This window comes from Micromys minutus, assembly GCF_963924665.1.
Source record: "Micromys minutus genome assembly, chromosome: 4".
Classification (NCBI taxonomy): domain Eukaryota; kingdom Metazoa; phylum Chordata; class Mammalia; order Rodentia; family Muridae; genus Micromys; species Micromys minutus.
The window spans coordinates 1,953,422-2,097,600 of NC_137973.1; the positions used below are offsets into that span (position 1 = coordinate 1,953,422).

Sequence of the window (144,179 nt, forward strand, 5' to 3'; positions counted from 1 at the left end):
AGCATGTACAGTTATGATTGCTCTACTCACCAGAGTTAATCATTCGATTCTGCTATGTAACAAATATCTAGATGGTTTGTAAGATTATCAAAACAAACCTTCCATCATTGTTAGAAACACAATGTCTTTCCCTGTATGTCTGTTATCTTAGTCACACGTCACTGCCACCACCCAATGTCCTTTTCTGAGAACTGGCAGAACTAACCAGACATTCACAATATCAAGACGTAAGCTAGAGTCTTCTTTCATTTTTACCTTCCAAATACATACATAAATCAATAAACAAATTAATAAATATCACTAAGTCTGTCCTTAAAACTATTTTCACTACTTGCCTTATTTGTTTATGTTTATTTTTGAGGAAGAGTCTCCTGTACTCCAGAATGACTTCAAACACACTGTGTACCAAAGGATGACTGTGAAGATCTGACCCATCTAACTCTATCTCCAAAGTTTTGCACTTACAGGAAAATATAACCTGCCATGGTTATGTGCTGCTGAGACTGAAACACAGAGATAGGCATTCTAGGTAAGCACTATAACAACTGTGTTAGAACACATTTGATTTAATTTGATTTGATTTGATTTGACTTGATATCATATTAGTCTTTGCCAGATCTCTCCAGACAGAAACCATAGTGAACATTCTGTATTGTGAATTTTGTGTAGGACTCAGTTTTAGCGCCTTTAGGTAGACCACTCAAAGAAGGCATTACTGGAATGTGAAAGAAGTTGGACAGAAGAAGAAACATTAAAGATTTCTTGAGAGAAGGGTGCAATTCAACACCATTGAGGTGTTGAAATAAAAGTGTGTTCTAATACAGTTGGTAGAGTGATTGCCTAGTATGCCCAGCTCTGTGTTTCAAACTCAGCAGCAAGTAAACATGGTAGCTTGTGGGTGCCTGTAAGCTCAAAGCTTTGGAGGTAGAGGCAGATAGGTCAGAACTTCAGGGTCATCTATTGGCACACAGTAAGTTTGAAGCCATCCTGGGGTGCATGAGACTCCTCAAAAAGCATGCCTGTCATATGATGAAACTTCCTGATTAGATGTTACCCTAGCATATATTTTAAATGAAGTTTTCATAAAACGTAATTAGAAAGTTACTACATTCTATTATCTATGCCTGTTTGCCTGCCTATCTCCCACACAGGAAACTACGGCTTTTTCAATTGTAAATTCATTATAACTTTTGTTTCCTTTGCATTTATATTATTGCAAATAGGATTTGCTAACTTACTCACTCAACAGTATATTTTTCTTAGAATTACCCATACCGATATGTTTTGCTACTATTGGTATTTTATATTCTATGTAGTATTCTATGTTAGGTGCATATTACAATATTTTCTCATTTCTACCATAAGTGTTTGTATTCACTTGTTAACATTTTATGACACACAGTGATGCTATAAAGTCTCAAACGTTTCTCCCGTGATTTATGTGTATCTAAAGGTGAAATATTGGGCTTATCAATTACACACTCTCTAGATAATGTAAATGGTTCCCTGAAAATGACTTCCCAAAATGGTTTACTCAAGTATAACTTTGATTACTTCATCGTAGTTTTTGGTGCTGGAGATTTAACCTAGAACCTTCTCTTGCTGAGAAAGAGGCCTTCTAAGGTTTTCAGCATTTCTTTATATAAATATAAGGTTTTGGGAGCTGAAAAGATGGGTCAGATGTCAAAATCACTGGTTGCATGTCCAAAGGACTGTTTTAGATTGCTCAACATGTTTTAGATTGCTCAACATACACATGATAGCTCACAACTGTCTGTAACCTGAGTTCCCGGAGATCTAATACCTTCTTCTGGTCTCCTCAGGTATTGCATGCATGTTATGCACAGACATACATGAAGGCAAAATACACACACACACACACACACACACACACACACACACACACACACACATGCACACACATGCACACAGTTGAAAATATACTTACTACATTAAAATCAGCAATTCATATAAAACTAAATCTATTGTTCTTAATAATGTAGGAACATAATTACTTTTTCTACCTATGTGTCAGAGGCTATTTGAGGAAATTCAAATCTTGATTTCCAATAAATAACTTATTAGCCCAAAATTTTCAAATTGTCAGAAACAATAAACCTTCATCTCTCAACAACTAAAAATTGATATCTATTGCCAATTCTGCATATATGAAATATGGGAGTTCATTAAAGAAATCTTACAAGTTCTCAGAAATAGCTTCAGAAGTCAATTACTGGTGGCCCATATCTTCCTGTCACTTACCTCTCATCCTTTTTTATGGTCATCCACAGAAACCAGAAGTTTCTTTTTTCTTCCAGCTCCTTTTAGAAAGGCCTTGCCTGTCAGCAAGGAGTGTCAGGAGGAACTTGGAAACTGCCAGGCAGAAAATCTGCACAGACAGGTCTGCTAGCTTTCTCTTCTCAGTCTACTATCATTAGACAGTTCAATCAGCCTCTCCAAGACTTCCCATGAAAATGAAGCATAAAAATAAGGAAGTCATGGAAAATAAACAAGTCATGCCTGAGATGGCTCAGTCAGTGAAGGTACGTGCTGCCACTTGAGTTCAGTGCTCAGAGCCCACGTATTTGAAGCAGAGAACTGACTCCCACAAGTTGCCTACTGACAATACACTGCTTCATGTACACAAGCCCACACACCCCAAAGTATTAAAAAGGATAATGGAGTCTCGTTGAAGTCTGTGATACAGTATGCTTGACTATCTCTTTTTTTGTTGTGGGTGTCTGCTGAGGCCCACTCTAATGGGCAAAAAGGGACTATGGATTCTCATCTAGTTTTTGAATCCTTATTATGCTTTATTAACTCGTTTTTTGCGGGATCAATTAAGTATTTCTGACTAGCAAATTATGGAATTGCTACTAATAATATTACTTTACAAATTTTGCTCCCAGGTTATAGTTTTCTAATTTCTTTTCAGTATTATCCTGGCTATTATTTTTTCTCTGTTCTTCCAAACTTTTCATAAACTTTCTGTTATAAGGCAATTTTATTGAGCATGTTTTTAGATCAATTTGAGAACATTTGCATTTTATTGATTTGAAATATTTTGTATTAAATATTCAGTTTCAGCTACCTGCCTTGTCTGCCATGGTCATCAGTATCTTCCTTAGAAGACTTTCTAGTTGCCAGAAAGTATCTATATTCATCTTAATAAAACTACATTTAACGATACTTTCACTGAGGTTAGTTCTTTTTGTATAACTTATGAAACTCTTTCATTCATTAATTTATATAGAGGTTGGGTTGGTAAATGTGTGTCAGAGGACAACTTGCAGAAACTGCTTCTTTCCTTCCATCATGTGGATCCCAAAGATTGGATTCAAGTCACTAGACTTGGTGTCATGTGCCTTTATCTGCTGAGATAGCTTGCCAGCCCAAAGTATTTTAATTGCATTTTAAACTTTTTATATTATATAAAATTTCAATTAGCTTATTAATATTGGTGCAACAGTTATACTGTCTTAGAAATAGGAGTGATTTTGTCATTATTTACTTAGTTTGTTAATGCATCTTCTCTCCCTGAGGCCAGACCCAAGCAGTCCTCTGCTGTATATGTGTCAGGGACCTCATTTCAACTGCTGGATGCTGCCTGCTTGGTAACTCAGTGTCTGAGAGATCTCAGGGGTCCAGGTTAGCTGAGACTGTTGGTCTTTCTATGGGGTTGTTCCAGGTTTTCCTAACTCAACCACAGGGGTTCCCAGCTTCTGTCCATTGTCTGGGTCTAAGTATCTGCTTCTGATTTGGTTAGCTGCCTGTTGGGCCTCAAAGAGGGTGGCCATACTAGGCTCCTGTCATGCATGTCTTTTGGGTCTAAGTTTCCTCATTCGGGATATTTTCTAGTTTTACCTGCAAAACTCATGATATCCTCATTCTTAATAACCGAATAGAATTTCATTGTGGAAATGAACCCCATTTTCTGTATCCATTCTTTTGTTAGGGAACATCTAGGTGATTTCCAGCTTCTGGCTATCACAAATAAGGCTACTGTACGAACATAGTAGAACAGTGCCCCTGTGGTACGGTGGAGCATCTTTTGGGTATATGCCCAAAAGTGGTATAGTTGGATCTTCAGGTAGATCTATTTCCACTTTTCTAAGGAACGTCCAGATTGATTTCCAGACTGGTTGTACATAGACCAGTTTACAATCCCGCCAGCAATGGAGGAGTGCTCCTCTTGATCCGAATCCTCACCAACATGGGCTGTCACCTGAGTTTTTGATCTTAGTCATTATGATTGGTGTGAGGTGGAATCTTAGGGTCGTTTTGATTTGTATTTCCTGATCACTTCTTTAAGGGCTTTTTGAAGTCTTTGTACGAGTCTTTTGTTGGCAATTTTTGTGTCTTCATCTGTTTTGTTATCAAGACAATAATGGTCTGAGTGGGTGGATTTATTTATACTCTTTCTCTTTCTGTTTTGTGGAATAAAATTGATAAGTATTAGAATTTAATCCTCCTTGAGTGACTGATGAGAGCACATGGAAAAGAAGAAAGAAAAAGGTGGAGATGGTGAGGAAGGGCAGATGCATGTGAACTGTGGATGGGGATGTAAAGTTCATTTTTTCCCTAGTTTTAACTAATTTTTCCCTTTCTGTTTTCTGTGGTAAATAAGCATATAGAAATGTAATTGATAGTCAAATTTTAAAACCTTAACTGAATGTGCTTGGCTTCAGAATGCTTATGCTAACTCCATTATTGGAATTCTTTGAGATGTATGGAGTTTGGGCAGGTGCAAGTGCATGTTTGAGTGACTAGACTAATCTAGCAACATAGTGGTTTGATTTTGATGTTGTTTTGCAAGTTCATTACAGTAGCATTATTTTTATAAAAATTGTTTGATAAATTTCAGTAGTGACTCCATCTGGTCCTAGGTTTTTTCTTTGTAGGGAAACTTTTAATTACTGCTTCAATCTCTTTGCTCACTATGGCCCTATTTAATTTATTTATATCTTCTAGATTTAATTTAGGTAAGTCATATGTGTTTAGGAATTTATTCATTTGTCTAGTTTTTCTTCATACTGTTCTCTAATGACCATCTGGATTTCATTGGAATCTAACTTTACTTATATATTTGCATCTATTCTTTCCTTACATTCTTAACTTCTTTTTCTAATAACTAATTTTCTAGGATTTTTTTTTTTTACAGTGCTGAGTATTCAACACAGGGTCCTGATAAAAGTGGGCAAGAGCTCTAACACTGAGATATAGATAGCTATTCCCACTGCCTCCTCTTCCTTTCTGACTTCTTAAGATAAGGACTCATTTCAACAGGTTTCTCATTAAGGCAGAAGCATTTAAGACTTAAATACTTTTTTTAGATGCCTCAGTTGACATATACGTTGATGCACAGTTGTGCTGCCTAGTTCGTTGTCAAAATGACAGAAATAAGGGCATCTGTGAGAAGGAGCCTCAACTGAGAAAATTCCTCCATGAGGTCAGGCTGTAGGCAAGCCTGTAGAACATTGTTGGATGAATGACTGATGTAGGAGGGCCAATCTCTGTCACGCCCAACCTCAACCAGCAAGGAAGACACGACCCGGGGAAGATCTTCTTCGAGCAGTTTATTCAGGAACCTTGTACAAGCTTCTTCTTCAGCTTCTGCTTCTGTCTCTGCTCCCGGGGAGGGAAGGGAGCAAGCTAAATACTCTAGACTGGCAAACCATAAGCTGCCACGTGGGCAATGCAGATAGGGTGTAACCATGCGGAAGTTAAGGAGCCAGGCAAGTGTGACCAAATAAGGAGTTGTTTATCACCGGGAGCGCTCTCCATTGGGAAGGGGAAAGGCGGAGGTCGCCATCTTTGGGGCGTGGCGGTACAGGGCAGCTCCCTACAAATCCCATTGTGGGTGGGGCCACATATGTGCTGGTGGCTTGTATAGGAGAGTAGGCTGAAAAAGCCTTAGGAAGGGAGACAGTAAGCAGCACCCTCCATGGCCTCCGCACCAGCTCCTACTTTCAGGTTTCTGCCCTATTTGACTTTCTGCTCTGACTTCCTTCAGTGATGTAGATGTGTAAAGGTTCCTCTAGAGAACCTCTCTTGCCATTTCGAATTCTGCCCTCTCTGTGTCTCTTTCTGAAATACCGACCTAAAAAGCTAACAAACTTTAAAAAAATCTAAATCTACATGTATTTTTTTTCCTTTATCTGTTTTTGGTTGTTTAAAGTCCAATAATAAGTTTATAAAGGAAGTCTTAGAATCTCATTGAAGCATCATAGTTTAACATAAATATATAATCAATATCTATAAATATTCCATGGATACTTGAAGAACTATCCTATAGATTTCTATGGTAGAGTCTTTTAGCAGGTTTTTTTTTTTATATTCTCTTAATTATTACTGCATTGGAAAAAATCCATTACCATCATGAATTATTAATGATGTAACCTTTTTTAGTTCTTCTGTAAATTTTAAAAATACCTACTTTAAATGTATGCTAGAACTGTATAGTGCTGCTAAAATGACTACATTTCAGTAAGAGTAAATTTTAGGTTTTTCTGTTTTGTTTTGACTCATTAGGATAATTCCAAATTAACAATTCTTTAGTTATATATATCTTTGACTTAACTATTTCTACCACTTTGTGTTCACTTATACTACAGCTTTGTTTTAAATTATCTCTCTTTTTAGTTTGTTTATTATTTGTTTTTAGACAGGTTCTCACTATTAACTCTGAGTGGTCTAGACTATGCAGACCTGGGTTCAAAGAGATCAGGTTATCCCTGCCTCCAGAGTGCTGGGATCAAAGGCATGAACCATGACGCCCCATAAGATATATTTTAAAGCAAAGCCAGCTAGATTTATTTTATTCTAGTCCATGTCTTTCAACTGAACACATTGTCCAATTACAGTTACACCAATGGATCTATTTCTATTATTTTTTACCACTTTATCACTGCATTTTTGTGCATTCCTTTCTAATATTTTTTCTCTATGTTCTTTTAGATTTGCTTCTATTTAATTTTAGTTTTTCATCTCTCCAAGACTTGGACTTATACAATCTATTTTTACCCTTTTATGACTCCATTAGTAATCTACTGTATAAATAATAAAGTCTAAAATTGAGATCACTCTCTTTCATCCTAACAACAAAAGGACTTTAGAATCCTGTGGCTCACATATCACGTCCCCAGTTCTTCATTGGTCCTTTCTGACACCCATGCTTCTTACCATTAACTTCGCTCAGACGGACCTGTGCCGTCAGAATGACTTGGGTCTTTTTGCTTGGCTCAGCTTTACCATTCCTTCTCCTGTATAAAATGCTCGATCATTTTGTTTTTATCAGCTATCATTTTGTTTCAGAACAAACTCTTTCTGAACTTTTTTTATAGTAAAAGTCAAATGATGGTAATTTAGGCTTTATTTCCAACAGTCTAGCCGAGATTGCTTTATTAGAAACTTTTAACTCAGGAACTTTCAAGCTAATATTCAGATGTCTACAATTTGACCTTATCATAAATGGTTACAGAAAATTTTGTTGCAAACTATAGTGGGGGGGGGGCTGCAAGCTTTCAACAATTTGAAAAGATTTGCATTTTCTGCAAATGCTGAAGAAATAGTGACTGGCAGCTCAATTCTCTGCTCAGTGGGGATGGGGCCAGAAATGGTGGGAGAGAGGGTTTTATATGTAGCTCCCATTTTCATTAAGGATGTTTTCTCTCCTGTCCAGCTTAATACAGGAATATTTGGTTTGGCTTTTAACCTTTTTCTGGATGATGCTCTGTATGAGGTCCTCAGGTCATGCAAGTCCCAGGAAAATCTAACTCTAGGTCATTTAGGTCTGGCAAGCTTTCTGAGACAGGTAGACAGAGCAACATTTCATCATGTACACACCATTCTGGGGTTCTGGCTTCCCTGGTTCTTGTGGCTTCTGAAGTCTCCCTTTATACTCTCCTTAGTTTCTCGGTGCAATTAGCCTGTATCTTCAAACATAGTTAATGAAGTCTTTATGTTACAAACAGGGGCTATTTCTAAGGTTGTACACTGCATGTCATCAAAACAGATACACCTCACTACTGATAACTTGCAGAAGGCCATCAGGATAGGTACTTTCTTTGTTGCCCTGATAACTAAACAAGCAGGACCTTGGACACTTTCAGCAGCTTTTGGTTTGTTTACTTACTAGAAGCACCTTCGAGCTCTTTTAAGACAAATGATTTCAAACTTGCATAACCTCCTCAGAGAATAGATTTAGCATTCTTAGCAAAACCTTCATGTTTCTAATGAACTTTAGTGAGATTAAGACTTGCATTTTCCGAAACATATGCTGAAATTCAAAGTCTAATGATGACATCAGGGTTTATACTTCCTTTTGACATGCATTCTAAATTCGTCACTTTTTTAGCAAAATGTTCTTAACAATATTAAATATTTGAATTGATTCTCTATAAAATGTCTCATTCTTGCAACAAGACTGAAATAAAACTATGACATTGTTCTTAACTAGTTTGAAAAAAATTCATTAATGATTCTTTAATTATGAAACAAAATCAATTTTTAGCTCAAAGTTGATAGTTGTAATAAAAAATTGTAACCTAGTTTCTATTGTTATGGAAACCTTCTTCAGGGCTAAGGGTATTGTTCAATAGATGCTCAAATACTTATCAGTGAAAAGAGTAAAAAAAAATCTCTAACCCCGGCAGAAACAATGGCCCAGCACAGCCTACTCTGCCTTGGCCTAAGGGACTTCCTTGAGAAAACTATTCTCAGGAGAATCATAAAATGTGCTGACTGATAGCCATCTGACCCTCTTCACAGTTCCAGTTAGGGTCCTGATGCACATGCTCACTAACCAATAGGTTTAAAGGTCAGTATGCTTAGCCAGTAAATTTAAATTATAACCTTGCTGATGTAACCTGTACCCCTAAAAAGTATAAAAACTGTTTGTAACAGTCTTTCGGGGTTACCTCTCCTCTGGACGTAGGCCACCCCAGTGCAGTGGACAAATAAACCTCTTGCTTTTGCATCGATCCCTGATCTCTTGTCTCATTCATGAGAACCTCAAATAGATAAGACTCAATTTGGGTCTTACATTTGACGAGTTGGCCAGGAAGAAATGAAACTCCCCGAGAGACTGGTAAATGGAGGGCATAGGCCTCAACAGGCTTCAAGGACAGGTACCACGAAGTTATCTTGTCTTGTCTGATTGTCTGTCTTTTTCTTTTTCTTGGTTTTGGTTTGCTCTAGAGTGTCTGTACATCATGACCCTGGCCAGTGGGAGCTGGGGAGTCACCTGTTTGACTTTGGGGGAATCGGAAGGAGGCTTCAGACCCCATTTGGAGCCTGACTCTGGCCAGTGGGAGCTGGAGAGTCATCTGTTTGACTCTGTGTCAGCATTTGCTGTCAGGGTAGCTTGTTTACTTGTTTTCTGTGCCTCTGGCAGGGGCAATGTCGATATGTTTGATTGTCTTAATCTATGTTGATTGTAAGTATCGACAAGAGCCCACTGAGTCTTGTTCTGTACCCTTGGTGGGGTGAACTGTCTATGTGTTGTTTGCTTGTGTCATTCTGTTCACTATTGGCTTGTTCCTGAACATCTGTGAATCCTGTGACCAGTCAGTCTGGTGGCCAGTAAGCGGGGACAGATATACCTTACTGTTGTGGCCATGGAAAATCTGGAAGACACTTCAGATTCTCTGGGAAATCTAGTGCAACCCCACTAGTCGGTTTGGGAGGCTGTGGATTGTGGATTGTAGTTTTAACAGCTGCCTGTGGCATCCGTGGCAGGAATGCCCAGGATTGTGAGAACCACACCCATTTGCTTCAGTTTCTGTTCTGTCTATGTAGATTTAGACCGAAGTTATTTTTGTTTCTGTTTCTGTTGTGTGTGTGTACTTGGACTGACATTATTTTTAGGCATGAGACAGAGCACCTCTACCCCTTTAAGTTTAAGCTTAGATTACTGTAGTGATATTAAGAAGAGGAGCGTTTTCAGTCCAGGGCAGGAGGACATACTGATCAAATTCCTTACATCCTGGTATAGGAGAATCTGGTGTCAGACCCTCCTCCATGGGTCCAGCCCTTTTTTGACTTCCCCTTCAACCCAGATCCATGTTTATACAGTACCACATACTGCCTAAGAAAGAGATTCTACAGGACTCTTCCTCCTCTGACCTCGTTATCCTAGATACCCCTTTTTCTGATAACCTTGGGGTGCTCTTTTATATTCTATTTTGGTCACCCATAAGTCTACCTGGGAAGATTGCCAGCAGCTTTTGAGGATTCTTTTTACCAGCATATTATTCTAGAGGCCAGAAAGAATGTTCCTGGTGCAAACGGGACTCCTACTCAGAACCCTACTGACACAATTGAGAGATTCTTTGAAGACCAGACTAGACTGAAACTCTCCTTTTAGGTAGGGAGCACCCAAAGGTCTTATCATCAGGCTCTGTGGGGTTCCAGGATGACCCACCAACGTGACAAAAGTACATGAGGTTAAGCAGGGATTAGACAAATGACTATGCCTTTTATAGACCAGTAAAGATGTCAGGGAAAAAAGCTTCAGAGGCTAGAGGCACTGTGAGATAAGTTGTTGCGGGATTTAGTGCAGGTTATTGAAAAGGTTTACCATAACAGGGAGACAGAGGAGGAGAAAGAGAGAGGACAAAAGAAAGAAGATTAGAGAGAGAAAGTGAGAGAAGAGGCAAGAAAGTAATTTACACAGAATCCTGGCCACAGTGGAGAGGGACAGAGAATTAAGAAACAAGTCTGGCACTAAGAAACAGCCTCTCAACAAGGATCAATGTGTTTAATGTAAATAAAAAAGCCACTAGGCCAGAGATTATCCCAACAAGAAGAAAAGGGAACCCCAACAAGGGAATCCGCAGACCTGTGGACCCAAAGTTCTGACCATACAAAAGTTCTGACTATACAAAAAGATAGCCACTAGGAAGGATGGCGTTTGGACCCCCTCTCCAAGTCGAGGGTAACCTTGAAAGTGAAAAAGAAACCTATCCAGTTCCTTGTAGATACAGGGGCTCAGTCCTCTGTCCTGCTACAAACTGAGGGACCCATGTCAAACAAAAAGTCTTGGGTTCAAGGGACTCCCAAACAATATTCATGGACTGCCTGAAGATCTTAGAGTGGGCCGGCTATCCCACTCATTCATGGTAATGCGAGACTGACTGTCCCTGCCCCTTGCTGGGGAGAGACCTCCTAACTAAAATGGGGCACAAATTCTCTTCCACCCTGATAAACCACAAGTTAGAGGGCCAAAAGGGGAGCCCATGCAGGTTCTAACTGTCTGGTTGGAGGATGAGTATCAACTCTTTGAGTAAAAAAAGCCTGCCTCAGATAAGTCAGACTGGTGGCTGCAGGTGTATCCACAAGCCTGGGCAGAAACTTCAGGAATGGGAGAGGCTAAGAACCAACCTCCTGTCTATATAGAACTGAAAGCCCAGGCTAGCCCAATAGTGGTGCATCAGTACCCCATGTTAAAGGAGGCATGAGATGGGATCAAGCCACACATCGCCCAGCTAGCTGTTCTGCATAAGTGCGAGTCAGCCTGGAGCACACCTCTCCTACCTGTGCAGAAACCTGGAACCAATGACTACCAGTCAGGTCAAGATCTCCAAGAGAATTAAGGCTCTGCAGACAATTCAAAAAGAAGTCTGGGCCCCGTTGGCTATAGCCTGTGTTCCAGCTACCCCAGAGACTGCTCGCCCTTTTCAAATAGGAGACTTGGTCTATGTGAGACGTCATTAGACCCTGACCCTCAAACTAAGCTGGAAGGGACCATACCTGGTTTTGCTGACTACTCCAACAGCAGTCAAGGCAGATGGGATCATAGCCTGGACACACACCTCTCATGTGAAACCTGCTCTAGACCTTAGCCATTTGACATCTTCAATTAGAAATTCAAAAAGACCAACAACCCCCCTAAAACTCAAGATATCCTAAACACCATGATCTGGCTACTAGTGTGTTTGTGGCCAGCAGAGGACATCTCGAGAACTGTAAGCAACCCCCATACCCCTGCTAGACTTACATGGCAAGTCCTATCAGCTACAGGTGTGGTCCACATTTAAAGAATCACCCCCTTACACATGGTGGCCCACTTTAATTCCTGATTTGTGTAAATGGTTGGATGAGTGAGATATTACCACTCAGGGACTGGGAAAAAGACTACCAGAATGTAAGAATGAACCCACATGATCCCCAAAGCTCTGTCTCAGAGGTGATCTGAGAGAATGAGGATTAAGATGCTGACACTGTCAGCTAAAGAGTAAGCTATGCCTCGTCCTGGTCTATATGTGCCCCCGAAATGAGCGGAGTAGGGCATGGGCCCATAAGTGTGGAGAAGCTGACGGCTAGCTGCCTTAGGCCCCATAAGAAAGAACAATGCAGAAGAGGGCTGCCAATAGAGGTCCTGACAATCTCTCACCTTGCAACAAGTGTAGCGGCAAGGACTGTGCATAGGCACTGTCCTCCCAGAGAAAAAGTTTCTTTGTAACTTTATTCATGACTATGGTAGACCAGATGGATATTTGATCCCCCTGAGGATACCTGGTGGGCTTGCTCTTCAAGACTGATGGCTTGTGTACATCTACAGGTCCTGAATCAAACCAAGGGATTTTGTGTCTTAGTTCAGCTGATTCCTCAGCTCCTATATCATGAGGGCTCCAAGGTCTTTGAGATACTAAAGAAGAGACTAGGTCTAAGCCAGGAAAAGACAACAAACAAACAAAACAATTACAGCCTTAACCCTGAGTTAGCTTCTGGGAGCCAGCTTGGGAGGGTTAGGAATGAGGATTGCCTCCTTGGCAATCTCATCCAGCCACTATTCCAGTTTGCACGCAGTCATAAACCTTGATATCCATAGGATACAAGATTCTCCCACCTTTGGGAGTTGCTCACCTCCCTGGCAGAAGTAGTCCTACAGAACTGGAAAGGGCTATTGTTTTTACATCTAGGGGGCACTTTAGTTTCAACTCAGATAAGACCTTTGATCATCCTATGTTTGCTCCTAAAGTTTAGTCCTTGCACTTTGAATCGCTTAGTTGTTTTCATCAAGGAACTAGTCTTAACACCGTGCAAATAATGGTACTCCAACAACAGTATGAGGCTGTGGAGCAAGAGGACCTTTGATTTCAAGAATGAAATAGTGGCCTAGAAGGAGGAATTGGAAGAAGTGAGAAATTCTCTATCCCTAACACATGTGGAAACAATGGCCCAGCACAGCCCACCCCGCCTTGGCCTAAGGAACTTCCTTGAGAAAACAATTCTCAGGAGAATCACAAAATGTGCTGACTGATAGCCATCTGACCCTCTAGAGAGTCCCAGTTAGGGTCCTGACGCACATGCTCACTAACCAATAGGTTTAAAGGTCAATATGCTTAGCCAATAAATTTAAATTATAACCTTACTGATGTAATCTGTACCTCTAAAAGTATAAAAACTGTTTGTAGCAGTCTTTCAGGGTCACCTCTCCTCTGGACGTAGGCCACCCCAGTGCAGTGGACGAATAAACCTCTTGCTTTTGCATTGATCCCTGGTCTCTCGTCTCATTCATGAGAGCCTCAAATAGATAAGACTCAATTTGGGTCTTACAGATCCTCTGCAAAACAATCTGAGTCAAGATGACCTGGGTTCAAACTCTATTTGAGATGCTTCTCAGAGTGTTTGCCAAGCTGCCTATGCTTATCTGTGAGAAGTCATACATCTCGGTTAGCCTAGCCCTGAGGACAAAGAAGTGTTTGTAATACCCACTGAGAAAGAGAAGCAAGGGCACTTCCATTTGAAGATGGTGAATTGAAATTATGCACATCAATTGAATTACTTCTTGAAATGTCTCATTATTTCATTAATATGCATTGCTTGTTCTTGTGTTTAGTTTTTTTTTTTTTTTTTTCTTTTTTTTTTTTTCCCTAAGGGGAGAAAAAGCACAAAGTTGGTTTGGACAAAAGGAGTAAAACATTTTAACATTCAAATATCATTTCAAGTTCAACCCCTTCCTGTTTGGGTATGATCGAACCTATGGAGCATGTGTGGTATTTAAGACTCGTGGTTCCAAAGAAGAGAAGGAACAGTATTACAACTCTATATGTACTTGATATTGAATAACTACAATGAAATCCTGGGGCGGGGTGGCGGGTGGGGCAGAAAAGTTTAGCATTTCTGAGTTGGTTAAAATAGCTGCTAAAGGCAGTTTCCATAAAATATTTGCCTCTGCAGAAAGTCAGTCTTTCTTTCTTTGACAAATGCAATGCCTTAAGTTTAAGAAAAACACAGACAGACACACACACAGACACACACACACACACACACACACACACACACACACACACACATACACAGCCCTGGGGTTGGAGTGGGGGGCGGGGGAGGGGTAGGAGAGAAGAGAGGAGGAAAGGAGGAAGAGAAAAAAAGAGATTGAAAAGATAGGAAGGAGAGTGAAGGAAGAGGGAAAACAGAAAGAGCAAGAATATGTGAAAGAGAAGCATTATGGTCTGTTAAGAGAATGAGAGTCTGCAATCAGCACCACAGAATCCCAGAGAGACCACGTATTGTTGTCTTGAAAGCCGCAAAGCTATAAACAATTCCAAGAATGTCTGGCAAAGCCCTTTTGGGAAGGGCAAGGTGGGGAGGGAGCCCCCTCCGTCCCTTTACACGGTGTGACAGGATTTGGGAGACCTGGCGGAAACCTTCAGGTCACCCAGGGAACTGCTCTGGCAGCTGGTCCTGTGCGGGGAGGCGGGGGGTGAGCGCGAGGCGCGCGGGGCGCGGAGATGTGCAAGTGGCGGTGCTGGACCGAGTGCAGGCGTAAGCTGCAGAGCGGCTAAGGCGAGGGGTGAGTCTCAGGGTGAGGGTCAAAGGGATGCGGCTTCCCGGGCGCCCACCTGGCCGGAGCCCGAGTCGGGCCTGGAACCTCCCGGGACTCTGGCCTCGTCCCCCTCGGCGCGCTCGGCGCTCGGGCGCACCCAAGGGGACCGCACCGAGCGGTGGGTGCTCGCCTGGGCTGGGGGGCTACTTTGCCTACAGCCGCCCTGGTCTGTGCGCTCATTGGTCGGGATGTGTCTGCTCTGTCGCCTCCAACTTCTCCCCGGTCTCACTGGTGAGTCACCGGAGAGCGAGCGATCGGGCACGGGGAACCGGGCACCTGTGTCCCCGGGGTGCCAGCAGCGGGTGGGACTGTTCACTGGATGACGGAGCGCGTGGGGGCCGGGACGCACGGAGCCAGGGCAGAGGCCGAGGTCCCGAGCGCGGCAGGCGCTTGGTGCCTGGTCGCCGCGGGCGGAGGAGGCGTGTCCTGGGCGGGAGCGGCCGCTGGGACTTGAGGATGTGGGGAGGGGAAGGGGCCGAGAGGGCGACCTGGAGGAGGACCCTGGGAGTGATGTCAGGTCACCTCCAGGTTCATTTTCATAGCTTCCTGCAGCCTCCGCCCAGGAGTTCGATTTGGTGACCGAGAGCAGCGCTACCAAATTGCACCGGGGTTCCCTTGGGGGCTGGGAATTGGCCATTCCGCTGTGCAGACACTGTTTTTATTTTTAAAAGCAAGGTTTGTTTTCATTTTTGTTTCTATCTGAATTAACTCACTTTTCTAGTTTTTAATTTTCTTAACCTGAATGTCTTTTCCCAATCCCGCCTCTTCATCGTGCTTAGAACCTTGGCTTCCTATTATATAATTTCATGCTTAAATCTGCCAAAGGGTTGGCTGGCGCGGGGTGGGGAGGTGTTCTTATGTAGATGGAAGTTTTTAAAGACCCTTTCTCACTTAACCTACCACAATCTATTTATACTCTTTAAAAATGAGAGTAACTATAAACGGGTATTCCTCTGAGCCTCTCGGTCAAGTCTACTCCTTGCCCATGAGCGGCTCACATGGATTTTATTAAACTGAAAACTAGTAACTGACTTGCAGCGCCAGCGTTTGGAAGCTGTTATCGGCGGACTGGCCCTAGGGAGTGTAGCTGCACGCCCTTGGATTTTTTTTTTTTTTTCTTTCTTTCTTCTTTCCTTCAAGCTCTCAAAACTGTTTGTTGTGTTTTCGACTTGTTTTGAACTCGATGATGTTTGTCTTGGGTTGTATAGCTACATTGAACACGGGAGCAAAGTGGATGAGACTTTTCATGTCAGACTCACTGCAGGCCAGGGGAACCCCTACTAGTTAATGTAAGTCTGGGGGGGGGCAGTTTCTGAATACTACTTCCTTCTTCAGCTTCCACCGACACAGTCTAAATCTGAAACTGCCTTCTTCCTACTCTGCCTCAAGTTCCACTAATGCAAACTGTACCCCCAAAGCACCCCCACGGGGACTTAGAGGCGTGTATTTTAGCAGTATCCTAACATGCTCTGACTATGAAAACTGCCTTGCCCCACCTTCCTCTTTAACAGATCAGTTATCTTCCAGGTTTCAGAATTTGACCTTTGCTGATGCGGATGTTTTGAAATGCATTTTATACACCAGCAAAAATAACATTGTATTCTTTCGCTGATGTTGCCAAATTGAAGTTTGTGGAGTTTCTGTTGAGCCTGAACTTCAGATTCTCTGTTCTCTTACTGTCTGTCTGCTTTGGCATTTGCTTTTTAATTTGAGAGCTTTTTGTCCCAGTTCAGGTGAAATATTTTAAGAACTTGGGTATGTGTTTCCTTATCTTACTGCGAGCATTGACTTTGCACTGTGTTTTGTATTCTGATTAGTCCGTCTTCACACCACCAATCTTTTAAAAGCATTTGGGTGTGGTTAAATTGAATCTGTAGGTAACTGAAGATTTGTGATGTGTTCCATCTTGAAGTATTCTGGCTTAGATTTTCTTATTACAAGATAATAAATTATCTAGAATTAACTAGAAAGACAAAGTTAATACGGAAGTTAATCTCGCAGCATTTTTGCTTTTGACCGAAGTCAAAAAGTAGTACACTAAGAGGGAAAAAAAGGACTTCTGAAGAATTGCAAAAAGCTTTACAAGAAAGGTTGATGAAGAACAAAATTTTAATTCAAAGGTGATTTCCTTTGATGCAGGAAAAAAAGACTAAATAGCTTGTTTACCTTACACTATTTATTTCCGTGTAGCTACTCCTACAGCCTTGGTACCTAACTATTAGGAATCCAGTTACCTTGTCACCCTGCTCAAGGATAAGGAGGGAGTCAGGAAGCAGTAACCCAGAACTGAGAAATGCCCGCCTACTAGCTTTCCCTCACCAAGAAGCTTGGTGGCGCCAGAGAGCACTTTGACTAAAACGCACCGGCCGCCGCTGCTCCAAGCTTTACAGACTAACTAGCTGAGGCTTCTAGAAAGGACAAAACCAAAAACAAGGGACGACGACAAAAAGACAAAACAAACATAAAAAAGAAACTTTTTATTTAAACATTTTAGAGCAGTGGGGTTATCCTCAAGCAGATATGTTAATACTCAGATTCTAGGGATCCAGGGAATCTGTTCTTTGTGCTAACTACTCTGTTAAGGGAAAAAGTACTAAATTTGTCCCCGTCTTCTCTTTGCCCAGACACCACTACTATTAAAATAGCGTTACGATCCATGCAATTCTGTATCATAGCCCCGGGAGCTGCGAGGCTAAGCTAACAGGAGTTACATAACCCTTAAATAAAGCATTTCGACATTCAGGTACATTCCATTCCACTTTTATTGAACAGACACGGTTTTCATTGTCCAGTAAAATCTTTTTATTTAATAGTCCTTGCTCAAAATGTCATGTAATCAGGAGGACAAATGGCTTAAGACTCTGTATTCGTTTTTTTTAATGACTACGTGTGTTTTATTATTGAGTCACTAGAGAAAACCAAAGCTCTACCTCTCTACTGAGTCTCAACAATACTTCAAATTTAAAGTCATTTTCTACTTTCAATCGCACAATAAATACTGATGTGATTATTGACTTTCATCCTGAAATATAATCCACTCTTCGTACACTCAGTTACCATCTTCAGAGTGCTGTCTAACGCATTCAGAGATGCCCGTATCTGCAGGGCAAGTAATATTGAATTTAAAAACCACAAGTTGCTTTCAAAGTAAAATAAACTCCTTTCAAGTGTTTATTCCTTTTGGTTTTATCTGTTTTTGCATTTTATATTTCTGCTTAGTTAAAACTTTCAGGTATTATTCATTGATTTTTTTTTAATTTGTAAAAGAAACCATTGGAGCAAGATATGAAGTTAACCTTTAACAGTCTAAAGTTCACGTGAGTGACTTTACAACTTTCTTAATGATGGCTCAACATTTATTTGCTCGTGAATATCAGAAGTAATGTGAGTATTTAAACAACTCTGGGATCTTCCGTGATAGATATATATGTATATTCTTTTTTAGAAACTCACACACCTGCGTGTGTGTGTGTGTGTGTGTGTGTGTGTGTGTGTGTGTGTGTGTGTGTGTGTGTTTTCAAAAGAAAAGAATATAAGAAGTTGGTTGGCCCTGGGACCAATCAGATTCACATGTATGTATATTCTTTATATTTTTTGCTTGCAGCTTTAATATTTGGATGTTAAGCAAACGGTGTTTTCCTAATTTAAAATGAATTGACCTTTCATTTAGCCACATTGACGATATGCATAAATACAGACAGATCTGCTTTTTCTGAAATGCGTGCATATGCTTTTCATCTACTCATGATGTTTTTTATGTCTACATGTGTGTATTTTACAGATTTCGGGTGATGGGAAGATCAGAAAGTCAGATGGACATAACCGACATCAATGCCCCAAAGCCAAGGAAGAGACAGCGATGGACTCCCCTGGAGATCAGTCTCTCTGTGCTTGTCTTGCTCCTGACTGCCATAGCCGTGACGATGATCGCTCTCTATGCAACCTATGACGGTGAGTGTCTCCGAGGCCACACAGAGACCAGTGGGAGAGGGAGCCAGTCCTGTCTGGGTCCTTTCACCATTTACCTCACCTGATGCACCTGGACGGTGTACAGACTCACTCAGAAGATCAGCATCCATATGTTAAAACAATAAACTCAGAATAAAGTACGCTATCCATATGTTTGAGCTAAGTTATTAATTGCAAAGCTCATTCAGCATTTACATGTTTATGAGACACGTAATTTTGTTTGATGAAAATATACACAATTTTATGTCAAGCTTCAGTAAGAGCCATGTCAGTGAAATTTTAAAAGGTTTCCCGGGAGTCGAAGAACTCGAATTTTGAGTCTCAGGAGCTTTACACAGTAAGGATTAGTAAAGATTGGGTCTTTGTGGGAAAACATGATTGGGGAATGATGAAGGAAGCATTCAGCCGCTTTAGTATCTCCAGAGTTTAGTGGTGGATACAGTGTAACAGCATCCTTTCTTAGCAATCATCCTTAAATGTAGCATTTGCTTTTATTCTTCTCTTAGTTTTCAATTAGTAAAAATGCTACACAATGATTAGTATTACACTTATTTAATTGGCAGAATCTTTAATAACAAAGGTTAAAGTAACCTGGAAAATGTTATTATCTATTATCTATTCTTTTTTTTTTCCTAGATGGTATTTGCAAATCATCAGACTGCATAAAATCAGGTAGGAAACTGTTTTTTAATTTACTAGTTTGCTGGTCATATATAACATTTAAAATGCAAATGTTAACGGTGACATCTACTTTTGCCCTGCTCATATGCGTGCTTATGAAATTTATGTCAACAAAAAAAACCCCAAATGTATTTAGTAGTAAATTAATCACCTAAAATATTCTGAGATGTGTCACTATCATGATAATAAGTTGTATCTGGTTTCATGGAACTTGCTATGGAGTTAGAGAGAGAAAGTGAACAGTGAGCCTGTGGTTAAGTGTAAGTCTTCAGAAAGCTGTGAATTAGGACAGTGCAGTCCGTGTGTGTGTGTGTGTGTGTGTGTGTGTGTGTGTGTGAGAGAGAGAGAGAGAGAGAGAGAGAGAGAGAGAGAGAGAGAGAGAGATACCAACAAACAGAAGTAAAGATGAGAGAAGGGCCCGGGAAGTAGGATTCAACATTGGAAGAGTACAGAGGAGGAAAGTCTAGACAAGAGGAGAGAACAGACAGGAATACATCATACATCATAGAGATGGGAATGCTTCCTGTGGTCTAGTACTGCAGCATTTGACATTCATCCAGCACTTTGGATTTAATCCATAACACACACAGACACACACACATGAGTATATTCTTGTGAGGAACTTTATATAAAGCTTTAAAGACCCACAGGTAGGCTTTAGGAATGATATTTTCCTGAACGGCTTAGTGACTGAGCAATGGCTGAAGGATGATTGTGAATGGGTTGAGTGAGAAGAGATGACATGAGTGAGAGATGGGGGGTATTGTGGTCAGGCAGCCATGACCTTCAGAGTTTGGCCTGTGCTGAAACTCAGTGGTACTGAGACAGCAGTGGGGATGAGTTGGGTAATTCAAGAATGAGTTGATAAATGACATGAGGGACATGAATGAGTTGAAAAGGATGTCAGGCTGTAGAAGCCAAAGGATGGAGGAAGATGGTGTCAACTATCACATAAGAACAAAAGTCAGGAGATAAATTATGATATGTGTGTTATAACCAAGGCATAACTTCCAGGTGAAAGTGGACTGTAGGTTGCCAGAAATGGGGCCTGAGAAATGGGACTTTGGCTTTAGAATCTCTTAGCTTCTGGGTAACAGTTGAAACTTCAAGACTATTTGAGTACCCAAAAGAAAAAAGAAGAGAAACAGAGGTTGGATTTAAGACGACATTAATAATTAGAGTGGAAGAAAAATAAAAGATAAGGAACAGAAACACATACAGTTACATAAATCACAGCAATTACTGTATTTTGAGAAAACAAGAAGGGTTCTTGACCCTGCTGCAAGGAGAAGAAAGATGTATCTAGGTACCACACCCTAGGATATGCTTCTTAACCTTTGGTAGTTAGCTATGTTCCTATCTGGGTTTTTGTTATTCTTTAAACTTGGCAATATAACAATAGGAAATTACCTTGATGTTCTAGGCTGTGGTCTAATGTGCTGAGTGTGTGTGTGTGCCCTTTGGCAATCTGCATTGCTTTTGGAATAGATATTTTGCTCTGGGTCTCAATTATGATATTCCTCCATCCTTCATCATGGTGTTTGACCCAGGGAGCCTAAGAAAGACCTGGTTGTAGACTGGATTATAGCTGTTTGATGTTCAACCTAACAGCATTCACCTTTTTGTCCAGTGGTTTTAATCAGAAACAGAAACATGTCTCTATTCCCCAGGGAAATAACTGTACAGACACACTGGTTGAGAGATGCCTAGGGTCAGTGCAGAAAGGTTAATATGAGCTGAGGTTGCTGAAATTCCCATTTCCTCCTTCCCTGTTCCTCCCATTCCTCCTTCTCTCTGCCAATTGTATAGGCATATGCTCCTGTTTTGAGAAACTTATAATTACATCCTGACCCATAATAGTGAGTTCCTCTGTCCTTAGGCTACTTGACATGATTAAGCCTCTTAATCTCTAGGTTTTCTGTTCTCTTCTGTCACTCTTTCTTCTTAACTTGAAGAAGTTAAACTGTTTGGCTACATAGGCAGATGTTTATAAAACTGTCCAGGGGATGTTTCCCCAGGGATCTGGCCGAGTCCTGCAGCAGTCACCACTTCATGAAGTGACATTTGCTGTCTCAAACCTTACATGCAGCTTGATATTTAAGAATATAGATTTTAAATAATGTTTGGCAAGTATCAATTTGCCAAAATTTATTTAACCTTTATTTTTAAAAGTATAACCTGGAAATCATGGCAAGTATAAAGTGTCTGACGAACATTGTCTTGGCAGAGATGTGTGAGTTTGGTAGCCACAGCCTGTGTGGTGTGACTGGGCTTTTTATCACTCTGTGCTGTTGGGGCTACGTGCAGATAGCACACTTTCAGATTCAGAGCTACTGTTGTGTCCAGGAGACAAAGGTGAGGATCACATTCTCTTCACCTCACAGATGATCATATTTGACTCTCCTCTCTCATGCCTTTTACATGCACAGACAGACAGACAGACAGACACACACACACACACAAAGTCCATAAATCATTTCTGTCACTGAAAAGTCAAGTTCTTTTAAAAGTTGTTTCAAATAATGAAATCTCTAGAGAACATCTTAGACTGAAGAAAGGGTTATATGAGAGTGAGCTGACCAGAGTAGGTAGAGAAATTCCCAGGCGGATGGATGGAGCTGGAAGCTATCATCCTGAGTGAGGAAACCCAGTCACAAAGAAACACTAGCCCCAAAAGCACGGATACCCAAGAAACAATTCACAGAACTTATGAAGCTCAAAGAGAAGGAAAGCCAGAGAGTGGATGCCACAGTCCTTCCTTCTAAGAAGGTAGAACAAAGCACTCAAGGGAGGAAATAAATGGACAAATAGAGAAACAGGGATTGGAGAACAGATCATCTAGAGATTGTCTCACCTGGGGATACACCCCATATGCAACCACTAAACCCAAGCACTCTTGCTGATGCCAAGTAGTGCTTACTGGCAGGAATCTGATATGGATGCCTCCTCAGCGGCTCTGTCAGAGCCATACTGATACAGAGGAGGATGCTTGCAGCTAACCATTAGACTGAAACTGAGGACGCCAATGAAGAAACTAGGGAAAGAACTGAAGGAGCTGAAAGGGTCTGAAACCCCATGGCAAGAACAAAATGATCAACTGACCAAACCCACCACAGCTCCCAGGGACTAAAACACCAACAAATGAGTTCGCATTGAGAAACCCATGGCCCCAGGTACATATGCAGCAGAGGATAACATTTTCTTGCATCTTTGGGAGGAGAGGCCTTTAGTCCAGTGAAGGCTCATTTTCCCAGTGTAGGGGAGCGCCATTGTGCTGAGGTGATAGAGGGTGTTTGGGAGAGGGAGCATCTTCAAGGAGGCAATAGGAGGGGGAAGGGGGATGGGACTAGGGGAAGGGGTAACACCTGAAATGTAAATGCAGAGAATATCCAATTAAGAGAGAGAGAGAGAGAGAGAGAGAGAGAGAGAGAGAGAGAGAGAGAGAGAGAGAAAGACAGGTAGGTAGGCAGGCAGACAGACAGACAGACAGGAAGAAATGTGCTGAGAAAAGGAGAGTGTCCTATTAGCAATTCTATAGTCACTTCAAGTGACTTAGAAAGTTCAAACGTGAGCACTGAAGTTCTTGAGAATCTGAGATGTTTCCTTTCATTGAAAGGAGATTCTAATGTCTCCCAGTGTGCAGGAACTTCCTGGCAAGTGTACTTCAAGAACTAGAAGGGAAACACTGAGGGGAAAACTGTGGTTTTGTAATACATATAAAGTAATGTTTACAATGCATCCTTATATGTGAGTGCATGAGGCTGGCCAGACCTCAATACAACCAACTAAGCAACAAATAACAAGTTAAGGCAAGGCTGGACATTTTAGCATGTCACTTAACATTTATTTGACATTTCACATCGTGAAAAACTTAGAGTTTGCATGTGGTTCTATCGATTTCTGTGTGTAATTCTAAGTTCTGTAACAGACTTCTTTTACATTGTAACCTTGCTAACTAAAAAGATTTCCCCAAATCTTATGTTTTAAATCAAAGCTTCTTGATCTCGTCATTGCTGACATTCTGGGATGGGTAATTTGTCACGTTATAAAATATTCAACAGTACTCACAGCTTCTAGCTACTATATGCTCAGTAGCAGGTTCCACCATCCCATTGCAATAAACAAAAAGAGAAGGAAAAGTCTTCGGATATTATCACATGTCCTTTAAAGGCAGTTGAATAACTTTGGTAGGACAGTACTGTTTGAAATAACTTGAAGTAATCAGTCTTTTCATTCTCTGAGTAAAATAATCACCCTCCTATTTGATTTAATATATATTCCTTATACATCACTTTATAGAGTAACGGGGCCTTTTACAAAGTTGGTGGGCAAGTGTGGCTAAACTAAGGAGTTTGAGATGGAAAGATGACCCAGTGTAGTTATAAGGGTCCTTATAAGACAAAGAGAGCAGAGCATCTCTGCCACCACAGAAGCAGAGGAAGCAGACAGCTCAGTGTTACAGCCACAGTGAGTGGGTATTCCCAGAGGATGCAGAAGAAATTTAGTTCCTCCAATCCTTTGTAGAATTCTGACACCTAGAACTGTAAGTAATATGTCCGAGGCGTGTAGTGTTATATTTCCTTTTTACAGGTGAACTAACTTGGCCTAGGACTCCAACCAGGCACCGTGGCTCCAGAGCCTGTACTCATAACTACTTCTCTGTTGTTTCAAAGGAGATCAAGAGTGTTTGAAAATTTCAAAACTCTATGCTTGTGTAACAGTTTAGAGTCATAGGTGCTCTCTCTTTTGCAAGCATGTGGAGCTAAAAATGTAAGATGATGAAGTAAGACGGAATCAAGTTGGAGAAATGTTTAAATATTTTTAGACCTCATCATAATACAGCAACACCCAGACTAACACAGGTATTTGTATTAGTCTGTTTTGCATTATAGTGAAATGTCTGAATCTGGGTTACTTTATAAAGAACAGATCTTTATCTGGCAGTTCTTGTGGTTCAGTTGATGGCTTCAAGTGTGTGAAACACTAAGGTAGCTGTTAGTTAAAGGGAGCACACACAGGTGTTCTCTGGCATCATAGAGGCTTCATCCTCTTGGCCAGATCAAATCTCAATTCCCCCTCTTATAAACGTCTCATTTCTAGACACCGTAGCTCAGTTTAATGGGATTGAATTTCAGTATATGCACCTCTAGAGGATACATGCAAAAGTCATAATATACCAAACAGGTGGATCCCAAAAAGCAATTGTTGGCAGAGAAACCCTAAACCATACAGAATCTAGAGAATCCAGATTTAACCACAAGAGCCATGGAGTTCAGGAGAGAGAAGTGTTTTGTGGTATTGTTTACACAATAGCACAATACCAGGGAACCCTGAGCAAAAGGCCTGAAGGGCATAAAGACTTGGATGGATCACGAGGAAAGACAGATTATAACCTGGGACTTCTGTTACTTCTATGCTTACCAAGCAAACTTTGATGAGTATTTAATTACCAACACTAGAAAACGGGATGTTCTGTCCACTTGAAATATTTATCATGGTGAGATGATGAATTCACATCCTGATTTAATTATCATTTGTGTATGCCTTGACCTGTAACCCTGAAGCAAAATAAATATTCTAATATGTGGTCATTTTTATAAGTGCCAGATGTTAGTAATGCCCCAGATGAAGTTCCTTTGCACTAACTCACCTTCTGGCAGCAACAGGACATCTCTATTCCCCAAAGACCTTACTCTCTGTCATCTACCCATTAACACAGTGACTACTCCATGAAAAGAGATGGAGAAGTACACAAATACAGGGAGGACTCTAAGCTGACTCTTGGAGTTTGCAAACCCTGTACAAAGCTTCTAGAGTATATGAGCTTATCTTATTATTTGAGTTTCAAAATAAAATACCACAGGCAGTTAAGTGTACAGAACATGTCTTAGAGAAAAGACAACCAAAGTAGGCCTTTGTTGGTTTCAAGTGTACCATGCAAAAACTTACTTGCAGACACACACACACACACACACACACACACACACACACACACACACACACAAACACACACACGGAGGGCGAGAGTACTGAAGTAGTTATGCTTTCTTAAAATGTCTCCAGTCAAAAATAACAAATTAACATCTATTATTCAAATATTTTAAAGAGAGGGAGCCAATCCCTTCCTCCATAGCCACACATACATTTTTATCTAGTGTACCATAGCTTTTTTGGTTTGGCTGAGGATGAAAATGTAGGTAAGTTACATTAATCATTAGTATGTGAGGGATAAATGGACCTACTAGGTCACTTTAAACGTCAAATGTCTAGTTTAAAGCTGTAAAAATCATGTATTTGTAAACATGCGGAATGTGAACTGCATATTTACAAATGATTTCATGAGGGTCCTGGTTTTATAAACACTGAGGAGTGAGAGACATGGAAAGAAACGTGCGCTGTCGAAGGATGGCTCCTGCTTTGTCCTGCACAGCAAAATGGTAGCCCAGTACTTTTTAATCAGCCCTTTGTCGGATGTGCAGCTCAGGGTGACAAAATTAATGCATTATGAGAGAAGTTAAAATACACCATTAAAAGAAATCATAAGAAGAAAATGTCCCAACTTCAGTCCTGAAAATTGTCATTCTTTAAGGCCACTAAGCAAAGGAGATGGGGAAGGGGTCGCTAGTATTTTTATTCTATTCTTAGACTGACTGAAATCTGGATCCTCATATTTTCTCTCCTTTAAAACATCCTTTCATCAGACCTACTAAAGGAATTCTCTGGAAAGACAGAATTAATACCTTCTTCAAGTGTAAGAAAGAAATCCATATATAAGAAGTAATTCTCATATTATGAGAATTGACTCACAAGATTGCCCAATTTTCACTACAAAACATTAGAGAGAAAGTAATCTTTGAATGGCTCCTATTGCCTGGTCAGCCATGTGCAGAACACTGGTTATTTAATTAATGATGAGGTGTGTATACATAAACATGTGTACATCCTGCAGGACCACATTGTTCTGTAACATCACAGCCATCTTAGTTTGTGTGAACATGCTGTGCAAAGTTTTCTGAAATCACTTAAGGGTGCATATCTTTGAATGAGTCCCTTATTAACTGACTGCATTTGGATTATATTGATGAGAAGTCTCTGGAAACTCAAGTAAAGAATTCAAATTATTTGAGGATTGGGTACTGGAAGCATGGTTGCCATCTCCTGAGGTTTGACTTACAGAGATACTGACCATCTGTGCCAATGATCTGATGCACACCAGACTGGTAGGCCCACCCAGAGCAGCCACCAGGGAACAGACACCAGGGAATGTCCTCTGGAAACAGGTATGATGCAAAAGGCCTGTTTTCAGCTTAACTGGTAGAAGTCAGCCAGATTTGTTTTTAACCTGTAATTATAGGTTTCTCTGTATTAACTAGATTCTTTAGTATTTTTTTCCCTAGTCCAAACTTTTTATTTCTAATCAAACAAATAGAAATTTATTTTACACATTTCTGAAATGCTACTGTCACTATTTTAGCAAGTTTAATAGAAACCTAGTTATCTGTAAGAAATAGAAATCTTAATTGAAGAACTTTCTCCATCAGATTGCCTTGTTGACGGGTCTGTGGGTATTTTCTTGATTATTGATTACTGTGGGTAGGCAGGTGAGTCTGGGCCTTTTAAGAAACATAACTGAGCAATGGCAAGAAAGCAAGGCAGGACGAAGCATCTCCTCGGGGCATCTGCTTGCCTCTAGGTTTCAGCTTTGAGCTGCTGCCGTGGCTTCCCCTCCATAATGGATTGTAGTTTGTAAGCCAAATAAGACCTTTCCTGAGTTAATTTTAGTCCCGGTGTTTTATCAAAGCAACATAAATCAAACTAGGAGACCCACCTTGATTATTTGTTGATACATAGTTTAGTAATAATACCAATTAATAATTGGATGAAAAGAATCAATTCCAGCAAGAGAGATGGGCTGGAAAAGTTGCAAATTTCATGTTAAAAGAGATGTAGGTGTCATGAATAATTAAAGTGTAGTCATCTGAAAGCTTCCTGCCTTCCTTTTCCACTAAGAAACTTTGAGCATCAGAGAGCTGGTGTGTAAGTTCTGGCCACATCCTGTGTTATTGGTGGGTGATCTTAATTAAGTCATTTTAGGTTTGCTGCATTTCATTTTCCTTATCTGCAAAACGGGAATTAAAAAGGCCTCATTTTACAGCTAAAAAGCAAAGACAAACTATAGCTCATTTCATACTGCTCATCTGGGGAGATGCACCATGGGTATAAGCCCAGGTATATTTTATTTATCATCTTATTTCAGGAATATAACAAATGTGACATTTCAGTATTTTCACTGAAGATCAAATAAAACTATTTTTGAATAAACGTTGTGGCAGTAGAAGTGTGTGCACAGCAACAAACTTCCATAACAGTACAGAGAAAAGAGAGAGACTGATTTTGGATACTCTAATGTTAAAGATGTCTTATCCTATTTAGATATTTTCTTTGAGGGCCATAGTCTAACTTACATAGGTGAGGCCAGTGTAGGCTTTGGTCAGCTTAAAATGAGCTTAGCCAGAAGTAAGCACTTAAGTCCTCCTTTTGTTAAAGAAAAAAGAAAAAGCATTAACCCAAACAGAACCACCTGATGGATGCCCATCCTCATTAGAAAACGTAGCTAATTTGTGCTCATCCATGCTGACCCTAAGACTCAGTCTTCCTTCACCCCTGATTAAAATTTAAAAGTGACCGGGAGGGCTGAGGCAGGAGGACAATGAGTGAATCCCTTTTTCAGAGTACGGTATTTGTACAAGGTATTATCAGCCTCAGCTGAGAACTTTCAGAAATGCTCATTCCCAGGGTCTACCAAGCCTTACTGAATTTGCAGTTGTGATTTTAGCAAATTCCTAGGATGTTAGGCTGTGCCAAGACTAAAAAGCAGTAAAGCAGTCGCGATTTCTAACTACAGCTCCTTAGTAGAATAATTGGAGAAGCTTTTAAAAGATGCTCATATAGCCACATGCAACACTGTCTTTCTAGGTCAGTGTTCTTTTTGTTAAGAGGAAAAGCAACTTAAGTTAATAAATAAATATTAGTGTACATAGAAATTTCTTAGAGATTTGTATTTTCCAAAGAAGGTACATCCTATTTTCCTATTAATATGAAAGCAAATATTTACCTAGAGCAGGGAATAGTTTTTCAGTGAGGAGGAACTTGTTAAGACCAGCAAAGTCAGACGACATATGAAGGGCTAACACAGCAGAGTATCATGGGGAACATAACAAGACTGATACGAGAATGCACATAAGGCTAAGTTAAAAAAGGATGTGTATGAGGAGCTGAGATGGTGACAAATGGGGAAGTTCTGAAGCATTGTCAAGTGAGATGAGCATCAACTGTGCTGTGTAATCCATTTTAAAGTAATTAGGATTCCCTTCTACAGCAATGGGAATGGGAAATCTGAGAAAGATGAGTTTTAAATTAGACACGTGATATGATCTTGGAGGCTGAGGGATCACTGTATGTTTTATTATAACCAAAGAATGGCTAGGGACAGGAACTAAGCCTCTTATCCCAATCTTGATGAGGATTACAGTTGTCTAGATCAATATTCAAATATATTAATGCATAAAATTCGGTATTTTTGTAGGGTTTATTAGACACAGTACTGAGAGAAACAGGTGAGGTGGTAAAAAAGAAGTAAAGAGAACCTTGACTTGGAAGACTGGATGATAGGTGAAGCCACCCACCAAGCCAGCACACCCAAGGAAGAACTTGTGAATAGGTAGGGCAGACTGTAGGCAGGAATGTGCCTTGGGGCCATTTAAATCTGAGGTATTTGTAATTTGTGTAGTAGGGTTCTAGGAAGTTGGAGCTGTAGATAAAGTCATCAGCCCATGGGTAATACAGTTGAGATTCCGGGAAGGATTTAGCCAAGAATGGCATTGTATAAAGCAACACACTTAGAAATAAAGAGAAACTCTTTCAAAAGAAACTGAAAATTCAGTAATCCAGCCATCCAGGTGAGAAGTCACTCAAGCATGGAAAAAACAGATGTCAAAATGGGAGTGACTACAAAATAGGACAGAACACAGCCCAGACCCAGAGTAGGATAATACTAAAGCAGAGAGAACGACGTCAGGGATCCTGGTGGAACACGCAGAAATGGTGATCTCTATAGGAAAGCAAAAGTGATCTGGGGGGAATGTGGCCAGCAGACCTCTTAGACAGAGGAGTCTCGTCTTCCTCTGTTCTTCCAGTACTGAGTGTGGGAGTCAGTGACAGTTTGAATGAGTGCACACATGGAGCTGAAAGCATAGGAAACTGAGAAGACACTGCTTTACAGTTTTGTACATGAAGAGGACATATCTGCTCTCACAGCAGCTACAATGAGTAAGGTGAGAAAAGGCCACAACGGTCATATCAGGATGCTGAGAAAACACAATAATGTGGAGCAAAGGTGACCGTCTGGAGTGTCCAGAGATGCAAGGAATCTTTAGCTGGATCATAGCGGTTCTTCACACATCCCCAGTGCCACAGGAGACAGGTGTGGATGGGCAGATTTCAAGGGGGTGCCAAAGCCTTTAATAAGCAGAAATGAATGTCTCACGAGTCAGGAGATGACAGATAAAGCAGGTGAGGCTGGGATGAGTGAATGACAGAAACCTAAACAAACGCTGTAGAGTGCTGACTCAGACTTGGCGCAGTGATAATAGAGGGCTGGTTTTGCCTGTTGACATCGAGTACTGTTTTGAGGCTAGAGCTCAGATGAGAGAGACCTCCAAAGGAAGCCATTTTGCTTAAGCCAGGGAACGAGAAAGAGCTTTCTAGGAGCAGGCTTAGAGAGCTTCAAGATTTCATATTTTCTTGGAGAAACTGCTTCCAGAAATGCTTTTCTGATTCTCTTTTTCTCTCACAGGCCAAACCCTTCTTGCATCTATGGGTGGGTTTGAGGGTGTCACCTCTTTGAAGGGACAGAAGCATTAGCTGATTAAGAGTCACAGGACATGTCACATGATCTGTTCATACTGACTGAGGGTGTGGTTAGTGTGTTGCTGCCATGGGTGAGTGTATCTCTCAAAAACATAAACAGCTTGCCCAGGGAGAATACTGGCAGGCCTACTGTGTGGCATATTGTTATGGGACTCTTTGATAATAGAATTATTAATGATTCATTTACATTTATCTTTCTGAACCAGATAAAATTCAAAATTATTCAGAAAGTTATTAAAGAGTTTGTTTAAACATTTCTCAGAGGTGTGATTATTCTTTAGAATTAAAAAAAAAAAAAAAAAAAAAAAAACAGTTGTTGCATTTCAGAAATCAAATTGCTCCCTTCCATTCCTCACCCCAGGAGTCTGATTACAGTGTCTTAGCCATGAAGGTAATGAAGGGGTCAGAGTCACTGTGCTGGCTAGATAATCGGGAAGCCTGCTGAAATAAATTATCAGGTAACGACTAGCAAACACTATCTTTTCTTTGTTTTTTATGGCTGGATAAAACCTCATTGTATTTCTGTATCCAGTCATCTGTTGGTGGAAACCTAGGCTGATTCTGTATTGGTTATTGTAAATGGTGCTGCGCTAAATACAAATGCTCAGTTATCAATGCCAAGTGCTAATTTAGATTCATCAGGATACATTTTCAGGCCTGGCATACTTGAAATATATGATACTTGTGTATTTCAATATTGAGAAACATCTAGGATAACTGCCATTGTGTTTGTCCCCACCAGCCCTGGATATGACGCTGGGAAAGTCTCTTGTTCTTGGATCCTCACCAGTATTTTTCTTTTTTCTAAATAATGACCACCCTGATTCTTCCATGAGACTCCCTGAGCTCCATCCCCTGTTTGGCTGTGAATTTCTGCTCTGTCTCAGTCAGCTGCTGTCTCAGAGGAGAGGTATGCCAGGACCCTGCAATTATAAGGAGTATCATTAATACTGGCAGAAATTGGTGCTTGCCCATGTGATGGGTCTCAAATTGGGCCACTCATTGTTTGGACATTTCCTCCATCTTGCTCTTCCCCTGCACATCTTGTAGGCAGAAACCAGCTGAGCCAACTAACCTAGACCCTTAGGGCTCTCAGAAACTGAACCACCGACCACAGAGTGAGCATGGACTGGGTCTAGCCCTTCTCCCCAAATATAAGTAGCAGATGTGTGTGTTGGTCTTCACGCAGGTCCCCCAACAACTAGAGTGGAGCTGTTCCTGAATTTGTTGCCTGCCTGTGGATCCCCTTCCTCTAACTGGGATATCTTATCTGGCCTCAGTAAGAGAGGATGCCACTAGTCCAGCAGTGACTACTGTGCTGGAGCAGGAAGGATGACCCTCAGGAAGGGGAATAATCCTCAGGAGGGTCGCCTGAGAAGGGGAGGGAGAGGAGCTGAGCGGGGGCAGGAGAAGGGTGACTGATGAATTAATTTAAAAAATAGTAATAGCTATTCTGATGGGAAGAGACAGAATCTCAGTGTCCTTTTGAATTGGAGCTCCTTGCAGCTACAAGATAAGGGTTTTATATATATATATATATATATATATATATATATATAAAAATATATATAATATTTTTGGCCATTTATATTTTACTTTTTGGGAACTGTGTGTCTGATTCTTTCATTTGTCCATTATTTATTAGATTGTTTGACTTGCTTATCAATTCTCTGTCAGTTGTATACCTGGCAAAGATTTCCCCCATGCCTTAAGCTGTTCCTACTCTGTCATTTTTTTTCCTTCTGTTCTTCCAGAGGCTTTCCTGATTTCATATGATCCCTTTGGAAATTCTTAGCATTATTCTTTGAGCTCCTGAAGTTCTTTCTCAAAAGTCATTGCCTGTGTTTCCCTCTCTGAACATCAGACTTTAAGGCCTTATATTAAGGTCCTTGGCCTGTTAAGATACAGTCTGGCTGTTTTATTCTTCTATATGTGGAAGTCCAGTGTTCCTGAACTGTTTGTTGACTTATCTGTTTGGCATGCATATTTTGGGTACCATTGATAACAGTTGGGTGATTGCAGCTGTGTGGGTTTGTACCCAAGTTGTTTGTCCCATTCGATTAGTCTGTATGCCTGTATGTTTCTGTGCTAGTCCTATGCTGATTTTGTTACTATCACTGTGTTTTAATGTGAACTAGGGTTTGGTGACACTGTAGAATCTCTAACACTGTTCATTTTTGCTCAGGATGGCTTCAAAATTTTAGTTTTTTTCCCATTTCTGTGATCACTATCGTTAATTTTGATAGGGGTTACACTGAATCTCTAACTGTTCTGGTAATCTAGCCATCTTCACAAGCTAATTCTGTTAATTAGATCAACTCTAATTCGTGAGAATAGGCTACTGAGCACAGAAGAAACCACAGCTGATGGGTGGCCCTGTAGTAATCAACTGAAACCAATCACTTCCTGCAACCTCAAAGGTTTTGAGCAAGCAAAAGAACAGTGTTAGCATAGTACATAACAAGACACTTATTTCAAAGGGCTAGCCCTAAAATAAGCATAGTGACATTACAAATTGATTTGGTGGCAATAAAGTAACATAGAGGAGATGAAGTAAATATAGGGGAGAACTGTAAGGAGAAAAAAAAGTGGGGCCACGCCAGCCACAGACGAGGAAGAAGAGAAAGAGAGAAAATGACATCAGACAACCTGAAGCATTCCTTGCAGTAGGACACTGAGGCAGGGAGTCCACAACCCCAAGACCACCCATACCCCTGCGAGAACTTGTCTCAGGAATAGCACACAGAAGAGAACACACATAAAGTAAGAGAACTATAAAAGCCAAAGAAGGAGGGACTCAAAGTTTATATCCTACACATACACATGGGGGAAGATAAATCTAAAAACATTTAAAATGTAACTGAAAATAGCAAAAAGTGAAATGTGTAAGAAGAAGATGAAGAGGACTGATGTCCTGTCCCTCGGGATTGCCACTCACCTGGATCTGGGTGCAGAGCCTGGGCACATGCATGCTTTCCCTGGCCTGGGTGTGGATGCAAGCTCTTTGCCCCCTTCCTTTTTCTCCTCTGACTATCTAGATGTCTGTCTTCCACTGAAGGAAGAACCTGAGCAGTGCTTTTCCGCCTGTGTTAGTCTTAGTGTTGTTTGCCCTACAACCAGAGTGCCACGGGCATGTCAGAGGACGTTACGTCCCTAGGCCTTTATCCCCTAGGTTTCAAATGGATCTATCAGCAAGCTTTCCACTGGGCATCTGAGGCCTGGCTTTCATTTGTTCCTCTTCCAGCAGCCACTCTAGGGCTCAGACCAGACTCTGATTCAAAATTTTTTTCCCTTAGCTAGAATCAATGGAATTCTTACAGAACTCTCAAATTGCCAAATACTTATAATCAGAACAGTGATTAAGTCATATTTATAAAATATTCCCCCCCCCAAATGTTTTAAGTTCTTTGGCTTTATTTTCTGGTATAATGAATTTAATCAGATAAAATTTGGATGCTTTTTCTACTGTTGGTATCCGGAAGTGAAATGAGTTCGTTATTCCAAAAGCACATGTATAGAGGAATTAAAAATCATCCTAACTGAAAGCCAAGAATCAAAGTAGCAACAGCATGTGTGACTGAAAACTGTGTTTTCATCATATTTTTGACTCTAAGAATGTAATATAGAATATACACATAGTTGTAAACATTGCTGTGAATTTCTGAAAAAAGTGTACATCATATTCTGAAGCAACTCTCTGACAGTATGTTGAGAAGAAATAACATAAGCTAAACCTTAAAAAACAGAATAATAAATGTACCCATTTTAACAATAGCTGTTGTGAAACTCTACATAGCAACTAAGGTCCAAAGCAAAGTCATTGAAAACAAATGGAGACACGCAGACGGTTGACAATATGGTGATCCTTATGCTCACATGGTGCCTAAGGGTAAGCTTCAGCACTGTAGGCTGGAACTCACTGGGTCCAAGGTCAATGACTCAGTGTCTTCATGTCCAGACAGTCAGTGCTTGATCTGCCTTTTGACCCCCTTCCCGTCCTTGGGTTCCAGTCTAGTCCCTTGAGGACTTCACTCCTGGCTCATTCCCCAGTCTGGCCAGTGAGTTTCTGTCCAGAGAGACTCCTCACCTCATAACCTTTACCCAGAAGCTGAAGAGCCACAGGCTCCTTTGGGTTCCACACCTGATGCTGGCTGCCACTTCCTTCCAGCTGCCCCCGGCTCATTCCGTAATCTGCTTCTCCCTGTTACTCTTAGTAGGGATCTTCGTCCCTGCTTGATCACTTACAATCTGTCTAAACCAGTATCTTGTCTCACTGGACTGCTCTGACACAATCTCCCTGAGCTGTGTTTGTATCAATGGCAAACACTTCCAAAAAGAGAAGTGTTTCTTCATCAGAAGGAACGGTTTCTCTGCAGTCCAGCAGAGAAAGCCAAGGGTCTTGCCAGTCCATCAACCAGCTGCTCCTACATTTTTGAATTGTAAAATCTTAAAGGAAAGAGGAATCCCTTTTGCCTTATTTAATAAGCAAAAATGTAATTATTTTAAAATGTTTAAAATGATCAGACACTGCCTATTTATCTAAATGAGCAAATAAGTCATTTTCTATTTGGCATTTTTTATTTACATGTGGGTTTTAGTTTATAAACAACAGATGGAGATGAGTTAGCTGAGAACAAAGGAGTATCTATTAGAGACTAGTTTTTATTGTACCTGGTGGTGGGATTTAAATCTTTATTCTGAGTGTTCTTACAGTTATCGATGTTTTTTTATTCTTTGGCTCACCACGAGATATATTCTGAATAATTTCTCAGATATCAGGAATGCTATACCAGGAAGAGGCCTGTTTCAGTACCAAAGTCTATTACATACTCCACCCAGAACTACCAGGTGAACACTGTAATGGCACAAGGTTATTAGAACTTGGTGGAATAAATGCACATGTTCCCCAATGCCTTATCCTGAAGTCTGCACCCCTTTGCTAGGTGATTTGTCAGGGTACCTGATACACAAAGTCTGGCAGGGAAGAGGTATTTTCAGTCATGTTTGGTCCTGTCTGGAAGTCAGATGTCTTAGTTCTGCATGGACCTATAAAGGTTTCAAGTTCCTGGCCGATATCTCCTTTACTCTGCCCCGTTGTTTAATTCTCCTTGCTAACTCTTCCTCCTAAGCTAGACTTGGGTCAATTAGGAACAGTTTCAGTAGTCATGAATGTTTCTTCTGGTGTAGGAAGAGGTTTTAGCTAACCATCTACTTGGCGAAGAACTGCCAGTTTCTTGAACCAGTCTCAACCAGTCTAGGTTTCTCTCTTCAATGTCAGTTTGCTCTGCCCCCATGATTTTCAACCCCAGTGCTCTTTTATCTAAACTCCTGAGTTCTCTTTAGGGATGCCCTTATATAGCTAAACATGGCTGCTTTCAACAACCACAGTCCTCTGTCTGCCTTATTCCTAAAATGCCAACTCAAATTCATATACATAAACATTTACTCGTTTTCGGGGGACTAACCTTAGGTGACATATAAAGTAGGAGTTTTCATGTCTCTTGATCACTGGGTAAGGTAGAGAATTGAAAATGAGCCCCGAGCCATACCAAAGAACCTTGTTTGAGATAAAAGTCTGCAGTTCTCTGAGCTTTGGGATTGCATCTGTGCTCCTACAGAGGTTTACTCGATGACAAATAATATTGGGTCAATGATGGTACTCAGAAATGTTGGTGAAATTAAATAAAAAGATTCAGAGTCTGTCCACTATTCTTGAGGAGAAACCTTTCCTTTGGAGAAGGTGAATCAGTTAGCACAATCCTCTAGTCTTCTGTAATAGAAAAGGATTATTTACTTAGTAAAAGTAGGAATGTGGGGAGCTAAACGGTCTTATATCTCCTCAGTTCTTGGATTATTAATAGATACTCGGTTTAATAGCACTCACTAGGGAAGAACCATTTTACCTTTTGACAGCATTCCAGAAGCATCATGACCCGGTCTGACCTCTCTGTGTACCACTCCCTAGCAAAAACTGATGCAAGAGCAGGCTGCTTTGAGCTCCACTTGTTAATTGCCTATCACTGAAGTCTGTTGGTCATCTTGAACCAACACATGACTCAAAATAACCTGTTTAAACAGGAGGTATATGGGTGGGTCCCGGAGCTTGGGATCTACCTCAAGTGTTACCAAGGGAACAGTGAAGACTTCATGACCTTTCACAGCTTTAGTGTTTAAAAAGGAACATTGTTATTCATTATCATTATAAGCAAACTTGGTAACTTCCTTTAAGTGATATATTATTTAAATGACAGCATTATCCCTAATAGCTTTTTGCCAGCAGTCTTTTAGGATTCAAAATGCAAATTACACCTGGAAAAGCAAAACTATTTTTAGACTCATGGCACTTCAAATTAACTGTAACACAATTACACGGCTTTTCTTTATTATCAGCCTGTGTTTTGGTTGGGAATTTTGAAGAAATCCCTAGAGAAAAATTACTGTTGGCTCTCTCTTGGCTATGAGCCATTCATTGAAATGGACTATGAAACAACCCTTAGGATTTTTATTTATTTGAGGATAACCAACTACAGATTATCATTGTAGGACCATTAAAACAGAAGATGCTGAAATCCAAAGCCAAGTGACGTGAAAAGCTGCGGTTTATTAGAAGAAAATAAACTCATCTGAGTGTTTAAGAAGACAATGCCAAATTACATAGCTTGGATTTTCCTCCTCCCTCTATAACTCTCTGTAAGGCTCTTGAGAGAGAGAGAGAGAGAGAGAGAGAGAGAGAGAGAGAGAGAGAGAGAGAGAGAGAGAGAGAGAGAGAGAGAGAGATTTGGACTTATGGCAGAATATCAGCATATGCTACAACATTAAAATTGATGGTGGCTTCACAACATTAAAACATTAGCTTCAAATTAGACTGACTGTCCACCTCAGTTCTTTGTGGCATTGAACATATAACCCCTCTGTGCATAAATTTCTTTAAAATTAGAGTTATATTAGCTACTTGCATATAGATTGTGGCTCCTAAGTGGGTCTGGTCCACTTTCTCATTTATAAGTGGTGTCATCTGAAAAGGCTTATCCAGAATGTTTATGCATCAAAATAACAACAAACTATACTTACTGTAAAAAATCAAAATAAATACAAACTGCAAAGTTTTTATGAAAGTGCTTAGTGAACATCATCTTCTGTTGTTACTATTATGGTGATTTCATTTAAATGTCGGTGAAGCCCCTCTAAATTTTTTTTGTCTCTAAGTCTAATGGTGTAAGGTTTCCAGGCTAGCCGAGTATCAGCTTTATGCCTGTATGTATATATGTGCATAGGTGCATGTATAGGTGTTCATAATTGATTAATTGATATAATTAGTCTTCATTATCAATTTCACTGGATTTTAGGATGGCCTTGTTGGGCATAAATGGGAGGGACAAACCTTGCTTGGTCCTGTGAAGGCTAAAAGCCCCAGTGTAGGGAAATGCCAGGGTGGGGTGGCAGGAGGAGTGGGTAGAAGATTACCTTCATAGCATCAGGGGCGAGGATCGGGATGGGATAGGAGGTTTCCAGAGGGGAAATTCAGAAAGGGGATAACATTTGAAATGCAAATTAAAATATATCCAGTAAAAGAGAATGGAAAAAGAAAAATATATATAACTAATTGAGAAAGAATAGAATTACCAATTTAGAGGTTGAAGCAGATCTCTGGGTATATGTTGGAAGGTGTTTCCAATGAGGAGTAACACAAGGGGAAGACCTCCCTTGAATGTGGATTGCTTCGTCCTCACATGGGTTAGATTCCCACACAAAATAAAAGGTGAAAAAAGAAAGTTAGAGTGGCCATATTCTTCTCTTGGTTTCTGCTCGACCATGCTGTGAACTGAACTGCATATGCACTGGCTGTGAATTAACCAGTGTCTGAAAGGTAGTTCTAACTTATGACTTACACTTCTTTTCTCTTTCCTTTATAGTGATGTAAAACGAATAAGCCTTCTTTGAGAATTATACTTTGAATGTTGGTCTTTCTTAGGTTAGCGATGGCTCGAAAGCTGGGCAGCAACAGCAAGTTCCCAGGCAGCCATTGACCACAGCTTAAGTTTGGGTGTTACTAAGGTATGATGCTTTATAGCTTGGGTGTATTAAATGTGTTTGCCACTTAATCATATATTCCATGTCTGATGAGTTTATCAGGAACCACTTCTACTGAAGTCAGGAAGCATCTGTATATGAAGGATAGTTAAAGACTAATTACTCTTCAAGGCAGGGCACCAAAAATAGATGTTTCTTGAGAGCACAGATGTACACGGTAAGTCGGCTGTGTACAGAGGCTTTCCACGGATCTTCCTCAGAGTTTGGATAGTTGTGGCCATGCTCAGCTTTTCTTTCTCAGTGTCTTCTGCATCCCAGACTGTCCTTGAGCTTGCTGAGCAGCTCTAGGTGAACTTGACCTTCCAGTCCTCATGGTGTGACTATGTATTCTGAGATTGCAGACATGACCCACCACAACAGCTTTGAGTGGTGCTAGCAACTGCAGCAACTAAGCTGTAGCATCACAGACTCCGTGCTGACTTTTCTCTGTGCTCACCAACTAAACAATTGTAAGTCTGAGCATTAGACTGCATGGGTTGGAACATAAAGAGTGCCTCACAGAAGTATTTGAACTTAGAGATAAATCAGTGTGTAGATTAATTCAGCACCTCCACATCCCATCTTTATTCAGCCAAAGCAACAGGAAAGCAATTTGGAGGCAGGGATTTTCTTCATTACAAGTTAGAAGTGGATTGTGAAAGGATCCAGCATGTAATGAAAGCTAATTCTTATCAGCACTGAGTCCATTTTTCTTTCCAGGAATGGTCCTCTAGATTCCAGTTTGCATACTGTTACCTTCTAAATGGAGATCATTTCCCATTCCCTGTGCTCCCCATGTTTGTTCTAAATGTTACAGCTCTGTTTTCCATTGGTTGAGGGCTAAAGTGGAGGGACAGGGGAGGAATGGAGTGACCATTACCATCAGACTGTTGTCAAAGATAATGTTTGTTTTCCCTACCATATGTTACCTCATAAGAAATAGCAGGCTTATTGTCTGTTAATAAAGCCCTTATTGGTGGTAAAAATTTAAAAAAAAAAAGGTTTTGATCATAAATGAATGCCTTAAAGATTTTACAGGAAGTACCTGCTACCGGCTATCTTAACTTTTCTTTGACCTCCTTTAGAGACTTTTAAAGAATTCAATTATTTTAAGATACTAAAGTCAAAATGTTGTTTGGGACCAAGTTTCAGAAGGCTTAGAGCAATTTGAAAAGAACAGGCTGAATACATTCTTTTTTTTCTTCTGTGCAACTCCCTAAAACCCCTTTCAGGGAAGAACAAGAATAGTCAATGGAGAAAATTTGCCACAGACTAAAGAGAAATGTCTACTTGGTGTATGTGTTATAAACATATTCTTGATCTAATTCATGATGACGGGGAATTTTTTAAATGATCGCAGTTGAGAAATAAAAGTTGTGTATCCTAGGTATTATTTGTGTTGCTCATTTCCTTCATTTTTTTAAATTATAAAAATATCCAAATACCTTCACTATTTGTAAACCAATGGCTGATCATTGACCTTGTCACCTTTAACCCCCAATCAGCAGCTCAGGCTCCACTACAGATGTCCCTATGTGTGTGGAGAAGAGAAGGACATTTCCCTGTCTGTTCACCCCCATCCTCACTGAACGAAGTGAGCAGACTGTAACCCATTTCCTTTGTGCAGGATTTTAGTGTCCTGTCAGTACTGAATGGTATATACTCAGTGTGGTCCGTACATAGAAATACAGAAATCAAGCATATTTTCCACTCATCTGACTATGTTCTCTACAGTCTATGATTCGTTCTACACAAATTCAGTATTGGTTTTTAATGCATCAGAATCCCCATCAATAACAAGAATCGCCCATATTTGTGTTGCAGTAAATCTTAAAAAAATATAATAAATACTTATCTCTTTACCAGCCCTGAGGTCTCACTCCCTCAGGCCCAACCCTGGTATGGAGTCCCACACACCTCTGGAGCCCAGTCTGAGCCCCCACCATGGCCCAACTTGTCCATGAAACTCCCTTCCCTGGCGGTTTTCTAACCCCTTGTTTTCTGCCTCCATCTGGGGGTGTTTCTCTACCCCAAAATCCCACATAAATACAACTCTACAGCCCGATAGCTTTTCATACAGGTTTATATATTCAACTCTTAATCCACAAACCCTCTACACAACAAAATTACATCAAATAGACAAAGACACAAACTGCCTTTCTATATGAATGTAAGACCTATAAAATCCTTAATGTTCATAGCTGTTTAATGCCAATTAATATCACTTGGGTCTAGCTGGTTCTTGGAAAACTCCATATTACTACGACCTTCACCCTCCGTCCTCTGAGCTCCTCTGCCCTCCTCAGATGTCTCTGCCCTTCCCACCTCCCTCAACCTGCCCAGTCACTGGCTTTCTTTTATTTTACTAATTAAAATGAAAAGGCTCAGATGTAGTCACCTCTTGAGTATATGACTGGGCAGCCCTTCTTGGGAAAGTGGGATTAACATTAAAATACAACCAGCTTCAGGACAATCTACATATTTGCTTTGAAATTTCCAAGTATTTATTCTTCATTTTTTATACCCAAGACTTCTCCTATAGGTTTCATATACTTCACTGATGTAAGATTCAATTTTCTCTGGGTGTTCAGGATGTAGGAAGTGCTTTTTTTACGGTTGTCCATCATCTCTCTCGATCTATGTCTCAAGCATGGCTTCTTGTATATTCATGTCTCACGCAGCAGCCTGGTTTTGCACTTTCTGTGGCACAAATTGTGCTCTGTTGAGAATCACCTCTCTAATTATTAGCCAAGAGACACTTTTGTTGTCATCTTAGGAGGATGCTTGGCTATTCAGAAGAAAATTTTGTACAATATTCCACCAGTCTGGCTTTTCGTCAGGGTTGGTGGAAAGCTCACCCTACTTTCTGCTGAGATCTTCGGGTGTCCTTATTCTAGTGTGCTGTAAATATGGGTGGAAAGATCTTTGTTCCCGTGTGTCCCATTAACCCTCGTCCCATTCTGGCTTATTTCACGCTGCTGTTTACAGTAAATGCTTACTCCATCTGGATGCTCCAGGCCTGACACTTTGCCCTTTTTAACTCTCACAAATCTGTGACTGGAGCATGACATGGAAAAGAGGAGGAGGACAGAGCAAAGATAAAGGGAAACCATAGTAGGGATGCAGTTGAAGAGAGGGTGATGGGAGACTCTGCTAGTCACATGCCCCAACCTGGGCCATGGAAAGCCTTCATTCAATCTCTCTGACGCCCTCTTCCTCCCCATTCTCTCCCCCCCTTCCCTTCTCCTTCTCCATCTTTTCCTTTCCCCACACCTCTCTCACCTCCTCTCCTAACATCTACTAGCTTCTGGTGTTATGACAATTACTTAATCATTTACAATTAAATAGAAACAGAACTTCTGAATTCAAAGTGAGTTGGCCTGATTTAAGGACCAAAATGTTTCCCCAGCTTACATTCCATTTCCAAGCCACATAATACACTCTCGGTAATGAATACAGTAATTAATGACTTCCCAGACGTTAACTGAGCTTCTTTTTAAATTCTCTGAGTCAAATAAGTCGAGAGAATGTTTCAAAAAGATTAGTTAGGAAAAAAAAATCATTTGCCATTTATCAGCCTAGAACTTTCAGAATTGTCACTTAAAAGAAATAAGCTCATTATTAATGGAAGACTACTTTGCTTTTCTTTATGTGACTATTTTAATGTTTTTATTATTGGAAGGGTAACGAATGTATTTTCATTAACACAAATTGGTAAATAAAGATAAGCAAATAATACAAAATTAAACACATTCACACCCCCTCCTCATAGATCTTACTACAATAAGTACCATGGTATCTATCCTGCTAGACTTTCTGTGCTTTACATAGGTCTTTTTACATTGTAGCCTCCCCTCCCCTTTCCATTTGCTGAACAACATTCTATATCAATACATTTGCCCTTTTATGCTTACTTATTAAGGTAAATAATTTTGTTTGAATTGAAAACATAGTTGTTTATTCAGAAGTCAGACACTGATGCTTAATGAGGCATCTGAAAAGCATAGGTGTGGCTGTTTCTGGATGTCCAGCAACTCAAACCATGGCTCAAAACAGAAAGACACTTACACCCAGTTTAAAGGCTGTGAATCTTTCCTAGAGCCCTTCTACCCACATAGCTACTGCTGTCTTCAAAGAAAAGTCAGGACCAAGAAGGCTCAGAGGATCAGGTACAAAATGAGAACCAGCCTATGTTAAGAGATTAAAGGGAGGTTCATCAAAGACTGAGCTTAAAAGTGCTAGACTGTGACTTGCCTTGGCCTATGGCCCTTCAATATTCAACAGAACAGAACTCTCTTTGAAGTTATTGGAAGCACTGTTATTCAGAGGGATCTCTGGTCAATGGGACTCATCAAATAGCAGTAGAAGGGGTGAGCATTGTTGTCTATCCCGAGGTCTCTGCTTGTCTCTGAATGCTGTTTCTATAGGTAAGTGCAGACACTAGGATTAGAGAAAATAAACAAACAAACAAAAAAAAAAAATCCTGGCCTGATAGTGAATATTAATCAATTTCCCTTAATAAGAATGTGTGGTAAGTTCACATGCACTTGCAGACTGAGTTTTTTTTTGGTCTCATAAGAACAGAATCTCAACTAACACCATCATTTATATTCAAAGTGTGTGGTTTTCTAAATAAGCGATAAACTTTACTTATCACTCGCACTGTTCACTGTGCGAGCTCATTACTTCTTTATGACTTCTCAGTAGTCCGTATAGTCCTATGGCGTTCACCTAAGCCAGCCCCTTCCCTGGGAGAGAAGAGTGGACTCTTCACCAAATGTCAGTGCCTTTTACAACTAATTTCAATTTTAAAAGCCAAAAAGCTTCAAAAATTGTGCATAATGTGATTCTAGAAGATTTCAGTTAGCACGTTAAGAATCCACATTTCTGGGATTTTTCACCTACATGGCAATTTTCTTATTTGGGGTGTTAATTCATTTTTGCTTGCAATCATATCTTGATTTGCTTCAGAGTACAGAAAATTTTTTTTTTTTCTCTACCATTTTAAGCTTTTCTTATCTTGTCCTGTTGTGTTAGGACTAGAATTCTTCCTGGTGAGTCTTGGGAGAGCAGTGTTTTGACTCCATGAAAACACTACCTTCCTGGAAGAAATGAAATTTGTTTCCATAAAAGCTGCCCTGGGGATTGTGGGGATGTTTTTTGTCAAGGTGGAGGATTTGAACTGGGCTTTTTAAATGCCTGTAATTTCAAAGGGTGAAAAAATGTAAAAAATACAGTTGCAGTAGACAGCGAGAAAAAGCAGGTCAAAGTTCAGAGGCAGAAAACTGAGCTGCTTCACAGCAGAAACCGATTTGTTTGGGTCAGGTGACTCACATGAGCAAAAAAAAAAAAAAAAAAAAAAAAAAAATACAGAAGCTTCATTTGCTATTCCAGGTTAAAAATATACTATGTATCTTGGGGAGTTTTTGCTGTACTTGTTTTGGTTTTGGTTCTCAATGAATGTAAACCGCTACATTGAAACCTTGGCTGGAAAACACCAAACTGAAATAGTTTGAGAGCATTAATCTGTTTACAGAATGCAGGGTGGACCATGGTGAATGGGGCTGAGGCCAAGGCTTGGGGGAATGAACATGGCCTGCCATAGAGTGAAGAGTTGGATTGCAACAGATGGAATGGATACAGTGGCAGTTCTATAGGAACCCAGATGGCTTGTGGGAGAAGAAGACTCAGACCTAGGACATAGTTACGCCCCATTGAAAGGAGGCAGTTGATGGACATACAAAGAGATTAATTGCATCGGTAAAGTGGTTAGGCAGACAGATAGTGTCCACACTGAAAAACACCAAACCCTGAGTGTGAACTCAGAGGAATTTACAGAGTAGTTCTCCTTATAAATTGAAGTCACAAAACTTTAGGGAAGAAGTGTGACTGGCTCTAAACCTTGAGTCATACGCAGAACCTGAAAAGAAACAAAGAGGAATCCAAACTGTTGGATGAGCAGGTCAGAACCAAAGTCTCAGTGGTAGGAAACATGCAAGTATTCTGACTTGCCTTGGGGGAACAGGGATGAATGAAAATTTAGAGAGGATAATGGGAAGAGGATGATTTCAAGACCAAGCTAAAGAGTTTGTCTTCTAACCTGACAAATGACGAGCCACTGCCATGTGTGAGTAATGCTGTGGCTAGTGCAAAGTGGCCTGTGGGGGATGTAATCTGAGAAACGAGCCATGTATATAAGACAGCAAGTGGGATGAATGAATCAGCCGGAAAGGAAGATGGAAACTGGGAAGACACAAGCATGGAGAAGAGGTGTCAGAGAGCAGGCTAAGGAATTTTAGGTAGGAAACGGGTACAAGAAATCCAGCTTTGCCCAAGAATTCTGTGCTAATTATCATGTATATGATATACATCATGTATATCACATATCGTATATAGCATATATAACATATATAGAACATATAGCATACACAGAATCTATAGCATATATATACATACATGTGTGTGTGTATGTGTGTGTGTGTGTGTGTGTGTGTAGTAGAGCATGGAGGTGGGATAGATGACTGATTTGACATTGATTCCAAAAAGGCTTAATAATTATGTGTGAGGCATTCAGCAAGCAAATATTTAAAAGGTGGACAGAATTAGGGGATTGAATCTCCGCTGCAAAACTAATGTACCATACCAAGAGAAAAAATATCCACACAGCTCAGGGATTGTTTAAAGTTATTCACTATTATTACATGTATTATATCATATATTATTAACTAATTCATTAATGTATTGGTTCAGAAAGTGCGACTTCAAAAGCTCACTTGAGTACATATACTCTGCTGATATAGATGAATTCTCAGTTGTTCCTTTTGTTTACACCACAAAACAGTTCAATTTCCTATGAGAAAGAAAGCATGAGGGAATGTCAGGGGAGGGATCATGTGCGCTACTCCAAGCGTGGCAGACCGGAGCCTTGTGACTTACTCTAGTCTTCAGAATGTAAAAAATGCATATTTTACCAGTTATAGCATCTAAAAGTACCCGTCTCACACACTTTAAATACCCTGTGCTTTCACCACAGTGAACTTAAATTACTCTCACAAGCTCACAGCAACATTATAACAGACTCAACATATACAGATGCAAATCTGGCATGAATTTCAATTGCCAACTTTGTAAGACTCCAGAGATAGCTCAGTGGGTAACGGCTCCAGCCCACAGACAGGGGCACTTGAATTTGATCCAGACACACACTGACTACAAGGAGAGTATCAACTCCCGAGAGTCGTTCTCTGATATTTACATGCATTCTGTGACACACCTGTGTACACACACACACACACACACACACATAAATATACATACTACACATATAAAAATGTAATAAAAAATTTGGAGAACTGAAAACAAAATGCAATGACTACTAATTGGCCTTATATTTTTATTGAGCCAATAAATATCCACTAGCAGGTCAGATTTGCGTCCTTTGGTGTTTCAGAAATAGTTTGAAAGTCCCAGCACCTTGAAACAGAAACAGCAACTAAAAGTTTCCAGAGTGTAAAATGACATTATGTTAACTCTAGGTCAAGATGGCCACAACAAAGTAGGTCTACAATTCTTTTTTTCCTTGAAATAGTAAGTAACAAGAAATTTACTTATTGGGAGCCAGATGCAGAGAGACACATTAAAAAAGAACTCAGGATGGAGGACTCAAGCCACTCAGAAATAAAATAGTAAAGGGAAAAGGGACTACTGACAGATATTGTCATGATGCCATCAGAACAGACTATTATTCAAATGCAAGAATAGAGCATCTGCCCCGCTGACAGAAGGAGCATCTTTTCCCCTTTCCAGCCTACTTAAGCAATACACCTTTCACTGCATTCGGTTCTTTCTCTGGTGCTGTAGCTGCTCGACTGATCCAGAACATGGACGCCTCTGCTGAACCATGTACAGACTTCTTCAAATACGCTTGTGGAGGTTGGTTGAAACGCAACGTCATTCCGGAGACCAGTTCCCGATACAGTAATTTTGACATTTTAAGAGATGAGCTAGAAGTCATTTTAAAAGGTTGGTGTTGACTGTGTCTGTGAATTAAAATTTTTTCCTCTTCCATCCATTTTTAAAGATGTCACTGATTGCCATTATAAAAAATATTTTTTTTGTAATGGATTAGAGTTGATAACTTCCTCTAGAATTTGTGCACCTCCCCTGAGTTACTAGAAGGGCAGTAGATACCAAAATGGATGTGTTGACATATCTCAACATTCCTGTTTTAAGTTTATACACAAGACCTAAAGCGCTTCACCCCAAGTGATGGTGTGTTCATGTCATTTTATAGAAGAGCGATGTTTAATGGTTGCTACTGAGCCATTTCTCCTGACTCCCCTACTCAGTTCAGTGCTGTATTAACGCTGTTAAAAACGTCACCAAACATTGTCTTCCACAAATTGAAAAATGTTTAGACTCATCTTTATCTATCCTTAGTTCTTTTCTCTTTTAGAAGTTTCTTTGTAGGAAAAATGGGAATTTTCCATCTTTTAATGCCTTTACAGAGAGAACAATTCATTCGGATAATCCATAGCACATTAACACAAAGATAATTATTTTTTAGTCATCAAGAGGATTATCCACACTAAGTCCAAAATTCTGTTTTTTTTTTTTTTTTAATCTGAACTTCAATAAAAAGTAACTGATAACTGTGGCTTATAAAGTGAACTCGATTGGGAGCACACATTCGAGCATGCGCACGCGTGTGCGTGCACACACACACACACACACACACACACACACAATCACACCATCCAAGAAGACTTACATATAACTAGAGGAGTAGACTATTTCTGTTCTAGGAATAATGGCTGAATTTTTTTCAAGATTTTGGAGTGAAGAGAGAAAAACATTTATTTTGAATTAGACCTATGTCAAAATGTTAAATGTTAATGCTAAAAACAACCACTCTATTGATACAATTTACTGAATACTTGATTTCAGATGTCCTTCAAGAACCCAAAACTGAAGATATAGTAGCAGTACAGAAAGCAAAAACCTTGTACAGATCATGTATAAATGAATGTAAGTGTTCTGTTTGTAATATTTATATATAATGGTAACAAACTGTGAGTAGAACTTGCATCCCCTAACTTGGAATTTATTTTTATTGTTTCTAAAAGCTGCTATTGATAGCAGAGGCGGACAACCTCTGCTCAAACTGTTGCCAGATATATATGGGTGGCCAGTAGCATCAGACAACTGGGATCAGACATATGGTAAAGCAATTTCCTTCCTTTCTTAAATTAATAATTTCTGCTCTATAGTATTGCTAATAAACTGCAGCTTCAGAAAATACGGTTCACCTTCTGTTCCTTTAGGTACTTCTTGGACAGCTGAGAAATCTATTGCACAACTAAATTCTAAATATGGGAAAAAGGTCCTCATTAATTTTTTTGTTGGCACTGATGATAAGAATTCTACCCAGCATATAATTCATGTAAGTACGTGTGTGCGTTGGGCAGCCAGTGCTATCTCTAATTTGTAATGAAATTTCCATATGCATTATTTTTATTGATATTTGAGTAATGCTAATTCTCCCTTTCAGGGCAGGAACTAAGGTGCAATAAATCCCTGGCTCTCAGCCCTAAGATTCCATGTGTAAAAGATTTTCTTAGCTATATGTTTTAGACAGCCACCCCAGTCTGTTGTCTCTATTTAAGATAGCTCCAAAGGATCCTCTTATGAAAATAGACTCTGGTTTCTCTGTGTGCTTTATGCTTTGGTTTACATGAAGTAATGTATGTCTAGAAACCAAAAATCCCTCACTGGTTTAAAATAAAAGCCATAAAGGAGGTTTTGAACACAGTTTTGTTTCTCACTAAAGATTACCTGTGCTTTTTCATTTTAGTTAAGATAAATAAAATACCATACTTATAATGACCCTTCATGTGGAGATGTCCTGTAGCTCTTTCTACAGGACAGTGTGTGTGTGTGTGTGTGTGTGTGTGTGTGTGTGTGTGTGTGTGTGTGTGTATTTCTTCTGGATTGGATTAGACTGCTCAAAATTTATGGATTCCCATTTTTATCTATGAGAATCCTAGTTCATTCTTTGCATTCATTCTAATCCATACTGAAGAGGAAGCAGTCAGCATGACCATTCATATTTAACGTAAGTACTCACAGCGGAGTACATACACAGAACAGCAGAGTATTTTCTCAGATGCCCAGTTAATGTCTGCTCCTGCTATAACCCCTTCAAACACACATATCTCAGAGTATGTCTTCTCCATACATCTTTGGTAGACTCAAAATTTGCGGCAAGATTCACACTGGCAAATAGGTTGTAGAAGAACTGTAGTGGTTTTCTATGCCTCCACCTCCACAAACCCAAATAAATCTGGAAGAATACAAACCTACTTCTACCAGTAAGAATGCATCCCAGGTAAAGTTGGGGCAGTCAAACCTGACCTGAAAGGGACCATATGAGAATATTCACAAGCTGAGAATTTCTGTAAATGTGTAATTTGGTAGTTCACTGGGCCAGGTTCCTTCTTATATCTTCTCTTCTGAATTAAAAATCATTCTCAATTATTAATGCTAGTTTTCTTTGGTTTGATATCCACAGTGAAATTCCTTAGATTATTTAACAACCAATGTAGTTATCGATTACAAGTGCAGTAGAAACTGTTTTTAGTCACTTACTCCACTTTTGCCTGTTGCCCTTACACACAACACAGAGAGAGGGCCTAGTCTATTCTGTCCAAACGTTTTATACTTTCGGAGTAATTTGTTTTCCTTGATGTATATTTTTTTATAGTTTGACCAGCCTCGACTTGGCCTTCCTTCCAGAGACTACTATGAGTGTACTGGAATATATAAAGAGGTAAATCAAAGCAGGGGAAAAAGGAGTCAATCACAGCTCTGAAGTCATGTGTGCAAACCTTTAATAATGAGAAGGACAAGATCCAAATTTCAAACTCTTTTCAAACTTTGCTGGGGAAAGGCCAAAACCCAACTGCTGAAGTTACTTTGAGTGGATAAACACTGTGATTCGACTAATAGACATCAAACCAGAAAGCATGGAATTCCTCATGTGAATGCTGATTCTTAGTTTTTAAGTCATATGATTTATTTTTTTAAATTTATCTTAAAGTGTTTCCATTCACATCTAAATTGGATCATTTTAAAAACCACAAAATGTGTCTGATTATACTGTCAGTAAGAACTAGGGACGAACAGGTCCAGAGAAATGTACCCTCCCGGAATTTCCTGATTCTTTATGATAACTATGTAGACAGGAACATCTGCTTCCTTCCAAAAGCAAACAAAACATGGAATCACATCATACTAAGCTGCCGTTGACTTGGATAACATTTTACTATCTCGACCTAACTTTCTTGCTTAGGTTGATGCGACTGTGTTCTTGTTTACTGACGGAAGGAGTTCCACCAGACAGACAAAATGAACAGTTGAGTGTGATTAGATATCAGAGTGAAGGCATTTGTCCTGCATATGCTTTTTATAAATTCTTTTAAGACAGAAGAAAATTATGGATGCTTTTCATTATCCTAAAAGTAGCATTTTGATAGTATGACTGGAATAATTTCTTAGCCAAAATTATTAGCTAAAGTGGTTGTGTCTTGCATTTGTGTTATGTTCAAATAATATGACATAGCTATCTGTTGAATTAGATACACAAAACGCTAATTAAGAAAAGTACCTACATTATAATACTAAAGGCACAATTAATAATACAGACAATTAAATGGATGTAGGGCATCTGAGTGATCTAGTGGCTGTGCGGGCTGTAATTCTTGACTTTAAGAAGTGTCCAGATGCTTCCTGTTTCAGAATTAAAAGTGAGGGAGGAATGTTAAATCATATCTTCGTTTTTGGCTCAAGAGCTGTTCATATTTACAATTTTACTCTTTTAAACTATTGTTTTTCTCTCAGTCCTTAGATAGCTTAGATAGCTTTTACTGGTTTACTATTTCTGATCTCAATTTGTACCTGGTAGTCAAGGTGGTAACATTTTTTCTTATTTCTCTTTGGTAAGGTTATTTTTAAGAGGAGAGTATAGTTCATGATTTTTTTCAGTGTTAGTCACAATGTAAAACGTATGACAAACTGGCCATTTGGGGTTTGCATCTAATACAGATACATTTTTACTTAAGCTGCAAGGTGCTTTTCATTTGAAATTTCCATTAGAGAATTGGGGCCTTCTGTCACTTGGTCATACACATTTCTTACCAGGTCTGTAGTAGTAGAAATTGGAGTTTGCATTTACAGAAGTTTGTGCAGCCAGGCTGTTCTTTTAACTCTGTGGAGATAGAGCCCATTTTTCCAGGTCTCTGCAACCATCATCTAATCCCAGAGGATTCGCTGATCTGTATGGGCTTTCTTGTGTCTATAGGCATGGACGTTGGTACTGGACTGGGTTTTGTTTAAGCCACAATAACAAACACACTCAACGTTCTAGAACCCGAGGCAAGAGACCATATATCTGTCTCCCTTCACAATCTCAAATCAGGCAGTCCCAGTGAGATAGGACACTTGGGACTGACTCCCTGGGGTCTCAGCTGCCTTTAAATTTATTGTCCTAGTCTGAGCCGTTTCTGGAATTCACATTAGTCAGTTAGGTCAGCATTGGTTCGTTATGCAGTACTCACGTATAAGGTCAAAGGGAGCTAGAAAAGAAAAAGAAAAGAAGAGTGATGGACCATTTCTTATAATTTTTTAACTAATAGGTTTTAATATATTTTTAAAAAGGGTTTGCTCTATGGCCCAGGTAGTCATGTTGCTGCCACTGAAAATGAGGCAAGCTAGAGATTGTCAGCTGGACTTTCTCCTGTGTTTTATTCTACTGTGAATTGGATGGTTTTGTTCATTTCTAAGTTTGTCTAAATGCTACTGATTTTGTGTATTGCTTTCCTTTTACTCTGTTCAGTTCTAACACTATTTTTGATGACACCTTTAGTACTTCGCATGAGAACGTCCAGTTAGCAAACAGACCATAACAGTGCTCACTCCTTCCTTTATTTCCTGTACTTGCCTTAACTGTTCTAAGACTTTTAGAACTATTTCTTAAGAGATATCCATGTCTTGTTTCTGATCTCAGATGAAAAACATTCAATTTTTCATCGTGGCCTTTATTTTGCTGAAGTATGTTCCTTTTGAATTTATACTTTTGAAAAAAAGTTTTGACTATGTTGAATTTTTCTATCACAGGAAATAATCACATGGTCTTTTACTTTATTTTGTTATTATAGTATTTAACATCTATTGATCAATTATTACTGAATGGTACTTGTATACTTTTTACTGATATACACCTATCTTAATCTTAATTCTGGTCTTTTAAATGTTCTGTCAAAAACTTACCAGTATTTTGCTGAGGATTTCACTCTGGCCATCATGAAGCATATTTGCCCAGCATTTTTTTTATCTTAGTGATTTTGCCTGGCTTTAGAATCAGAGTTGGAGTCATAAAATTTGTTTGTGACTTTTCTATTCTTTTTAGTTTTATATTTCTCTTTTAAATATTTAGTAAAGCAGCAATAAAACCATAAACAGTAACTTTCTGTTATGTCAGCTTTCTTTTTTTCTTGAGCATTTCAGGTAGATCAAATAATATAGAAAGAAAAAAATTTTTTTTCAAAATATCAGAAAATTTTAGCCATTTTCTCTTTGGAACTGTGTGGCAGGGGGCAGGGGAGTTACAGACTCCAAAGGACAATGAGAAAAAGAGACTCTTGATTCAGGATCGTTTGGTCCTTTGTGAAGAGAATGTACTATGGTGGTATAGTTTGAAGTACATCCAATGTGAACAGATGTGCAAAATGAACATGCAGAACTTTTCACCAGTGCACAAACTCTCAGGAATAGTCTTCTGATGACTTATTAAATTTGAGATCCATGAATTCACTATGGCTTTGCACTCTGAAGTCTCTCACCCCCCTCCTCTCTCTCTCTCTCTCTCTCTCTCTCTCTCTCTCTCTCTCTCTCTCTCTCTCTCTAAATATATATATATTAATATATTGTATATTCTTACTATATATATCAAAAGTGTAAATGTCTATTCTGAGAAAACAGTGTGAAGGGTGACGTTGTTCATAAAAGATAATCATTTCCATTCTTGGGAATATCAACCAACCATCTCACATGCAAAAGTCCCTTTTTATAAAGAGAAATTTTTTTTTTTTTTTACTTTTTTAAAATGAATGACCCTTCTCAAAAAAGACCTCTGTGGTGTGAAGGATTCATTTCAAGGCTTTTCTTTCTCTTTTTACCTAATCAGGGCTAATTAATTACCTTGGCCTCCTCTGTTAATACATTTGTAAAATTTAGTTATAATTATAAATATGTGTGTGCTGTGTACCGTGTTTGTCTGACAAAGAGAACAGGTTAGGGCACTAGTTCCCACACCTGCTCTGTGTGCACTAATGACAGGGCTCTGATCAGGGAGTCCTCTCTTTCCACTCTTTAAGAAAAGCCATCATAAGTATCCAACTTTTTTTCTGTTTATCCATCAACAAAAGACTTGGTTGAACCAAGCATTCATTAAGTAATTAAAATAAAATGAGAAAACTCAGTGGGAAGTTGAGTCTGAGGGGGCAAAAGCTGGAGATTAGGAGCTATGGATTCACATGATGCAAGGTAAGGTTATAGAGAGGAAGGTGGAAGCTAGGCACTTATTTAGAACTCTTCTAAAACTGGTAGGCTTATGAGACATAGAAGTGTGTTAGGGATAAGGATAAAGGGCTTGAAACATGACCACAGTAGATAAAAGCCAGAAAAAGATGACCCAGGGCCTGTGTGTCTAAAGCAGTGAAAAGACAGACCTCATTATCTACTGTTATAATATGGAAATCATTGTAACCAAAGCAATAATCCATGATATTAGGATTAGTAAGTATTATTTTTGCTAATGTGTAGTTTAAGAACTGCTATATAAATTTTATGCTGACTATTAAAAGTAATTAATTATTTCTTTAAAAACACAATGGTCAGTGCTAAGTTTTATAATATGATTTCTAAAAAAGGGTTACTAGATACTTTTAGGTTCTCTTCCATTGAGAGGATCCTTGATTTACTGTCTCTTCAAAGCGCAACCACTAGACGTGAGAGCTCATTTTATCCCTGCCCTGACAACTGACTTTTTTTTAAGACACAAGAAAAGAAGCTACATTTCACTTTCAAAAATATTTCAATTTTTCCAAATGTGTATACTTGGTATCATTTGGCATTTTGTGTGTTTAAAAATAAAAAGATAAAGCTTTAGGTTAAAATCTTGCCACAGTGGATTTGAGTTTTGACAATCACTAAAGGAATTTGGAGAGAAAAGATATTGCAATGTGTGTTTTAATAAGTGGGTGCCATGCTGCAACTCATCTATCACAGTTCTGTGTTCTCTTCATGTGTCCCAGGAGCTAACAATATACGCTTTAACCAGCTTGGCAGGACCGAAGGGTTGTCCTATGATATCATCCACCAAGGTTCCACAGTGATCAGATACATCTGTAAAGAAGAAGAAATCAGATTGCAGAATCCACAAAGTACAAAGAAGGGTTCTTCCTGTTTTCTCACATCAGTAACAAAAACTTACTTAATATAGAAAAGAGAAATCTCAAAAGATTGATACTAGAAAATTCAAATTACCATCTCCTTCATAGGTTGTAGTGATTCCCTGCTAAAAGCAGATAGATTTATATGCTTTGAAATATAGTTAATTCAAAACACTACCTTCTTTTTTAAAGATTTATTTATTTATTATGTATACAATGTTCCAGCTGTATGTGTGCATGACTGTAGATCAAAAGAAGACCCCAGATCTCACTATAGGTGGTCATGAGCTATCATGTCGTTGCTGGGAATTGAACTTGGGACCCTCTGGAACAGCAGCCAGTGCTCTTATCCTCTGAGCCATGTCTCCAGCCCAACACTTCATTCTTATATTTTGGACTATGTAGTTCCATGAGGAATAAACCCAGACATGTTTGTTTACTTCAAAGCAAAACAAGAACTCTGATTAGCTTGAAATAGAACAGAGTTAGTTTGGCAGTAACCTATATGAAATTATCCTTTTGTTTCTAATACCTCAGTGATTGGATTTCTAAGTGAAAATTCACCCTTATATTAAAAAATGTGGACAGAAGCACTACCCAGGTAGTCGTAACATTATAGTATAACATACAGCTTTCTCACAGAGAAAGCACCATACCCAGAGAACTTGGTCTACTTAGCGTTACTGAGGGTCATAGGTCGCAGTGTGATCAGCTTTTTGATATTCACAGTAATTACACATTTTGTTTAAGACTCTTGTTTGATTGCACATTTTTACTTTACTATTTTCCGTGTTTGATGGTAACCACCTATAAATACAGGTGCCTTTACATTACATTGAATATAAGGGTGATTTTTGTGCTTGTAATCCTGAAGTAGGGATATAAGATTTGTCTGAAACTTGAAGTGGTACATTCTTTCAGCGCACAATTATAGCCTTCATTTGTATTCACCCAAACACCAAGTCTTGGAAGCATCAAAGACTCACTCGTCCTGGAGTTATGTGGCAGAAATCCCCTAATGACAGCCACTTACATTACTCACACTGAAGTTCCTTCAGGAAACTTAAAGGAGGGTAAATTATAAAGAGATAAGTTACACTGTATTTTATTTGCAGACGTGTAATGATGCCTAATAAGTAGCAGGTCATTGAGACTTAGCAGAAGTGGGATTGAATTCTCCTGGTCTTGAAGTCACTGAGTTCAATTAAGGCATCCAAAAAAGGTTGCTAATGCATATAGCCCCTGCTTCTAAATTAACTTGTATCTGAAGATAAGATGTAGGCACATTGAGTTTATGGAAGAAAGATTGTATCTAAATCTATGGTATCTTTAGAAAACATCATAGTAATGAGGAGATGATGGGAAAAAATGAAAACCTTTTGTTGTTTGTTGGATGAACTCCAGAGAACAGTCTCAAAAAAAACTTAACTTGATGCAAGCTGAATCTGGGAAGATGTTCTGATCATATTCTATGAATTTGTAACTGTCTCTCCGTAAATAGTTGAAAAAATATTTCATATATGTATGACCAAAGCGGACATAAAGAAAGTGTTTAGAAAAGAAAACGAAGTAATGTGTGTGTTTAATAAGTGTTTTACAACTTTTTTTTGTGAAGGCAAAATAATTTTTTGAAAATAACATAATCATCATAGCCAAAGGATCATAAATTAAAACATTTAAAGTAATATTTTATGACTCTGTCTCAGCTATAATTAAAAAAATCTGTACAAGTCATTTCTTTTCACACTTAGAAAATATTTCCATTTGATTGTTCTTTTTCTTCTACCAAACTTACTATTTTAAAAACCTGTATGTACAACAATGACTGTCAGAATGTTTCCAACAACGTATTCTTTCTTTCAGGCTTGCACAGCATATGTGGATTTTATGATTTCTGTGGCCAGACTGATTCGTCAAGAAGAAAAATTGCCTATTGATGAAAACCAGCTCTCTTTGGAAATGAATAAAGTTATGGAATTGGAAAAAGAAATTGCCAATGTAAAACATTCTTTTCTGCAATACTGAATAATGTCAACTACTTTCTGCTTCATTCCCTCCTCTCTATGTTATTTTCAAAACAAAACTGTAGTTCTTTAACCCAGAGATAAAAATGGATAGGCTAGTAATTGATCATTAACTCCACAGAACCTCTGAAACTATAGAATTTTCTGAAATTCAAAGGACACACTAGGATTGACAAACAGTTAAGAAGCTGTGCTGTGGGACAGTTGCATCAAAATCTTTCACTGGGACCATGAGAAGTCCTCGTGATGCAGGAAGACACATAAACACACAGTGGTTTTTCCTCAACAATTTTACTTTATGTTAACTTGAAATACAAAGCATCTGCCGAGATCATCTCTGTTCTTCTAAGGACTTAGTCAGAGATCAAAGTGATGCCACTGATTTCAGACTCTGAAACTGCTGAAGTCAGGAAAACAGGAAGACCTAAGCAACAGAGCCAAGGGTATTTCTGCACTTCTGGTTCCAGGCAAGCCCTTAGAGACTGAACTGGCACTCTGCTCTCTGAGTCTTCCACGCAGGCATGATCAAGTGAACTCTGTCTCTCGTCAATACTCAGGGTTGTGATTGAACCCGGCTTCAGAGTTCCTTAGTAGTGCAAGCTGTTTTGTTTTCTCCATCTACCATCTGGCCTCTACAGAAGACTAAAGGCTAAAGGTCGTGGAAAGTGATTTTAGATTTGCCGGGGCTACATAAACCCAACCTCTTCCCACAACCAGAGTCAGCTCGCTTGGAGGAGCAGCTCTGTAGAACTTAATTGTGGTTCTCAGAGGAAAACTGAATTGCTAGAGAGCAATTTCTTACCCTGGGAATTATCACTCTTAGGTTCTCAGACCATGCCCCCCTTGGCTCTACAGAGGTCATTGTATTCATATTGCCTGGGACACACGTGCCAGGTGTTAGCCTTCTTCCTGCCTTAGGTTCTGAGGGTGGCTTATGATCAATGCTATCTTCACATCACTAGTGTGAATCTAGCAGTGTACCTGTTGTCTCATATGAAGGAGATATTCAATATTGATTGTCTTTATCAATGAATAGATGAGTTAACTCATAGAAAACATTAAAGGTCTTTTTACCAAGTTCTGATTTTATATCATCCTTTTTGTGTCTCCACACATAAAATTGCCTTTATTTTTCTCAAGTACTAACTTAGGAGTTACTATCATAGTTTTATTTTTCAGACTCAGCGAACAAAACCCACTTGGATGCAATTAAGTATATTTCATTAGTCAGAAGGAAGGGTGGTAACAAAAGTAAGGTGGTCATTTTCCTTGGCCAACTGCAACCCACCTGCTGTACATATTTGCTGGGCCAACTGCCATAATTATTATAAAACATTTTGCATTTTCCTTCTCCCCATTAAATTTTAACTACAATACTCAGTTAAAAAGTCGAGGGCAGTAGCCCAGTATTTGAGAGATAAATTGGAGATGTCTATATTAAAAAAAAATATGATATAAAGCAAATACAGACCCAACTGAGCTTACCATTAGCCACAAATGTTATTTAGGTGGCCTGGACAGTTACCAAGATGTTCAAAGACTTTTGAAGTATTTTAAGCTTGAAGATTGGTTAAATTTTAATTATTATGGAATATTCATAAAATGGTAAATTTTGAACCAAAGTCAAATTATCTTATGCCTACCTTATACTTTGTTTCTCATCACATACAATCATATTTTTCTCAAACCACAATCTAACATTATATTTGTAGGCTACAACTAAACCAGAAGACCGAAATGATCCAATGCTGCTTTATAACAAAATGACATTGGCCAAGCTTCAAAATAACTTTTCTCTGGAGATCAATGGGAAGGTAAGTAGAACATTTCATGTGTTCTTTTCTTATACAGTTCCCTGATATTACAACTTTACATTTTGTTTATTAAAATACATTAATTTCAAAATGAATGTTAACAATACTTATCATTTGATATCATGAGGTCTTGAGGCAGGGATATCTTTGAAACTGATATTTTTGTATTTAAGTAAAATGAATTTCAAAGGCAAAATTTCTTTTAAGGGAAATTACAAGATTTTGGACACTGTATCAGAAAGGGGTTTGAAGAAGGTACATTGACAGGTCTTTACATTGTCGTTCTATGTTAATTGTCAAGCAAGTAGGTATGAAATTTCTTATAAATTCTTAAAACAGACTAATTTATTCATAGAACACTCCATGTTCTCATTCAGGCCATCTATGGAAGTATTCAGAATAAAAATTAGAAACAGAATTAGGAAGTAAGAAGAAAATCTGTCTGGGATCTACTGATGAACAGGGCTTGGTTATTTGCATTCAGCTAGTTTCTAAGATCCTGCTGTGTGCATTGGGGGAGGATGTAATAGTAGCAGTAATATCTAGTCCACATGCTTGGGACATGAAGCCATGTTTATAGAAATACATCAAACCTCCCTCAGTCAACATTCCCTTTGTAATAATTCTATAATGCTGAACTGATTCTGGTCAGTGTTTTTCCTGAGTCAGTCATTTCTTACATACACGTATTGATGTAATATATCAGATAAGCATGTTTTGAAATACTGGTCCAAAACAGCAAAAAGAAACACGTTTTTTAGCCTAGCACTTCCTGCACAGTGAGGGACCTCTGCATACACAGATGTGAATTTAAGATTCTGACGCACTTAGATACTCAGTTCCCATATAAGGTAAAATAGACAAGATTCTATGGATTAGACATTCTCAACTTAGCTACTGTAGTTTAGAACTCATGTGCTTCTCTCTAGAGCTGAGGTGAATAGCTCAAAGCATGTTCCTCTGTCTGGCTCCTCCGCATCTCTGCTGTAGCAATGTTCTCTTTGTGCAGAAACTCTGCTCAGGTGCATATTTGTGCTTGAAATGATTTTTTATTAATATCCACTGTTAAAAAAACAGTGCTGAAGAAGCTGAAGGGGTTTGCAACCATGTAGAAAGAACAACAATATCAACCAACCAGACCCCCCAGAGCTCCCAGGGACTAAACCACCAACCAAAGAGTACACATGGAGGGACCCATGGCTCCAGTTGCATATGTAGCAGAGGATGATTTTATCTGGCATTAATGGGAAGAGAGGTCCTTGGTCCTGTGAAGGCTCGATGCCCAAGTATAGGGGAATGCCAGGACTGGGAGACAGGAGTAGGTGGTGGGTAGGGAAGAACCCTTATACAATCAGGGGGAGGGGGAGGGGATAGAGGGAACTGGGAAAAGGGATAACATTTGAAATGTAAATAAATAAAATATCCAAAAAAAACAGTTTATATATACTTGCATTTTCATAGACCAATGAAGTTTTATTAGTTTTATTTTCTTAATTATTATTTTTATTGGATATCCTCTGTATTTACAATTTAAGTGTTATGCCCTTTCCACCAATCTCATTTCCCCTTCCCCACCCACTGCCTCCATGAAGGTGCTCCTTCGACCAACCTTCCTTTCGTACGTCAGCATTCATCTACAGGGAGAAAATGACCCTTTGCTGGACCAAAGTCCTCTCCTCTCACTGATGCCAGAGAATGCTGTCCTCTGCTGCATATGCAACTGGAGCCATGGGTCTCTCCATAAGAACTCATTGGCTAGTGTTTTAGTCCCTGGGAGCTGACCTGGGTTTGGTTAGTTGATTGTTTTGTTCCCGTCAGCTCCTTCAGTCCTTTCTCTAGCTCCTTTTTGGTGTCCCCATGTTCAGTCCTGGTTAGCTACAAGCATCCTCCTTTGTATCAGTATGGCTCTGGCAGAGCCTCTGAGGAGGCATCCATATCAGATTCTTGCCAAGAAGCACTTCTTGGCATCAGCAATACTGCTTGGGTTTAATGGCTGCCTATGGGGTGGATCCCCTGGTGAGGCAGCCTCTGGATGATCTTTTCTCCAATCCCTCCTTCTTTATTTGTTACTTTATTTCCTCCCATGAATTTTTTGTTCTCCCTTTTAAGAAGCACTGAGGCAGCCACCTTATGGCTTTTCTTCTCTTTGAGCTTCATGAGTTCTGTGAATTTATTTTTATTTCTTTGTTTTTTGTTTTTTTGGTATTCAGAACTTTTGTAGGGCTAGTATCCACTTATCAGTGAGCACATACCATGAGTGTTCTTTTGTGACTGGGTTACCTCACTCAGGATGATAGCTTCAAGTTCCCTTCATTTGCCTAGGAATTTCATGAAGTCATTATTTTTCATAGCTGACTAGTACTCCATTGTGTAAATGTACCACAATTTCTGTATTCATTCCTCTGCTGAAGGACATCTGTGTTCTTTCCAGCTTCTGGATATTTTAAATAATGCTGCTATGAACATGGTAAAACATATGTCCATGCTAGATGTTGGAGCTTCTTTTGGATACCCTTGAGTGGTGTAGCTGGGTCCTCAGGTAGTACTATGTCCCATATTCTGAGGAACTGCAAGTTTGATTTTCAGAGTAGTTGTACCAGCTTACGACCCCACCAAGAGATAACAATGAGCCTAATTTCTAATTGTGTACTCAGTATTCACAAGAGATATGATTTGTTCTTCAGTCTACTCCTACTATCTAAATAATCATGTTGCAGAGCTAATAGGTATTCAAAGGATGACTGAAATAATTGACAAAAGACCCCCAAGTACAAACTGACCAGTATATTAAGCATATTGTGACACAACTGATGTTCTTTAGAGTGTGAACTTCTAACCAATACGTCTTGGAAGAGAAAGCCATAATTACTAAATGTTTTGTGCCTGCTTTTCCCCCAGCCATTCAGCTGGTCATATTTCACAAACGAAATCATGTCAGCTGTGAATATTAATATTCAGAACGAGGAAGAAGTGGTTGTTTATGCTCCAGAATATTTAACCAAACTTAAGCCTATTCTTATGAAATATTCTTCCAGGTAGGTATGTCAGAGAGCCCATGTCCTCAAATTTGCATTTCATATCTTTAGAAGCTTTGCAGCCTCATCTTTTTTGTTGCTGGGTGGTGGGTTTTTTTATACAGAGATCTTCAAAATTTAATGGCCTGGAGGTTCATAATGGATCTTGTAAGCAGCCTCAGCCGAAACTACAAGGAGTCCAGAAATGCTTTTCGAAAGGTGAAGACAAAATCTCTCTTTTCTTAAGACTTAAATTGTAAAGAGATACATGGTTATAAATGCTTGCCATGTAAATTCTAGAATGTACCGATCATTCCCAAGAGACACAATCCCCAAGCTTGGTTATTTTGCACTTGTGTAAGAAGAGGTCATTCTTCCTGGTCTGTTATGACATCATAGGTAATAGTCCTGTAAGCAGTTACCCATGGTTGTATAAAAGAATACATTGATTTCTTGTTGCCAGGGTTTTTCAATCCATCATAAGGGTACCTTACTCAATTAACTTGGTTTTCAGTTGCCTTTGCACGTGGAGAATGTACAAAGATAAACTTCCTTATCATTGTGTTTTGTTGGGAAGGCAGAAAATCAAAGCCTTTTTTAGGCTGTATATATGTTACCTGTGCAATCATTTTAGTCTGGATATAAAGAAAAGAGTCAGTAGGAACTGAAGAAGGAAAACCCTAACATACTGGTTGGTGTTCTGGCAAAAAAAAAAAAAATGACTGCCTAAAAGTTACAATTTCTTCACTAAAAATAAAATCAACAACTGTTGATACAGACCTGGGACGTGGCTCAACTGTGAACATGCTTGATCATCACTTTTTAAAAAAGCTAATGAGCAAACAAACTAGTGAATATGGCTGCTCACACCGCTAATGCCAGCACTGAGAGGTGGGGTAGATCTGAAGGCCAGCATTGTTCTCAGTTACATTGTGAATTTGAAGGCAATCTGGGCTATGTACAACTTTGTCTGAAAGAAAGAAGGAAAGAAAGAGAGAAAGAAAGGAAGTACAGAGGGAGGGAGAGGGAGGGGAGTAAGGGAGTAGGAAGGGAGAGAGGGAGGGGGAATGAGGGAGGGAGAGATGGAGGTAGGGAGAGAGGGAGGAGGAGGAAGAGAGGGAGGGAGAGAAGGAGAGGGTGGGAGAGAGGGAGAGGGAGGGAGGGAGAGAGGGAGTGGGAGGGAGGAAAGGGGAGGGATGGAGAGAAGAAAAAAAGGCTGCAAAAAATGCTATTTCAGTAAATTGCCTAAGCCAGTCCCCTTGTTGATACTAAAATTTATATATACACACTTTTTCTAAAGTACCTGAACTTCACTTAAGCCATTAAAAGAAAAGATGTGTTTTTTAATGTATAAGCTTCTCTGTCTGTTCCTTTATTGAACATTTCTTCACATTTATGTTTACATAAAAGGTACAATGTTGTATTTTCTTTCTGAAAGCTTTCCTGGAGGTTATTAACTTGCAATAGCTAAAAGTTCTATTGGGACAGGCTTCTGAGAAGATACCTTGTTTGCCGAAGAAGCCCATTTTTAAAAGTAAACCATCCAGTCAGATTACATTTTACTGGGGCTTAGGGAGAACTACTCTGTGAAGAGAAGCAATGAGTATTGCAGGAGCTCCAGCCAGACATAAAAAGACTAGCATCTTACAGACTGCATGTTCTTACTGTTTACCAGCCCTGACTCCTGGTCAGATGCCATTTGCCTTTTCTGTTTTATAGGCCCTTTATGGGACTACATCAGAAACTGCAACGTGGAGACGGTGCGCTAACTATGTCAATGGGAACATGGAGAATGCTGTGGGGAGGCTTTATGTGGAAGCAGCTTTTGCTGGAGAGAGCAAGCATGTGGTAATGCCTTAGCACAGCAAGTCAGCATCTACATAGCACCCTAGCAGTTCATTTGTTTGATCAGCAGTTACAATTCACATTTTTGCCTAATTTTTCTTAATTAGGCAAGAATCTGTGGGTTATAATGTATCATTGTTCTCACCAGACTTCAATTTGTACTTTTTAAAAGTCACGTTATGTGTCTACCTTCCCCATGGAAGTCTAGTTATGTCTCTGCCTTTATTTTTTTTAATTGAGAGAGCACTTATATGTTTCACAGAAGCAATGACTTCAATGTACACTGTCATGTTATTAGACTTATAAAATTGTCTGTTTCCCAACTGACCGTTTCCTTAAATACCAAAAAAGTAAGCCATGGTTTACTTTATTTGAAGTATGAGAAAGGCATCTTATTTTCCAATTGCTACTGAAATTAAAACAGTGCAGTGTAATGTCATAGTAAAACTACTCACTGCAGTACTACTTGTTGCTGTCTTGAACCAATGCTGACATTAAGAGCTAGTATCCTATTCTTCTAAAAGGAAAGCAAGAACTAGGACATTTGGAAGATGAATTTATCTTTGTGTATGTAATAGGATCTGTTTAACTTACAAATTTTGATAATAGAACTATTACTTCAAACTAGAATCATCCTATATGCCCATTTACATCCATTTTTGGCTCAAAGTTCATCTGTAAATTTACATTTCTTAACATACTACGTCATCTATAAGTGCAGCATATAGCTTCCTTTTAAACTGTAAGGAAGAGTGAATGAACTCATTGACCATATTTTTTATACTAGATTATTAATAAGCTAACGTCTTCTGCTTTAAGGTTGAAGATTTGATTGCTCAAATCCGGGAAGTTTTTATTCAGACTTTAGATGACCTCACTTGGATGGATGCTGAGACAAAAAAGAAAGCTGAAGAGAAGGTAAAGACCAGTCTAGGCCATCGAAGCAAATCTACCTATAGGAAAAGATCAACTTTAAAAACATATAGGAAAATTATAATCTAAAATTGCCTAAAAGCTCACTTAGTAAATGCTTGCCTTGTAATCATGACACGAGTTCATCCTGAGTCTCTAAAACTCATGTAAAAAAAAGTAAGCATGGTTGGACAGATCTGAGTTCCAGTGCTGGAAAGATGGTAATGAGTATGTCCTTGAAGCTCACTAGCTAGCCAGCCAGTGAGTTCTAGGATCGTCAGAGATCTATTTCAGAGAAGGTTGGGTGTCTTAGTCAGGGGTTCTATTCCTGCACAAAACATCAAGTTGAGAAGGGTATATTCAGTTTACACTTCCACATTGCTGTTCATCACCAAAGGAAGTCAGGACTGGAACCCAAGCAGGTCAGGAAGCAGGAGCTGATGCAGAGGCCATGGAGGGATGTTACTTACTGGCTTGCTCCCCCTGGCTTGCTCAGCCTGCTTTCTTATAGAACCCAGGTTTACCAGCACAGGAATAGCACCACCCACAATGGGCTGAACCCTCCCTCCTTGATCACTATTTGAGAAAATGCCTTACAGCTGGATCTCATGGAGGCATTTCCTCAACTGAGGCTCCTTTCTCTGTGATAACTCCAGCTTTTGTTGAGTTGATACAAAACCAGCCAGTACAGTAGGGAAGCAGTACACAGAAACATGGAATGGAACGATTAAAATAAATACATTTAAAATAATAACATAGAACTAATAATAAACAGTGGACGAACCTGAGGTAGATCACAAAGAAACCCACTCCCCCCTCACGCAGTTCATGCCATCCACTTAACCTGAGAGGAGCTGTGGTTTGGGGAACAGCTTTGGGGAACCGGAGAAACAGAAGCACCGAAAGAACCGATATTCAGGAGTGGATTACCACACAGCTCATGGAACCCTTGTCTGTTAGCTCAGCCGAACTAGTGAAGTGGAAAGATAATTATATCCTCCAAGATTGGGAGCACTGAATGTTACCCGTTCCATAAAATTGAGAAGTCTAGAGAGAGAAAAAAATCAAAAATAATTATACATGGAGCAGGAGAGCAAAAGGGAAAGCTGCAGTCTGGAAGGACAGGCAGGCTTAAGAGATAAATTTCAAGCCCATTTTAATTATTTATTAATTTGTTTGTTTATTTATCTATCATCTTAGCTAAAGCAAAAAGCCCTAGCAAAGAACACTGGCTGAGGCTGTCAGGTGCTCCATTTGTAAATGGCACATCAGGATGTTTAATTGCTGGTTGTGGACATTTTGTGTTTGTATTTGAAGGCTGTGGAATGGAGATAATTGTATCTCTGCTCTCAATGCTGTAATTTTCACAGGCCTTGGCAATTAAAGAAAGGATTGGCTATCCTGATGACATCATTTCCAATGAGAACAAACTGAATAATGAGTATCTTGAGGTGAGTGTCCGAAGTGACATGTGGAGCTGGTGGCAAGGTCACTGTAGCCTGGAGAGGCCCAGCACTGTATAAAATAGCCTAAAACATATATCCCACGAATGCCATTTAAATCCTTCAACACTGATACCCAAGCTATGCTTAATTTAAAACCTTTATTGTCATTGTGCTACATTCTACTTGGTATCAAAATTATAGCTGTGAAGTAGCAATACAAAGAGTTTTTGGTCTGGGGTCACTCAAACATGAGAAACTGTATTAAGGGGTCTCCGCATTAGGAAGGTTGAGAACCACTGCCTTAGAGTGTCAGGAGTAGCCCTCTAAGTGATGAGGGACTGGTGGCCCACCGTCCTTTACAGTGGCTTACACAGGTTACCAAAGTTAAAAAACCATCTACTTTCTAATTGTTATCCCTGTTGGCATTGCACCTTATGCTTTCTCTGTGAAAGTCCAAATAAAACTGAGAACCAAGGCAGTTTCTACTCTCCCTGACAGTGTCATTGTTAAACGGGGTGGCACTGGTCAAAGTCAACTGATATCTGTGCTCGGACTTGGCTGAGATCCTCATTGTTATTCTGTGACTACCATGATGACGTGACACTCTGGTCACAACAGGTGACAGGCCCCAGGTCTGATGTGACAGTGATGGCTGCTGATCCACCCAGTACTAGTGGAATGTGGTGGTGTACATGCCAAAATCTTCCTTTCCAGTTGCAGAAGAAATTAGCTTTCTCTGGGTTTTATGCTACAGAGTGGCTGGCAGGAGGGCAGAAGTCTATTCAAAGCTGCCTGGCCGACATTCTAGCCCTGTTACTCTTCTCAATCTTAGCAAATGACCAGAAACATCTCCAACTCACATTCTTACTTTAAAATGCTAGTCCCAGCGTTTAGGTTACAAGATCATCAGGAGGATCAAATGAGTACAATATACATTGAAGGTACTACAAACACTGAGTACAGAATAAAGACGGGGTGGTTATACATATTTATGGTATGGAGAATGATATCAATATTGTGAGGGTGGCCTGACCTTTGGCTTCATTTGATTGGTTATAAAAGAATATAACAGTGATTCAGATAGGAAGAAGACTGAACTATAATATATAATAAGGTTAATAAAAAGCATTTCTGGTAAGTTTTTAATGCTATTTCTGATTTGTATTAACTTGTTTTGTAGAGAAATTGTTATGGTGATGAAACTAATATTTCTCCCCAATTTATTTTTATACAATGTAGTTGAACTACAGGGAAGATGAATACTTTGAGAACATAATTCAAAATTTGAAATTCAGCCAAAGCAAGCAGCTAAAGAAGCTCCGAGAAAAGGTGGACAAAGATGAGTATGTAAAATCTAATTTTAATTTTCCATTCTGGAGCAACCCTTCTCACTACCAGTCCAGTTTTCTTGACCACAGCAATACTTCCCTCCCTTAAGAAGTATTGAAAACATTGAATTGTACTGTATTGACAACATGGCCCAGGACTTCCAATGAATGCTTTTCTTCACTAAGGCATCCTCACACTTAACTTATTCTCTCAAGTGGCTTCTTTCTAATTTTTTGGTGAACAAGTTCCTTACAAATATCTTGGTTAAATGTAAATAAGCTCTTAAGCTTGTGTTTTGACCTCACTCTGTCTCCAGAATATTATTCTACTAATTAATACCTACTTTTTCTATTAGTTAAGCATCCAGTGAGTCCACACACCCCGTTCTTTGGTTGTTTCATGTGACACCCTAGAGAAGCTACACAGGAGACACCAGAAATTTTCTTGAGCAACAGTCTTTGGATACAACTGACCTCTGCATATTAGTCTCACTAATTCTGCACACTATTACTTTGACCTTTGTTCTTCCACTCAATAGAGAATACCTAGAGACTGACCAGCAAGTGTACTGAGTTCTCAAACCCACACAGCTGCTTAGTTTGATCTTCTTCCAAGGCCTTGAGCCCTGTAAAACTAGAGCCATTCTCAGCACCTAACTCCCAGTGCAGTTCCATTTAAAACGGTTCAGCTACTGAGCAACTGAGAACTAAATGCTCCAGCCTGATTTGAGTATCAACTAATAACATACTTCATTCACATCTGTAAAACTTGTGCTAGAAAAATGACTCTTTCAGTTGTCATTGGGTCCTGGGAAGATACGAGGTGAACAACAGCAGAAAGTAGACGACAGGTATAGCAGAAGTGCAGTGAAGTGGTCACGACACCATAGAAAAGAACTGTGCCAGGAAGGTTCCAGAGGTAAATGAAAGAAAGCTTAGAGCACAGCTCAAGTGCTTAGGTTTGAGTCATTTCCAAAGACCTTGTCAGTCAAGCAGCTCCCAAAGTTGTCTCTGTCTCTGTGTGTCTCTGTCTCTCTGTCTCCCCCCTACCCCCCTGCCACTCTTTTCCTCTTCAGTGAATCCAAAAGTTCAAATATCTGGCTGCACACTGTAATTGCTGGAATCATGTGGACAACATTTTTTTTTAAGTACTATTGATCACTACTCAGTGCTTCTAGATCATGAGTTATTGGCTGTGAGGCTGGAGCCCAGATACTAGGCTTCTTCCTAAGCACTGCCCTCCAATACAGTCTTCTGAACTAGTGCCTTTTTTGTAGTGTTGGTTTACTGTATTTACTTTAGGAAAGGAAGAAAAAAAGGAAGAAGGAAGGAAAGAAAGAAAAAAAGAGCAGGAAAGAATGAAAAAAAGAAAGAAAGAAAGAAACAGAGGAAGGAAGAGAGGAAGGAAGGAAGAAAAAAGAAAGAGAGAGAAGTGAGAGTGGGAGGAAGGGAAGAAGGAAGGAAGGAAGAAAAGAAAGAAGGGAGGGAGGGAAGAAAGGAAGATAAAGGGAGGAAGTGAAGAAAAAGGAAGGAAGGTGTGCATTTCCCATGGTGATGCATTTAATTTTGTGAAATTTATTTTTGTGTTGTAAAATTACCAAAAGCTCTCTGGGTTTAATGGCATTAAATAGTTAGGACTGAATCACAATAGATGTATTGTAATCAAAGTTACCTGTATTTCCTTATGGTTTCTCCCCATGAAAGTTTCTGACTTATGTGGCACTATTTTAATAGGAGAAACGTGACTTTTGTTGATTCTTGTTTCATGTGTCACCAGGTTCAGGTCCTCACTGACACACTGTCAGAAAGACAAATGTATACCTTCCACTTTGTTCATGTGCCCTGAAATCACACTCAGTACTTAGAGCCTCATTCTCAAACACTTGCACGAGGAATCTATGTTCACACCCATTTATTTAAAAGATAGGGGTTCAGACTCTGGACTATTACTGGGTTATGTTACAGAGTGCTTTACAGAAACACTGACGCATCAAAATTTCAAGTTACCAAGTAGCCTAAATAAATTCAATTAACTAACTAGTAATTCTGAGATCATTTCTTTTCCTACTCCACACGTGGCTATATACATGCACACACTTTTTGAAGTCACCCATGTTACATATGACTATTTGAATCTGGCCCAAGTCCATCTGCTGAGCTCCACATTTAATATCTAGCTGATTAACAAGCATTAACCACACAAGAGCAACATTTTCCACTTAAGCAAAATTTAATCTTGCTCCTTGTATCTGTCTGTTTTCTAAAAGTTTGAATTTTATTCCCACCTAGACAGGAACCAGGGCCTCATCTTGACCACTCCTGTCTGTTCTATTTCATCTATAGTACTGACTACATTTTCTATTCAAAGCAAAGGAACACAGTCACCTGCTGCTAGTTAAAGGTCGTATAGGAATGTCCACTTTGCTTCCTTACCACATTTCCCTAGTGTTTTAATTTGAAAAACATTTTTACTTCCTATGTTTTCCCCTCATCTTCATACTGCTGTCCCCCGAGGTCTCAAGGATTCAGCTTGAGTCATGTTCTATCTGGATAAAAACCTTGCCTGTGTTTCCTATTGCTTACATCAGGATATACAAACCTTTGAAAAGGTCCAAGGTCCCCATAGCTCCCAGGAGCTCTCCATAATTCCTTCATAGTCACCCAAACTCCCACCTCAATCCAAAACAGTAGCTGTATGCAATGTTTTCAAACTGCCAGCCCCCAACCTTTCCCTCACTACTTCCAACTTACAGCATCCTTTTTGTTTGTTTGCTTGGTTTTTTTGTTTGTTTGTTTGTTTTCTTTTCTTTTCACACAAAGTTTCTTTATATAGTCGAGGCTGTCCTACACTTTGCAATGTGGACCAGGCTGGCCACAAACATACTAAGATCATCCTTCCTCTCCTTCTGAGTAGTGCGGTTAAAGATACACAGCGTCACCTTTTGTAGTATCCTTTGTTTATCTAACAGTAACCTCTACATGGCTTGGCTCAGATGTTGTCCCCTTTATACTCTGTACCTCTGCAGCTTTCTGTTTACTCAGACAGAACAGTACCTTGCAGACTTCAGCCAAAGCACCAGTAGAGTTTGATGTTGTTCAAAAGCTGACTTGTGTAAGAAGAAGAAGCCGGCGTTAACTCTTAGGATGTGGGTGCTGTGCACATGCTGTTGGAGTAGCACGTGCAGCAGCCAATTTGTAATAATGTTAATAAAGTTAATTCAGCAGATAAAATAAAAGTGCTTCCATCTCCACATTTACCTCCACAGATGGTGAACCTAGACATCACCATGCTGTTTTCTGTTAAACAAATTTTAAAAACTTAGTCTCAAGGAATGTGCGTGCAATATGTCCAAGTTAATCATGTGGCTAAAGGACCTCCCTTTGCCCTTGGGAACAGCTCACACCTGCAAAGATTAGGGATTTGAATAATTTTGAAACTTCATATGGTTTCTGGATGCCTATGATTTTTTTTTCTTTTACACTGAACATGATGTCTCTTAAGGTTTTGGTGCAATTGCAGAGGAATTTCAAATATGTTCAGCTCAGAAAGCAATAGCACTGAACTGGGAGTATAGTGGGTATGGGCAGGATTCCTTCATAACACATCTAAATCATTTACATCTACATATCATTTCCTTAGTGTTAATGCAACAAAAATAAACCTCAAGGCCTAGGGGCTGTGTGTTTCACCAACAAAACAGTAAGATTTCCTTGTGAGGTTTACAGTGTTGATTCTGGCTTTAAAATAAACTACCAGCTGGTAAATCATTCTTTGAGAATTGTGGCTAGTGGTTAAATAAATAATTAATTGAACAGAGTAATCACTAAAAGCAAAACAATAATCACTGGCCTGTTGAATATCTTCCTTGCCTCATGTCTTCTGGGTTTTCTGGTTGGGATAATCAGTAGACTGGAGACCGAAACCAGTAGAATCCTAGAGATCAATACAGGATGACAATATCCTATATTTCTGGTTCTTTTATTTTATATCATCTCTTGGGCGGAACATACTTGAGAGGGTCAGATGGAGTGAAACGTTAGTTGCCACAGCTCTCTGTGACTGCATCATTGCAATGTCCCTCATGCTCCCAATTACGGGGCAGGCCGGGTCAGTCTTTAAAGTGTGGAACCCTCATTGATAGACCTATATATTTGGGGAATTCCCATCAGATTCCCAACATTGTGCTAAGTCCTAGTGGAGTCAAGTTAAAAATAAAACATAGACTGTCACTATCTGTGTGAAGCTACCTTCTAATCAGGTGGACAAACAGTGCCTTTGGGTCAAGTACAAAGGGTTACATAAAACATAAGAGGTTTTGGTTCTTCCCTAGAATCTTAGGGTTACCTAATAACAGGAAAAGTGGATACTCTCAGTTTAAGGCTTTAGTGCTCAGACAAATCCAGTCATCAACTGTACCTTAATTATGGCCACTACTCCATGCAAAGCTTGGAGATTAGCTCTCCTGCATTTTTGTTTAGTGATTAAAGTACCATGTCTATGGACAAAGAGGAAAGTGTGAGCTGTGAAACTGGGGTGAAGTGGCAGGAGTGCTGGGAGGTTGTGGAAACGAGGCAGACCTAAATCACAATTACTGCTACTTATTCATTAGCTCTGTGAGGTCACTCATTGAGCTTTGTTTTTGGTTTTGTTGGAGTTGAATTTTACTTTTTCCAAGTTTTGTTAATAATATCTACCTTTCCTTGAAAGAGAGCTGGGGGATAAGGTAGGAGAGAAAGAGACGAAATCCTTTTTCTCTATTCACAAGAAAATGACAGTCACTGCACTGAAATCGGTCTATCATGTGGATTAGCAGTTAGGTGCTGGAACTGGATAAGCAGATCATCTTCCTTTTCATTTAAATTTATTTCCTCAGTCATGTCACTTAGTATATACATGCATTAGGACAAAGAGTTTAGTAGCTATGCAGTGACTCAGTTTCCATACTTGCAAATTGAAGGTACCATCTATATGGTCTGGAAGATGTAAAAGACCAAGAAAGCTCATGGGATCCATTTGAGAAAAAAATAAGTATAAGAATATAATGATCTTAGATTTCAAACGCATTCTTCTTTCACCCACTTGAAGAAGGCACACATAAATGTCAATTTATACTGCTGATTTTAAAGAAGTTGCTCTCAGAATAGATGCTGAGAATTGAATACTCCCATGGAGAAGGCTATTAATGGTCTTGTTCTTTATTTGAAGCTTTAAAGTTACTGAGTTAAAGAGTGGCTGAACAAAGATATGGTTTTGCAGTCCACTAGCTTCCCCTTGTCTTAAAAGCTGCTGAACTTCGCTGCCCATATCTACTTTTCATGGCTGCCTAGCTATCTCCGGGCAGAAAGAGATGGAAAGCAGATAGATACCTGGCTTCTTTCTCCAGTGTATTTTAATTATACACTCCAACCTAGGAGAGCCTGTTTGAGCCTGTTTTTCAGGACAAGTTGATGATACAAAACAAATTTGGCTTACCTGACAAAGCTACATTTCAGAAATGAAAATTAAATAGCAATAATTATATAAAAATAAATTTTGGGAGCTGGAGAAATGGCTCAGAAGTCAAGAGTGCTCTTACGGAGGTCCTGAGTTCAATTCCCAGCAACCACATGGTGGTTCACAACCATCTGTAATGGGATCTGGTGCCCTCTTCTGGTGTGTCTGAAGAGAGAGATAATGTACTCACATACATGAAATTTAAAAAATAAAATCAATATCTTATCTACTTTCTCCATTCGACACTACCATCCAACCACGCAGCCTTTGCTCACACATACCTAAACCACTGGAAGCAGGAAGAGAATAAACACACTCCTTTGCTTCTTCTCCCAGGTCTAATACTGCACATAAGAGGCTGATAGGGTCTAGACTGCACACATGGAGGTATCTGGAAGTAGCAGACAACCACAATTACTTTAGGCCAATAGCACCTCTGTTCGGTTTTGGCTTGATTTTCTTCTTTATGTTCATTTTATCTTCCATGTGCTACTGTTATGGTCAATATTTTTTTTTTGAGTTTTTCATATAAAAGCACCTCCATTTATATAGATGAATTGAAATCAAAGAGACTAGATTTTTTTACAACAACCTTAAATTTGAAAGATATTTTATTTGCATTGTTAATTTCTCTTTTCTATTGAGATTTGTGGTATTTCATAACTGACAACAAGTATCAGCACCGGGTTTGTTTCTGCTATCACCCTACTTAAGAAGCAACAACTGGTATAATTATAGTACTTCACGTTCTGACTATGACCTGGAACAAAATGCCCTCGGCTTTTGAATCTGTATAATTTTCCAGGGTAGACAAAGGAAGCATCGTTAAAGATTGTGAGAGGGAAAAGGCAAAATACTACACACTAGTTGGTGCTCAGTAACTCCAGCACCATAACTCTTGTTTTATGACTGTCTCATGATCATTAATAGCCACCTATCTTCTAGAAGGTACAATTCCCAGAAGACATTTTAATCCGTAAGACTCTCCCAGCTGGAGAGTCACAAACATTACTCAAAATGCAATCTTAAACTCTTTACAGTAATGTGTAAAAAGTGCAGAAACACATTAAAATACAAAAGATGATACCGGTTTTTACAAAAACAATAAACCTGTACAGGCAATATTATACAAAATCCATCTTTCTATGTCTGTGTCTTTTAGTCAGACACCTGAAGTGTGTTTCTGAAGCATTAGCTTAAAATATCTGGTTTTTGTCCTCAGTATAACATTTCATCTTAAAACAATTCAAGTTGCTACTTTTCCTAGTTTACTATTAGGACTTTTCATTTGTTCAGAGTAAAATAATTTACAATGATAATTTTACTTACCCATAAAATTTTCTTTTGCCCCCAACTCAGAATTCACAATTAAAGAAATTAGCCCCAAAGACACTAAGACATGAAAAATTCATAAATAACTTTGGAAACAAAATTTTAATAATTACAAACTGTTTAATTACAACTTTTATTACCACATTTGCTATGACAGTGTTGATAATACACTAGGAATATTTTATTTCAAATCTTGCAACAGTGTTTTCTTACAATTATCTGAGCACATCTGTGCTGACAAAAATTACAGCACATTACCAGCTCCAAAGAACTTCACTTGAACCTGACTCATGTTACCTGTGTGAGCCTATAAAAATGTTGTCCAAATACATCACATCTCCTTATTTTTATTTTTGTCCATGCAAATAAATATCTTCTTCATATACTTCTTAGTTACATAAATGAGAACCACTTGTTCTGTAGAGTTCTGGCTCCTTCGGTTTTTTATTTATTTATTTATTTATTTGAATATTTTCTTTACTTACATTTCAAATGTTATCCCCTCTCCCAGTTTCCACTCTGAAATCTCCCTATGCCATCCCCCTCCCCCTGTCTCTATGAGAGTGTTCCCCCACCTACCCACCCCCTCCCATCTCCCCACCCTGGCATTACCCTACACTGGGGTATTGAGCCTTCACAGTGCCAAGGACCTCTCCTCTCCTTGATGCCTGATAAGGCCATTCTCTGCTACATATGTTGATAGAACCATGGGTCCCTTCAAGTGTACTTTTTGGTTGGCAGTGTAGTATCTGGGAGCACTGGGGAGTCTGATTGATATCATTGTTCTTCCTTTGGGCTGCAGACCCCTTCAGCTCCTTCAGTCCTTTGTCTAACTCCTCCACAAGGGACCCCATTCTCAGTCCAATGGTTGGTTGAGAGCATCAGACTCTGTATTCTCAGGTTTTGCCAGAATCTCTCAGGAAACAGCTATATCAGGTACCTGTCAGCATGCACTTCTTGGCATCCACAATATTGTCTGGGTTTGATGGATCAAGGACCTCCACATACACTGAAACTGATAGAAGACAAAGTGGGGAAGAGCTTAGAACACATACACACAGGAAAAATTTTCCTGAACAGAACACCAGTGGCTTATGCTCTAAGATCAAGAATTGACAAATGGGACCTCATAAAATTGCAAAGCTTCTGTAAGGAAAAGAACATTGTCAATAGGACAAAATGGCAACCAACAGATTAGGAAAAGATTTTTACCAATCCTACATCTGACAGAGGGCTAATATTCAATATATACAAAGAACTCAAGAAGTTAAATTCCAGAGAATCAAATAATCCTATTAAAAATGGAGACAGAGTTAAACAAAGAATTCTCAACTGAAGAATAGCTGAACGGCAGAGAAGCACCTAAAGAAATGCTCAACATCCTTAGATATCAGGAAAATGCAAATCAAAATGACCCTGAGAATCCACCTCACACCAGTCAGAGTAGCTAAGATCAAAAACTCAGGTGACAGCAGATGCTGGCAAGGATGTGGAGAAAAAGGTACACTTCTCTCTGGTGGGATTGCAGGCTGGTGCAACCACTCTGGAAATCAGAAAATCCTCAGAAAATTAGACACGGTACTACCTGAGGACCCAGCTATACCACTTCAGGGCATATACACAAAAGATGTTCCAACATACAGAAAGGACACATGCTCCACTATGTTCATAGCACCCTTATTTAGCCAGAAGATGGAAATAACCCAGATGTCCTTTAACAGAGGAGCAGATTCAGAAATTGTGGCACATTTATACAACGGATTACCACTACTATGCTTTTAGAAATGATGAGTTCATGAAATTCTTAGACATATAGATGGATCTAGAAAATATCATCCCAAGTGAGGTAACCTAGTTACAAAAGAACACATATGTTATGCACTCACTGATAAGTGGATATTAGGCAAAAACCTTGGAAGACCCATGATACAAATTTCTTTTCTTCTTAATTTTTTTATTTAGTCTTTTGCAATGATCCTTTATGAATTGTTCTTATTTCCACAACTAGAGTGTTCTACATTTGGGCCCTATGTTTTATAAACTCTAGACTCTGCAGACCCTAAGTCATGATATGGACTAAAAGACAGCCTTATTTAAAACTCACCTGGATTTTACTCTACAGGCATCTGAAAACATACCTTTCCTCAATTAGCTCTAATGTTGCATTTTTATAAGCATCTCTCTGAAGATTTATTTTCTCTTTAATCGTGTACATGGGTGTGGGTATGTACACAGGGTTACACATGACCTGAGAGGCCAGGTGTATCAAATCTCCCGGAAATGGAGTTTCAGGCACTTGTGGCTGCCTGATGTGGTTGCAGAGAAGCGGACTCAGCTCCCTTGGAAGAGCAATTCCTACTCTTACCCTTTGCCCCAGATTTTTCCAGAGCTGTGTTTTTTTTTTTTTTTAAAGTGAGACCTAAAGCACAGTAACTTTAAGTTTATTGTCCCAAGCTGAGGTATCTGAGCTCTCAAAAAGGATCATGGTGAACTAAGAGTTGAAAAATTTAAAGCAATCTAAGTTTTATTAACCTTCGTGTCATATATTGCCAACAATTCCAGAATTGTTAGAGAAATGTTCTATAAAAGTGTAAAGCTAAGTGAATTTCAATGATTTTAACCTACTACAGTTTCTGAAAAATGTAATAATAAATTTAGAAACCATCAGATGCCACTACAAATGTCAGAGCAAATGAACTCAACAGACTAAAGACCTAGATATATGTTGAATTTTCAAGAAATAAAAATATTTTTAGTGAGTTTTTACTCAGTGGGCTAATGGTAACTTGTTGATCTTACTTTACAGAGAAAATTGACATTTATTTTTGTGACACGTGGATTGAGTGAAATAATATATTTTGTAACAAGTTTTTATGTATTCCATAGGTGGATAAGTGGAGCAGCTGTAGTCAATGCATTTTACTCCTCCGGCAGAAATCAAATAGGTAAGTTAAAACCCTAAATTATTCTTAAGAGTTCCTCAACTTTCTCGGCCAATAGTTTGTTGTATGGTCAATTTTAGATACCCCTCTAAAAGTATATCTGATATTGAGTTCTTGGCTCACATCGTAAAGTATTCCTGGGTCCATGTTTTGACTGTAATGGGAAAATTAAAATTGGTTTAAATCACATTAGGTAGTTGTTTTTTCTATATCATCCTATCTGTAACACAAATTATCATCTTATTCCTGTGTACTTTTATTAAGAATTATGCTGACTCTTACACTTACTGAGCATCAGCCCTTTGAAGATTTTGGAGGTTCCAAGAGCCAATTCTTTGTAAACCCAGTTCTTTTGTTAATTCAGTAGCCTGGTTTTAGTGGAGATCCCCCTCTTGCATGTCTTCTTTATTCCAAAGCTACCAAGGAATTCAGAATGTTGTAATATGTTCAGTGCCTTAGTCAGCTTTAACTGTAAACTTGACAGAGACTAGAGTTATCTAAGAGGACAGCCTCAATGAAATTAGGCCTATAGTTGTGTCTTTTGGCAGTTTGTCTTGATTGTTAACTGAGGTATGTGGGGCCAGTGTAATAGACAGTGCCATCCTTCGACATTAGTGACCTGAAGAGCAGAAACGTATGTTGTCATTCAGGGTCAGGAATTTGGCTGCAGAGCAATGATGTCCTTCTAAATCTTAACAAGACAGTAGTGACAACTGTTGCCCTTTATTTAACTGACCCCCCCCCCCAGCAACCTGATAATGCACAAGTCACCTGTCAGTCACTATCAATTCTATGATGTTTAGTCAAGAAGTGATCTCAGTGGAACAGGGCCTCCTTAAAAAAAATTAGATGACCAAGTTAAAGGAGCTCATAATCTTCTAGGCTGAACTTGAAGACTACTATTAATATGAGCCATAAAAATCCTATCACTATTTAAAGAATGGCATCTAAGGCTGCAGTTAAGTCAACTGTATCTCTATAGTTAATGTTTAGCCTTGATAGCAAATTTATAAGAGCATTTTATATAATGGGTGGATTTTAATCACAGTACATACTGTGGAAGATAATGCTCAGTTTAAGTTAATAAAATACCACATATAATTTTTATACTTTCAGCTAAAAATAATCTTGTCACTCTGTTTAGCTCTGTCAGATACATGTGAGCTAGAACTTTCCCCAAAATTCTTCCAGGGCAAAGGTTTATTTTTATTTTGTCATTTGAAAGTGGTAGAAATGGCAACATTCTACATATTAGAAGAGCTGATAAAGAAAATCACTTACAGTATTTTAAAGCCACCTCTGTTTATATCTAATGTTTGTACCCGAGGCCCATGAAAGGTTAGGTCATATTTACCATGTTTAAAAGAATAATATTTGCTACTTTCTCTTCTTTTTTAATTACTTGAGGTCAGGCCTTTAACTTGTAGTCTATATGTCTTGTATAGGAAAGACCCAGAGTTTTACATGTAACATATGTTCATATTACAGATTTTCTAATTATTTCAGAATATAGCAATATTACCTAGTGGGTACTAGAATTTTAAAACAAGAATTACCATTTCTGAATTACACTCACCCATCTTCATTCACTTCTAAAGTCAAAGCTTAAGCCTTGACTCAAAACGATGGTCCCTTTCATTAAATAGAGGTAATACATTCCAAGAAAATAAATTTGAAAAGCAATATTGTATTTTTCCAAACAGGGTATTTATCAGGAACATTAATTGCAAGAAGACAATGCAAAGGTCTAGACTGAAATATTAGGAACCTGGAGAGCAGGGATGCATGAGGACTGGGGGAGGAAGAAGGTGCTGTTTGACTGCAGAGCAAAGAAGGCCTCCCAAAGTGTCCTAGCAGGAGAGGGATAGTGAGCACTGTTGCACATTAATCTGGCTACAGAATAGAATTGGAGAGTGGATTACATTAAGATAGATCAAGGTGGAACAGGAGATGTTCCTAAGAACACCTCTTAGGAATCAGTTCTTCACATGAGGAAAGAGTGTGAGGGAAGATGCTTTATCAGATTTCCCAGAAAAACCAACAAACTGTAAATTTGGAAGGACAATGTACTGCCTGATCTTTGCCTGCATGTGCTGCTCAAACTTAGTACAAGGAAAGATCATCTAAGCTCAGCGGAAGAGGGACATTATTGGGGGTCACACTCGGTTATTACATAGGTAGAAGGGTGAAAGTGTTTGATGTTTGATACACTCAAGTGTTTGTGAGACATACAAATGAAGAAAGTTTCCAATTTAATACAGATGTTATGGCAAATGCATAAGTAGTATTCATTTATCTACTAAACCATTTAAATGAATCTTTTTTTGAGATTTTCATACATAGTAAACTTTCTAAAGACAGCTTTGTCTATTAAGATACGGATTTATTTGTTTACAATTAACTATTGATTTAGTCAACACATTTTTCTGGGTACTAATCATATTCCAAGCACTACCAGGTTTTGGGGTTCTAGACATAATAAGCTTAAAACAAATGGACTAAAGAGTACATAAATGTGTATACAAACAAAGCTCAGATCTCAGAGGGTTGAGAGGTTTTAGGTGCCAGGATGAGAAGGAGCAAATCAGAGAAAGGACTCCAACATTTAATAAGAAAATAAATAGAACTTAGAGTAGTCATAGGACTCATAATGAAAATAAAAGGAGGTCAGATGATGGAGGGATGCCTTCGACTGACCAATTGTTCAAGGAGATTGGCAGGAGAACTGTGCTGAGTAAATCATAGGCTGTGTACAGCGCTGGCTCAGTCACTTTGCCACCATCAATAATAAATGACTGCATTGATTTCCACCACACAAGACTTTTGTTGTCTACGGACGTGAAACTGACACAGGCGTCAAGCAGGATGCTGTCGTTGACAATGCCACTTACAGTCTTCACACATCTCCATCATCTTCTCTCTTCAGTCTTTCCTGCTGGCATTCTGCAGCCACCATTTTTTAGTGCTCGGCAGTCCAACTCACTGAACTATGGGGGCATCGGCATGGTCATTGGACATGAAATCACACATGGCTTCGATGACAATGGTAAAGTATAGCTAACATTGTCCTTCCACTGAGATATATCCTCCTAAGTTTAAGAGTCATAATCTGTCAGTACAAAATGCTATTTGTTTATGTCGTTAGAATTAAGTCTGGCTACATAGTCAGTGTTCTATTTAAAGTGTTCAAAAGAAATTCAAAATGTTAGTGGAAAGTAAGAAATGTGTGCTTTACATTTTAGGAGACTAAAGCAAATATTCCCACACTGAGAAAGTACAGTAGCATTCATCCACCCATTAGTGATGCTTGGTCCTGTTGTATGTGTCTAAGCTTTCCTGATTCATAGAGGATAGGATCTGAGTCTTACACACGTAATCAGAAGGTATCACTCACATAAGTCCCTGTGTGGTTTTTAAGCTGCTTGTAGTCAGGAACTGTGTTTGTTGTTTGTTTTTTATCTTGTGGTTAATATGCAATTTAGAACTCTGTGAACAGTAAGCACATAATTGTTTATAGGCATCCCTCACCAACCGAAAATATTTACTATTTCAATTACAGTCAAACAAAATTGAAATAAAGATCAAAGATCCGTAAAAAGAACATAGCAAAAATTCTGACAAATTTTAGTTCACTAAACAGAATTCCAGAAAGCCAGAGAGAGAAAAGGAGACAGGAAGATTAACACCCCGAAGAGAGACTTACTAGATATCTGTTTCTCAACTGGTTGGTGCAACGGTCTTAACTAGTACCAATATTTTTACTTTTCATATGGGAATATATAGAGGTATGTAATACGTTGTGCAATGTTATAAAATATAGAATTGGTGGGATCAGCGATTAAGTTAAAATTTTGTCCCATAACCCTTTTCTTACTCACCGAATTGTAAATATTTAAAAGATGATAAAATTAAATGTCAAAACAGATAAAACATATGTATGTTTCTAGATATACAAAAAGGGAAATATCAACATCCTTTAAATCTGAGAGGAAAACTTCAGGAAAGAAAAATGATGCTTCTCTTTGTGTTTAATGTAGAGGGAAACAAAGAGTCACTTTTGCATAAAGGATTTGGAAGCACAAAATGGATGCCAAAAAAATTGGTGACATTTTAAAGGCTCAAAATATCAAACTAAACAGTCATGGTTCAGAAAATATCCAGAGTAACAAGGCATGCATTTAGGAGTGTGTATCTAATAGCCTCATCGGTGGTAACATGAACCAAGTGGATCAAATACCTACCAATTCCAAAACACATTGATAGATAAAATTCAAGCTTTCCCAAAGAAAGCAGGAGTCAGGACAGTGAGCATTTTCTCTCATGGTCTTCCCCATTTCATGGCCACACACATAAAAGGATTTTAGTTCTTTCCACTTTAAATTACAGATCTCAGATTATATCCTATATTGTTTGTCAATACCTTTGCTATGATTTTGTAGTTTTACAAAATGCCACTGAGGGGCTGAACAGTGACTTGTAAGTTGTTTTGCTTTGTTTTTTTTTTTTTTTTTTTTTTTTCGTTTTTTCATTTTTTGTTTTTTTACAATGGCATGTGAATCTATTTCAAGAATTTTAATTATAAAACAAAGAGCATCAAAATCTTATTGTAACAAATCTTTTTACCAAATGACTATATTACAGGCAGAAATTTTAACAAAGATGGAGACCTCGTTGATTGGTGGACACAGCAATCGGCAAATAATTTTAAAGACCAATCCCAGTGTATGGTGTACCAGTATGGAAACTTTACATGGGACCTAGCAGGTGGACAGCATGTATGTCACCAGCATTTTTCAGAAAAACTTTAGAGATGCAATCATAAGTGAAATGTTGGTGCTTTTTTAATAATCCTAATATAGAATCTTTCTTTAAACAGCTCAATGGAATTAATACACTAGGAGAAAACATTGCTGATAATGGGGGCATTGGTCAAGCATACAGAGTGAGTATATTTCATTCCCATTTCAGTGATGGGAGGGTTCGTTTGTCATAATTACCCACTTCTTTAAAGCTTTCTATAAGAGACATATATGTATAGGCAGAAAATGAAGCCTGGAAATGGGAATCAAGGGGGAAAATTAGTGCTGAGAATCACAATAGGCAAAAAAAGATACACAAATCTGAAGAGGACACAGAACATTTCTTAGAAGTCAACCTGCAGTAAAGGTCATAGTAAAGGTGTCCATGCCAGAGATTATTCTAGGGACTTTTAGCAGTATAAGCTTTTATCAGTATCAGCTTCTCAGCAGGTCAGGAAGCCTGTGAAGATAATAATCTGCATAAACTTCAGACATAACATTAAACCACAGTCTGTTCACTGAGGAACAGTTAAGGACCCAATTGCGAAATGGCTCCAGCTATGAGCATGTGGTTGGCCCAACTATTATTTTTCAAGAATTATTATCTTTGGAGTATTCATTCAATTCACAATTAGCCTTCCATTTATACATGCATACTTTATTTATAAAGCATATACTTTATTTGCTTGTTTTGTGAATTCCGTGTATGAGTATTGTATTGACATCATTTTCGTACCTTCCTCTCTCCTCAACTCCTCCAGCTCTCAAATTCATAACCTCCTCTTCTTAACTATTCTCTCTCTCTCTCTCTCTCTCTCTCTCTCTCTCTCTCTCTCTCTCTCTCTCTCTCTCTCTCTCTCTCTCTCTGTGTGTGTGTGTGTGTGTGTGTGTACATACATGCAAAACCTACTGAGTCCCTTTAGTGCAGCTTGCGTGTGCATATGTTTGGATTGATCATTTGGGATTGTATGCTGCTCATCAACGGATCATTCTCATACTGGCAGGCAGTGCAATGATAAATTAGACAACCATTTTAGGTGCCAGGAATGTAGCAGCACAGCTTCTATAAAGGCTGCCGATAATTGAGGATATGCGTAGGAATGGAAAGATGATCCAGTGAATGCCAGTGGGAAAAAGAAAATTGGGAAATCCACACAAAGTGTAATAAAGGTGCTTTTAGAGGCAACAAGGAGGAATGAAGATGAACCCTGAGCTAGATCATGTGTGAGAGAAGGAGGAGTCTAGTTAAGGGGACAGAGGATGGGGGCGGTTATGAAGGAGAACCAGTTTCTCCCAGCAGGGTAGAATGGTTGAGGACGGACTAGGACTCTCTGCTCACTCATCACTGCAATGCTGAGAGTGGAGGGGGGTTGTGTCAGGAAAGTAAAGCAACACCAGAAGATCAGAGAGATGACTGATGAAGCCAAAAGCGAGTCTTTAACACAGCGTCATCCAAGTGCAAGGCCTGGGAGATGAAGTCAAATCAAGGTCCGAGCTGGTGCATCGGTTCCACCTTGGACACTGGATAATTAATGTTTCTGTTTCTCACTAGTGGCAAATAGCATGCATTTTTGCCTCTCTGGGTACTGGATAATTTTTAATTTCTTATAAGAATTCTTGAGATTTTTTTCTAGATATAGCTAGATTTGCTAGAAATGGTCTGCTTCCTTTTCTGGACTTGTTCATACAACTTATGTGTATCTAAGATAATGTTTAGTTTAGTACTAATTTACCCCTGCTTCTGAGACCAAATCTTTCCCTGTGGATCTTGAGTATCCCCCATCCTTAGCATCCTATGCCCCAAGCATTGTTTTCTGTAATCCTCTTGGTGTGGTGCCCAGATTAACACAAAAAACATATTCAAAGTCAACCTGCTCTAATCTTGGAATCTTCTTTCAGAATTTCTCCTCCTTAGTACTCTGGTTAATGTTACCCCAGATAGTCTATTTCTTTTCAACTCAGAGCCCCCAGCCTTCGACTGACTTCCCTCCCTTCACTATGACATAAGTGCTCTGAGAACGACAAAATAACCCTACTACAGAACTTGCCTTTGTTATAACCATCTCTCAGGGATGAGCTTCTTTTATAAGCTGTGATGTTAAAGGCTGATTTTCAGTATTATGCAAATCATTGTATCATATGTTAGCCCAACACTTTGTTGATTCTGCAACAGTCTCTTTTACTCTGTGTGAACTTGAGGTGGTAAGTGTAATAATTAACACTTTAGATGAAGCTGCTATACTTCTCACTTTCAGGAAGCTAAAGAGGTACTAAAAGAAAGTACAATTTACAAATATTTATAATGCTATTTGAGTTTTTGCATGTTATCACCTGCCCCTCTCCTATACTGTGAACTCCCTACATGGAGAAGAGGCATGAGCCTTTCCTCTGTGCCAAAAGCTTTGGATAGTAGAGGCTCACTATTTTATGCTGATGATGAAGAGAAAGAACTTAAATACATTTTGTACTTATATAACTGATGGATTTCCTTATAAGAAATGGCTGGCAAAGTGACTCAGTCCATAAAGTCATTTGCCACCAAACCTGACAACCTGAGTTGAATTCCTTAGACCCACTATGTAGGAGAAAATTGGATCCTGAAAACTGTTCTCTGAACTCCACATGTGCAACACTATACTCACATATACTCACATACACTCATGTGCACACCCACATATTAATTAATTAATTAAATTGGATTTTTAAAAGAAATTGTAAATAACCTCTCAGAAAGTTTGTTACTAATCCATTTTCATATTGTTGATAGCATAGCAAAACTAAATTTCTCAATAGTGAATATAAATCTTCAAGTTGTCAGACATTGTCTGATAGTCATATGGCCAGAATGCCTTTTGCCTGATGTTTTGGAAGTTATTCTATTTTCTTCTATACTGAGAAGACTAGAGTAGCTGACTATCCCTAACCTCAGATCATAGCACACCAAGGCCTTAAATTTTTGGCAAGAATCACTCAGACAAAATCTGGTGTGAGCCTATTTTTCTAAGAATAGTAACTACGCTAAATACAGCAATTGCAGATGACTCCTTTGGCGAGCCATTCCTCCAGTGGGCAGGACTCACCCATCTATGCGTAGAACAATGCTAAGGTAAGATTCTCATCATGTATTCAAGTCATCCCTTCACAAAACTGACATTAAGTGTGATCATCTGACATGCCAGGCTCTTGTCATCTGCTAATCAGTCTATTCTTCTTTCTGATCATGTATAGATGTAGTCTAGTCTTTTTCTTAATCCATGAAAGTGCTGCAGGTTGCCATATCTTAGTGAATTATTACAGTCATTTAATCGGGAAGACAGATGACTTGGTTACATAGCCTTTTGAAATAGGTTCTTGTATAAATTTATAAATTCTAGTCTTTTATTTTACTATCTAGGCCTATCAGAATTATGTTAAAAAGAATGGTGAAGAAAAATTACTTCCTGGACTTGACCTCAATCACAAACAACTATTCTTCTTAAACTTTGCCCAGGTAAGATGTCTTTCATGATGGTTAAATGTGAAAATCCATTTGAGTTGTAATTTCATCGAAGCTGGAGATCATATGCTGAATTTTTTAAATCAGTCTGAGTGTGACATTTGACTTGACTAACTTGAATTATTTGCAACAAGAATGTCAGACCATGTTCATCATGAATGTTTATGTTTCTGGATGCCTTCCAATGTACATTATTTGAAGAGTTAATGGTTCAATGTAAGTTCTAAATTAATTTCCCCCAACCTACCCACAATGCTCCATGATAATTCCTGAGTATGTTGTCTTTCTTTTTTACCCATAATTCAAGGTGTGGTGCGGTACCTACCGGCCAGAGTATGCAGTCAATTCTATTAAAACAGATGTTCACAGTCCTGGCAATTTCAGGTACGTGGTTGTGAATAGCACTTAGGTTGCATCAATGTTGACTCTGTTACTTCCATATTTCAAATTTGGCTTTTTTCAATTCTTACTCTATAATACTTAAGAATACTGTCAATGTTTCCATGTACATGCATGTATTCAAAAATCATGTGTATGATAACATGTATGTGTATGTTTGTATGTGTGTGCTTGTATATATGTGAATGTATGTGTGCACACATGTGTGCACAATGTATTCTGTGTGCATGTGCATATGTCTGTGTCCGAGTATATGTCAACTATAGGACTCAACAGACCACAATAGGTAATGATTCCAAAAGCACAGCTCTGGCTTTCCTATCGTTCAGAATACATGTGTCCTAAGGGGAGTACGTGATGGACAAGAAAAGAGATGTTACCTCATAACCATGGCCTGATGGTATCACCAGCAAGTAGAATGCATTTCCAAGAGGCTGCGGATATGAGTTTTAAACTCCAAGGACAGATTTATATTCTACATTAAGGGAAGCTTCTACTAGTTGAAGTTCTTTAGCACTGAATAACCGTATTCTCACTGCTCCAGGAATGAGTATATTACAGCCCAGGTTAGGGAACAGCCCAGCAAGGCTCCTAGGAGAATGTTGTTTGGGATGGAAGAGTATGAACATGTAAGACTGAGACTGAGTACCTTTGAATGTCGACTTCTACATCCCATGTCAGTTAGAACACACATTCTAGTATGGTCCCTTTCTCCCACACCGTAACATTTAACACACACTTGATGGTCAATAGCACTTTTCAAGAAGAAAACCGAAAATAAATTAGAAACCTAAAATTTTGTACATTGGAAAACATTTTGAGAACAAAAGAGAACTTATTAGCCATTTTTAACCCTACCTAAAATGAATAGGAATACATTAATTTTCTAACTATCACAAAGAGCACATTTAATTGTAAGGTCATAAGTACCATCCTTAAAGATTTTAAACTTTGGTGACTGCATTTGGTTTCTACTGGTGCCATCACTGCCACTGTCACTATACATCCTCTGCCTTGGCAATTCCTTAAAAATGTCTTTGCACAACAACAGATTGTTGGGTTTTGCTCTCCCTATAAAGCCAGTTACAGCTGGTCCGGTTAACCTACCCATACTAATTGCTTTTGGATTACTGCACAAAGTCTTTGTGGATCTATTCTCACTATGGTTTAATTCAAAAGACTTAACTTTTCCAAGTATTTTGTTGTTTTTTGTTTGTTTCTTTGATTGATTGATTGGCTCTCAACATAAAAAAAATATTGTGTTGTTGACATTGTTGTTGTTTTTCTTCCTCCTCCTTTTCCTCCTCCTTCTCCTCCTCCTTCTCCTCCTCTTTGTCCTTCTTCGGCTATGACTGCAGCTGCAGCTTCTGCTTCTCCTTCTCGCTGAAGTTCTCAGAAGCTAAAAAATAAGAATGTAGTTTAGAATTGTGGGGAACATTTATAAATGTGTATAAACCAGTTTGTCAGCTCTTTGCTCTGTTCCTGTGAACATAAGCAGATCTCTGCAGAATGTAGATTCCTTCAGGTGTTAAGATCAGGGATCTGAATGATCTGCTGTCTTTGGAGAATAAGGTGTTGGACAATCGCTTTTAATGGGCAAAAGTTGTGTCTTTTAAGCACTGATATTTTAATTTGACAACAGAATTTTAAATGTCTTTATTTGAAATACATCTCTAATATATTTGCATTAACACTGCACTATGGATCATTATTAATGTCCTTTGTTTTGATAAGACAGAATACTGTTAATATTGTTAGTTATTCTGTGGTCTCTTAACTTAATAAAATCTTCCCAGCTAAAGTGTTCAGAGAAGTATATCCCTGTGCTGGAGATGATGACTAGTCTATCCCTGTGCTGGTGATGATGTCTAGTCTATCCCTGTGCTGGTGATGATGTCTAGTCTATCCCTGTGCTGGAGATGATGACTAGTCTATCCCTGTGCTGGAGATGATGACTAGTCTATCCCTGTGCTGGTGATGATGACTAGTCTATCCCTGTGCTGGTGATGATGTCTAGTCTATCCCTGTGCTGGTGATGATGTCTAGTCTATCCCTGTGCTGGTGATGATGTCTAGTCTACCTGTGCTGGTGATGATGTCTAGTCTCTCCCTGTGCTGGAGATGATGTCTAGTCTATCCCTGTGCTGGTGATGATGTCTAGTCTATCCCTGTGCTGGTGATGATGACTAGTCTATCCCTGTGCTGGAGATGATGACTAGTCTATCCCTGTGCTGGAGATGATGTCTAGTCTATCCCTGTGCTGGTGATGATGACTAGTCTATCCCTGTGCTGGAGATGATGACTAGTCTATCCCTGTGCTGGTGATGATGACTAGTCTATCCCTGTGCTGGTGATGATGTCTAGTCTATCCCTGTGCTGGTGATGATGACTAGTCTATCCCTGTTCTGGAGATGATGACTAGTCTATCCCTGTGCTGGAGATGATGACTAGTCTATCCCTGTGCTGGTGATGATGTCTAGTCTATCCCTGTGCTGGTGATGATGTCTAGTCTATCCCTGTGCTGGTGATGATGTCTAGTCTATCCCTGTGCTGGTGATGATGACTAGTCTATCCCTGTGCTGGTGATGATGTCTAGTCTATCCCTGTGCTGGTGATGATGTCTAGTCTATCCCTGTGCTGGAGATGATGACTAGTCTATCCCTGTGCTGGAGATGATGACTAGTCTATCCCTGTGCTGGTGATGATGACTAGTCTATCCCTGTGCTGGAGATGATGACTAGTCTATCCCTGTGCTGGAGATGATGACTAGTCTATCCCTGTGCTGGAGATGATGACTAGTCTATCCCTGTGCTGGAGATGATGACTAGTCTATCCCTGTGCTGGTGATGATGACTAGTCTATCCCTGTGCTGGTGATGATGTCTAGTCTAGCCCTGTGCTGGTGATGATGTCTAGTCTATCCCTGTGCTGGTGATGATGACTAGTCTATCCCTGTGCTGGAGATGATGTCTAGCCTATTCCTGTGTTGGTGATGATGTCTAGTCTATCCCTGTGCTGGTGATGATGTCTAGTCTATACCTGTGCTGGTGGTAATGTCTCTTCACTTCTCCTTTGGCTGTTAACATTTGTTTTCTTGTTTCATTTTATTTGTTTATTTGTCTCATGTTTGTCTGAGCCATAGGACTATCTATTTTTTAATCTTTGACCTCAATTTCTTGAAGTAAGGACTAAGTTACAGGGAGAATTGCTGGTAGATTTATGTTAATGCATATAAGTGACTGTTACTTATACATATTTGAAGGTTATTATTGAGATATTTTAAAGATAAGAAACCTGGCTAGAGTAATATGTTTTCTGCAGAAAATTATGAACTTTGAGGGCTAAGAAAATGGGTCATAAGTTAAGAGTATGTACTATTCTTACCAAAAAAACAAAAAAAAAAAAAAAACAAAACATGAGTTCAGTTTCAAGCACACATGTAAAGAGGCTCAAAACCAGCTCTAGGTGAGGCCACTCCTGATTCTGGCTTTTGCTGGCACCAAGCATGCATATGGCACACATACACACATGCAGAAAAATAAGTACTCACATGGATAAAATATTTTTTTTTAAAAATTAGGAAATCTGTTATGGACATAGCATCACTTCCAAGTCAGCTCATAGTTCCATGTGCTGAAAGTTGCTTATTTCTTTGTTTGCATAATTTAAGATGTCAATGAGTGTTGACTAAGTAACATGGGGAGGTAAGCATGTGACTACTTTTGTCTTAGTTGGGATTTTATTGCTCTGAAGAGACACCATTACTATGGCATATAAGAAAATATTTCACTGGGGCTGGCTCATGGTTTCAGAGGTTTAGTCCATTATCATAGCAAGAACTATGGCAACATGTAGGCAGACATAATGTTGGAGAAGCCAAAAGTTCTACATCTTGATCTTCAGGCAGCAGGAGACTATGTGCCATATTGGTCATAGGTGCGGCATATAAAAGACCTCAGAGCCTGCCTCCACAGTGACTTACTTCCTCCAACGAGGCCACACAGACTCCAATAAGGCTGCATGTCACAATAGCTCTACTTCCTGTGGCCAGTCAAACACCTGAAGCTATGCGGGCCACACCTTTTCAAACCACCACAGTGTTAGGCCCCAATATTTTCTTATAAATATGTAAAGTAAATTATATCTTTAATTTTTTGATTCTAACACCAAATATACTCTATTTCTCATTCATACTAAGATAAGTGTGCGTATATGTTAAGGATAAATGGAAAGTCAACCAGCCTTTTAACAGGAAAATACTATTTTCTCTGGAGGTAAAGAGATTTTTTTCGTAAGGTTAAGGTTTCATTTAGTTTTGGAAACAGACTGCTTCCTGACCGTTCAAAGTAAAATGTTTAAAGAATTTTAAAAACTAACAATCTTTATTCCAAAGTGGTACCTGGTGATTTATCTAAAAGTATTTTCAAAATAGAGGAAGAGTATCAACCCCATACTTAAGCTGCTGTACCATGAAAACAAAAGATGAACTATTTCAAAACTAAAATATCAATATATTAATAGCAATATTTTTCCAATATTTTATGCAGCTACTTTCAGCTATCATGGGAGCTGAGTTTCCTATTATAAGTTCTTATGCTTAAGCTAAACGTTCTATTGAAATGCTTTTCACTTTCCTTAAATATTATTATTAATTTTTGATATTTTATAACTATCAGGATGGGTTTTGATGAGTTGTCTAGCCAGTGTATATTCATCTACATATTTTTCTATATGCTCATTGACATGCTTTTGTAATAAAATGATCATAATACTTAAGAAATTGTAATGATCGGATAGTTTCTTCATGAATGGAATCATTTACATTGAAATCTAAGTGATTAACTTTAAAGAACTAATAACAGATTGTCAGAGGGCATACAAACTGAAAACATATTATTCAATAATTGTTTTAAAAAATCCTTTTACTAGCCAGGTATGGTTTTGCATGGCTTTGATCCTAGCACTTGGGAAGCAAAGACCAGCTGATCTCTGTTAGTTCAAGGTCATCCTAATCTACAAAGTGCATCCCAGGAGAGATCACATAATGAGATCTGTCTCAAATAAATAAAACAAAATAATGTATTAGCTTTTAGGCAGGAATAATGTAATATATTATAGTTCTAAAAGTCCATCCTCAGAAACATAGGTAGATGCTCAGCTCTCTAGATCTTGATGTTTTTATTACAAGTAATTACTTCCCGGGACATAAAAAATACCATTTTTTATTTTACATAGTAAAGTAAAGTAAGTAAGTAAAGTAAAGTAAAGTAAAGTAAAGTAAAGTAAGACTATTTTACATAGTAAAGTTTCGCATGAGTCAGGTTAAGGAAACAATGCAAGTTTTTACCTTCTGTTAATAAAAATGCAAACAACCCAAGTGTCAGTGTTCTAATGTAGCATGAGATTCATGTAAATATTGCATGCAATATTGATAAAATATTGCCTCATGCTTAAGAAATAGATTTGTTGTATTCAAAACATGTCCTATCTTGAAAATGATTATTCATATTACCTAGCCAAATATAAATATCATCAAACATTAATCACAAACCAGGGAATGAAAGAGAAGCCCTGGTGTGCTGTGGACCTGATTATGCAGAATCAAATTACAGAAAAGTCTTGAATAGGAAAAGAAGAAATACAGTGGAGATGATTAGCTGCTGGTTTGTTTATTGACATCTACATTGCTAACTCCCGTGACTATCTGCATCCCTCACTCTCAGTGCTCTTTTCCCCAAATTAGTCTTTCTCTGGGGTGTTACATGTCTCTAATCTTAACAGAGGCAAGTACATATCTAAGAGTTTGAGTCCAGCCTGATCTACATCATCAGACCCTGTCTTCAAATAATAAGAATAAGGAAAAGGAGGGAGGAAGGAAGGAAAGCAAAAGAGAATGAGAAAAAGAAATGTATAATTAAGGCATAAACTTGAACATTTTCACTGATGTATCTACAACACATTAAAAAGGGGGCTTTACTTAAGTAACAACAAAACACTGAGGTTCTTCCGTTTTTCATATATACACATCATCAAACAGGGAGCTGCCTCCTCTGAATAAGGATGCCCCCGGTGACCATCACCCCCCCTGCCCAGTACCTAAATGATTGACATCTCCTCTCCACTAAAAGAGTCAAGACCATCAAAACTATTAACTTCTAAGATGTTTTCTTCTTTGAGATGAGGTATTGCTATGTAGCTCGGGCCAGTCTTAAACTTACCATCTTCTTGTAGATTCCCGAGTAGGTAGAATTATATATATGGGGCGATATTATCATCTTCTAAGATCCTTTGTACCTAGGCAATGACTTTCCTCCATTCATGCAACTGTATTGCCCGACCCCTTTCTCCTCCTCATCCTCCTCTTCTTACCTTATGAACAACAACAACAACAACAACAACAAAATGTTTCTACCATACAAGAAACTAGACGTATGAGCGGTAACATAGTCAGGTCTAGGGAGTGGTATTTTTTGAAGTTGCAAACTGCAGTCTTTTGTATGCATCAGCTAGTGGGAAGGATTGGCTTGGGTTTTGACATTTCAGGTATGCTTCACTTTAAAACAGTCAGATTAAGTTAGCTCTAAGCTCCTAACCAAAGTTAGAAGTAATTTGACAGTTTCTCAGTGTATTGTTCTGTTTTCTAGATGCAAGAACCCAAAGTCATTACATGGATCTAAAGACTAGGGTTTTTAGATCCTTCAACTCAGGCCTGCTATGGGCTTCCAAACCCTTGTCATCTTCGTGTGTAATATCACCAGAGCCTCTACTCTTCATATTCAGATTCCTTAACGTCCATGTGCCATTTTGCTAAAGGCCTTACCATGGCCTTTGCTTACAGTAGAGGAATGCTTGTGTCCATCATATAACTTTGAGAACTGCATTCAAGTCCTATATAGGCCAGTTGTCTGCCTCCAAATGTATTTCTAGATGTAAAGTTTTCAGCATTGAACATCCTTAACCTCAAACTCCTGTACCAAGAAGATATATCTCCATTTCTCCCCTTAACAGTCCCAAACTACAAACAGCTTAAATGTTTGTCTTTTCCAAGGACAAGGAACTGAAGCCATGAAGTGGGATGAAGCAGCAGCCGAGTGTGCTGATGGTTGACACATTGGAAAGACAGGCTTAGAAATAGCCCGTTTGTATATTCTTCCCTTCAGTGATAAGGAAAAAAATGCTACCTTTCCCTTCTAGTTGTCCCATAGTAACAAATGATCAGCAAACACCCATGAAGTTTATTCTTTATTGTCCTTTGACATGTGCGCTTTATCATGACCAAGGGGTGGGTCAGTCATTCAGCATGTGCCAAGTGTGCATATGCACATGAATCACTTAATTGGCTTTGAACATTCAAAGGAGAACAGGCTACCCACAGACATTTGCTCACAGAGATGGCAGCCTAATGATACAGCATCAAAGAGGACACAAGGTGAATTTAGAACGCATTCTGAGAACGCTGAGGTCCTAGTTATCCTATCGTTGCTGTAATAGAACATCATGACCAAGGCAACTTATGGAGAAAAATATTTATTTGGCTTATGCTTCCAAATCACTGTTCATTATTGAAGGAAGTCAGGAGAAGAATCTTGAGGCGGGAGGTCATGGAGGGGTGCTGCTTACTGGCTTACTTCTCATGGCTTGCTCAGCCTATTTTGTTATAGAACCTGAAACTACCAACCCAGGGATGGCACCACCCACAATGGGCTGGGTCCTCTCATGTCAATTATCAGTTAAGAAAATGCTCGATTTGTTTGCCCATAGCCTAGTCTTAATTGAGGTTCCCTCGTTAGATGAATATAGTTTGTGTATAGCTAACATAAAACTATCTTGCACAGGTACCGGGAGATGATCATGAAGTCAGGAAGGTGTTAGCCATGTCCTGGTTGAGAACTGATGTTTCATGGTAGTGGACTATATCGCAGCAGGGGGTCATGGTTCATATGAAGAATTAAAATATATTTGTCTGGCATAGTTTGAGCTACATGTGAAATTTGAAGGAAAATGTACTACATGGACTGGATTTTCTATAAGTGTTGCTGGAATTGGGTATGAAAATATAGATTCTGGTTTAAGTTTGTAAAAATCAGTCAGACTTGTGCATGTAGAATGTCTGGAGAGAAAACAAGTGCTGAGGTGTGTACATACACGTACCTAGCACATACAATATTCACGCACTCCCCACCACATAGAGTTTATCCACTTACCTGCCACATACAGTGTACATCACATACAGTGTTCACGTACTCACCCACCATGTGCAGTGCTCATCCACTTACCCACTGCATACAGTCCACATGCGCTTACCTACTACACAGAGAGTTACATGATCACGTGTTACCTCCCTTCCATCACCGAAAAATACTTGCCTCCAAGCTTCACCTCTCAACCTTTAAAGAGGGTAGTGTGGTCTCTGGAGGAAGAAACGGAAAGGAATCTGGCTCAGTGCTGGTGCAGAGTCTCTTCTGCCTTGTTGCCTTGATCTTCTTCTCCCTTCAAATGCTGCTTCGTTCAGATAGTGGGCTGGATGACTTCGTTTTGAAAAAAAGTGGGCATTTTATGCTAGTCCTTTCCAGTTATTGAGACTGAATGCAGTTTATAACATGGAAGGAGTCCTTTGGGAATAACAACAAAATCTCCTCTATGTCCCTGACAAATCAAATCAACAAGAATCTAATAATAAAAGTGGGGAGAGATGAATCAGAATATATTATTATACTATATTTATACATATTATATATGCAAAAGTGAAACTGTCAAGTAACAGTTCATCAAAATTTTAAAGTATAATATATACTTAATAAAAACATTGAAATAGCTTTCTAAAATTACTGATCATTATATTATGAAAATGTTAAAACAAACTATTAAAACACCATTTAAATTATTATCAGAGCATTATTGGGGAACAATGGGAAAGTCATGATTATCATTTCACTAAACTCTTCTCACAAAAATACACTTTCAAATATTAATTGTTTATCTTAAACAAACATGTAACATACCTTTAAATTATGAATTCTTCTTATCTTACAATCTTGTGACATTGTAACAACAACTTTGATAAACGTACTGGATGCATCCTTCAGATAAAAACCAAAAACCAAACAAACAAAAAACCTGGAAAATGTTCAGATAGGCTCCAAAGTCTGTGCTCTTAACTACTTTATGGTTAATACCTTCCTTCCTATTTAAGCACAGATTAATGAGAAGGATCTAACTCATCATACTATTTCATTTCTTTTTCTCAACCCACACATTGGAGCTGCATAGAGAACTTCTACAGCGGAGCTGGAGACATGGCTCAGAGATTATAGGCCAGGCTCACACAAAAAGGACAACAAGACTTGTATGGTTTCCAGGGTGATATGGATACTGAGAGTCCAGTGCTGACAGTAACTCTTTTTGTTTCAAAGGATCATTGGGACTTTGCAGAACTCTGCTGAGTTTGCAGATGCCTTTCACTGCCGAAAGAATTCATACATGAATCCAGAAAAGAAATGTCGGGTTTGGTGATCTTCTCAAGAAGTGAAGTGTCTATGTCAAGCCTCGCCAAAGCCATGGAAACAGGACTCTTCCCTCAGTGAAAGTGGCCCCGGAAGTTTCTTCAATTTCTTGGGGACAATTCACAGTGATGTGGGCGAGCTAACATAAATGAAATCACATTATTAAATCCACTGTGAATGAAAGGGGAGAAAGCCTATGATCTAGCAAATCAATCACTTCACTGTGTAAATAACGATTACTTTCCAATGGTAGTGTTACCGTTCACCTCTGTTTCTCACACAGACTGCAGCTTCCATGCTGTCTGTAGAGAACAGCAGACGATGACTTCTGATCAAAAGGAGGAAGACGGCTGAGTACAGTTGGGCACCAAAGCACAGATTTGCCTCTCAGCATTCACTTCTGTTTGCAGCACTCATGATCCCTCAAAACACTCCCAAAGAACTCCCATGCAGACTGTGGCCTTCAGGCTTCTGTGGTTTCGAATGCATTTTACCATACATAAACTATTCATTCATTCTGTTTCATTTTAGTTTGAGCACTCTTAGAGCTTAAACTAGAGTGTCTGAGGCTGTTCCCCCATTTACCCACTTTGGTAATGCTGAGATTCTTGAGGCCCCTACAGGTTTTTGAACAATTTCTTGTTCTCGCTGCCCTTCAGACTTAGTCTTTTAAAGGATTTGTAGTAATGTATAAAAGATAAATCTATATTTAATTATTGACTACATATGACTGAATAAACCATTGCTATAGGTAATAATTGAATATTGAAGTTATATGGCCAAGAGAGATAGTTAAGAAAATCTGCAGCATGATGTACAGATTAACATTTGAGACTTTTTAAACCTGTAAATCATATTGATAAAAAGCTTTAAATACAAGCCCTTGGGGTGAGTATTACCATTGAACAGCTGTCTTGAGATACCTAGTGGTTGTGGTTTACAAATAGCATCTTCAAGATTAAGTCTGTCCCCAGTGGCTAAGGAAGGGCCTGACTGTATCTGTGTTGCTCCATGAGTCCTTGTCCTCCAGGTTTGTTGTCCAATGGAAATATTTTCATAATAAATTAAAGTTGTGAGCCCCTTACTAGGCCTGTGTGCACACCATCTAGTTCTAGAAAGCCCATGTCTGAATCAAGGTGGGAGGCCTCCACTGGACCTGTTTCTTGAATTCTACAACTGATGGACTCTAACTGGATTTCCTGAGGCACTCATATACCCTTCTTATCCTTCTGCTTACTCTACTGATTTGAACTCTTCAGTATAAATTTTCCAAAGATTAATTTCTATAATCCTTATTTTATTTTTATCAAAAGGTGAAAATGAAACCATTTCTATCCAAACTATTAGTTTTCATGCTTCTCGAGAAAAGCCCACTTCCTTGTAAAAGGGTTACAGTATAACATATAAAGCTATATAGAACAAAAACTACAGTTCAGTGAACTGACATTCTGTGAAGACGGTACCCTACCTAAAACCTCTAAGAAAATGGAATACTCTAGCTTCCTGCTATCATCATATGAGTTCTGGGCATACATTATCCAGCTCTCCGGCATCATGAACTAGTTCTGCTCCATTTTGTCTTTCAATCATGCATTCTCTTCTATCTTTTTCTGCATTACATTTGTAAGACTGAGCTGTATGGTCATTTGTATGTGAAACTGTCATTATCAGATTCTGATTTTGTTGTAATATTTCATCTTGTTGTTGATGGACTCTTAAGGAGTCCATGGACTCCTATCTATTCTGATTTGGATTGTTACAAATGATATAGCTATGCATTGTGAACTGTGCTTATATAGTCATCTTTACTTGAAATATCAGTGGAATCACTTTCCTAAACATATCCAAAACCATCATATATATTGAAGACAGTTTCAGACTAACCACAAATATTCTTATCTTTTGCCCTTTTAAAACACACACTATTGTCATGGATAACACTTATATCACTATTTCCTTGAAATCAACTTAAATATACTTGAGTAATTTTAATAGTGGCGGTAGAAGATTTCAATTAAACAGCTATCCCTTGTTTATTTTTATCCATGTCCTGTCATAATAACCAAAAAAATGAAGGAGAAGAGTAACTGGTACAAACTCCAAACGGCCACCAGCATCTCCACTGGTAGTTTATTAAGGAAGCAAGCTTTCAGTCCTATGTAACAGCAACTCTGGTGCCTAGAGCCTCCTGTACACACAGCATACAACATATTCTTTGGGCTAAGGGACACATGAAATTAAAATGGCAATTTCCCCTATTCCTCAGATATCCAGACATCAGTGGTTGTAGCTGGTACTCAGAACCCTGTGTTCTCTCTCAATTTCTACCAGCCATCTGTCACATTCCTTAAAACTTATATATAATCCTACACATAAATTTGCTTTCACCATGTTTAAGTTCTGATCAGAGAGAGTTTATAAGCAGAGACAACAAGGCTTGAGAGCTGTTGTAGCTCAGAAGTGAAGTTGAAGTCCCTGGCAATATGTGTGGGCAAGGAGTCTGTTGCCATACCACAGTGTCTGTATGCAAGGCTCCCCGGGAAGTTAAGGGGTTTTTCTAGTCCTGCTCTCACACTACTGCCAAAGTGACCTTGGGCACATGTATATCTCTTGGGGCTTCTGCCTCTTTTACCCAAAAATAAAGACAGTGAAATTCCAGCAGTTTATACCAATGCTGCCTTCCCTTTAACCTGTCATCCAGGAAACAAGGACCAAAATTCTAACATGCTTGGGAATGTGATGCTTTTACTGTTGAGCATGATGATAGGATAAACACTTGCAAACTTTCTTAACGTGTTCAGAATATTTATAGCAATAGGTGGAGCTCTTAGAGTAGAAGGCATCTTGTCATTTTAGAAAGAAAATAAGATGCGACTGTGTCAAAAGAAATATATTCAGAATTTTTTAAACTGGGTCCTATTTTCTAGGATAGAAGTTACAAACAACTTGATAATGTTGTTTCTATGCCTAGTTGACTGTTCCAATATCACCAATATGCATGTAAACCTACACACACCATTTATGCCTTGAAAAAATATTGAGATAAAATAAGACATTGTTTTCTATGCAGTCTTATACTTCCTTCATAGCTTCAAACTAAATCTTTTTGAACAAATAATATGAACTATTTTACCAACATTTTATTTTAAAGACAACCAGGATTCTGATTAGGTGTTTCTTACGGCTACCGAATGTTATCAGGAGTCACGATTATAATTGGATAAGGCTGAAGCCAAATGTGCAAATGTGAATGACTGGAGCACTCAGGTGATTTAGTGAACAGAAGAGCCACATGTGACTGTTGTCAAAACGGCATGTTTATTGCATCCTTTTCGCTAATTATATTTTCTTAGTGTCAACTCCTTTGTGCTTTGCATTTTCTCTGAAACAATGAAAAATATCCCTACCATTTTCAACCTCATAGACAAAATGTGCTTTTGTTTTTAAAGGGGGATCTTGGTTGTGCAGGAGAAGTAGGGTAGAAAAATAGCAATTGGCTCTTGCAAACAATAATTGTGGGCTTTCAACTTAGAGAAACAAAAGATCTGGAAAGGTTGGTGTTCATGCTTGATGTTTATGCTCCAAGGTTTTTCTCCTACCGGGAAATAATCAAACTTTGCAGGTATCTGGATGTTAACATTTCATTACACTCCTATAAGTACACTTGACAATATCTCTACTCTGATACATTCTAAGATTGTTTCTCCTTATCTGGGAAGACAGATTCATCCAAGACCTGGCTTATGGTTTTCCTTAGTGAAAAACTACCACAAAAAGAATGTTGTGAATCTCCAGAAACATAGAATAGAGGATGTAATACTGCAATATTCATGGAGCAGTATGGTACCAGAGAGATAGAAAAAAAAGATCTGAAGGGAAAATGTTTAAATTTGCTCAACAAAAACATGAGGACATCATGTAGAATATTCATTATCATTTCAAGTTTATTGTTAAAGTGTCATTGTATAAAGCAAACATTAGAATGTATACCTGAAATTAAGTAAAACTAACTCTGATTTTAGTATTATATGAAACCCATTTTTATATATTTGGGTTTCTGAATTTAATGTATTCCTGGAGTGAGAATGTATTGCTATTTACAAGGTAATTTTTCAGTGTCACCTGTAGAGAAATGTGGTTATTTATAACTGAAATTCCAGGACTCAGGATGCTGAGGACGAAGGATTACTGGGAAGTTGAAACCAACTTGGAACAAGTAGTGTTGCAATGGGCTCTAGAGTGAGATCCTTCCTCCTCCTCCACAAAGCAAACAAGCAAAACATTGTAATAAGTATTTGGAATATAAAAAGGAATGTAGATACCAGGGAGTGGGGAAAATGGTTACAAATCAAATATAATTTACTATTCAGAGTGTGAAACAAGCCATTTGGTTTTGGTAGTTCAGGCAGATTAAGGTTTTGATGAAGGATCTCTTGATCCTTGGGACAGAAGGTCTCATTTTCTTAAGCTGCTGTTTAGTACAGAGAAGAGGTATTTAATTTTCCTCATCACTTTCTCTAGGAGAAAGAAGCAAGGGCTGTAGAAAGGTTTCCCCAAGAAAACACTACAGAGTTGAATAGTTTATACATATCCTTTTTGGCATTTCGCCCAAGTCAGACCTTAGCACTTGCCAAACCCAGACAAAGGTTCAAGACATAGTTCAACATAGAGCCCTAAACTGTTCATTGTCCAGATCCAAAGACTCTACCAGGTAGGTATGGTATTAACCTCAGGTATTAACATAGCATACCTACCTGCTAGGTATGGTATAACAGAGCTAACCAAGATGACTTGTCTTATGTGTTTATAATTTTTAAAACTTTAATTGCAATTGGAAATATCAAACTCACGTTACTTTAACTATAATTGGAGAGTTTGTTGATCTGTGTCAACCTATGTATGGCAGGTGTGAAGAATGTAGCCTTTTTAAAGGCATCAAACTAAATCTGAAATAACCATCAGCCTTCTGAAGGTTGGGGGAAGGACAGATCCCTTAAGTGCACCACACACCCAAGACATCTTAAGAAAAGCCATCTGTCCTGTTCCAGAATACACCTCTGTTATTAAAGTTGATGTAAAGGTGTAATCTTAAGATTCATAACACCTTACAGAAATTAGGACATTAGTCTCTTCAGAAGTTATCACCCCCATACAAAGAAATGACCATTATACTGATAATATAAAATAGCTTCTCAAATGCTTTACAAACTTCCGTATAAATTAAATGGTGTATAAAATCTTCATTAGCTTAGAATAAACTTCAAATAAATGGTATCCTAATTTGTCTTAGCAAAGTGAGTGCATTTTGCCTCAAAAACTGGACATTTTAAAGTTATTATTAATGAAGAATGATAGGTAGTCAGAGCCATGTTTATTGTAAGTTAGGTACACAGTTTCAGTTGAATAGGTTAAATTGTAAAATAATATTTGTAACCTCATTTTACAAATGGTATACTTAAGAAGAAGTTAACTGGTCTGTCCAAATCACTGTTACTGATATGACCAGGTTACCCTGAAACCTAAAACCCACATAAATTTACCATCAAAATTCAATTCCCTCCTAAGAAATGAATTAACTCACTCAAAATAGACATTGTTTAAGAATGAGAAGTCTAAAGGCATAGATCTTTTAAGAAATATTAATGGAAAACTTACTTTAAAATTTATTACCTTATGTAACTCTTTGCCATTTGTACATTAGTCAAGAAACTGTTTAATTATCTCATGTTTTCAAAAATATAAATCATGATAGGAAAAGGTAAATTATTTTTCTAACTCCATACTTGCTCGATATTAGCTTTACTTATTTATTGATTAAACATTAGGCACTGAAGTAGCTACAAGTCCACGATGTGTTTTCTGAGGTTCATAACCCTAAGTAAAAACATCTGACCTTTTTATTTCCTAGACACTAAAAACACACACAGACCTACAAAGACACATAGACAACACCAAACGTGGGTATTTTCTCTCTATCATGTGGAAAACATTTTAGAGAAGCATATGCTTTATATTGGGTATTATAAATGGAATTTTTACTAAGTCGATAAGGATTCCAATTTAACTTTACGTCTTTCCCAAAATTAAGCATACAATAAGTAAAAGTTTTCTAAGATGTTAGGATTTCCTGGGAAGGAATGGAGTATGGGAATGTACAGTGTGTACTCAGCTACTCACTATTAATGGCTGGACTTCTTTATGGATATTATGCCAAGCAAAGCCTTTCTCATCTACGGACTATCTTTTGCTGCTGTTGAACTTAATGCGCTTTCCTGTTACTTTGAAAGACCCCTCCTCCCTGTGCATTCACTACATGTATTAGAAGCCACATGGTAAAGATAAAATTCCACCCTATTTTTAGGAATTTAGAAGTCTGTTCCATTTTAGATCCTGTTACTAACATTCTGCACTGAACAAGGAGCTAATTTATATGCATTCTCCCTGTCTCAGAAAGCAAATCAGGATTAAGGCTTTCTGGGAGCCAGAAGGTAGGTCAATGGTACACAAAGCAGATTCTTTATAATGGGAGACTAGGAAGTGAGTCATGGAAGAATCTCAGCCAGGAGAAAGACAAACTGACTCAGAGATATGTAAGGTTGAAGCAAAGACCAGCCAGAAGGCTACAGAATAAGCAACGACACCCCTCAGCCTCCATTTCTTCCTCCTGCTAGTGGCCAAGATCCTAGATACTGATCTAGAAAGGACTCCATACAGTCACTAAGGACTTCCATGGTATGGAAGCTTAATGTTATGATTGTTACCTCTAGTATTTCCCTGGCATAACTCCATTTTATCAATCTTAAAAATATGAGAGTTTTGCTTAAAAGATCATTTTTTTACTATATTATCTTTCATGTTGCTGAACTGAGTTGCATTACTGATTGCTTTGAATTGCTTTTATCACTAGATACTTTTGAAGCAGAAAAGACAAGAGCCCAATTCTTTGAGGAGGGAAAAGGAACAAACACAAGAATGCACTCAAGACAAAACTAAAGCTTAGAGGAAGATGAAACTTGGGAGACACAGCTTATAGTAGGTTATACTAGCATCTCCTTCACTTTGTGGAGAAAATATTATTTGGCACCAGAGACCCAGGAAAAATTGTTTAATACTCTGAAGTTTAGTGTCCTTAGAAGTAAACTTTTAAATGTTAAACCACTTTGTCAATTGGAAATGTGGTGTCACTATAGAACCTTCCTGCCATTTCCCAGCAATGTCCATGGGGTAATTCCCCAAATATACACGCATGCAAATCATATGGAAAAGGACAGTTAAAGGCTAGAGATGGACCAGATTGACTCAGCAACAGACTGAAAGTAGATGATCCTGACTTGTCCTGGAAGGTCTAATCACAAGAGTCTTTAAAGCTAGATGAGGGGCAGTAAAGAAAGTCAGAATGATACAAAGTAAGGACTTTGGAAGTGGATGAAAAGTACCATATGCCTTAAGAAGCTAGATGGAAAAGCATGCATAAATAAATAAATAAATACATACATACATACATACATACATACATACATACATACATACATGAATACTTAAATAAATACATAAATAAATAAATTTACCTCCTAGGGCCAAAAGTAACACTGTCCTAAACCATGACACCATTTGTACAAGATTTTGACCTAAAAAGCAAGCTAAGTTTATATTATTTCTACCACTAAGTATATGAAATTTTCCACAAAACTGTAGAAAATATTCAAGCATATAGCTGATGCATAAAATTCATAAATATCTAAACATTTCCAAAATTATGCTAAATTCAGATATTCTAATAACAAAATATATAAAACTGTAAAATGTGATCAGAATTATTTTTATCTATTACTAAATAAATAAGTATCTATCAAGTTCAGTCAGTAAATAGGAGTTTGTAGTACTCTAGAGTAGAATAAGCAGATATAAGTGATTGACTAATGCAAAGACGAATACCATTGGCCTTTAAAAAATAAGCTAAGCATACACAGAGGTCAGGTATTAGGCAATTAATGGACTTTACCTAACACACAGCTTTTCTTCACAGCATGCACACTAATCAGTCACTCAAAGGACCTTGCTTATAAAAGTACGTGTATGCTAAGAAAATATTTAAGGCATCATCCACTAAAGTAGCTAAAATGTAAATTGTTTAGTCAGTTCTTAAGACACTAGAAACTGAGGACCACGAAAACACTCATCAAGTGGCAGCCCCTAAGGTTTGCGGTTTGTTTATTTGCTTGTTTGTTGCACTTGGCAGGATGCCTCTTCCTGAAAAGTTATTAATAGTTATTATTTCTTTATCATAGGCAAGCTAATAATGAGTGACTACATTCCCAGAAACGTCTGCACCTCTGTTTTAAGAAAGCTGTCATTAAAAAGATAAATTGCCCAAATATCTGAGAACTAGAAACACAGAAGTCACCACTACATTGGGAAATGGGTGTTGTCTTTGGCAGTTGCACAAAGAATGTTTTTTTTATTACATAACATGTATAAACTATACATTGCTCACAGCTCCTTCAATGCTTACTGAGTTCTGTAGATAGGAAAATAAATAAAGCTTGTACCATGACAAGCTGGGGCCAGCCTTCAATAACTCATTAGAACAGACTGTTAAATTTTCAGTTTATTTAGTTTTTAACCATACTGGCAGCTGGACATCTGCCAGCACTACATGTCAGGCTTGACTAGTGTCTTTTCTCACAGAATCAGCCATCCCGTATTTGCTAGGCCACATTGACCCTGAAAAAGGCCACTCACAGCCAAGAAACTAAAATCAGCTTCATCATCTTTACAGGCTCATCTTCATTGTGAGGTTGACTAGATTTGGAACCATCTAGAGGACACAGTTCTGGGTACATTTGTGAAGGCATATAATTGAGAAAAGCCCTCCTGGAATATGGGTGACACACTGTCCCATGATTTTGAGTCTCAGAGTGAGTGAAAGGGGACAGGAGAAAGTAAAGCCCCACCTTGACTATTTCTTGATGTGAAATGTAGCACAATTGTTGTCCGATTGTTGTCCCCATACTCCAGTTACTACGTGCCTTTCACTCCAATCTGGGCTGCGCCACAACCTGACCCAAAGTAAACCCTCTGGTAAGTTGTAAGGAAAGCAGCTAACTCCAGCAAGCCACACATAGTCTGGAAGATGAATTTTACATATTTGTAACTTTTCATATAGGTAGAAATTCATAAATTTTACCTTCCCCAGAATCAACCTAAAAATGTTCCAAAAGAGAAAAGTAAAATTGTATCCACATCATGTGGATTAATGAACTAGAAAATGTAAAGTTTAGTAAGAGATACAGATTAAAAAAAAAAAAAAAAAAAAAAAACCTTGTGTATCTTTTTCTACTGGCACCTTGAGGTTAGATAATAATAGAAAGCGAAACCTTTAGGAATTATGTCTCAGGTACAATGACTTCATGACTGGGCAGAGCCCTTATTGAAGAGACCCAGAAAGAACCCTGCCACTGTGCACTGTGGCCCTTCTAGTGAGAGAATAGCCAACTGTTACACAGGTGATCTAATACAACCTGGAACCTGCTGGACTACCACTTTGGACTCTCCAGAATGAGAAAATCCTGTTGTTCATATACAATCCAGATAACAAAAGCAGTAGCCTGTACTGATGCACCGTAAAAATACCTAGAATCAAACATTGTATTTAGCAACAACAATGGCACTAGAGTCGAGTAAGGAAGAAATTATCTTTACTGGTGCATGCTCCCAAAGGCTTAGAAAGATGCTCCATTGGGGTAGGTTTCAATACTGGACAGATTTCTCCAAGAGAAACAGTAGCATGGGAATCGGAAGAGCACGCGTGAGACAGCACTGATAACTAGGACCATTTTTCAAAGACCAGGAGGTTTCATGTCAAACTAACCTGTAGTAAAACCACTTCTCAAGGATGCTGGACACCAACAATGAGGGCTGGGAATTCCAAACTAAACCTGTCATTTTGGAAGCTCATTTGACATCTTAAAGCATAATTTTCTTCCTAAGTCAGAAGATGTTGAGCATGAACTTGGAGACCCAGTAAACAGCCAGGAAGCAAAATGTGTGCTTTTATCTGTGCCACTGCACCTTCCTGAATTGTTACAGTGCCCAGAATATTGTATTAATGTTTGAAATTAGTTGCTAAATCTATGTCATTGTCTTTAATATTCTTATCAGAAAACACAACTGTTATAATGTTTCATAACACGCCAACTAAACCTACTCTAAACCATTTCTTGGTCATCCTAGGAAATGTTTTTATGCTCTTTCATATGGCATCTTGTCTGATTAAAATGTTGAAAGATAAACTAATGATAACCAGAAAATAAGATTCATGGGGTTTTTGTCTTCACAAAAGAAAAGAACAGGGTAAAATCGACCAGACAGGCTTTTATTCTGTCCTAGAGTCTTGAGTCCAAACCAACAGGTGTCACAGCAAGTCCAAGGTTATGGAAAAGAAGTCATTGGCCTGAATGAATTAGAAAAGCTAATCTTCAACGAGTAGGTATTACACTGGAGCCCTTTCCTCTGTGGGTCACACAGCAAATAAGTAACAGTGTAATAATGTTGCCACATGAAGTGTGACTGTCAGGGAGCTCTGTCAATTAAGGCCAAATGAGTTCAACAGAATAGATTTTAAATCTTGGATAAGAGAGGCAGGGGTAATAGTAAAGAAAGTATTGCAGTATATAGTATCAAACAGTTAAGATCTTACCAAGACTTACACAGAAACAAGTTTCAAAGCCTTTCAACTCCCTCCAGCTATGTTTGAGGAAAATTTAGCTACTGATGCATTCCTCCTGTGTGCCTTGTTTTCTGCAGAATTTTTCCTATTAGTGCCCATTTCGGTGCAGTGGTGACACTCCAATGCCCACAAAGGTACTGTTATTGTCCATGCCAATGACAGTCCCTAGTCCCCATCCTTGGTGACTCAGTTCTAAGTGCTGGTGAAAGAATTTGAGGTCACTATCATCTGACCCAAGGGTGCGATATCTTCTTACTGCCAAAGATTTCAACAAAGACACTATTACATCTACTGTGACAGTGTTGAAATACTGTGTTTCCACATTCCATGGAAATTTCTCTAGGGGTAATTATTACATCCCTATTAACCTTACAATGTGTGTTATATTTGTTTTCTCTCTGGAGATCCACTTCTACTTCATGTCTGGTTTTATCTTGTAGCACTGTTCTGAGTGACAAGAATGAACTGAACTCAGAATCTCCCTTCTCTCAATCCAGACCTGTGAATCCTATGAGGCACCCCGCTTCACACTGAAACATCTGTTGAATATGGGTATTTTAAATAGTTATGAAACCTAACCAGAACGGGCCTATGTCCATGTTCTGTGTGCTTACAACTGTTATAATCTGATAGACTGATTTCAGCTACTTTTCTGTCTCAAGTCCATCTTGTTCATAGAACAAACATAGAAGTAGAGACACAGAAAGACCCTGTTTCACCAGAGTAAATGGCAGTCACTCAGTCATTATCAGAGACTCTTCCTCTTGTCCCAGGTGGAAACTAACCCAGAGACCCACAAATGGACAATGGATAGAGACTGAGAGATTTTCGAACACTCAATCATAGATGGAATGTCTTATTCCAACCTTACCCCTCACACTCCAAGAAGTTAAGTGAAAGAGGGGGAAGAAGAACTGAAACAGCTTGGGGGTAGTAGCTAGATACATGACTCCAAGAAAACAGTGTCTTCAAGAAATAACAGATCAATTCACATATAAACTCACAATGGTTGTGACATCAAACAAAGCCATTAAGCCAGACAGGGTCTTAGTGCTGATGGGGTTAAGTAGACATGAGTTTCCATCTGTCTTAGTTAGGGTTTTATTGTTGTGAACAGTCACCATGACCAATGAAAACTGTATAAAAGAAAACATTCAATTGGTGCAGGCTTACAGGTTCAGAGGTTCAGTCCAGTCAGTATAAAGGCAGGAGCATGGCAGCATCCAGGGAAACATGGTGCAGGAGAAGCTGAGAGTTCTACATCTTCATCCAAAGGAAGCCAGGGACCAACTGAGCATCCTTAGGCAGCTAGGAGGAGTGTCTCCAAACCCATCCCCAGAGTGACACACTTCCTCCAACAAAGCTACACCTTCTAGTAGTGGGCCAAGAATATGCAAACCCTCACACCATCTCTAACTAAGAAGCTATCTGCAATTGACATCCAATTGCAAAGGAAAACTTCATTTTCTCAAATGGAGAGTCACTGTGTGTATTTCAGGGCAGGCTTCATGCTTAGCAGCAGGTGCCAATACAAAATGAACTCAAGTGTGTTTTGTAAGCTTTTTGCTTCTTATTACTTTAAGACAAGTTTTGGTCTTGCTGCTTTTTTGCTTATATACTATGGTTTTTAATTTTGTTTTTATGGAGCCCCTGTATATACATGTTTCTTGGTTTTTTTTTTCTTCATTTTTATTCTTATTTTCTGTGTGAATTATTAAGACAGGCCTTTGGTCCAGTGAAGGCTCTGTTTCCCAGTATAGGGAAAAGCCAAGGTGCTGAGGTAGGAGTTGAGAGAGGGAGCACCTTCATGAAAGCAAGGGGAGGAGGATGGGGGATGAGAGTGGAGAGAAAGGTGATAACATTGGAAATGTAAATACAGAGAAAATCTAATAAAATTTTTTTAAAAAGACAGAGAGTGGGGGTTTGCACAGGGAGTTGAGTGGATGGGAAGGCGGGTAAGATCTGAAAGGAAATGACATAAAAAAAACTATGGTCAAAGTATTTTATGAAAATAATTTCAATTTAAGAAAAGAATGTCAAGAAGCAACTCCTAAGAGTTTATCTTTAGAATGCAATATACACTGTATACATATACCCTATGGTCTCATATTCATAAACAAATTAAATAACACAACAAAAATATTTTCATGCCTTAGTTTATAATGGTGATGAAATCATGACAATGCTTATCTATCATAAAGATATTTAAATTCTTTGGGGGTGTGCACACCAGCAGGATGTTCATGCTCCACTGAATGCCCTCACACCATGCATATATGGGCAAGAAAAAAAAAGAACTTAGTATATAATAGGTTTAAGAGTGAGATATAAATGTAGTATGTGGGTGTGTAGGGAGGGAGGGCTAGGAGAAGTTGAAGAGGTTAAATGGGTCTGAGTATGATCATAGTTCATAATTTACACAAATAAATACAACAGTTTTTATAAGGTGTTTATTGATATTTGAACATATTTCAATGGATGTCATTTTCAGATAAATATGCAAAAGTTTATTGTACATAATATGACAAAACTGACCCTGGAGATAGGACCAAATATCCTGTGATGGTTAATATCAACCTGACCAGTCTAGAATCACCCAAGATACACACACACTTCTGTAGATGTCAATGAGGACTTGTCTAGACTTGGTGAAGTGGGAAGCTATACCCTATATGTGAGTAATGTCATTCTTATGGATGAATATAATCCTAATAAATAGGATAAACAAATAAATGAATAAAAGGGGAGGAAGAGAAAACTGAGCACCAGCTTTCTTCATTCACTGCTTCCTGATTGTAGACTGTGATCTAAAAAGCTGCTGCAAGTTTCTGCCCCCACACCCTCCTCAACATGATGGACTAGATCTTAGGTAAGAGTAGGCAAACTCTTTCTTAAGTCACTCTGGCCAAGCATTTGCTGGAGCAATTGGGAAGTTAACGAGGTTCTTCTGGAGACTGCTCAACCTATCTCAGTCATTCCTTCTCATCCTCTGCTACTTAGCTCCAAAGTTTTCACTCAGCACATAGTCACCTGGCTAGAGGTTACAGTTTTCCTTCAGGAAGGAAAATGTGATTATAGTACAGACAACATATATGAAAAGCATTTACATCTACAGCTCTATGTCACATCATTTAGAAACAAGAATGTTTATGCTCCAAAGAGCAAACTAGCAGAACTTCCAGACATGGTGCTAATGAGCAAGCTTCAAGCTGAGATGGTAAAGCTAATGCATAAAAATAATCATGTCCCTGGTTAACCTCACTCTCAGCTGTTAAGTAAAAAAAAAAAATAACCTGCATACATACACAATATGCGTAATATGCACACATACATACACATATATGCCAAGTATCTGCCATACCTAATATTCAATGGCTCTCTAATTTAAAATGTATATCATTAATGTTGTTGATATTCCTAGAAATCAGGGCATTTAAAGAGCTTTTAGGAGTTCATCTATTTATACATTTAGATTGCCTACCCTACTTCATATTAAATATATCTAGATGCATTTATATTTTATTTGGAATATAAGTTATGTTTAAGTATATAAAAAATTTTATATTTTAGAGTCATTTTTAATTTATGACATATTTTACTCCAAAACAGTGATACACTTATTCTCCAATAAAATGATCTCTAGACTGTCACAAGATGGATTTCAGTATGGCATATGTGTCATACTATGAAATAGAAAATATATTCAAATTCTTAATTCATGGAAATATGCCCACACAGGTTCCAGCATTCATTTGCCCTGAATCTCCTCAAGCTTTCTAGGCCTAAGTTTGATAGTGCCTAGGTAATCTACTAGTGTGAATATAGGAAAAATGGGCATATTTTAAAGACTACAAATATTTTAAAAAAAATTTAGCTTTCATAAGTAAAAATATTTACAAAAGATGAGCTATTATAAAGTGCCAAGTAAAAACTAAAGATAAATAAGGATTAATAGACTAAATGGTCTCTTAGGAGTAGAAGTTCACTATGTTGAGCCCTTCCTATTAAAGGTTAGCCACCTTATTTAATTTTGACTCCATAGGACCCATCCAAAGAAAACTGTTCCTGAAATATGGACCTGCCACACTGCTCCCAAGGGCACCCAGTTAGAGACAATACTGAAGCACTTATGAAAGGAACAGATATTTCTCTAAAGATGATCCCCAAGTGTCTTCTGACCCTAAGCAGAAAGCAAAGAGGTCATAGCTAACAAATTCAACTCAGCACAGCTAGGCATGTACCCATTGCACTGCTCATATCTTCAGCTTCCAATAAGTCTTTTATAGTTCATCTTGGGTCTGCTGCTAATGACATTAAATGGTTAAGACTTTGGCACCCCAGAAATGCTGGTTAGTGAGTTTACCGATATCCTATGTAAAAATAAATAAGCATCCATGACAATGAAAGCTTCCAAGATGTCTGTCAGTCTCATTGACATAGTAGCTAAGAGGCACATTCATCATTGGGTTTTTAGAGAGAAGATAGAGGCTCTTTCCTTTCTGATACTAATACAACTCTGTATTTATATGATAAATGCCTATAAGAAACCGGATTTTTCAAGAAATACAAAATCTCTGTGCTCGAATGCCTGCGGCTCATAAACAATGGAAAAACAAACAAGATCACTTTACATTCCCACCCTTGAACATGGTGATATAACTCATCTTTAATCCAAGTTTATAAATAAAGTCATTATCCAAGGCCAGCTTTAAAAATCTGTGAAAAGTATTTTTAAAAAACCATGGCTCATTCTATAATCAACTGGGCTTGGCAAACAGCTCACTAATTACAAACCTATTTTGTAATTTGGAATTAAGCCAAGCCATTAAGATAGTCTAAACAAAACAGTCCAGGCTAATAAAGAAGAAACGAAAAAAATTAGGATGAACCCAAGATGAGGAGACCAGATGCTTAACACCTGGCAGTTAATGAAGACGAAAATCAAATGGTAAAAATAGCTAGAGGAATGATTGGGGCACATAATAATAAACTCCATGAAAATTATTTACAGAAAAAGAAGCTTGCAAGAAGGAAAGAACCCAAACTTCTCAAACAAATAAATGCTAATTCAGACAACTAATGTCTAAGTCACAAAGGATCTTATCTAAATCATTAAATTTGAATGAGAAGAAAATTGGAGAAAGAACATAAAATTCACATATCATAAGTATATATAGAGAGAAACTGGTAATGAAAACATTCAGTTTCTTAACAACTGCCTAAGGAAAGTAAGAGCAGATATAAGTAGACCTTCCCTGAACAATATTGTATGCTTGAGACAGTTGGGACATCTCAGTGTGCTTTGATTTTTCCCAGAGGGATTTGGACAAGGTCAGTTCTAAAATTGGCTCTAGCTCTGAATGGTAGTTCAGAGAAACATGTTTGAAGTTTCAGAGTGAGTAAGTCAGGTAAATGGCAGGTTACTATGAACAGTAAAAACAAAAACCATGAGAGACCTTGGTAATCATTTTAGATTAGCATGTGTTATCTAAATACCAGCTCCTAACTTTCTCATTAGTACATTATTCCATGGGCCTAGAGGACAGTGTAACTGTCCACATGACATTGAGCGAAGTTGCTTGTAGTTTTTCACTATTTTTTGTTTCAAGGTAAATTCTTATTATTAGAGATAGCAAAAATATTTGTAATCTATAAGTAATGGTCACTGATTTTCTTCTTTTCCTCAGGACCAGTCCCACAGTAAGGGAAGTCAGTCCTTAAGCCTGATGCTCTACATCCGTGGCATCAGTAACATTTTATTCTCAGTATCTTCGCTCTAGTCTCACTCACACATATATGCAGGGATATCTATGAGACGTTTCACCATGTACACCCCAGAGTCTTCCCTGGGAGGAAGAAACAAGGTTTTCAAGAGCAGGCACCTTTCTCTGTTCACACAATCTAATCTTTAAATACCATAGGTGAATGACACAGAGCAAAGAGTTAATAAAACTCACTATGGTATATGTGTATAGGACCCTCTTAACTAATCCAATGAATGGTGTTGTCCCCAATTTTCTCGATCAAAGAAAAGCATCTACTAAAACCACGTGCTTTAAGTCTAAATTCCAGGACTCAGAATAGAAGACAGAAACTAAAACTGGACATTTTAAAGTTATTATTAATGAAGAATGATACATGGGGTCTTTCCATTTTCACAATACACAGATGGCCTTCTTCTTCTTCAACCCTTCAATCGTTTATCCACTTTAATATGACACTACCTAATTTTCATTTGCCTATGGTCACTAGGATGGATAATTTAAAACTTAAGAGATAGAGAGCAGCACGAGCACTGGAGGGAAGTGCATGTCTATTTTGGAGTCCTGCTAAGTTACAGGTGCAGTTCTGGGAATGTTGTGTGGAGTGTCTCATTGGAACTACAAGCTGTCAGATTTTCCATTTACAGACAAGGAAAACAAGCTTTGCAGATGTCAGATTGCTCAAACGTAGTTACTCAGTTGGAAAAATAGAAGGACCAGCATTACAATTTCTAATTGCTATTCATCTCTTTCCAAAAAATGTTCATGGGATCAGAAAGAAGAATAAGAGCCCTTGCTGTACAAACATCAGGATCTGGGTTCCAATTCCCAGACCACATGTAAAATCTGGGAATTATCACCTGTACTCATAACCCCAGCATTAGGTGGGGGATACAGAGAGATCTAAGAGTTCACCAGCCAGTTAGCCCAACCAAAAGGACAAGTTTCATGTTCACAGAGAGACCTCCATCTCAAAGCACTAAGGCAGAGAATGACAGAAAATGACAGAGCAGATACCTGATATCACCTGATTTCAAATACCTGCCTGTGTACTGTCACCTCAAACAGACAGACAGACACAGACACACAGACACAGACACACACACACACACACACACACACACACACACACACTTTTAAAGCCATATTTGTAGTTCAGTAAAATGTTAGATAAAGTTAAAGAATCCAGCTCTCTAACCTGCATAGCTTGTAAAACTATTCAGTATCTTCCAGTAGACCCTGTCCTCTGCCCCCTTTAGAACCCAACTCAAACTTCCCAAGACTATCCAGCCACACCCCACCATTTCTTAACGATAGTGTATCACTGTTACTGTATTTCTTCTCCCATGATAGCTGTTAAGGTCCTAACCCCAGCACCTGAAAATGTAATCTTATTTGAAAGCACAAATTTTACTTACACTCAAGTTAAGATGAGGTCTATGGTAAGTATGTACCATGTATGTCCTTTTGGGTCCGAGTTACCTCACTCAGGATGATTTTTTCTAGTTCCATCCATTTGCCTTGTTCTTTATAACTGGGTAGTATTCCATTGTGTAAATGAACCACCATTTCTGTATCCATTCTTCTGTTGTGGGGCATCTACATTGTTTCCAGCTTCTGACTATTACAAACAATGCTGTTATAAACATAGTGAAACACATGCCCCTGTGGCATCATGGGGGTATCTTTTGGGTATAATCCCAAGAGTAGTTAAAAAAAAAAAAGCACATAATCTCCAAGATACAGTCCTGAGAACTCAAAAGGGTCAACAAGCTGAAGGGCCCAAGTGAGGATGATTCAGTTTCACTTGGGAGGGAAAAGAAAGTAATCCCATGGTGGGATGGAGGGAGACACTGCAGCAAGAAAGGGGACAGATTGAAGGGAAAGGGGGTACATGAACTGGTTTTGGGTGAGTGAAAAGTACTGAAGCCCTGAAGACCAGCAGAAAGAATGGAAATAGGCAAACTTGGGAGGTAGGAGGTTGGGCGGGGACCATCCTGAATGTACCAGAGATCTGAGAGGAGAGAGAATCTCAGGACTCAAAGGGAGAAGCATAGATGAAATTCTCAGCACTGCAGAGCAGGAACTTGTAGAGCTCACCTCCAGCAGAGACAGTGCATCAAGTAAGGGATGGGGTTGTCATTCCACAGTCAAAATTCTAACCCATAATTGTTCCTATTTGAAAGAACTACAGGGATGGAAATGGAGAGAACCCTGAGGAGAAGAAGGTCCAGTGACAGGGCCAAAGTGAGATCAAGTTCAAGAGGAAGCCCCAAGGCCTGACACTGTTACTGAGACTATGGAGTGCTCACAAACAAGGGCCTAGCATGACTGCCCTCCGAAAGACCCAACAAGCAGCTGAAAAGAGTCACGTACAGATATTTGCACCCTGCAAACCAACAGAAGATGCTGACCCTGTGGTTGAATTAGGGAAAGGCTAGAAGAAGCTGAGGAGGAGAGTACTCCTGTAGGAGGACCAGCAGTCTCAATTAACCTGGACTCCCCGAGATCTCTCAGACACTGGACCACCAACCGGGCAGCACACACCAGCTGATACAAGGACTCCAACACATATACTGCAGAGGACTGCTGGGTCTGGGTTCGGCCAGAGAAGATTCACCTAACCCTCAGGAGACTAGAGACCCAGGGAGCTTATAGGTCTTGTGGGATGGGTACATCCTCATGAAATCAGATATATATATATGTGTATATATATATATATATATATATATATATATATATATATATATATATATATATATATATATATCTGGAAAAAAGAGAGAGAGAGAAAGGGAGAGAGATGAGGTTTGGGGACAGCTCATAATATGATACAATTGGTATCCTTATAACAAAGACATGGAGTCATTTATGTATAGAATTGAGTTTGATGTAGCTCAACATGGCCTAAGACTCTTGATCACCTTGTGTGCACCTACTGAGTGCTAGAATTAGCTAACACATTAGCCTCTTTGCTGCTGCTGCTACTGATGATGATGATGATGATGATGATGATGATATTGCTTCCTTGAGAAAGGGACCCTATGACCTGGATTAATCTCAAACTCAATATGTACCAAAGCTGACATTGAATTCCTAACCCTTCTGCCTATACCTTCCTTAAGTAGGAATTTTTGGTTTCTTTATAAATTCAGTTGTATCATGCAACGTTTTTCTGGAAACTACCTTATGAGAAAATATTTTTGTTGAAGCAGACAGGTTGGAAGAAGTTTTGCTAAGAGTAGGCACATAGTGTTTTTCTGGAAGCTGCCTGAAAAACAAGAAAGGCTATGTTTTGCTAGAGCAGATGCTCAGGAGAACATGTGACGTTTGGAAATGATATAAATTTAGCCCAACAGACAGAGGACAACACTGGATGGTATTGGTACACCTTTCCATTCTTTGATGGTTATTGTTTGTTATGACTTCATGGAAACACACCAAAAAGAAACTTCTGGTGGTGTTACAGGGACTTCTGGACTTCTTTTGTGACTCTGATTAACAAAACCTTGGGGTTTCTTCTTCTTCTTCTTCTTCTTCTTCTTCTTCTTCTTCTTCTTCTTCTTCTTCTTCTTCTTCTTCTTCTTCTATTATTACTATTATTATTATTATTATTATTATTATTACTGAATATTCTCTGTATTTTCATTTTAAGTGTTATCCCTTTTTCCCTAAATCCTATCCTCCCTCCCTCTCCCCATCCTGTTGCTTCCTTGAAGGTGCTCCCTCTCCCAACCCCCCTTTTCAGCTCAGAGCCTTGGCATTTCTCTACACTGGAAAAACATGCCTTCAATGGACCAAAGGTCTCTTCTCCCATTTATGCCAGACATGGCTATCCTCTATGACATATACAACTGAGGCCATGGGGTTCTCCATATATAATCATTGGTTGGTTTTTCAGTCGTTGGGAGCTCTGCAGGGTTTGGTTGTTTGATAATGTTGTTGTTCCCATAGGGTTACAAACTGTTTCAGCTCCTTCAGTCCTTTCTCTAGTTCCTTCATTGGAGTATTAAGTCTTATGGTGAGCTGCAAACATCCTCAACTGTATCTGTATGACTGTGGCAGAGCCTCTGAAAAGGCATCCATATCTGGCCACTGCCAGAAAGCACAATCAGCAATAGTGCTTGGGTTTGGTGACGGCATATGGGATGGATCTCCAGGTGAGGCAGTCTGTGAATGGTATTTTCTTCAATCCATGTTCCGTTATTTGTCCTTGAATTTCCTCCCTTGAGTATTTTGTTCTCCCTTCAAAGAAGGACTGAGCCATCCACATTGTGGCCTTCCTTCTTTTTGATCTTCATAAGGTCTGCAAATTATTTTTTAGGTATTCAGAAATTTTAGGGCTGGTATCTGCTTATCAGTGAGTGCATGCCTTGAGTGTTCTTTTGTGACTGATTACCTCACTCAGAATGATAGTCTCTAGTTGCATCCATTTGCCTAAGAATTTCATGAAGTCATTGTTTCTAATACCTGAGTAAAACTCCATTGTGTAAATGTACCACAATTTCTGTATCCATTCCTCTGTTGAAGGACATCTGGGCTCTTTCCAGCTTCTGGCTATTATATATAAAGCTGTTATGAAGAAGGTGGAGAATGTGTTTTTGTTATATGTTGGAGCATCATTTATGCATAAGCCCAGGAGTGGTATACCTAGTTCCTCAGGTAGAACAATGTCCAATTATCTGAGGAACCACCCGACTGATTTTCAGAGTGGTTGTACCAGTTTACAATCCTGCAAACAGTGGAGGAGTGTTACTCTTTCTCCACAGCCGCTCAAGCATCTGCTGTCATCTGAGATTTTGGTCTTAGCCATTCATTCTTACTGGTGTGAGGTGGAATCTCAAGTTTATTTTGATTTGCATATCCTTGATGACTAGGGATGCTGCACAGTTCTTCTAGCACTTCGCAGACATTCAGTGTTCTCAGTTGAAAATTCTTTGTGTAGCTCTATACCCCATTTTTTTATTGAACAACTTTATTTTAAAAAAAACAGAGATAAATGTACAGAATTTAAGCATTTATGCATAAAAGTATACAAAAACATTTTTGCCAGTGCTTGGTTTTTATTAATGTTTGATAGTGTACATTAAAATCTTACTAGTTACAGTGAGCATAAAGTACATATAAAAGAAGATGTATCCTGTAATTAGTCAAAGTTTTCTTGGTGTGTAAGGATTAAACATTATGTTTTTTTATTTTCTTTTTATTTTGTTTTCTAGAACTTCATACACTCTGTGAGTTGTTTCTGGGGTGTTCAGAGCTTTCTGGGGTTAGTATCCAATTATCAGTAACTGCATATTATGTCTGTTCTTTTGAGACTGGGTTACCTCACTCAGGATGATATTTTCTAGATGCATTCATTTCCTTAAGAATTTCATAAAGTCATTTCTTCTGATAGCTGAGTGAACTCAATTGTGTAAATATACCACAAATTTTGTATACATTCATATACTGAAGGACATCTGGGTTCTTTGCAGCTTCTGGCTATTATAAATAGGAATGCTATAAACATTGTGATACGTGTGTCATTGTTGTAAGTTGGAGCTGCTCTGGGGTATATACCCAGAAGTGGAATAACTGGGTCATAGTACTATGTGCAATTTTCTGGGGAACCATCATACTGATTTCCAGTGTGGTTGTACAAGTTTACAACCACACCAACAGTGGAGAAGTGTTCCTGATTCTCCACATCCTCACTAGCATCTGCTGTCTTCTGAATTTTTGATCTTAGCCAATCTGACTGGTGTGAGGTGGAATCTCAGGGTTGTTTTGATTTTTATTTCCCTGATGGCTAAGGATGTTGATCACTTCCTTAGATGCCTCTCAGCCATTTGATATTCCTTGATTGAGAATGTTTTGTTTAGCTCTGTACCCCATTTTTAATAGGGTTGTTTGATTCTCTGGTGTCTAGCTTCTTGAGTTCTTTGTGTATCTTGGATATTAGGCCTCTATCTGAGCTGGGGTTGAAAAAGATCTTTTCCCACTCTGTTGGCTGCCATTTTGTTTTGTTTGTTTGTTTGGTTTTGGTTTTTTTGTTTGTTTTGGCAGTGTCCTTAGCCTTACAGATACTTTGCAATCTAATTAAGTCCCATTTGTCAATATTTGACCTTAGAGAATGAGCCATTGGTGTTCTGTTCAGGAAATTTTCTCCTGTGAATATGTGTTCTAAAGTTTTCCCTACTTTATCTTCTAATAGTTTCAGTGTACCTGGTTTAAAGTGGAGATCTTTGATTCACTTGCATTTGAGCTTTGTAAAAAGAGATAAGATAGAATCCATTTTCATTCTTCTGCATGCAGAGAGCCAGTTGGACCAACACCATTTGTTGAAGAGGCTGTCATTTTTCCATGGAATGTTTGCAGCACCTTTATCAAAAATCTGGGGACCATATAAGTGAGTGCTCATTTCTCCATATTCTGTTCAATTCCATTGATCCATGTGCCTATCTCTGTACCAGTACCATGCAGGTTTCAGCACAATTGCCTTGTAATATAGCTTGAGATCAGGGATGGTGATTCCCACAGATGTTTTCTTATTATTTAGGGTGGAATTTGCTATTCTAGGTCTTTTGTTATTCCAGATGAAATTGCACATTGCTTTTTGCAACTCTATGAAGAATTGGGTTGGAATTTTGATGGGGATTGCATGGAATCTGTAGATTGCTTATGGTAAGAAGGCAATTTATACAAGGACGATCCTTCCAATGCATGAGTATGGGAAATCTTACCATTTTCTGAGATCTTCCCTGATTTCCTTCTTTAGAGATTTGAAGTTCTTGTCATACAAGTCCTTCACTTGCCTTGTTACAGTCGCACCAAGTTATTTCATATTGTTTGTGACTATTGTGAAGGGTATCTTCTCCCTAATTTGATTCTCCGCATGTGTTTCCTTTGATTAGAGGAAGGCAAAGGATTTGTTGGAGTTAATTTCATATCCAGCCACATTGCTGAACTTCTTTATCAGCTGTAGGAGTTCTCTGATGGAATCTTTGTGGTCACTTGTCTACTCTATCATCTCATCTGAAAACAGTGCTGTTTTTACTTCTTCCTTTCCAATTTGTATGTCTTTGATCTCCTTTTGCTGTCTAATTGCTCCAGCCAGGACTTCCAGTACTATGTTGAATAGGTAGGGGAAGAGTGGGCAGCTTTATCTAGTCCATGATTTTAGTGGGATTGCTTCAGTTTCTCACTGTTAAGTTTGATCTTGGCTATTGCTTTCCTCTATATTTCTTTTTTTATGTTTAGGTATGGGCCTTGGATTCCTGTTCTTTCCATTACTTTTAATATGAAGGGGTGTTAAATTTTGTCAAATGCTTTCTCAGCATGTAGTGATGGCAATGTGTTTTTTTTTTCTTTGAGTTGTGTATATGGTAGATTATGTTGATCGATTTCTGTATATTAAACTACCCCTGAATCTCAGGGACAAAGCCTACTTGATCATGGTGAATGATCGTTTTGATGTGTTCTTGGATTCGGTTTGCATGTATATTGATAAGTATTTTTGCCTCAATGTTTATGAGTGAGATTGGTCTGAAGTTCTCTTTCCTTGTAGGGTCTTTGTGTGGTTTAGGAACGAGGGTTATTGTGGCCTCAAAAATGAGTTAGGTAGTATTCCATCTGACACTATTTTGTGGAATAGTTTGGAAAGTACTGGTATTAGGTAGTCAATAAATGTCTGATAGAATTCTGCACTGAACCCATCAGGAACTGGGCTTTTTTGGTTGGGAGTCTGTTGATGACTGCTTCTACTTCTTTAGGTGTTATGGGACTATTTAGATGGTTTACCTGGTCCTGATTTAACTTTAGTATCTCGTATCTGTCTAGGAATTTATCCATTTCCTCCAGATTTTCCAGTTTTGTTGAGTATAGGCTTTTGTAGGAGGATCTGATGATTTCTTGAATTTCCTCAGTTTTTGTTGTTATGTCTCCACTTTCCTTTCTGATTTTGTTAATTTGGATACTCTCTCTTTGCTCTCTAGTTAGTGTGGTTAAGGGTTTATCAATCTTGTTAATTTTCTCAAAGAATCAGCTCTCGGTTTTGTTGATTTTTAAATGATTCTTTTTGCTTCTATTTGGTCAATTTCTGCCCTAAGTTTGATTATTTCTTGTTGTCTACTCCTCTTGGGTATACCTGCTTCCTTTTGTTCTAGAGCTTTCAACTGTGCTGTAAAGTTACTAGTGTATGCTCTCTCCAGTTTCATATTGGAAGCACTCAGAGCTATGAGTTTTCCTCTCAGTATTGTTTTCATTACATCCATATGTTTGGGTATGTTGTGTTTTCATTTTCATTAAATTCTAGAAAACATTTAATTTCTTTTTTTATTTCGTCTTTGACCCTGCTATCATTTAATAGAGCATTGTTAAATTTCCAGGTGTATATGGGCTTGTTGTTGTCTTTCTTATTATCAAAGACCAGCCTTAGACCATGGTGATCTGATAGGATGCATGGGAGTATTTCGGTCTTCTTATATCTATTGAGGCTTGTTTTATGACCCATTATATGGTCAATTTTGGAGTAGGTACCGTGAGGTGCTGAGATAAAGTTTAACTTTTGTTTTAGGATGATATGTTCTTTAGATGTATATTAATTCCAATTGATTCATAACCACTGGTAGTTTCACTGTGTCCTTGTTGAGTTTCTGTTTTCATGATCTGTCCATTGATGATAGTGGGGTGTTGAGGTCTCCCACTTTTACTGTGTGGAGTACAAAGTATTTTCTGTGCTTTAGTCAGGTTTCTTTTATGAATATATGTGCTCTTCTATTCCGAGCATATATGTTAAGGACTGAGAGTTCCTCCTGACAAATTTTCTCTGTAATAAGTAAAAAGTTTCCTTCCTTTTTTATTTTTTTCATAGCTTTTGGTTGAAAATCTACTTTATTTGATATTAGAATGGCCACTTCAGCTTGCTTCCTGGGGCAGTTTGCTTGTAAGGTTTTTTTTCCAAACCTTTTACTCTGAAATATTTTCTGTCTTTGTCTTTGAGATGAATTTCCTGTATGTTACAAAATGCTGGGTTCTGTTTATGTATCCAGTCTGATAGCAGATATCTTTTTATTGGGGAGTTGAGTCAATTTATGTTAACAGATATTAAGGAATAGTGGTTGCTATTTCCTGCTATTTTTGCTTTTAGAGGTAGAATTGTACCTGTCTGCCTTTCTTCTTTTGGTTTTCTTGCTTAGGTATTTTCTTGGTTTTACTAGGATGCAGTTTCTCTCCTTGTATTTGGTTTTCCACCTATAATTCATTGTAGTACTGGATTTGTGGTCAGATATTGTGTAAATTTAGTTTTGTCCTGGAATATCTTGGTCTCTCCATCTATGGTGATTGATAGTTTTGCTGAGTATAACAGCTTGGGCTGACACTTGTGTTCTCTTAGGGTCTACATAATGTTTTCCAGGATCTTCTAGCTTTCATAGTCTCTGTTGAGAATTCGGGTACAACTCTGATTTGTCTGCCTTTATATGTTACATGACCTTTTTACCATACTGATTTAGTATTCTTTCTTTGCTTGTGGCACTTGGTGGTTTGACTATTATGTGTCGGGAGGAATTTCTTTTCTGGTCCATTCTATTTGGAGTTCTATAGGCTTCTTTTATGCTCACGGTCATCTCATTATTAAGGGTAGGAAAGTTTTCTTCTATGATTTTGTTGAAGATATTTACTGTGCCTCTTTGTCGATATTCTTTGCCCTCTTCTATTTGTATTATCCTTAGGTTTGGTCTTCTTATTGTGTCCTGGATCTTCTGTATATTTTGTGTTAGGAGATTTTTGGCTTTTGCATCTTCTCTGACTGTTTTGTCTATGTTTTCCATGTTGTCTTCAACCCCTGAGAGTCTCTCTTCCATCTCTTGTAGCCTGTTGGAGATGCTTGCATCTGTGACTCCTGATTTCTTTTTTAGGTTTTCTACCTCCAGGGTTTTCTCTTTTGGTGTTTTCTTTTGTGTTTCCATTTCCATTTTTCAATTCCTTCTTCAGTTCCTTCATCTCTTTGGTTCTGTTTTCCTTTCATTCTTTGATTTCTTTGGGTGTTTTTCTTGTTTCTTCTTTAAAAGCTTCTATTTCTTTAAGCTTTTCCTTTTTTTCTTGTTTAAGTATCCCTATCATCATCTTGGGGTATAATTTCGCGTCTGAGACTTCTTTTTCTGGAGTGTTTGGCATTCTGCTGTTTGCTTTGATGGGAGAGCTGGGTTTTGGTGTTACCAGGTTATCTTGGTTTTCATTGGGTAAGTTCTTTCACTTTCCTCTTGCCATCTTTTGTCTGTGATTAAACGTGGTCTTGTTGTCAGTGATTGGTTCCCATCTCTCCCGTGTATGTGGCTTGTGTACTTGGATCTCCACTGTTTCTGGTAGCAGATGGCCTGAGCGATTTTTCTGCATGCATTCCTGGTGGAAATCTATTCCCTATGGCACAGTTCCTGCTCCCTTAAACCACTGGGAGGGTGCTTTCTGTCTGCTTGCCCAGACATCTCTGCACCCTGGCTACTCAAAGCGCAGTCTCACCAGGCCTGTGTCTCTGGATCTCTGATCTTCCTGGTGGCAGATGGCCCGAGTCCCTGTTCTGCATGCAAGGGCCCCATGGGTGGAAACTAAGTCCCTAAGGCAGAGTTTCTGCTCCCATGAACCAGTAGAAGGGGGCGCTTTCTGCTTTCTTGGCCCAGACCTCTCTGCACCCCAGCTACTTGTAGTGCAGTCTCTCCATGCCTGCATCCCTGGATCTTCACTGTTCTAGTGACCCCGATATTTCTTAAATAACTCCAGTCGTGTTTCTGCCATTTTGTATTTATGCAAAACATAATCCTCTGAATTGATGATTATAAAGTCATAGTACTGGTAAGTTCTGAAAAATGATGATGCTTGATGTCTTATAACTAATATTGGACTAATACTTAATTATTTATAATATTAATGAACAAGCACATCACCTCATTAGTAAGCAAATTCCCATTTGTCTTTAGTATGTGGTATCATAATAACTGTTCTGTTGCTATGAATCAAAAGGCATTGTTACACCGAGTTTTAGATGCTGCTATGGGTAAAGCAACTCCAATATATAAAAAAAAAAGAATTCAGCTAAGGGCTTGCTTACCATCTTAGGGGGTTAATTCATGATCGTCATGGAAGGAAAATGACAAATATGGCACCAGAGCAGTAGCTGAGAGTTTTACATCCTGTTCCATAGACAGGAGTGGGACAAGGAAGAGGAAAAAGAGGGAGGGAGGAAAGGAAGAAGAAAAGACAGAGATAGAAAGGTCTTTAGAGAGAGAGGGTGAGAAGGGGGGGTGAGAGAGGAGGTGAGAGAGAGAGAGAGAGAGAGAGAGAGAGAGAGAGAGAGAGAGAGAGAGAGAGAATGGGCCTGTCTCTCAATGTTCATCCCCAGTGACACAATCCCTCCAACAAGGCCATACCTCTTAATCCTTTCCAATCAATTTCACTTCGTAATGACTAAGCATGCAAATACGTGAGCTGATTTGGCCCATTCTTATTCATATCAACCACAACCACAGACAATTGAAATTACATTATGTATATATATACATACATGTATATATATATATTATATACTGTGTATATACAGTGTAGGTTGATGTCAAGGCGGTATATGATTGCACAGTGGAGAGATAGGTGTGAAAAGTCCAGAAAAGCAGAAGAAGAGGAGTGGTTGGGAGATTCTAAAGGAGGCAACATGAAAACAGACTTGGATAAGGTGCTATAAATGTTTTGGGATGGAAGTGTACAAGATCATTTGACTTATCTAAGTGAGCAAACTGTATTATACCAATTGGATCAGAGTATTTTGGTGTATTCTTTGATGTAACTTCTTAATTGAGTTCAAAGGGAGTAGTGGAACAAGGCACAAAGCCTGGCACGGAGTTGAGAGGCGTATGTGGAAAGCTTATCAACACTCCAGGGCGAGTGGAGTGGACAGAGGTGCCCCGGTCAAAAGAAGTCGGTGTCTGTGAGTACTCAGTGCAGCTGCTAAGATACAGATACACAGCAGTGCCGTGTGGCCCCACAGGAGCTGGCACATCCGGGTGGTAGAGGAAAGTGAGTGAAAACAACAGGCAGGGGCACATGGATTGGACTATGCCTGAGTTCTTAAAGGGCGCATAGTGCTGCTAAGATAGAGATCCACACAGTGCCATGTGGCCCTATTAGAGCCGGCACTAGCATGGGATAAAAGGCTTTCTTTCACTCATTTAATATTTACAGCTACAATACCGTACTTTTTAATATAAATATGCTTTATAAATATACATACCCATCAAATCTCTATATGTATATATAATTTATATATTTATAAACAACATAAATATATAAATCTTTGTAAATAAATATATAAATTATATATTTATAAATAATATAAATATATAAACCTGTATAAATAAATATACAACTTATATATTTATAGATAATATCAATATATATATAGTTTTAAAGTAAATTCCTTTATTAAAGATGTTTGATTTGAAAAAAAAGTTTGCTTTGACTCCTTACTTTATATATATATATTCCTAAGTTGCATAAAAGTTTCCAACTTTTTATGTATAGGATTGAAGGTAGAAAAAGTTTAAGAAGTCTTGCTTTAGATACTCAATAGAGAATGTAAGGTTGAGGTATGGTTTAGTATATTTAAGACACCAAACAAATGATAAAATGATAAAGTTTTTAATGCTAGAGAAGGAAGAAATTAGCAAGAAGAAAGTTATATGAGTCTCCTGCATGGCTCTTTTGTGCAGACAGTTTCTGTGATGTAGGGTAAGAAGTTTACCTGTACAATGCTGGGTCTCTATGGCCAATAGTTGGTTTTCTTCTCCCACGGTGGGAAGTGGGTATGTAATTGGGAAAAATAAAAGCTTGAAAGTTTAAGTATTTTATTCAGACCATTTGACTGCTTCCACCAAAATTTTAGCACAAACTCAGCTTCATAAAATTGAAAGTTTAAAAGTGAAGCCTTCAGAAGGACTGAGAAGCAGTCGAAAAGGATGGTCAAGACCTGAGGGTAACAGAGCCACAAATATAAAGATGGAGTGCAGGTAGGAGACAGGTTTCAACACCGATTTCTAGAAGATGAACCAGATCTAGAAAATAAATTTTGTATGAAGTAGCAGTGTGAAAGACGGGATAGGATGAAAGAGCTGTGAATTTCTTGAGCAATAAAACCTGCCCACAATTTCCGTTCAGAGGACTAGGGTCGTTTTAAGCACTGCAGAACCCTGATGTTTATTATTCCCTATTTTCTTCATATTTTATCATGGACCTGACTGTTTGCACGAGACACGGGTTTACTTTCCATTCGATTTTATGTGGAGAAATGCAATGGTAATGAAGCAGAGGTAGGTGCTGTCACGTGGGAATGATACACGTAGAAAGTTTAAATAAAGGTGTGGCCGAAAAGATATTTAGAAGGGGTAAATAGTATAATGTACTCTGTGAGCTGTGCACTTTTTTCTGAGGTACAGCACAGATTACATTCAGGGTTGGTAGGTACTCAACAGATCAGAAGGAACAAGGTTGGATAAGGAAAAGATATTCTGGCAACGTATGCAAAATGAGCGTGGATAAGGGGAAGGAAAATCAGTGATGACCTTTAGACACGGGACATATTAGATGGTAAAGTCTGAGGAGTTAAAGATTGGTGATTTACTGACTGTGGCAGTTGAGAGCAAAGGAGGAGTGAGAAAGACACTAGGAACTATGACTAGGAGAAATGACACAAATAAGAAAAGGGCCAGGTCCCAAAGGAAGAAACTTAAGGTCTATTTTAAACACATTGCAATTTATATAAAATTAGATGATGAAGTGACAATACATGCTGAAATGCTGAAATACATAAGATTAGATCTCCAGAGAGACCTGTACAGGTTCACATTAAATCAAGAGTACTAGATAATATTTAAAGTCACAGATACAGAATCTATTAGGAAAAGAAGGTGTAGAAAATAAGAAGAAAAATAATATCCTTGGAACCACAGGGCTTCAGCACTTAAGAAAAAAAAGAGTATTGATTAGGTGCAGAAGAACTTCAAAGAAATAAGCAAATATGTCCCTGGAAAATTAAAAGTCAGAGGTGCATAAAAAGAAAGGATCTTGGCTGTCTGCTCCTTTCCTGTTTTACAGACAGCTACGTCTTCTAGTGCAGAGCCAGCTTCATCCCTTAGATAAGATGGTGAACGTCGGTGTGAACAGATTTGGCCATACTGGGCGCCTGGTTACCAGGGCTGCCTTCTACTGGCAACGTATCTCTGGCAAAGTGGATATTGTCACCATCAACGACCCCTTCATTGACCTCAACTACATGGTCTAAATGTTCCAGTATGACTCTTCCCATGGAAAATTTTATGGCACAGTCATGGCTGAGAATGGGAAGCTTGTCATCAATGGAAAGCCCATCACCATCTTCCAGGAGTGAAATCCTGCTAACATCAAACGGGGTGATGCTGGTGCTGAGTATGTCATGGAGTCTACTGGCATCTTCACCATTATGGAGAAGGCCGGTACCCACTTGAAGGGTGGGGCAAAAGGGTGATTGTCTCTGCCCCTTTGGCCAATGCTCCCATGTTTGTGATGGGTGTGAACAATGAGAAATATGACAACTCCCTCAAGATTGTCAGCAATGCATCCTGCACCACAAACTGCTTAGCCCCCCTAGCTAAGGTCATCCATGACAACTTTGGCATTGTGGAAGGGCTCATGACAACAGTTCATGCCATCACTGCCACTCAGAAATAAAAAAAATAGCCCCTCTGGAAAGCTATGGCATGATGGCTGTGGGGCAGCCCAGAATATCATCCCTGCATCCACTGGTGCTGCCAAGGCTGTGGGCAAGGTCATCCCATAGCGGAATGGGAAGCTCAATGGCATGGCCATCATGGTCCTACCCCCAATGTATCAGTTGTGGATTTGACATGCCGCCTAGAGAAGCCTGCCAAGTATGATGACATCAAGAAGATGGTGAAGCAGGCAGCTGAGGACCCACTAAAGGGCATCCTGTACTACACTGAGGACCAGATTGTCTTCTTCAACTTTAACAGCAACTCCCACTCTTCCACTTTTGATGCCGGAGTTGGCATTGTTCTCAATGACACCTTTGTGAAGTTTATTTCCTTGTATGACAATGAATACGGCTACAGCAACAGGGTGGTGGACCTCATGGCCTACATGGCCTCTAAAGAGTAAGAAACCCTGGACCACCCACCCTCCAACAAGGACATTGAGAGCAAGAGAGAGACCCTCAGTTGCTGAGGAGTCCCATCCCAACTCGGTATCCAACACTAAGCATCTCCCTCACAATTTCCATCCCAGACCCCCATAATAATAGGGACCTTAGGGAGCCCTCCTTACTCTCTTGAATACCATCAATAAAATTCCTCTGCACCCACAAAAAAAAAGAAAAGAAAGAAAGGAAAGAAAGAAAGGAAGGAAGGAAGGAAGGAAGGAAGGAAGGAAGGAAGGAAGGATCTCACCATCACTGAGAAGATAGAAGACTGGGGATTTCTGATAGACCAGGAGATAGTGAGTGACTTTCAGGTAAGGGAGGGGAGTACATTCCTCCCCCAATCCCATAGAGGAGAAGACAATGTCAATAAAGAGTCAAAAAAGTTCTAGACTATTCCACCCCCTTTTAATTATTGAAGTGGTGTCCAGAGCAAAGAGTGGATGTGAAGTGGGAAGTCTGAGGAAAGTGGGAAATACCAGGAATTTCCTTCAGGGGATATGAAAAATAAAGCTTGCTAAGAACACAGACAGGACCATAGTAAACCCTGGGGCTCAGGCGGTGATGAGAGCTAGGCTGGTTTTCTTGAGGGAACTTACAGCGTGTTAAATTTGTCAGGCTTCACAGCCCAGTCACTTTAATTCCCTGCTGTCGTCATTGCAAAATGGCATTTGCAAAGCATTTACTATTTCTATTAATTACCCTACAACAAAAATATCTGTGCCTGTCAGATGTGGGGCAGAGACAGATGTGTTTACTCACAATTGCTTTGAGGGTTAGTTGAGGAGGCTCTAGAACTTGATGTATCAGTTTCATTTTAGTGGATATGTACCAAATACATTTTAGGACACATAACAGATTTTAACAAGTTTAAAGTGATAGTTGAGATAATCAACGACCATAGGAGTATTAGACAAACCAAGTTAATTTGTTTGGGGAGTCTTGCTTCAGTGGGCCCATAACATTCTTAATGATAATGTCACAAACTGCTCATTTCCAGCCCTCTACCATGAAAGACATCTTTAGGCTAGTTGATGTCAGAACTGAAAGCCCCGTGATATCTTATTCCCTCCTCTTTTGAGAGTGCTGAGACTGTTGAGTTCATGTTCAGTGGGGAACAACAAGGGGAAGTTCTGTGCTATACAAACAGAACAGCAAATAAACTTCAAACCAGAACTCAGACTTGGCTACAAAATCTTCCCCCAGGACCAGGTTCAGTCAGTCTCAGTTCTCCACACTTGTCTCTACTCCATGATATGTGGTTCATGATACAAGTGTTTGCTCTCTAACCTCCTCTTGTGATGAGTCCATTTCTCCCCTTTATCCTCACTTCTCTGAAGAGCTCAATTACTAACATCTGTTCTTTCTGCCTCGTAAATAGCTCCCAAGTCCATGTGCTCTTTGCCACCGCCACAGCTGTGCTCGTACGGCTCATCTGGACTTGTGCAATGTCATACTCCTCTGGGAGCACTTCCCAGCTTGGTGTCCATGGCACACAACATTTGTTATTGCATGCTGGTGTCGATGACAGAGTCTGCTGTTGATAGAGGCAAACAGAGGTTCCAGATAACCAGCCTTTATTCATTTCCGCAGAGGCTGAGTGTTCTCAGGCAAACTCAGCTGCACATGGTGTGTTTCCTTTCAAACTCTAGGTAGGAAACGCTGCTCTAGCTTCTTCCAGTATACTGGTGTTTTGAACGCTAATCATAAATTCTTAGCAGGGTACCTGTCATACTAAGCTCCTATTGTATGTTGAATCTGTTCAACAAAATTTTTTTTGACACAAGACCTAGTTTTATATATCCAATGCTGCCCTTAGAGTCATTACCCTTCTATCTAAGCCTCTGAACTGTTTGGATTGTAGGCATGTGGTATAAAGCCTAGTTTAGAACTAACAGTTGAAAATACAGACTGTTTGTATAATAAAGAACAATATTTTGGAGCAACTATCTCAAAACTTTATTCCATTCACAACCAGGCCTCTGTTAACCTGACCTGGGGCTATAATCAAGGCATTTCTAGACTGTTTTGATCTGTATTCTTCCATTACTCCATTCTTTCTCATGTCTCCTCCTCTGCTCAGGATACACTCAGGGCATGATTGGAATGAGCCCGAGGAGACTTACTAATACTTTAAAATCATACCAAATGTGTCCTTCCCATTTAAGTTTTCTCAATTTGATTATATCCTTTTTATGTTCTTCCAAACAACTTGACTAATAGTCTTGTGAGTGAGGGAAAATCTCATTATAGAGTAACTGAAATCTTTGGGAAGAAATTGCTTCTATTTAGGAAAAGATGGTGATAGTCTCCTAAACAGGAAGAAGGTTGCCAAAAGTTCTAGTAACAAGAAAAAATGGGTCAGTGGCTTTGCTTGATAAATGAACATGAGGGGTTTGCAAGAGCAGTGAGTAGAAAGGGGCTTGGAAAGATGGTTGAGTAACATAGTAAGGCTAAGACAGAACCAGAAAAGGTGTGTTGAGAGTCAATTTCAGGTGTGTGTGTCATCATGGTATATATACATATATATATATATATACATATATATATATATATATGTATGTATATATCAGCACCTACTGCTGAAGCTTTCTACGAGTGGGCCTCATATTTAAGAGATTCTTGAAGGTATTTTTTCAGTTATTTATTTATTTATTTATTTGGTAACAGATCTTGTTTCAAGTTTATTTGTAAAAACAGCATAGGACACTGGTCATCTGCAATAGTGTGTAGGTGGGTGTGTCACGGCAGTTTGTCTGTCTGTCTTCACTTTGGCAGGGGCCTTTTCTACGGAGCCTTCACAGGGGCCTGGGCACCTTTGGGAGCCTGAGCTGGAGCCGAAGCCTGGGCCTTAGCTGGAGCTGTGGCCTCTGCCTTGGTTTGAACCTTGGGCTTTGGTTGGCAGAGCCTACGACCCTTGGCCGTGTAGCTTCGAATCCTCTTCCCAGACGGCTGAGTTTGCGGCTGGAGCCCTTTGGCATCTTGGGCTTGATGACATCAGGCTTCACAAGGGCCTTGATGGCCTCTGCGCGTGCGCTCACTGCCTTTGCATTGTTGGCCTGCATCTTCTTCAGACCTTTCTTGTTGTGCTTCTTGGCAAAACGCATGTTCCTCAGGAACTTGGGATCAACCCCCTTAAGAGATTCGTATCTTTGTGACCGGGGTTTCTTGATGCCATTCCTGTGCCATTTGCGGGACTGGTTGTGTCCTAGTGTGGTTCTTGAACTTGGCCATGTCTGCACGGTAACCCGCGGCTCCCGCAGCGCCTGTGACTGTTTCTGTTATTTTTGAGATGCATATTTGGATTGACAATGGTGGAAGGGAAGTGTCGTGCTGCATAAGATGGAGGAGGCCTGGGAAGAGAGTGCAGTAGTGACCTGCTTTTCAGAGCCCCTGTCAAGCCTAATGATGAGTATTTGCAACCCCTATGCTGAGTAGGAGGAGATAGGGAGACTGTTGGGGCTTGACAGCCAACAAGTGTAGTTTGGTCAGTGAGCCCCAAATTCCAGTGGCAGGTACTATCTCAAAAGCAAAAGGCAGATGCCGTTTAGAAATTGATATCTGAGTTTGACTTTTGTTGTAAAGGCATACCTTCACATACACCATAAATACACGTGCATATACGGATCCCTCAACCTGGCTATGACCCAGCACCTATGCACACTCATACCTCTACATATATACACCAGCATTCACTTATACACTGATACACACATATGTACCCATATTCTATCCTCACAAGTTTCCCCCTCCAGAAAACCTCAATAAAACAGAAAAGAGAAGAAATACCATGATCACAGATCAGAAAGTTGAAGTTGAAGGTGGCCCCGAGTCACAGAATGAAAAATAAATGGGGTAAGGAGGGAATTTATGTCCACCTTTTCTAGAGTTAAATGACTATAAATGTAGTTGCTTTCTGGCTTTCACTGCAATAGCAGTGGTGATAGGCAATGCTAGGTTTTACATGTTAAGCACAAAGTCCCCGTTTGTGAGACTGTCAACTGTTAAGCATAGCTGCTGTGCTGTAGTTGTGGGCGTATATATAGGCTGGTTCACTGTGAAGCATGACTATCTCATATACAGTTGTGGGTGTACCATGCAACCTGGGAAATCCTCAGAAGAAGAGTTTCCGGGCAAGAAGACCATGGGCATCTGTGACACACTGCAGTTTTCTTTACTTCATTCAAATCTGATTGTCAGATCACAGTTGACTCTGGAGCCTGTGTTTAATTATCAAGAGATTGTGTGTAGGTATACCATTGCTATAAACAACATATGGGGATATTTTACTTCTGAGTAGTCATTGCTGTAAAAGGACTGTGGGTGTGATCTCAAGGTCATTTTTATGAGGACAGAAATTACACCTGTTCTGTTTACAACTATGAGCTCGGACAGTGTCTGGGCCACACTGGAAAGCAAAGGAAGTATTTGTTGAACAAATAAAAAATTAATAGCTATTTAGTAAATTTTTAAACAGTTTCTTGAATAATACATTCCAATGAGCTGGTGCTAGAAGAAATGTTTTGATTGGTAGCGAGTGAGACACTGACACAGGAAAATACAGGCTAGGGTAGTTCAGTTAAATTTCTATCTAATTATTATGGGTTCCTTTATTTTGTTTGAGATAGACCAGGGAAATGTGGCTATCTTAATTCTAACTGATTTTAAATTAATTTGCTAATGATTTCAATACTTACCGGAAAACCAAATTGGGTTGATTAAAGTGAAATATTTTCTGATTTTTAAGAACTTATGTGTGTATGTGTTTGTATGTCTATGTCTAGCTTCTGTGTGCTGTGCTTCTCAGATAACAGGCATCTCTTTCTTTCTGTTAGAGGGAAACCCTGGGATCCTCTCATCTGTCTCTAATGCTGGGCCATAGGCAGGCACAGCCTTATTAGTCATTTATAAGTATGTCAGGAATTTGTTCTCATGTCTTTTGTTTGTTTTGTTTGTTTGGTTGGTTGGTTGGTTGTTTCCACAGCTTCCACGCCAAGTTCTGTCACCCACTAAGCCATATCTCAAGTTCCTAAAATGCTGCATTTGAAATGCTATTTAAACTTTGTTCTTGTATATTTAATCGATCTGCCTATGCATGTGAATGCATGGATTGGCTGGGATCACTGGAAGCTATTTCTATACGATAGAGTTCCCTCTGAGCCTTGACCTTGCTTGTCTCTGTCCACTGCCTGCATCATTACAGTCTTCACCGTGTGGCAAGCTGTCTGCACTAAACTGATTGATGGCTGAGTTTCATTAGCTGAGGATCTTTCCTTTTCTGAGTAATATCATTTCCTTTGTGAATTGAAAATAAACATTTTAAAATTCCATGCATGATTCTTGGAGAATACATACATGTTTATATGTCATTAAAGTAACTTCTCATAGCAAAATCCTTTATATTATAAGAAGTTAAGAAAATATAAATTTATGGCTGTTTTTGGTGGCCCTCAATTTTTTAATATAGTAGATGTGAAATTAAATGCATATTAACCAAATATCAGATTGCATTTTTCTTTTGAGTTTTTATTTGATATTTTCCAAGGACTTTAGTATTGTACAATTTGCATGTTTTCTTTCCTGGTCATTGTGCTATAAGTTTACTGAACGGTTGCTCTCATGGTTTCCCATAGCTGTTGTAATAAGGCATCTCAAACAGAAGCTTAAACAACCGAAAAGTATTGGCTACCTCAAGATCAGGGTGTGAGGGCTGTCAGGCAGCATCTTTTTTATGTCTCTCTTTACCATGCTTCAGTGAATAACTCAAAATCTAGTATCCCTTTCTTATAGACACACCAATTCCCCTCGGCCTCCATTCTTTTATGGTATTGATCTAAAACAAAAAGGCTAATAAAAAGTGCAACTTGCAGAAAAAAAGGTGCTGCACACCATTTGGAAGGTGTAGGCTTAGATTTTGCAAAATTTACTTTTAATCAAAGTTCTTAAATTCTTCAACATTCCTTCTCACCCACCACGCACAGGAGGTAGTGAAAAGGAAAAGCTAATAGAGTAAAGGAGGATGCAAAGCATCCACTCACAAACTCCACTCAGTGAATTAGCAACTGTCAAGTCTAGCAAACACTATTCATAAATCAATAATGGCAGGCCAATTCAGAAGAAATCATAAGTACAGCCTCCATCTGTGCAGAGAGCCAGAACTGACTAATGACCATCAGGACTCATGGCCTGCCCACAGACTCCTGAGCACCCAGAGGAGCCTCAGGAAGCTTTCCCTTCTAAACCCACAGGTGAGTATCCATGGTCTCTCCATTGACTATCTGGAGAGAGAACTCTGGGAACTCTCATCACTCAGTTAGCATGGTGTTGTTTAAGAATAGACTATTCATGAGTCCCAGTTGTCCCCAGAGCTAGAGCCAGCTCACCAACATCAAAACTCACAGCCTACCCACAGACAGCTGAACACCCAGGAGCAATCTCCCTCCTGAGCCCACAGGCCCAAAGACCCACAGGAAAGACAAGTTCCAATCAGATACAACAAAATGATCTATCATCACAGATAACAGGAAGGCAAGAGGCAAGTGCAAGAACATAAGCAACAAAAACCAAGACAACCTTGCAATATCAGAACCCAGTTATTCCACCACAGCAAGTAGTAGATATACCAAAACACCAGATAAACAAGATTTGGACTTAAAATCATGCCTCATGTTGATGATGGAGGGCCTCAAGAAGTACATGAATAATTCCCTTAAAGAAATACAAGAGAACCAGAAAAATACATGTAAATATGTAGAAGACCTTACCAAGGAAATACAAACATCATTAAAGAGCTACAATAAAACACAAGCAAACAGGTGAAGAAATAGAAACAATATTTCTAAAATGGAAATGAAAACAATAAAAAAAATCACAAAAGGAGACAACACTGGAGATAGACAACCTAGAAAAGAGATCAGGAGTCATAGATGCAAACATCACCAACAGAATATAGGAGATAGAAGAGAGAATATCGGGGAAAGAAGATAACATTGGAAACATTGAGACATCAGTGAGAGAAAATGCAAAAATAAAAAAGCTCCTAACTTAAACCATTGAGAAAATACATGACACAGTGAAAAGACCAAATTTAAGGATAATAGGCATATGAGAGAGCAAAGACTCCCATTGAAAAGGCCCACTAAATATCTTCAACAAAATTCTAGAAGAAAACATTCCTAACCTAAAAGAAGAGATAACCACGAACATACAAGAAGCCTACAGAACACCAAATAGATTGTACCAGAACAGAAATTCCTTCCTACACATAATAGACAAAACACCAAATGCTCAAAACAAAGAAAGAATATTGAAAGAAGTAAAGGAAAAAGGACAGGAAACATATAAAGGAAGACCAATCAGAATTACATCAGACTACTCAATAGTATATAAAAGCTAGATGATCCTGGGAAAATGTTATACAGACCATAAGAGAACACAAATGAGAGCTAAGGTTACTCTATCCAGCAAAACTCACAATTACCATAGACTGAGAAACCAAGATATTTCAGGACAAAAGCAAATTTACACAACATCTGTCCACAAATTCAGCCCTACAAAAATAATAGAAAACTCCAACACAGGAGGGAAACTTCACTCTAAGAAAAGCAAGAAAAAAAATTTCTGGAAAGAAAAACAAACAAAAGAATAAAAGCACACAAACATTATTCTACCTCTAACACCAAAAATAACAGAAAACAATAATCACTATTCCTTAATATCTCTTAAAATCAATGGGCTCAATTTCCCAAAAAAGAGACATAGACTATCAGACTGGATATGTAAACAGGATCTGGCATTTTACTGCATACAGAAAACTCATCTCAGTGACAAAGACAGACACTACCTAAGAGTAAGAAGCTAGAAAAAAAAAATTCTAAGCAAACTGTGCCAAGAAACAAACTTGAGTAGCCATTTTGGTATAAAATAAAATAGTCAATAAAATTCTTGCTAACCAAATCTGAGAACACATTAAAATGATCATTTACCATGATAAAGTAGGCTTCATCCCAGGAATGCATGGATGGTTCATTGTATGGCAAACCATCAAAGTAATCTGCTATATAAACAAACTCAATGGAAAAAAAACACATGATAATCTTATTAAATGCTAAGAAAACCTTTGACAAAATTCAACACCCCTTCATAATGAAAATCTTGGAAAGATCAGGAATTCAATGCCCATACCTAAACATATAAAAGTAAATGTGAGAAACTTTTAGTGAAGCAATCCCACTAAAATCAGGGACTAGACAAGGATGCCCACTTTCTCTCTACCTACTCAATATAGTACTGGAAATCATAACCAGAGCCACCAGACTGCAAAAGAAAGTCAAAGGGATAACAATTTCAAATGAAGAAGTCAAATATCACTACTTGCAGATGATACGATAGTATTTTATGTGACCCCAAAAAGCTTCATCAGAGAATTCCTACAGCTGATAAACAACTTCAGCGAAGTGGCTGGATATAAAATTAATTCAAACAAACCAGTAGCCTTCCTCTCCTTAAAGGATAAACAGGCTGAGAAAGAAATTAGAGAATTGACACCCTTCACAATAGTCACAAACAATATGAAATACCTTGCTGTGATCCTAACTAAGCAAGTGAAAAATCTTTATGACAATAACTTTGGGTCTTTGATGAAAGAAAATGAAGATGACCTCAGAAGATGTAATGATCTCCCATCCTCATTGATTGGCAGGATTAATATGGTAAAAAATGGTCATCTTTCTACAAGCAATCTACAGATTCAATGTAATCCCCATCAAGATTCTAGCTAAATTCTTCATAGAATTACAAAGAACAATTTATAAAATTATTTGAAATAACAGAAGAAAAAAAACCCAGGATAGTGAAAAAAATATTCTCAACAATAGAATTTATTTGGGAATCACAATCCCTTACCTTGAGATATTCTATTACAGATCAATCATGATAAAACTGAATGTTATTTGTACAAGACAGGCAGGTAGATCAATGGAATACAATTGAAGACTGAGAATTGAACCCACCAACCGTTGATCTTTGCTCTCTTGATCTTTGACAAAGGAGTTAAAAAACATTCAATAGAAAGAGGACAGCATCTTCAACAAATGGTGCTGGTTCAACTGGGAGTCAGAATATAGGTGAATGCAAATTAATTCATTTTTATCTTCTTGTACAAAAACCAGGTACAGTGAAACTAATAGAAGAAAATTTTGGGAAGAACTTAGACACATAGGCACAAGGGAAAATTTCTTGATGAGAACACCAGTGGCTGACACTCTAAGATTAAAATCAAAATGGAACTTCATAAAATTGCAAAGCTTCAGTAAGGCAAAGGACACTGTTAAAAAGATAAAACAAAAACCAACAGACTGTGAAAAGATCTTTACCCACCCTACATCTGATAGAAGAATACTATCCTGTATATAAAAAGAACTCAAGAAGTTAGGCTCCAGATAATCAAATAATCCTATTAAAAATGGGTTAAAGAGGCCACCAGAAACAGCGGAGATCCAAGGACTCAGGCCTGGTGAGACTGCAGTGCAAGAAGACAGGGCACAGAGAAGACTAGGCCTGAAGCGCAGAAAACGCGCCCCCACCGAATGGTTCAGGGGAGCAGGAACTCTGCCGTATGGGCTCGGTTTCCACCCAGAAGTACCTGGCGTGCAGACCAAACACTCAGGCCATTTGCCACCTGGAACAGCAGAGATCCAGAGACACAGGCCAGTACACAGGAGAGGCAAGAACCAATCACTGACAATAAGACCACATATAATCACAGACAACAAAATGGCAAGAGGAAAGCAAAAGAACTTACCAAATGGAAACCAAGAAAACCTGGCAACATCAGAACCCAGCTCTCTCATCACAGCAAACAGCTGAATGCAAAACACTCCAGAAAAAGAAGACTCAGACCTGAAATCATACCTCAAGATGATAGTGGAGATCTTTAAACAAGAATGGGAGGAAAATCATAAAGAATTAGCTTTTAAAGAGGAAACATGAAAAACACTCAAAGAAATCAAAGAACTAGAGGAAAACAGAACCAAAGAGATGAAGGAATAGAAGAGGGAATTTAAAATGAAAATGGAAACAATAAAGAAAACACTAAAAGAGACAACTCTGGAGGTAGAAACCCTAAAAAAGAAATCAGGAGACAGAGATGAAAGCATCTCCAACTGACTACAAGAGATGGAAGAGAGAATCTCAGGGACGGAAAGACAACATGGAAAACATAGACAAAACAGTCAGAGAAGTGCAAAAGCCAAAAAGCTCCTAACCCAAAATGTCCAGGAGATCCAGGACACAATGAGAAGATCAAACCTAAGGATAATAGGAATAAAAGAGGGCGAAGAATATCAACTAAGAGGCACAGTTAATTTCTTCAACAAAATCTTAGAAAAAAACTTCCTTACCCTTAAGAATGAGATGACCATGAGGATAAAAGAAGCCTATAGAACTCCAAATAGAGTGGACCAGAAAAGAAATTCCTCCTGACAATAATAGTCAAAACACCAAGTTCCAAAGCAAAGAAAGAATACTAAAAGCAGTAAGGGGAAAGGATCATGTAGCATATAAAGGCAGACAAATCAGAATTGTACCCGACATCTCAACAGAGACTCAGAAAGCTAGAAGATCATGGACAAACATAATGCAGATCCTCATAGAACCTGAGTGTTAGACCAAGATGTTATACCCAGCAAAACTATCAATCACCATAAATGGAGAGATCAAGATATTCCGGGACAAAATTAAATTTACACAATATCTGACAACAAACCCAGCACTACAACGAATTATAGGTGGAAAACCCAATACAAGGAGGGAAACTACATCCTAGTATAAACAAGAAAATACCTAAGCAAGTAAAACAAAAGAAGACACACAGGCACAATTCTACCTCAAAAGCAAAAATAGCAGGAAACAGCAACTACTATTCCTTAATATCTGTTAACATAAATGAACACAATTCCCCAACAAAAAGATATAGACTATCAGACAAGATTCATAAACAGAATCCAGCATTTTGATGCATACAGGAAACTCATCTCAGAGACAAAGACAGACATTATCTCAAAGTAATAGGTAGGGAAAAAACTTCCAAGAAAATGGCCCCAGGAAGCAAGCTGGAGTGGCCATTCTAATATCAAATAAAGGAGATTTTTAACCAAAAGTTATCAGAAAAAAAGACGGAGGACACTTTTTACTCATTGCAAGGAAAATTTGTCAGGAGGAACTCTCAATCCTTAACATATATGCTCAAAATAGAAGAGTACCCATATTCATAAAAGAAACCCTACTAAAGCACAAAAATACATTGTACCCCATAAAAGAATAGTGGAAGACCGCAAGACCACACTCTAATCAATTGGCAGATCATGGAAATGGCTTTAATCAATGGACAGATCATGGAAACGGAAACTCAACAAGGCCAAAATGAAACTAGCAGAGATTATGAACCAATTGAAATTAATAGACATCGACAGAACATATCATCATAAAACAAAAAATACACCTTCTTCTCAGCACCTCACTGCACCTTCTCCAAAACTGACCATATAATTAGGCACAGAACAAGCCTCAATAGATATAAGAAAATAGAAATAAACCCATGTATACTGTAAGATGTCAGATAACCATGGTCTAAGGCTGGTCTTTAATAACAAAAAAGACAACAAAAAGCCCATATACACATGGACAATAAACAATGCTCTATTAAATGATAGTATGGTCAAAGAAGAAAGAAAGAAATTAAGTGTTTTCTAGAATTTAATGAAAATGAAAAAACAACATACCCAAGCCTATGGGATGTAATGAAAGCAGTACTAAGAGGAAAACTCATAGCCCTGAGCACTTCCAAAAAGAAACTGGAGAGAGCATACACTAGCAACTTGACAGCACAGTTGAAAGCTCTAGGACAAAAAGGAGAAGATACACACAAGAGGAATAGACAAGAAATAGGCAAGAAATAATCAACTCAGAGAAGAAATTGACCAAATAGAAGCAAAAAGAACCATTCAAAGAATCAACAAAACCAAGAGCTGGTTCTTTGAGAAAAATAACAAGATTGATGAACCCTTAGGCAGACTAACTAGAGGGCAAAGTGTGAGTATTCAAATTAAAAAATTAGAAAGGAAAGTAGAGACATAACAACTGAAACTGAGGTAATTCAAAAAATCATCAGATCTTCCTACAAAAGCCTATACTTGAGAAAGCTTGAAAATCTGGGGGAAATGGATGAATTCCTAGACAGATATGAGATACAAAAGTTAATGCAAGACCAGGAATACCATCTAAATAATCCCATAACACCTAAAGAAATAGAAGCAGTCATCAACAGCCTCCCAACCAAAAGAAGCCCAGGTTCAGATGGGTTCAGTGCAGAATTCTATCAGACATTTATTGACGACCTAATACCAATACTCTCCAAACTATTCCACAAAATAGAATCAGATGGAACACTACCTAACCCGTTTATTGAAACCACAATAACCCTCATTCCTAAGCCACACAAAGACCCTACAAGGAAAGAGAACTTCAGACCAATCTCACTCATGAACATTGATGTAAAAATACTCCACAAAATCCTTGCAAACCGAATCCAAGAACACATCAAAACAATCATTCAGCATGATCAAGTATGCTTCATCCCTGGGATGCAAAGGTGGTTTAATATTCAGAAGTTCATCAACATAATCCACCACATAAACAACTCAAGGAAAAAAAACCATATGGTCATCTCACTAGATTCTGAGAAAACATTTGACAAAATTCAACACCCCTTCATGTTAAATGTCTTGGAAAGAACAGCAATCTGAGGCTCATTACTAAATATAAAAAAGCAATAAATGGGAAACCAATAGTCAAGATCAAACTTAACAGTGAGAAACTGAAGCAATCCCACTAAAATCAGGGACTAGATAAGGCTGCCCACTCTCCCCCTACCTATTTAACACAGTACTGGATGTCCTGGCCAAAGAAATTAGACAGCAAAAGGAAATCAAAGGAATATAAATTGGAAAGAAAGAAGTAAAAACATCACAGTTTGCAGATGACATGATAGAGCACATAAGTGAACCCAAAAATTCCACCAGAGAACTCCTACAGCTGATAAACAACTTCAGCAAAGTGGTTGGATATAAACTTAACTCCAACAAATCAGTAGCCTTCCTCTATTCAAAGGACAAATGTGGGGCGCCGCCCACACATTCCCACGCATTCGCCATTACAAGATGGCGCTGATATCCGGCTGGAGTTAGCAGTAAACAAGCCATGTGCGCACACGCTGGATAACTTTTCCGCTTCATGAGTTCCTCCTCTTCCGTGGCGTCATAGGGCCTGGTGAGTTTCAACCAATCAGGGGGCTCCGCGTCCAAGGCAAGGACTGATCCCTTTATAAGGGGACGGGCTGGATAGCTCCTTCTCTTCTTCCCCTCTCTTCCCCTCTCTTCCCCTCTCGTTGGTCCCTCTCCCGGTGTTCCCGTTGGTGGTCTGGTTCGTGGGCTCGTCCGTCTTGTTCGTCTTGTTTGTCTTTTGGTTTTCTCCATCTTCTTTGTCTTTTCGTCACGTGAAGCAAGTACTGGTTTTCGAGAGCAATAAAGTTTACCGCAGAAAGATTCTATTTCGTGTGCCGCGTCGTTCTTGCAGGCGAGACGGTTGCGCGGGACAGACAAACATGTAGAGAAAGAAATTAGGGAAAAGATACCCTTCACAATAGTAACATACAATATGAAATACCTTGGTGTGACTGCAACTAAGCAAGTGAAGGACTTGTATGACAAGAACTTCAAATCTCTAAAGAAAGAAATCAGGGAAGATCTGAGAAAATGGAAAGATCTCCCATGCTTATGGATTGGAAGGATCAACATTGTAGAAATAGCCATCTAACCAAATGCAATCTACAGATTCAATGAAATCCACATCAAAATTCCAAACCAATTCTTCATTGAGTTGGAAAGAGCAATGTGCAATTTTATCTGGAATAACAAAAGACCTAGAATAGCAAAATCCACTCTCAACAATAAGAAAACATCTGCGGGAATCACCATCCTTGACCTCATGCTATATTACAAGGCAATTTAGCTAAAAATTGCATGGTATTGGTACAGAAACAGGGAAAACCTTAGAACACATAGGCACAGGAGAAAATTTCCTGAACAGAAGACCAATGGTTCTTGCTCTAAGGTCAAATATTGACAAATGGGTCTTAATGAGATTGCAAAGTATCTGTAAGGCTAAAGGCACTGTCAAGAAAACAAAATGGTAGCCAACAGAGTGGGAAAAGATCTTTGCCAACCCCACATCAGATAAAGGCATAATATCAAAGGAATACAAAGAACTCAAGAAGCTAGACACCAGAGAATCAAACAACCCTATTAAAAAATGCGGTACAGAGCTAAACAAAAATTTCTCAATTGAGTAAAATCAAATGGCTAAGAAGCATCTAAGGAAGTGCTCGACATCTTTAGCCATCAGGGAAATGCAACTCAAAACAACCTTGAGATTCCACCTCACACCAGTCAGATTGGCCAAGATCAAAAATTCAGATGTCAGCAGTTGCTGGCAAGCATGTAGAGAAATAGGAACACTTCTCCACTGCTGGTGGGGTTGTAAACTGATACAACCACTCTGGAAATCAGTCTGGTGGTTCCTCAGAAAATTGCACATAGTACTACCTTAAGACTCAATTATTCCACTTCTGGACATATATCCCAGAGAATCTCCAAGATATAACAAAGACACATGAAACACAATGTTCATAGCATTCCTATTTATAATAACCAGAAGCTGGAAAGAACCCAGATGTCCTTTAGTAGGTGAATGTATACAAGTATTGTGGTATATTTTCACAATGGAGTACTACTCAGGTATCAGAAACAATGACTTTATGAAATTCTTAAGAAAATAGATGCATCTAGAGAATATCATCCTGAGTGAGATAACCCAGTCACAAAAGAATGGTAATAATATGCAGTCACTGATAATAGAATACTAACCCCAGAAAGCTCTGAACACCCCAGAAACAACTCACAGAGTGTATGAAGTTCAAGAAAAAATAAATAAATAAAATAAAAACCATTATGCTTAATCTTTACACACCAAGGAAACTTTGACTAAATCCCGGATACATCTTGTTTTACATGTACTTTATGCTCATTGTAACTAGTAAGATCTTAATGCACACTATGAAACCTTTAAAAAACCAACCAAGTACTGACAAAAATGTATTTGTATATTTTTATGCAAAAGTGCTTATAATCTGTACATTTATATTTGTTTTTTAAAATAAAGTTGTTCAATTAAAAAATAAAATAAATAAATAAATAAATAAGTAAATAAAGAAATACAATTCCATGAAGCTCAATTTGTTCCATGAAAGAATATATTTTAACTCATTATGAATAATTAAAATAGATGATATATTTTTTAAAAATTGGGACAGAGCTAAAATAAAAATTCTTAATTGAGGAATATCAAATGACTGAGAAGCATCTAAGGAAGGGCTAGGTATCTTTAACCATCAGGAAAATGCAAATCAAAACAACCCTGAGATTCCTCCTCACACCAACCAGAATGGCTAAGAACAAAAATATGACAGCAGATGCTGGCAAGAATGTGGAGAAAGAGGAACATTTCTCCACTGTTGGTGGGGTTTTAAACTGATACAACCACTCTGGAAATCAGTCTGGTGATTTCTCAGAAATTTGGACATAGTACTACCTGAAGACCCAGTCATTCCACTTCTGGGCATATATCCAAGATATGCCCCAACATACAACAAAGACTCATGCACCACAATGTTCTTAGCAGCTCTATTTATAATATCCAGAAGCTGGAAAGAACCCAGATGTCCTTCACTAGATGAATGGATACAAAAATTGTGGTGTATTTACACAATAGAGTACTACTCAGCCATCAGAAACAATGACTTAACCAAATTCTTAAGAAAATGGATGCATCTAGAGAATATCATCCTGAGTGAGGTAACCCAGTCACAAAAGAACAGACATAATATGCAGTCATTGATAATTGGATACTAACCACAGAAAGCTCTGAACACCCCAGAAACAACTCACAGACTATATGAAGTTCAAGAAAATCAAAGGCCAAAAAAAAAAAAAAAAAAAAAAAAAACCCGAAAATAAAAACCCATTATGCTTAATCTTTACACACCAAGAGAACTTTGACTAATTCCAGGTTACATCCTGTTTTACATGTACTTTATGCTCATTGTAACTAGTAAGATTTTAATGCACACAATCAAACCTGACAAAAATGTATTCATATACTTTTATGCAAAAATGCTTAAAATCTGTACATTTGTCTTTGTTTTTTAAAATAAAGTTGTTCAATTTTAAAAGAAAAATTGAACTTGAGAAAAAAATAAGAAATATTGGAAACGTTTTTCTAGTCCCAAGTCAAAATTCTTTGAACAATAGTTTGTAAAACTCAAGTTAGAAACTGAAACTGCAATCTCTCAAATTAATTATAACACAATACAATCCAAAGATACAATAATTTTACACTTTCCTGCTAAGGAATGAAAGTGTGAAAATATTAAGTCCTTGTTTCTATAATTAAAAGATTATGTTTCCATAAGAACGGACAGTTTTGCAGGTACGGTGGAATAAAACAATGCAACTCATAGCATACAGTAGGTCTGAAGTTGGCCATTGTTTTGGGAGCACACATTCCATGACATAGGGCACGCAGCTAAAAGTGGAAAAGTTGTGTTTCCAAGGTACCAAGTTTAAACAAAAACCTTTTTATTCTTCTCCATATGTTTAATTCTTCCACTGTTGTAGAGATCCATGAAGCCATTTTGTTTTGTGATTTTTGCTATAAACTGTTTTTTTCAGAAGATGTCTATATAATCTTCTATTTGTTTGGATATTCTGAGACCTTTTTATAATTGACCTGGCCTCAAACTATCTTTAAATATTTTTTTCACGTGTTTACAGCCACGTCTACTCTTGTAAACTGAATCTTTTATTTCAGAGAAACTTTCTTAAACATTCCCTCTAATTGCTTCATTTGTTTGTTTGTTCTTTTCTTCTTAAACTCACACATTTTGAAGAGCAGATGCTCTTACCTTTTTTTTCCTAGTCTTCTTTCAATTACTTTTGGTCATTGGAATGTTGGATAGATAACCTCACTCTAATTCAAATATTACAACCCTGATCCCAGCTGCTTCAGAATAGAATTAGTTTTGAACACAGAATCTTAACAAAAATAAGAAATAAAATAGGCCATTAAGGGTGCATCCTAGGCCAATAAGTCTAATGTTTGGATGAAAACATAATTGATTTGGGCACAGAAACACATAGAGGACAGTATGTGTCCAGGGAGATAGCCACCCACCGACCTCAGAATATGCCAGTCACATTGGTCCCTTAAGTACACAGACTTCCATACTCAAGGCTTGTGAGAAATTTGTGTTCCTTAGGCCACCCAGACTGTGATATTTTATTCTAGCTCTCGGGTGGGAGAACAGTCTGCTTTACAGACTTTCTCAATTCTATTTTCCAACAACTGTCAAAGATTCTTTTATAAATATTTGCTATCACATTTTATATTTTAACACTTCTCTTTTGTTCCCTAAATTATCCATTTGTAATAACATCTTGATTATGCGTCCAGGACACAGTATCTTATTCTCTTCCCCTGAGGAGATGGTAGTTTTCCTTTTCAGGTTTACATATTTATGCAGTTTCCTTACTGTATAATATCTTTACCTTTCAGATTGGGGTTTCCTTGGTTATCTGTTTGCTCATATTTATGAGTAAGGCAATAAAAGGGGAGATTTGAAGTTTATGGATGCTGATCTCATACCCTTTGATCCTTAACTCAAAGGTTCAAAATCGAGCTTATAGAGTCAAAACTGTGCTTATAGATAGAGTCTGACATGAATGTGTCTGTATTTTGTTTTGTTGTTTATTTGAACCTGTGATGCCTTTATACTGGTATGTTGTTTTCAATTACCCACAAATGTCACTGCTCCTGTTTGATTTGAGCAAATTGTAAGTTTGAAATGACCACCTACTTCTCTGTTTAAATTGGTGAAGCCTTTTCTGTTGAGCATAAGTATGAAGTCATAGCCTCTGGGATATGTTCCATAGCTCCCACAGCTGGAGTCCAACTCTGTCTCTTTGG

At 38.6% G+C, this 144,179-nt stretch overlaps 1 protein-coding gene and 1 pseudogene across 6 annotated transcripts; one reads left to right on the forward strand and one right to left on the reverse strand.

Annotated features, from left to right (window-relative positions):
• Positions 1-14,697: 14,697 nt before the first annotated feature.
• Positions 14,698-97,695, forward strand: MME (membrane metalloendopeptidase). 5 transcript variants are annotated; one of them, XM_080916424.1, is made up of 23 exons: positions 14,698-14,800; positions 18,615-18,784; positions 19,439-19,474; positions 46,343-46,504; positions 47,429-47,509; positions 47,608-47,703; positions 47,806-47,924; positions 49,245-49,310; positions 55,855-55,989; positions 57,728-57,829; positions 60,728-60,864; positions 60,969-61,062; positions 62,563-62,691; positions 63,508-63,606; positions 64,971-65,051; positions 66,285-66,388; positions 76,086-76,144; positions 79,068-79,187; positions 80,783-80,916; positions 81,018-81,083; positions 84,335-84,430; positions 84,744-84,820; positions 94,247-97,695. In XM_080916424.1, the coding sequence occupies exons 2-23, from the start codon at positions 18,625-18,627 to the stop codon at positions 94,344-94,346; spliced, it is 2,253 nt and encodes a 750-aa protein (XP_080772550.1). In that variant the 5' UTR covers positions 14,698-14,800; positions 18,615-18,624; the 3' UTR covers positions 94,347-97,695. The 5 variants fall into 5 exon arrangements, with proteins under 5 accessions (XP_080772550.1, XP_080772549.1, XP_080772552.1 ...); XM_080916423.1 differs by lacking the exon at positions 14,698-14,800 and adding an exon at positions 15,352-15,508; XM_080916426.1 differs by lacking the exon at positions 14,698-14,800 and adding an exon at positions 15,352-15,508 and having other exon boundaries at positions 46,343-46,414.
• Positions 97,696-128,759: 31,064 nt separating this feature from the next.
• On the reverse strand, positions 128,760-129,275 carry LOC308419804 (large ribosomal subunit protein eL29-like; annotated as a pseudogene). The gene has a single exon. The product of its transcript is annotated as a large ribosomal subunit protein eL29-like (transcript).
• Positions 129,276-144,179: the final 14,904 nt, after the last annotated feature.

Bases quoted from the DNA above. Each gene is read 5' to 3' on its own strand.
- MME (XM_080916424.1), top strand. From the start codon at position 18,625: ATGGGAAGATCAGAAAGTCAGATGGACATAACCGACATCAATGCCCCA. The intron at 63,607-64,970 runs GTAAAGACCAGT...TAATTTTCACAG, and splicing joins AAAAGAAAGCTGAAGAGAAG to GCCTTGGCAATTAAAGAAAG. The intron at 81,084-84,334 runs GTGAGTATATTT...TTTACTATCTAG, and splicing joins GCATTGGTCAAGCATACAGA to GCCTATCAGAATTATGTTAA.